The 144,179-nt window shown below is 42.9% G+C and overlaps 1 protein-coding gene across 1 annotated transcript; it reads left to right on the top strand.

Moving 5' to 3' along the window:
- The first annotated feature begins 23,003 nt into the window (after positions 1 to 23,003).
- On the top strand, positions 23,004 to 127,384 carry LOC128136664 (uncharacterized). The gene is made up of 2 exons (XM_052776584.1): positions 23,004 to 23,170; positions 126,301 to 127,384. Exon 2 carries the CDS (start codon positions 126,392 to 126,394, stop codon positions 127,382 to 127,384), a length of 993 nt encoding a protein of 330 aa, XP_052632544.1. The 5' UTR covers positions 23,004 to 23,170; positions 126,301 to 126,391.
- The last annotated feature ends 16,795 nt before the right edge of the window (positions 127,385 to 144,179 follow it).

The raw sequence follows: 144,179 nt of genomic DNA, 5'->3' as shown, positions 1-144,179 counted from the left end.
TCTGAATGCATACATTTGGCATTGTCAGAGGAAGCTTATGTGGAGGTATATATATGTACATGTTTGGGTGTGTGTTTGGGTGTGTCTTAAGAGAGACAAGCACAGTCAAAAGATGCAGAAACACAACAAAAGTACACAGAGAAATAGAAGCCAGAGAGTAAAAGCTGAAAGTTTTGGGCGTAATATCAGCCAGGAAAACACTTGAGAGCCTGGACAAAGAAACTGCTTTCTATTTTTGGATTTCTTGTGCCCTGAAGGAAATTCTATATTGTACAGCTTCTTTTCAAATAAATAAGATTGCAGCCATACCTGATACATCATTCGGTTCTCCTCCTGGTGGAATGAATTGCAATATTTTGAACATCAAGAGCCTGGGTCATGCATTCAGATGGTAATGAAAGCTTTGAGTGTATCTATTGATAAAATAGGGAAAATTCAAAGGCTGGATTAATTTAATTGAGAAAGTTGATTGCAAATCTCATGGGACAAGGCTTTCATGTGCAATTTTTCATAAATATTGCAGCTGTTTATAAGGACTTCACATATAACCTTTTTCAAGCTTTGTATTTTGAAACTTCCTATCTTTTCATAAACTGGAGATAATAAAATTACATAAAGCAACAATCTAATTTTTTTTTTATGTTCCCCTTTCTGATCTTGCCCTCCTTCACCCCTGAAAAAACTTCAAGCCTTCTGTTCTCCTCAGAGATGTAGATAACATATTCCAGTGTGGTGTTTGGTTTTGCAGGCACCAGAGATATTTTTAAAAGACAGGGAAGCATTTCAATAGGCGTACTTTTCAGGGCATGCTGTTAAATGCCACTGGATTGCTGAAGCATTGTTCTGAGCTGTGTAATGCTACCAGTAACAATTAACAATTACATAGCATTTTCCATCTGACTATGTGTTATCACTTAGAGACTTGATGATGCTCCTACAAGTTTGATTTCTGTGTCCCTGTTTAACAAGAAGGTTACTGTAGAGATTCCTGCCAATTGTTCAGACATCCACTACGATTTCTGATCTCACTTTTTAGATCCTTAACTACAGTGGGCTAGATCCTGATCTTTTAGAAGAGCCAACAATCTGCAACTTCAAAGAAAGGCAATAGATATTTAAGGACATTTACTGCTTCAACATACCCAAAGGTCCAAGCATCTTTAACTTTTTACTTTGGAGTTGAGCAACTTGATTTTACATTAGGGCTATAACCCTGATTTTGAGTCCAGTGTGTTCCTAACTACCTTTCCTCTGAGCTCTTTGGCAGAAGAAAAACACTTCAGTCTTTTCCCAATTATTATTTTGTCAGCTCTTATATTGCTATTGGTTCTTGTCTATGTACAAGGACAGTTATGTTCTGTGCCTCCATAAAGTGTTGCATACTAATCAAATAATAAAGTGGAAAATAATTTCAGTAGGTGAACCTCCAAGACAAATATTGAGATATAAAACTGTCTTCAGAGTTAATCACTCTTCATGTCTTAAGATTCTGTTTTCCCTTCTCTGAGAGCCTTTGTGTACTGGACTGACTACCCAGAAAAGAGGTATTTCATATTCAACAGCATGGTTGTAGGCAAAATATTGTGAAGGTGAAATGCACAAATCAGTCAGGAGAAGAATTAACCCAAATTGACAGTATATACCTAGATTGTATGAGATCAGTGCCAATGATTTAAACACAATGGCATTTTCCAGCCTGTGAGCCAAATTAATACTTTGGAAGGCATGTGTACACAGTCAGTGTCTACAGTCTACAAAAGGTTAATGTTCCCTGATACCTGTGAGTGCTGCGTGAAGGCTGGGTAAAGCTATGCTCTAAAAGGCAGTCCCAACATGGATAAAACAAAATGTTCCCATGGTCTGAAGTGAACTTTCTCCCTATGTTGGTGTGCTTCTGGGCAGCGAGCTTAATTGACAGTCTGCTGCACACCAAAAGTGTGCTTTGTAAATGCACCAGTAATCTCATAGAGGCACGTGTTAGCATCCTGAGCCAAGCATGATGTCAGGGTCATAATTTGAAACCCTCACCTCAGCTTTAGTAAATGCTGCGATAACAGCAGCACATGCTTTTACATGAAATATGCGGTAGCCCTAGTGAATGAATAAGCTTTCAAGGCAACATGATCTGCAGACAGTGTGAAGTTGAAGCATAATATTTTCATGCACTGCCTGCAAGGGAACTTTGCATTTATTATATGTTGTAAACAGTTTTACCTTCAACTGCCTAAAACATCTGTTGGAAAGGTTGATGAGGGGCTCCTGTACCACAAGACTTGTTAATACTCTTAATGCTGTTAATACTTGTTAATACATAAGGAGATAAAAATGAGTCATAGTGAACTGACTTTTCACAGGGAAATAAATGATGATGAATTTAACTTCCTAATTTAAAACTGATTGCAAACCCTACTGTTTTGTAAAATATCCATCAGTCCATGTGATAATACTGACTTACCATTCTTTTTTTATAGGCTCTGTGTACCATGATGCCAGGAAAAAACCAGAGCAAAGCAAAACAAAACAGATTGGTTTCTCTAGGCCAATGTGATTGGTGTGTTTGAATGTGTGAAAGGCAGCTAATGTAAAGAATATCCAAATATAGTGAATATCCAGTATAGAAGATCCAATTTTAATATACACATATGTATATATGTGTATGCAATACATATATGTATATATGAGTATTAAGTGAACTAAAGAAGTAAAGCAAAGCTCTGTTGAATTAGAATACCAAAATATTTGTGAAAGTAGAGTGAAGAACTACACTGGTGATTAAATATAATAGCAATTTTCTGTGGTGAGATTTCACACGGGGTTCGAACTCCTTGAATGGTTAAAATTTTTTCCTGGTTCACATGAATATGGGTGCTCAGCAATTTTCAAGGTCTTTGAGACAAGAACTGGCTCAAGCTTCTCAGCAATTTAAGCAAAATGAATCATAAAGTGGTAGCAGGAGGACAGGTGAGAGGGCCTAGTAGGAGCTGAGAATGCTAGGAAAGGCAGCAAAGAGCTGAGAGGTGGTGTGAAGGGCTCTTAGGACAGCAAAATGGGAACTTGCAATGATCTTGGTGAGCCTTTCAGCTATCCTGGGTTCTAGAAAATCTGTTTCTGTTGGTCTCACTGTGTGGAAATTGTATCACACTGTCTTCATAAAGCCAGTTTCAGAGACTGTTTGCTTTTTTTACTGGTCACATTTGGCTGAAGGTTTGGCAGTACTGGAAGGGTCTCAAAAATGTTTTTGTGTAGATTTGTAAAAATGTCTTTCAAGGTTTATTGATATGAATATTGCTATGAATGTGTCTACTTAGCCGCTTATGAGACATATCCTGTCCAGTTGCATTTTGCTGCTTTGGTGGCATATCAAAAATCTCCTGGAGTTGCCCATTGTGTGTATACCAACAGCAGTTGCAAGCACAAATATTGTCACCTCTCAGTACTTTTATCATGAATCTAGCAATATGTGGTGTTTCCTTCAGAGCCTCAAAATCTTAAAGATTTCTGGAAATCCACTTTTTTTTTTTTTTGGCATATGCGCAAAGAGAAACTGGAAAATACAGTTTTGCAGGGACCTGAAACACCCAACACTTTCATACCAAAACTAATTGCATTTTTCAACTTGCTTAGAAGTCAAGGCCCTTACAGGAAGGTTGATAAAGTCAAGGCTGCCCGTAATGCACATTATTTTACTCCAGTGTTCCCTCCTTCCCCCATTATTCCTGGCCATGGTTTTAGCATGCCTTTTAGGTCACTTAGGGTACTTCTAGTCTGGATTAGACCCCTATCTCGGTCATCTTGAAAAGACACCTCTCAGTGGGAGCAATCATTGGAACACAGTCAATGTGAGCATTTCATTAAAAAAAAAAAAAATCAGAATTAAGCTATCGGTAGTTATAATGCCTTTCAAAAAAACCAATTTTGTCCCCAATTAAAATTTCATAACCAGATATATAAGGTCATATTGAATGTGGGATAGATATCAGATTAGCAATTCAGTAGAGCTGTTTAGCTGATTCACATTTGTAACACAGCCTTCAAGCACTCAAAGGTGCTGCCAATGCGTGTTCCCCTTATGACGTTTTTAACACAAGTTTTTGTGTTAAAGGATCTGTGTGTGCACTCTTCAAAATGTCCCTATAACAAGCTTCTCCTGGCATATATGGTCACATGAAATTTATGACAACAGAACCCACAAACTTTTCCACAGGCTGAAACCTATGGTGCAGCAAGTGTTCAGAAACTCCGGATTGTATCAGGTAAGATTAGCAGAAAGTAGGATGAAAAACACAGTTCTTTTAGCACAGTTACTTCTTTCCTCACTTCCTGCATACTGCAGATTGCTTCTCTTGTATGTCTTAAAATAAAAAAAAAACAGACACAAACTATACCTTACTGTCATCAACAAATGACAGGGGTCTTCCTGCAGGTCAGGAATGGTGATTTGTTATCAGCCAGAGCAGAAGGCACTCAAGGCTGAGCAAAAGAGTTGAGGAAAAATAGATAAATTATATTCATGTTCTTAAAGGAGACTTGCAGGGGATCAAACAAGCTTGTAGAAAGTAGTGGGAAAAAGAAACTCCCTCTTTTATTGATGGTGACAGCTGCTGCAGTCTGCTGCACGTTGCCTATTCACTTTATTGTAGTATCTCTGAACCTTGCCATGGCACATGAACTTCTCATAGTTTGTGCTTTACAAATACAGAATAAAATGAAGGCTGCTGTGCCACAGACTTTGCAAATATTGAAAGGATTTACTGGGAGGTGGAGCAAAGTGTGCTGTAGGTCGGCTAGGAACATTACCTGGTGCAAGGTAAGGGTTTGTGCATCACAGGATGTACTCACTTCTGCTCAGCTGTGAGCAGCTTAAACCTCTGCAACTTACCGCTTCAGATGGGACCACTGGTCCTTTCTCAAAAGAACTAAGTCTAATAGGCATATAAAAAAAAATATTTAATACCCTAACTTTAAAAAAGCAGGCTTTATACAGAGAATCATAGAATCATAGAATCATAGAATCATTTCGGTTGGAAAAGGCCTTCAAGATCATCGAGTCCAACCATTAACCATGCCCCCTAAACCATGCCCTGGAGTACCCTGTCCACTCGCTTTTTGAATACCTCCAGGGATGGTGAATCAACCACTTCCCTGGGCAGCCCATTCCAATGTTTGACAACCCTCTCAGTAAAAAAATTTTTCCTAGTATCTAACCTAAATCTCCCTTGCCTCAACTTGAGGCCATTTCTTCTTGTCCTATCTCCAGCCACCTGACAGAAGAGACCAACACCCACCTCACTACAACCCCCTTTCAGGTAGTTGTAGAGAGCGATAAGGTCTCCCCTCAGCCTCTTCTTTTCTAGACTGAACAACCCCAGATCCCTCAGCCGCTCCTCATAAGACTTGTGCTCAATGTAATGGTATAGTAAAAGAACAGTGTGACCAAAAGATGAATTGTACACAAATAATAAGATTCAGCCATTTAAACTGCTCCAAATGACAACAGACGTAGCCACAGAGGTATGGTGAGAAAAGAATGGTGTACTTTATGTATGTCCCAGACAGGGCAGTGCAGTGACACTTGCCTGTGAGTGTTTTGACATCCCCTAAAACGTTAAAGAGCACTGTGGATTTTTATTCTTAAAGATTTGGCTTCTGATAATTTTGAAAGTATGGAAAATCTCCTGTACTTTGCTAACTGGTCAGATGCAATATTAAGAAGTCCACCAGTGCTGGAACACTATATAGGAAACAGCTATTGCTCATCCACCATCACCTGGATTGATTTAATAACCAGTTGTTATGTGAAAAATAAAAAAAACCCCTCTAACAAGTAGACCCCTGTCAGTTCAGAGGAAATACTACAATTATCAGGGACAATGGAGTAGCGTGGATACTTGTAAAGATGGCCTTGGTTAATGTGTTGAAAAAAGCTCTTTCGAATGAAATTAAGCTTACAGCAAAAAACTGGATTGCTGTTATGCAGGTTGCTTCTTTTCTGCCCTGCCAGGGTGTAGCACACTGCATCTGACTGACATGGCTTTGGACTTGTTTATCACATACATTTTGCAATGCCAAAACCACTGAATGCAGTATTTTAAAGGGAATTTTTCCTGTTCTTTTACAAAGGAACTTGCAATATCTAGCTCTGTAATAATGCCCAGCCAAGTCTTTTGCAATATAATGCGTGTTCAGCTATGTAATTCTTTGTATTTTAATTAGGATTCCGTTTGGTCAAACATGAAGCATGGCAGCTATTAAAAATTAATAATTATAAATAATAATAATAATAATAATTTAAAAAATATAAATTATGTATCTATTAGAAAACTGCACATAGCAAGGCTAAGTATAGACCATAAGTGAAAAATAAGTAATAGAATAGAATAGAAACCACAGGTACATACTTTGTTAAATTAATTAGAAGAGACTTTTCATGTTTGTTAATGTGAATTTTTATTACTTGCATGTATTTATGGAACATGAACTAATTTCCAAGGCAATAGTCATGCAGAAATGAGGTGACATATATGGGGGTGTAGGTGTTCATGTGCTGAAGAGGAGGACAAAATTTGGAGATCCCTGGGCGAGGGCAGGTGTGGAGGGCTGGGCATGCCTGCCTGTGGAGTCACTTGTGCCAGAAGTGATCTTGGGAGATCACGAAAGTCATTGAATGCCCTCCTTACAGCACAGGGTACAGCAAACAGCAGTTTTGCATTCAGCTTTTTCAGTGCATTTATAGACTTGCAAAGCCTTAGCTTACCCCCTTTAGCCTTCTCATCTCTAGACTGCAAAGCCCTCCAGACTGCAAAGGGAGTCTTTCCTTGAAGGGGAGATGCCCTTGCTCTTTACATTGGTGTGCTGATTTTGGCTGGGGTAGAGTTAATTTTCTTCATAGTAGTTAGTATGGGGCTATGTTTTGGATTTGTGCTGGAAACAGTGTTGATAAGACAGGGATGTTTCAGTTACAGCTGAGCAGTGCTTACATAGAGCCAAGGCCTTTTCTGCTTCTCACCCCACCCCACCAGTGAGTAGGCTGGGGGTGCACAAGAAGTTGGGAGGGGACACAGCCAGGACAACTGACCCAACTGACCAAAGGGGTATTCCAGACCATGTGACATTGTGCTCAGCATATAAAGCTGGGGAAAGAAGAAGGAAGGGGTGATGTTCGGAGTGATGGTGTTTTGTCTTCCCAAGTAACCGTTACACATGATGGAGCCCTGCTTTCCTGGAGATGGCTGAACACCTGCCTGCTGATGGGAGGTGGTGAATGAATTCCTTGTTTTGCTCTGCTTGCGTGCGTGGCTCTTGCTTTACCTATTAGAATCATAGGATCATTTAGGTTGGAAAAGACTTTCAAGATCATCGAGTCCAACCATCATCCATGCCCACTAAACCATGTTCTGGAGTGCCTTGTCTATGCGCTTTGTGAATACCTCCAGGGATGGTGACTCAACCACTTCCCTGGGCAGCCTATTCCAATGTCTGACAACGCTCTCAGTAAAAAAATTTTTCCTAATATCCAACCTAAACCTGCTGTAACTTGAGGCCATTTCCTCTTGTCCTATCTCCAGCCACCTGACAGAAGAGACCAGCACCCACCTCACTACAACCTCCTTTCAGGTAGTCGTAGAGAGCGATAAGGTCTCCCCTCAGCCTCCTCTTCTCCAGACTAAACAGCCCCAGCTCCCTCAGCCACTCCTCATAAGACTTGTGCTCCAGGACCCTCACCAGCTTTGTGGCCCTTCTCTGGACACGCTCCAGCACCTCAGTGTCTTTCCTGTAGTGAGGGGCCCAAAACTGAACACAGTAATCGAGGTGCGGCCTCACCAATGCTGAATACAGGGGAAAAATCATGTCCCTGTTCCTCCTGGCCACACAATTTCTGATACAGGCCAGGATGCCGTTGGTCTTCTTGGCCACCTGGGCACACCGCTGGCTCATATTCAGCCGGCTGTCAGCCAGCACCCTCAGGTCTTTCTCTGCCGGGCAGCTTTCCAGCCACTCTTCCCCAAGCCTGTAGTGCTGCATGGGGTTGCTGTGACCAAAGTGCAGGACCCGGCACTTGGCCTTATTGAACTTCATACAATTGGCCTTGGCCAAACTGTCTTTATCTCAGCCCATGGGTTTTCTCACTTTCACCCTTCTGATTCTTTCCCCCATTGCACTGTGAGGGGAGTGAGTGAACGGCTTTGTGGTGCTTGGTTGCCAGCTGGGGTTAAACCATGACAGTTGGCCAACAACTTGCTGCTTTGGCAAACCAAAATTTTATATAGGGGAGGAATTACACTCTGTCTTTCCTCAGTTCTGTTCCTAATGATGGCTAATATTTTATTTTCTGTTTTGACTGCCACTGCATGCAGAGCTGATCATTTCGGGGTATTGTCAGCAGTGACCTCATCATCTCCTTTCTGTGCCCTGATTGCTAGCTCAGGGTTCAACATGAGTTAGGGGTCAACATGACTGAGGTTATTTTTGCCTAGATGCTTCGTGTTTATTCAGAGTAAAACTCATTTGACCTTACTTTTGTACAGTTTTTAAAAATCTTTTGAGTTCCTTGCCAGTGGGATGGTATTTCTTTACTTCAAATAGTTTAGCAGCTTCTTTAGAGATCACCATTTTACTGCCTTTTCTAGGTCTTCACTGAAGGTGTTGAATAACCTGGTCCCTGGTGGGATCCTGCTCCTGACATGTCTCCTCTGTGGCAGGTTACCATTAAGCCCTGCCCTTTGCTGCTTATCCTTTATCTAGCCCAAAAAACCCACTTCCTCCAAAACCCTGGCAGGTTTGTCCCTTAATAACCACCCTCCCACCCCCCCCGCCCCGAAATCTGTTTTACCATGTGTTTCACCAAACACATGCTGTTGTGCATCGACCCACCTTTACACAGGCATGTGTCCTCTTTGTTGTATTTTCATCGCTATGGTTTCCCTGGGTGTGCGAGTCACCCAAACACAGAGTAAGCTGGGGCAGAGCTCTCTAGCCTGGCTGCTGCTGCTGCTATGTGTATACTGTTGTCTCTCAGGGTTTAACACTGCTGGAGTTGGAAGGGCTAGGGTTATTATATTCTCCATAATTAGCTCCTCACAAAAGTAAGTGAGGCAAACTCATGCTCCTTTTGATGTACAAAATTGTCTAGTTTCACCTAAGACTCTTTTTGGCTTTCTCTTTTGCTACCTGCTTTTAAGAATGAAGAAGCTGAACAGTTGAATCTTGATTCTTCTATGTCCTGTCAAACTGTATATAATATAAAGCAAGCTTACTAAACAGTTGCCTTACTGCCCACTTCTCCTCACTTCTCCTCATATTTTTTATAAGACAGTTTCTCTGTAAGAGTGACAGCACAGGACTGCGTAGAGAAGGAACCTCAGGTGATCATCCAGTGTGGAGTCTGAGCAGAATTTAGGTATTTTGCATTGTAAGTTCAGCTCTGAGGATCCATGCACACTTGCCTGTTGTACCTCTGGTAAGTTCTCCTCTGTATGTGAATGTCACGTATATGCACACTACTGGCACACCACTTGCAAGTCTGTTGAATGATGGATACTAAATCAAATTGTATTATGAAAGGAAAAGGATGTAAATGTCTGTTCTGCTGTGACCATCTGAAGTTGCTGGGATGCCTACTTCTCTGTGACTAACATCTCAATATCTAACATGGCAGTGGGCTGCTCTGGGGCCTATCAAACAGCTTTCCTCAGTAGTGGTTCCAGAAGACTTTGCAGCGCTGGGGAGGGGTCAGGCCTGGCAAGATTAGGAATGAGTCCTCCACAGGCTTATTGAAGAGAAGTATCTTAGTTTCTGCACCTCATCTTACACACTGGCAAAACAATTACAGAATCTATGGCCGTGAGAACTTTTCTTAGATGAAAGGCAAACTCTTGTATGGAGAACACAGAAATGTTTCAATTGTAGAAGACATTGGAACAGATGCTCCTATCCTGTTTCTCTGTTGATCATATGCCTCTTTCCATGCCAGCTTCTAGAAATGGCTTCGTACTGTTTTGAAATTGTTTTCAAACAGTATTTTATAGCAGAGTGTCGGTGAATGAAACATCCAGAAGCCTTATCTTATTTTTGGCTTCCTTCCATTTCTGGGTGTGTTGCTGTCATTACATTCTGTATAACATCTGCTCACTTCTTTGAGTGAATGTTGTACAAGACAGTGCTGAAATGACAAAATAAACGTTGTCTGCTGTGACTGATTAACTTTTCTGCACTTATATTTATCTGGAATTTTTTTCTGTGTTCATAAGCAGTAGACTCCATATTTCCTTTCTCACTTTATTATGTAAATGCCAAGATAAGTTCTTGTATCAGTACTAATACATATATTTAATCAGCCATTTTTTAGTCATGGAAATTATAACCAGCCTACCTACCTTTTTGGGTCTTCATTCAGTTCCTAATGCTATGGTGTGTAAGTTCCCATTCATAACCTGAAAGTTTCAAAGAACGTCCATCTTTATTTGTGTCAGTATCATCCATCGACTACTAAACACATTTTTCCCTTCTAGTTTGCATTGCTGGTATTTCAATGGAAGATGATAAAATCTCTAGTCTTTAGCAGATGAAAATTTTATTTCAGGAATGGAAAACCATGTATTTCTGCCTAATTAATGACTTTTTTATTACAGTAGGTGGAAAGAAAATGGAAGAAAAACTTCAGTTCTGATTTTACTTTTCAAGGTGTATGCTTTGGGTTAGATGTTGACCAAAAAGAAGGGGACGTTCTTGACCATAGCACAGATCCTGCAACACTCAACACTTAAGCACTCAAAGAAGATACCAGAGCCCATTTACTTTGAGTGTAATCAAAAAGGTTGCTAAGAATAAGATTTTCAGTTCCACTGTGTTCTTTATGCAGATGCTATGGCTGTAGTGCATGCGAGTAGATCTTAAGCCTTACTTTGCAGCCTGGACTTGGGCATTGCTAGCAGACAGTTGAAGGACTATTCACTCATGATCCTTCTCCAACTATTTAGTGTAGTAATTTTGTGACCAGTGCTGAAGCTGTGAGTGGTTTGAAGTCATGGCAGTGAAGCAAGGAAAGGGGGGTCTGCAAGGGACACAGTTTAGTGGAGGTTCTGGACATTAGTGTGGCCCATAGGATGGCTGCCAAAGAGCTCTCTGTGGACCATTATATTGAGGCAGAAGCTTATCCAGGCTCAGCGAAAAAATGATTAGCCAGGAGCTACTTTATCCATCCTTTGTCCTGGACTCTGAGTCTCTGCTGGGTCTCTGAGGACACTTGAGGTGTTTGAATGTGAACGCAAGCAGCAGAGGTGTGGGAAAGAGTGTGTAGAAGTACTTGAGATGGGTGTGCAAACAGCATAGTTTCTTTCATTGGCATTAATTTGCTGAGAGTACAAATAGTATATGATGGTTCAGTCATCATTTAGAAACTGAACTTGCAACTCCCAGCTGGGCATGTTCAGAACTGCTGTCTGCCATTGCTCAGTTCAATCTCTCTTACTGTCCAAGTTTTTCTCATTTCTGTCTTCTTCAGTTTAACTACTTTCTCATATTTTAGCAAAAGATTTACACAGTCAAGGTGTGTTAGACTTGCTGCATTGCATAGACATATCAGGGTAGTCTGGCATGGTGAAACTTTGGCCTAATAATGTTTCATTTTTTCTGCATTTTCCATGTATCTTCACTTATTTAGCTTTATTTTCACCTCAAAGTGTAGCATGTTGGTGAAGATATGGTAATGGCCATACAGATTTTCAGGTTCCTTACCTCCCCTTCTGAGATATAGGTATCATACTTCATGTTTTCAGGTCATCTCACTGATAACACAAATAGATTTTTTTTTTTTAAAAGCTTGCAATTTTATTTAAGTTATTTTTCCACTGAAGACTTCTTAACCCACTTCCCTTCTTCGCAGTGACTATGCAAAATTGCTTGAGCCCTTTATAGACACCCATTTTGGAATAGATTTAAGATAGAAATCTCTTAATTGTGGGCTTTATGTATAGTTACTGCTGCTATTCTAGTATATACAGACTATTCATACATTACTTGCATACTTGATTGAGTATGCATCCCTGCTTTTCATGCCGGAGTCACAGCAATTTGCCATTTTCTAAAATTGATTAGGTTTATTGTGTGCTATCCTTTTCTTTCAACTTTAGCATAAATACGCCTGCTACCATGACAGAAATTTATTGAAAGTGATGGAGACACTTAAGATGTTGCAGCTGTACTTTCACTAGACATGAGTAGAAAATGTTCACCAAAAAAAAGCAGCAGTTAGATCGTAACTCGTATGTCAGCCTATACTGAATATACTATGCCCAGCAGTTAGCTTTGCTGCTGGTACAAATCTGCTTGCTCCTGCACAGTTACGCTGGGACATTCTCGGCTCTATGAATTTTCCAGGAGTCCTCTAAAAAACAGACATTCAAGTTCAAAATATTTTGAAGTGTCCTTAGAAAGAAAGATTATCCCATAAGAGCTACTTACAAGGGACAGTTTCTTACTGAATACCACTCCACTCTAATGCAGAACGTTTCATCTGTCTTTGCCCCACTTTCAAGCTGTCCCCTCTAAATCAAAAAACCGAAACACATTGCAATGAATGGGAAGGGGAGGAAAAAACCCAAGTTCAGTGTTAGAACTAATCAGTCAGACCTAATCAGTGTCCCAGATGAGTCTGAATCAGAATAGTCATGTGTTATGTCTGTGGCAACCTGTAGGTCAATTTGTCCTGTCTGGAATGTACAAATTATTAAAGGAAAAAATAAAAGAGCTGACTGATAGAAGAAGGCAGAGCATATGTTTGCACATGTGACAATCTTTAACAAGTTTGGGGGGTAGTGCATTTCTGTCTTTCTCACTGAACTTAAGTCCTAGTTGTACTACAGTTCAAAGATAAGATTGTGCCTTGTCTTGACTGCAGGAGAATTAGGTGACCTCCTCTAGTTCCCATATACTGATTTCACATGCACTGGGCCATAGGAGAGGGGGAAAACTGATAATAACTTTAGCCTACCACTGCCACCATCGTTAGCGTATCTTGCTCGATCACTTGTGAGCTGCTATAGGAGGTTGTTGCTGCTGTAGGACCAGCAGGCCCGGAGCACACATCTGTAGAGCAGAAATGATGGGGTGCTTCTTAACTCTCCAGCTATTTTCCTGTTAAGTTAGAACAAGATTTGATTTCCTTTTTATCCATGGTCTGTGTTAACCATGCTGTGGGTTGGGTATGCTGTAATCACTAATGTTCCCAAGAGGCACTCAGGTGCAGCTGCTGCAAATACTTCTGTTAATCAGGTGGGCACTCTCATCTGAGCTATAAGGTGACTGACAGTTTGTTTTTACACCTATTGCATGTGAAGCACCCCTTATTACTGTCCACGGGAGAACTGCACATGGGAGAGCTCTCAGCTGTGTGTTTGGAAATATCTGAAAGAGAATGTTGCCTTTTGCAGCTTTGGACATATGAGCCTTGCCACATGGTCCTGCTCATAAGAACAAAGAATAAAGAAGTGTCACGTGGGATTATTTGTAAATGTAATTGCTTGATTTTTTCTTCCTTTTTTTCCTTTTTTCTGTAGTGGGATGCATAACTAGATTTTCCAAGCCACTTGGAGCCAAGAAGAAATCTGCCCCTGCTTTAAGGGAGGGGCATTCCTCTACTGCATTTTAGACCATTCTTAGCTTATTAAAGACTTAAAGGACATCTGGGCTGTCAAGGAGAGGGTGATAGGGGGAACAAGGAGATAAGTACAGGCTAAATGACAGGAAAGCCTTCTGCACAGGCTAGTAAACAGCCTGGGGGGGGATCAGGACGGGTGTCTGTAGCATGACAATGGTGACTGCAGAAAGGTCTGCAAAGAAGAGATTAACTCTGGAGCCCAGATAACCTTATTGCCTCTGATAACAAAGATTAGATATTTCAGCCACTTCCTGCTATATACTGTACAACGAAGACAAAAAGAAAGTGTAATTCATGACATAAATAATCTTGATTTATTTTCTCCCAAAGCCATTTATGCCAAAACCACATATAACAAGCACTCTTATTTGAGCAACAAACAGTATCAATTAAAAAGCCCATTCACCAAATGACAAAATAGAATCCACTGAATCAACAAACTTGAAATATCAACACATCATGGGCTACTGATTTTGATCGCTATTATTTGACCATGATTGTTACTCATGTTCTTTTGTTTGCACTGTAACTGCAAGAAAAAAATTGGTGTTGCTATATACCCCCTGAAAACAATGTGCTGGTTTCTTTTTAGGCAAAATGTTAATAAATAAAACACTGTAAAAGAAAGCTAGAAGTAGAGTCCACACAGGCACCTATAGATACCCCAGTAAGCCCTGGTGTTTCATGTTCACATTGATTGTATCCAGCTTTCTGCAGTTAGCATGCTGTGGCTTAGCTACTGTCTGAGGGATCAGGGTTTCCACAATTTAATCATTGTCTGAGATTTTAATTCCTGTTTCAAACAAAAGGACAGGATTCTTGGAGTGTTTCAATCCAGAGACTGTGACCTAGTAATTTCAAATCACTCAAGTGGCTTGTTGTGAGGCAGTAAAAAAATGATCCACCTTTTCACTCTTGCTGTTACTGGGCAATTTCCACCCTGCCAAAAGGAAATGAGTTACCAGGGCTGGCAGTCATTCAGTAGGGTAGAATGTATAATACAAGCCCAGTTTAATTTATATAGTCTATGTTTTTCTCCTTCTCTATCTCTGTACCCTACTTCTCTGTTGTTCCATAAGTGTGTGAGAGGAGGGGGGCAGTGAGATGTTCCCAGGACCCAAACCTGCCCTACTTTGGGTTTTTCCTTCCAGGTCTGGGTTGTTTGTTCAAAACATTCTTAAAAACAAAAGCAAACAAAGTCCAAACAAAAATCAATACCTAGGCTCAGCTCTAGTGCTTCCTGTTAATGGCTAAGTTGAAATTCAGTAGCAAATAAAAGTGTTAGCAGGGCAAGAACATGCTTCAAAAAGAGTTAAAGCCAACCGTAGTGAAGGCAGAGCAGTGCTTTGAATATGTAGCAGAGCTGAAAATATGACTGTATATACAAGGACAGAGACCAGCCTCCGTGATGAGAATATCTGTTTCCATATGTCAATATCAGTATTTCATGGGGTTATGAAACATACAGGAAGTATTGATTTCAGAAGGTGTTTCAAGACACCTTGATCGAGTCCTTAAAAAAATAAAATATTTGACATAATATTTCTGAAAGAATGATATAACACAGACTTTAATTAACAAATTTAAAGAAAATACAGACAAGGACTGTTCATCTACACTCAAACACACATACAGAGTCAGCCAAATTTTGACCTGAGCCGGTACTCCATCTATGTGCAGTATGGCTGGGAAGGAAAGTGTTTCAATGGTCTGGTGAGGTGTGCTACAGAAAAGTCTACCTTTGAGACTGTGCTTGGCTTTGGCAGTTCTTTCACTTTTGAAAAGCTCCCACCAGCAGTTGCCGATGCCTGCTTAGAAAGCTTAATTCTGTCTCTCAGCAGGTGTGCCCTTGGGAAATTTTGTTTTTAAGTTCCTTTGAAGGTCCTGTGGTACCACTACTAGAGTGTGATTTTAGATTTATTTTCCATTGACAAACTTAACAATCTGCATCTATTAAAATTTTTGGGATTGAACAAATCTAATGAACCCTTATAGAGGACTTCAGCTAAAACAAAAAGAAAGACTTAAGAAAAACTAAGTGACCCTACCTAACACAGACATGCATAAGCATGCAAAACACTGGATCAGATTTAGTTGAACAAGGTGAGGAATCCTTGAGTTTGTGTTGCATTTGCATTTTGATTTACAGTAACTGTATCATTTTTCTTGCCTCTTATACCCAAAGCTATTAGCATTTTTTGGTCCTTACCAAAATAAAGATGTAACACTTGGGAAGATAAACGCAAGATTAGTTCAGAAGATTTGTGTCAGATCAACTCCCCTACTGTCTAAATTAGGAACCTCCTGTTTGATGCCATAGGTAGTGCTCAGCATTGCTTCTTTAGATGGGAAACTAATCCTTGTGCCCTCAGAAGGGGCACTGCATTCCCCCAGGATGGCATGTGTGTTCATGGCACGATTACCTGACAGAGCGCGATGCAGAGCTCAGAAAAACATACTTTATTATAAAATATCCTACTTGGTGATGAATTGTTACTGTCTGTCTTTCTATAACACACAAAACTTAGGCTTTGCCCAGTTTTGGCAGGTACAGGAGGAATTTGTCTTGAGCAATCACAGGGGAAGCACACTTGTTGCTGTTCCTCATCAGTGATATTAATATTCCAACAAATACACTCAACAGAAAAAAATGTCTTTTTTAGGTGTATATTGCTGGGAGATGAATAGTGGCACACTATTCTCTGGCGAATCCAGGATCCTGATTTTATAGCAGATAATACATCAGAGAGGCAAAACGAAGGAGGACATGTCCAGCCTTTCGCCCCACCTTCGGAGCAGCCCAGCACACTGGCCTGCAGACACAGGGATGTGTTTGGGCCCTGAGGACATCAGTTCTGTTACTTCACTCTCTCATCTTCCTCTAGCCAGGTTAGGCCTCTCTGTGCAGAGTAAAGTCTGTGAATTTATAACCAATAAAATCTGCTATAACATGAAATGGGAAATGGCTTCAGATGAAAAGTGCATTACTGCCCTAACCCTCTTGAAGCTATTTGCATTATCTACTGAAGAAGGCATTTTAACCAACATCCTCAAATGCCTTTTAAAGTCTAATTCCCATCTCTTTGAGGATCTAATCAAGGTAATTTGTATGCTTCTTGGTATTTCAAGCTTAGCTCTACTTGGTGAAAATGCAAACAGAAAAGAACCGCTTTAATACTCTAATTTGGCTTTAAAACACAGGCTGTTAGAGAAAAGTATGTGTCTGAGAGTGTTTTTCCATACTAATGGTTCTGCCTTTAACCAATGTTTAACAAACCTCATCCAAAAATAATAGGAGAGGATTCCTGTATAGAGTTCAACTGAAAATTGGCTAGAGCAAATTAATCTTCCAATTAGCTCTAATTGTAAATAAGTGTTTTGGTGGAATGTGAGGTATCCTTTAAGATATGTTAGGAGCAGCCTGAAAGGATGTTATAGAAAAACTAGAGGCAGTGTAACACATCAGGTATGAAACAATAACATATTGCTAAGTGTCCTAGAAACGCAACTTGCCAACCAAATTTTGTCCTGTTTTTAAAAAGGCCTTTAAGAAAGTGTAATGATGAAAATGTGACAGCACTTGACAGTACTTGAGAAAACAAAGCAGAAAGGTCACAGGCACTTAGCTTTTAATTATGTCAATATTTCATTCTTGCAAATATTTAGCAGATTGTGTTTATCCATAAAGCTGGAAGTGAAAAGGTGGGGGGATGAACACAACAGTGTGTGCAGAGCAACAAAACAGGGTAAGGCACATGCTCTGTATCTCAGTCAAACACCTAAGAACATTGAAGGAAATCTGCAAGGTATTATGGGGAAGGAAGCAGGCTGGCTGCCTGTTAATACAGCAGAGGTGTCTCTTAATTCTCCATTTTCATTGTGCCGGCAGAGAGCTATTTTTGTTTAATTTACTTTATTTTAGATAAACGTGAAGAATACAGAACAAATGTCTTTGAGAATAAGTGGGGTAAACTGGAGCAGGCTTTCTCTCACTCCCTTTTTCTGTGAGTTTTGGGTTGCAGCAAATCACCTTTCCACTGCAATAGGGCACTCGGATGAGAAGCCGTTACAGAAGAAAGTGACCAAATTAAAAAACAAAACACCTTTTATTTGTGATACTGCAGTTGTTACCAAAGTGACAGGAATATGACAGATACTTCCACCCCAGATCTGGCTACTGACAAAAGAGAAGGGCCCCAGGGAGGTCTGTGCCCTCCAGAGTCTATGCCAGTCATCTTGATGTGGCCACGAGGTCCAGCCAGTCAGCCAGACATCCCCAGAGCAGGTCTGGCTGTACCACTGGTGACTCACAGGCTTTCCTGCAGCTGCAGGATCTCTGTAGCACAAAGAAGGGACAGAAACCTGGCAACCCAGCGAGGGGTACTGGTGGCTCTGCCACTGAAAAAGAATTGGCAAAATGAACTCACAGGGACCTCAGAGCTACAGAGAAACTTTCAATAAGATTCAGAGGTTGTGTGTGGAAGCCCCAGATGCATAACTGATATGGTTATGCTGTGTGGGCTCAGGACACAGGTTGAATTCAACACATCTTGCTGATGATCAAGAGAGTTTTTTTCTGAAAACAGTGTAGCCATTTTTGGTGTATTTTCAAGATAGTTCATGCTATAGGAAAAAAACCCCACCAACCTGATTAGTTCTCTCCTATGTTTTGTACTGCTCTATCCTGGTGTGAAGATACAACCATCCTGGGTTTTAATTTTCCTCATATCACTGCCGTCTTCTGTAATAAAGCAAAATAATCTGTTATGGGTAAATGCTTGCAAAACAGTGATGAGAACTGAAGTTAAAGAACAGGAAATCTATGTTTGGAATCTAATTCTAAAGACGTTGGCACAGACAAGATCTCTATAGTATGTTTCAAAGAATATTTCATTGTTATTTCCTGCTACTTTGTATCAGTCAAGTTATTTATGTAGCTTACTTACAAATGAAATATTGACTGAGAAGCAACCAAGTCCACAACAATTGGACAATCATGGCTGGATAAACAATGTATCTCCAGAAATGTTGGTGGAATTATTCCACTTTCATAACTGAAAGGGCAGCCTGTTTGTAAGCAGGGTGAGAAAGGGAAACATGAGATGAAGGGTGTAGAAAGTGAGCATAACAGATCTAAAAATCCTGCTTTTAGAGCCTAATTTCATGTCAGGTACAGAAGGTGCTGGGTGGGATGCCAAGAGATGGCGGGGCGCAGGAGGGGAACGTAGCAGGTGGGCCTGGGACAGGGCTTCCTAGCAATGCAGGCACAGCTGAATTTGGTTCCTGTGGAAGAGCACAGAGTAACTCATTCCTGCCTGCAGCAGAGCAGCAAAGCTAGCTTTGTGCCATCAGAAAGGAGGAGGCTGGCAGGGTCAGCAGATGCTGGAGTGCCTATTCCTGAGAGTAAGAGAGTATTTCTCAAATCATCCCATGCAAATTTGTTCTCCAGCCCACACAGTTGCCCTTCCCATCCCTGCTGGAAATTGCTTTCCTCCCACTTCTGCTTACCACCTAGTTTCCCCCACAGGTGCACTGCAATCTCCCAGCTCCCTGGACCTCTTAGACAGCTGCTGCAAGTGCTGGCTGGGAGGAGGCTGCTATCTCCAGATTTGCACCAGGAAAGGAAAGAGGCAGTGCTGGGCTGGCATGGGATTTGGCACCCATGCTACAGGAGAGGAGAAACAAAAGGCAGGGCAATAGCTGGGCTTCATGTGTGCCCTACCATCCTGCACCCCTGCACCCTCCCTTGGCCATGGGGCAGGGCCCTAGAGGTTGTGAAAGCAATCATCAGGGCTGGGTTGCCCACTGCCGCCCCCCCCCCCCCGCCCCCACTGCTCAGGTGGCCATTCCCCACTCCTGGCTGAGTGGGCAAAATAGGCAGCTTGCTGTCTGAAGCACCTCTCTGCTCTGCCTGCATTTCATGTGGCCCTGCTGAGGGGCTTTCTAAGAAGCAAACTCAGAGAGAGAGGATAGTTAGGAAATGGGAGGCCCTTTGGAATTCCAGGATTAGTGTGGAAACCAGTGTGGACTGAAATATGGAGGAGATAAGCAGCAGTTTGGGACGATGGACACTGCAGAAGTTGAGAAGTTAGAGAAACGTGCTGCAGGGTAACTCTCAAATGGTGCAAAAGGCAGGAAGGTCTTGCAAACATTTTGATCTATATAGAGAAGTTTTTTAGGTAAATGGTCACTAGAGAGATCATTATTATTTTTTCTTTCATGAAAGACAGCTGGTTTCTGAATGTACATAATGACTCTTGGACAAGTGAACACACAGGACTTCTCTGTAGTGAACTCAAACCTGATTTTTTTGCCCTAAATTTAATTTTTTGCAGGCTGCTGGACAGAGATAGACCATGTCCTTCTCTCAAATTTTGCAGGCTAGTACAAACCATGTTGCCAAGCATCACAGTAAGTCCTAGGCTGTGTTTGACAGAGGAAAGGTCTGAAATGAAAGAGAAGGTCTTAGGTAGTGTGCCTAATGACCTTTCCCAGCACTTGACCATGGCACCTCTCCTGTGGGAGCTGTGTGCTTGACTCTGTGTCTTACCCTGCCAGAACTCCCTCCTGCTTCAGCTGCGTGAGAAGGCACCTTCTCTGGGGCATGACCCCAGGGGCAATGCCCACACTCTGCCAACATGCTGAGCTGGGTGCAAGAAGTGCCAGCAGAAAGTGAATTTATTTTAACTGTCTCTTATGACTGATAAACTAGTAATTTTGAAAAGCTTTATCAATAACCTTTTGCAAAGCTTTGCCTGAAAGATAACAGGATGTTATTTTAAAATGATGTCACCAGATAACAGGTCTCATAACCATTTTATAAAATATAATTAAGCCAAGAAGCCATTTCAGCAGAAATACTGTGGGTGTGGAGTGGATAGTTGGTTACCTATAAAGTATTTTTTCAGAGATTAACTCTGGATCAAAGAAAAACATATGAGTATTAGAATATTGTGTATTTGCTACTGATATTCCTGTACTGTAGTCTATCAACATAAAAGCAAATTAAGAGCTAATAGCTTTGAAACACTACAAAGCCAGTAAGATATAAGCGCAGGAATTATAATGCAAAAAGAAAGACCAGCTTTTAGATGATAATGCTTGTCCTTGCTGCATCCTTACCATGCAGTTGATTTATAGACAATAAAATTCAAATGTGTTGCAACCAAACCTAAATACAGTTGCTCAAAATAATTTTCTCATGGTCATCTCTCTCTTTTTCAACCTTTAAACCCCAATCAAGAGACATTGGCATATGTTACATATACTTGGCATTATTGCCTGTCAGTATGCCCATCCTTAAAAAAATTTTTACTGTCACTGAGATTGATAATATTTAAGTATAGTGCTTTTCTCTCTCCTAGACTGTGTACATAATCTAAACTCTGCCTCTTGGGTCCCATTTCTACCTTTCTGTCCTGTGGATTTCTCTAACTCTCCAAAGGTGGAATGGTGACTTCTTGTTTTTCAGTAACACTGTATTAGCATCACTGCTGTTTATTTGGTTTCTTGACAGAGAGGATTTCATCCTAAAATTCTGCATACTCTAAGCAGAATTTCAGAACGTATGAAAAACTACTGTGACTAGAGTAAATTTTTTAAATAATTATTTATTTAAAATAGGAACAAGGAAAAAGACGTTCTCTGGCTACACCATAGCCTAAGGAATTGAAAGAATCCTTGTGGCATTTTCCAAGTTTGTGGATTGTTCAGAGTGTTTTCCCTGATCGTCAGATTAGACTCTCATTGTTGTAATAGCTGTAGTAGGAGACTTGCTGAGGCACTGTCCCCTAATAAAGCACTGTGACTGGGCAGATGATCTGAGCAATCTCATTCTCCTTCCCCTGAGGGAATTGCAGAAAGTATCTCCTGCCATCTACGCTTAAGGTAAAATGACACTAGCAGTTCCACTTAGACCTTTCCAGATTTGCTGGGAAAGGAGTGGGAGGGAGGAAAGGGGAGGAAAATTTTTCCAAGCAATGGTGCATTTGTGCCATGGTTGTTGCCAGAGAGAATTTGGGGATGACAGTGAGGCAGGTTTCCACTGGAGTTAAAGGACACCTGGAGTGACAAAATGATTTAAATGCCAATTGTTTGCTCCCTGAAGACCTTTGTGCTTCATTATGACTACAGGGTGGCAGTCAGCAGGGGAGAACGTGTGCATTCTAGAAAAAAAGAGTTGAAAAAACTACTGAAAATTAATGTTGTTCTTTTTCATTCTCTCTCTCCTTCTCCTACAGGCACACTATGCATAGCAGATGCCATTTCTGGCAGAATTTATGCCCATTTACACCATTTACACCAACAGAGAATTTGACCACACACCTTTTGTGAAAAACATCGTTTCCATGCATTTTGCAGTGCAAATCCTGCTACTGCACTCAAGGCTTACTATTCTTAAGGCTTGTGACAGCTCAATTTCTGTGAAGATCATAGTGTTATTGAGAATCATGAGACTCTTCGGTTCATGTAAGCCTTTGATCAACTTTTAAGCTTTCACAGGGAAATGACAAGTTAAGCAAATGGAGCCATACATGCAATGTGAAGCATTAAACACAGTATAACCAGCTGGTCAAAAAAGGTGATTATCCCACTGTATTTAGAGTTGGTGCAGCCTCACCTTGAGTACTGTGTGCAGTTCTGGGCCCCACAATTTAAGAAGGATGTAAGGGTACTTTAATGCATCCAGAGGAGGGCAACAAAGCTTGTTAAAGGCCTTGAAGGCATGTCCTATGAGGAACGGCTGAGGACATCGGGTTCTGATTTCAACGAGTCCCCAAGCAATGAGTTTTGATGTCACCGAGGGATGGACTGAGACATCTCCAAGTGTTGGGCTATGACTTCCCCGAGTGATGGATTGTGACCAGGCGTCCCTCGCTGTTTATATTCTGGAACTGAACCTCACCCAACCAGCTCGTGCCTGCACTCCAGCTGAGCGAGTTCGCAAGGTTTGGAGTGTTAAGCGACCAAGGGAGACACGATGTGTTACCAAATGAACCTTCTTGCCGTATGTGCCTGGAGATGTCTGCCCCAGCCACAGTGACCTGACGGGGCCCTGGGAAGACACGGCCGAGGCCTCCGTGACTGCTGTGGAACACCGATGCCGAGCACAAGACGAGAGAGGGGGGGACGGAGCGGGCAGTGGTGCTGCGGTAACCCCAGACGCGTGCGCTGGGGCCGCAGCGCTGCTGGGGCGAGCGCCGTGGGCGAGGATGGCCTGTCGTGATGTCCCCAAGTGATGGACATTGATGTCCCCGAGCGATGGATTGTGACCAGGCGACCCTCACTGCTTATATTCGGGCGCTGAGGCTCCCCCCAGTCTGCTCGTGCCCGCACTCCAGCTGAGCAGATCGCGAGATCTGGAGCACTGAGCGAGGCCTTGGCGCTGGTGTCGTGCTCGGGGAGTTGCTCCTTGCAGCTCTCAGTGCCCAACCCCAGAGCCGTCGAAGGATTTTCCCCGGCCCTGCCAGCTCCAGGCAGCCGGGGCACCCAGGAGCTACGCTCGCAGCAGCAGAGGTGAGCTGGTCGGGGATGCCTCACCCTGGGGAGCTGGGAGGGTTTCCTTCTTGAGGGACCTCGGCACTTCTTCCACCCCTCCCCGTGCCAGCCAGTGACCCTGCCCTCTCTCCCTTTTCTCGCGCAACACCGGCTGCTGCAGCGCCGGTGAGAGGGAGTGGCTCCACGTCCCTGGTTCCCCCCAGCCCACCGCAGCACGTGGAGAGCGTGGCCATTGAGCTGGACGACCGCTGTCCCACCTGCCTGGGCAGCTGGGAGGAGGCCAGCTTTGTTATGCCATGCCTCCACCGGTTCTGCTACCCGTGCATCCTGCGGTGGGCTGAGAGCAAGCCCGAGTGCCCCCCCTGCAAGAGGAGGATCCTCTCCATCTTGCACTCGGTGCGGGCGGATGATGACTACGTGGAGCATATCATCACACCACCCTCAGGCGTTGTCCGTCAGGCGGGAGGAGCTCCCAGACGTGCAGCTGCCCACGACCTCCATCTCCCTGGAGCACCCCAACGCTGGGCTGCAGAAGGGGTGCCCAGGCGTCCTGTGGGCATCTTCCAGCCCCCAAACTGGTTGAACAACTTACGGGACAACCCAGCGCTCCTCCAGATCCTGCAGCCCTGTGTCCATTGGCAGATGGAGGAGATCTTTGGCAGCAGAGTGTTGGAGGCAGCCATGGAGGAGGACACAATCACCGCCATCCTGACCAGCCAAAGGATGGATGCAGAGCTGCTGGGCCAGATGCTGGGGGTCTCCCACCAAAAGTGCAAGGAGACACTCATGCAACACCACAGACATGTTGCTGCACAACGGTGCAGCAGAGAGACCCAACGTCTGCTGGGCTGGCAGGATGCCCCTGCTGCTGGAGGTCAGGAGGACCGCCCCACGGGTGCCCCTGGCCCCACTGCCACCGAAGGAGGGTCTCTTGTCCCCGGCCCAGCCTCCTCCAGCAGCCCTGCAAGATCCAGCGCAGACGAGCTCCCTGGCACCTCATCCGCTGCCGTTGGTGGGATTCCCAGCAGCCACCCCTCTGCTCCCATTGCCATCCCTGCGGAGCAAGAAGTGCCCCAGGAGGAGCCAGGGAAGACTGTGCCCGAGCCATCCACTTCCAGCCGGGGCAGGGAACGCTCCCCTGAGAGGCCACGGCAAGCCCCAAAGAGGAGGACTGACAGCTCCGAGGCCTCCCCAGCCAACAAGAGGCCAGCACCGCGTCGCTGACCCTGGAGGGTCCCTCGGGGGATGGCCAAACCAGGACTGGGCCATCAGCTGGGGCATGCACCAGCCCTCAAGGGCTCCCAGCCCCCCACCAATCATCCAAATAAAATAAGTGCATGAAAACTACAGAAAAAGTCTCAGTGTTACTAACAGTGCAGGTGGTGTTGCTGTCCTCACCCTGTTTTGTTTTTTTGCCGGGAGGGGTGGGACATTAACACTGATGGGTCCTTCCATGCGTGCCAGGTACTGTTTCATTGTTCCCCCTGAAGGCAAGTGCTGCCCAGCTCTAGGCCTGCAGCATCTCTGCAGATGGTCCTGGGGCAGATGTTTCCAGCCGGGGCTCTCCAGGATCAGCCCGTGTCCCACTGCTCACCACCCCAGGCTTGTCCTCCTCACTGCACCCTCTGCCCCCATGATGGTGTCTCTTTTCTAGACCAGGCTGGAGAAAGCCCTGAGCCACAGGCTCTGACCTCCTTGCTGATGCTGCTTTGAGCAAGGGGTTGCACAGGAAACCTGGCATTCTTTCCAATCTGAATTTTCCTATGAGCCCATCATTTTCCATCTCTCATTCCATGTTGCTTCCTCCCCTGGACCCATCTACTTCCCCTGCCTTTGAACCTTCCTGGAGACATGCTAGGATGAGCCTTGCACGTTTCCTCAAGCCCCTGAGCAACATGCCCCCAGAAAGTCTGGGCATGCCCAAGTGCTCTTGCCCTGCATCTTGCAAGGACTTCTCCAGCAATGGAGGCAGTGATGCTCTTCAGCCTGCAAGGCCCTTGTGCAGTGTAACTGGGGGTGATCCATCTCAGCTCTGCAGAAAAGGACCTGATGAATTGAACATCAGCCAGCACTGTGCCCTTGCGGCAAAGGTGGTAAGTGGTGTGCTGGGCTGCAGGAGGATTCTTGCCAGCAAGGCTTGCAAGCCCATCTGGAACTGAATCTGGCGAGGGATTCCAAAGGCAACAAGAACGGCTTCCCTAAATCCATAAGTGTCCAAAAGAAGACTAGAGAAAATCTGGGCCCTTTGCTGAATGAGGCAGGAGATCTGGTGACATAGCACATAGAAAAGGCTGAGGTACTGAATGCCTTTTTCTTGGTCTTTACAAGCTAGACCAACACTGAGAAATCCCAGGATGCAGGGACCAGGCAGAAAGTCTGGAGCAAGGAAGATGCACCCTTGGTAGAAGAGGATTGGCTTAGGAACTATGTGAGCAAACTGGACATACATAAGTTCATGGGCCCAGAGGGGATGCACCCACAAGTGCTGAGGGAGATGGCTGATGTCACTGTGAGGCTGCTCTCAATAATCTTTAAATAATCATGGCAACTGGGAGAGGCACCTGAGGTGCCAGCTGGGGCAATCCACGATATCAATGCAGACTAAGGGGATGAAGGGATTGAAAGCAGCCCTGCAGAGAAGGAATTGGCGATACCAGTGGATTAAAAATTGGACACAAGCTGGCAATGTGCTCTCACAGACCAGAATGTCAACCGTATCCTGGGCTGTGTAAAAAGAAGCATGGCCATCAGGTTGAGGGACGCAATTGTCCCCCTCTACTCTGCTCTCCCGTGTTCCCACCTGGAGTCCTCCATCCAGTTCTGGGGTCCCCAGTACAAGAAAGACATGGACCTGTTAGAGCAGATCCAGAGGAGGGCCACAAAAATTATCAGAAGCCTGGAACACCTCTCCTGTGAAGAAAGGCTGAGACAGTTGGAGTTGTTCAGCCTGGAGAAGGAAGGCTGTGGAGAGATGTTATTGTGGCCTTTTAATACATATATAGGGGCTTATAAGAAACACTTATAAGGAAGAGAGAGAGACTTTTTGCCAAGGCCCGTAGCGACAGGACAAGAGGCAACAGTTTTAAATGGAAAGAGGGTAGGTTTAGGTTGGACGTAAGGATGACATTTTTCCAGTGTGGGTGGCGAGACACTGGAACAGGTTGCCCGGAGAAGTTGTGGATGCACCATTCCTAGCAACAGTCAAGGTCAGGACGGACAGGGCTTTGAGAAGTCTCTGGGTAGATCTCTTCAAGGTGTCCAGATATCTGAAGGGAGGGTGCAAAGACAACGGAGCCAGGGTGTTTCTAGTGGCGCCCAGTGACAGGACCAGGGGCAATGTGCACAAAATGAAACATGGGAGAGAGGTTCCTCCTCGACATGAGGAAAGACTTGTTTACTGTGAGGTTGACTGAGCACCGTCATAGGTTGCCCAGAGAGCTGCTGGAGTCTCCATTCTTGGAGATCTTCAAAGCTGTCTCAACGTGGTCCTGGGCAATGTGCTCTATGTGAGCCTACCTGAGCATGAACGTTTGACAATGTGACCTCCAGAGGTCCCTTCCAACATCAACTACTCTGTCATCTCCAGGGCTTTCCCTTCAGCAATGAGGAGCATGTTCTTCTTTCCTGATGGCCCTCGCATGAGCGAAGTCAGGGTGCCCTGTTGTCACTGCGGAGGTCACCAGAAGTCACCTTCTCTGCATTGCAGGGCTGCCCATTGCCGGGCCTTTGTGCTGGGGGCACCAGGTTCTCATGACAGGACTTGACAAATCTGAGCTTAAAACAGCCCCTGACATGGCTGCTTTTCAGCAGCCACAGCCTCTGTGCCTGGGCTCCTGTGGGTACACACGCAAGGTGCACAGGCTCCAGCAGGACCTTTGTCTTGCTCTACCAGCTTTGGCATGGGGGAGAGTAGCAGGTCTGGGTGCTGTGCAAAGGCCGTCCCTTCCAGCACTCCTCTCTCCTCTGCCCTGCTGCAAGGTGCTGCGGGTCCTGTAGGTGCCTGTCCTGGGACCATGAGCGTGAGGAGGGTGCCAGGGATGTCAGCAGTTGTGAAGACTCCCAGCAAGTTCCTCCATCTTCCCTCCCTGCAGGTACCCTGTGCTAACCTGGTGGTGTTTGGGGAAAAGCATGGGGCTTGAGGGTCTTGGGTGTACCAGCTCTTCCCCCAGGGCCCCTCCACAGATGTACAGCTCACCAGAGCCCACCCCATGTGTCTCTCCCAACCCGGCTTGAGCAACGGGGAGTGCAGTGGAGATTGGGGCTTTCCCTCCTGCTCTACATACCTCCCCTCCTCCCTGCAGCCCACCTCCAAGGGGGTGCAGATAGGGGCATATCCCGGCCCAGCCCCACATCTTTCTGCCCTGCCCCAGATCCTGTCAAGCCCCACCTGGAACCTCTCCCACCCTGAGCAACACGTGCTCCCCTGCCCAGGGCACCTTGCCCAAGCCTGCCTTGCCCTGGCATCTGGGCAGGAGGTTTCCCTGGCACCTCTCCATCCAGTGTAGGCAGCCTGCCTGGGGGAGCCGATGGGGGAAGGCAGGGGTGCAGAGCAGCCCTTGGGGCCGGCTGGCCAGCTGGCCCACAGGGCTGCAGCTCCTGCTTTGCAGCTCACAAGGAGAGCCCTTGGGAGGCCCTTGCCTTCCCTCTCCCACAGCCATCTGGGGCTTGCTTGGATTTCCACTTCTAGTACCAGACAAGCTCCAGCGCTTTGCACGTCTCTCTTGGCAGGACACAGCATTGGGTGCCGAGGAAGACATGGCGGAGAGCAGCTCTGCTGCAAGGGACGGCGGCATGAGCCAGCCGCCCCAGGCAGCGCTGGCGGAGGAACCGGCAGTCTCCCGGTGCCCCATCTGCCTGGGAGACATCAAGAAGCCAGCCTTCTGCCTCTGCTTCACCTGCATCCAGCGGTGGGCCAGGAGGGTAGCTGAGTGCCCACTCTGCAGGCAGCCTTTCGACCAGCTGCTGCACTCCGTGTGGGGGGACGACGACTACGAGGAGTACGTGGTCGGCTTGCCTGCCCGCCTGCGCAGGAGGATGGCGATGGAGAGGGCCCACAGCCGCTCCCCGCAGCGGCGCTACAACCTGCGCCCGCGGCCCACCACCAACCAGCCCTCGGCTGGCAGAAGCAGGCCTGCGGGGACTGACAGTGCACGGAGGCAGGGGCCCTCTAACACCACCTCCCAGCAGGCTCCTGCACCCAGCGCTTCTCGGCAGCCAAGCCCGCCGACTGCAGGTGAGCGCCCGGCTCCTCTGTGCTGACGCAGCCGCAGGCTGTAGCTGCAGCCCCTCAGCATCCACCTCTTATGCTTCCAATAAACACCGTGATGTTCTCCAGGACGCGTGTGTTTTTCGCGACCAAAGAGCAACCCGCCGCAGGGAATGCTTTCCAACGCTGTCTGGGCAGTGCGGGAGAGCCAAAGGGGAGGGGGGTTTCTCGGGGTGCACCGCGATGTCATTTCACCTAAGTGCTGCAGCAGGCGACGCGTCCCTCGCGCTCTCCCAGCCTCCCACTCCCAAGCAGCAGGGCAGGGCTGCCCAAGAATCCTTAGCAGGGTCCCCCGGGAATCCGCTTTTGAGGGCTCAGGGGTCCATGAGCGCTGGTCAGTCTTGAAGAGCCACCGTTCAAAGCACAGGAGCAGGCCATCCCATCATGTCGCAAGGCAAGCAAGCAGGGCCGAAGACCACCTTGGCTCGGCAGGGAACTCCTCTTGGAACTCCCGAGGAAACAGAGGTTGGAGGATCACTAGAAGCAAGGTCGGGCTTCGCAGGAAGATTACAGAGCTGACGTTCACATATGCAGGGAGAAGACACGAAAGGCCAAAGCTCAACTAGAGTTGAAACTGGCTATTGTTGTGCCAGACGGCAAGAAAGGATTTTATTAAGTATGTTAATAGCAAGAGGAGGTCCAAGGATCTCATCCCCCTGCACTGCTTGGAGCGGGGAGGAGGTAGAGAACTCAGGGGGAAAGTTAAGCCTGGGAATAAGGGAGGGGTGGCAAAGGTGTTTTTAAGATTTAGCTTTTATTTCTCATTATCCTACTCTGATTTGATTGGTAATAAATGATTTTTTTTCCCCAAGTCAAGTCTGTTTTGCCCGCAATGGTAATTGGCAAGTGATCCCTCCCTGTCCTTATGTTGATGCACGAGCCTTTCGTTGTATTTTCTCGCCCCTGTCCAGCTGAGAAGGGGAGTGGTAGAGCAGCTTTGGTGGGCACCTGGCGTCCGGCCAGGGGCAACCCACCACGGACCCATACTTGAGGAAGATGGTCCCCTGGCAAACAGGGATGCAGAAAAAGCAGAGGCATTCAATGCTTTTTCTTCCTCAGTCTTTAATACTTATGGTAGACCTTGGGCTGTCCAGTCCTCCGATTTGGAGGACCGTGACTGCAGGAACAGTGACTTTCATTTGCGGACACGGAAATTGTAAGGGGCCGGCTGCATCAGTTGAATGTTCCTAAGTCCACGAGGACTTGCTGGGACTCACCCCAGAGTACTGAAGGAGCTAGTGGACGTTATGGCAGGACCCTTCTCAATCGTCTACCAAAGGTCTTGGGAGTCTGGGGACATCCCCGCTGACTGGAAGCTACTCAACATTATTCCAATTTACAAGAAGGGCACAAGGAAATAGAATAGAAACAGAAGTAGAAATACAAATAGAATAGAACAGAGCAGAACAGAAGACTAGTTCATTTGGCAGGGACCTACAATGATCATCCAGTCCAAATGCCTCTTCCACTTTAGGGCTGACCAGAAGTTAAAACTTATTATGAAGGGCATTGTCCAAACGCCTCTTTTTAAGGCACTGACAGGCATGGGGCATCGACCACCTCTCTAGGAAGCCTGTTCCAGTGTCTGACCACCCTCTTGGTAAAGAAATGCTTCCTAATATCACGTCTGGACCTCCCCTGATGCAGCTTTGAACCACTGCCACGCATCCTGTCACTGGATCCCGGGGAGGTCAGCACCTTCCTCTCCAGGGCCCCTCAGGAAGCCATAGAGAGCAATGAGATTGCCCCTCAGCCTCCTTTCCTGTCTAAGGAAAATAGAGGACCCATACTTGTTGAAGATGGTCCCCTGGTAAATAGGGATGCAGAAAGAGTGGAGGCATTAAATGCTTTTTTTGCCTCAGTCTTTACTACTAATGATAGACTTTGGGCTGTCCAGTCCACAGAAACAGTGACTTTCCATTTGGGGACACAGAAATTTTAAGGGGCTAGCTGTATCAGTTGAATGTTCATAAGTCCAAGGGACCTCATGGGATTAATTCCAGAGTACTGCAGGAGCTGGTAGATGTTATTGCAGGATGCCCCTCTATCATCTACCAAAGGTCTTGAGAGTCTGGGGAGGTCCCCACTGACTGGAAGCTACTCGACATTATTCCAATTTACAAGAAAGGCATAAGGGAATAGAATAGAATAGAATAGAATAGAATAGAATAGAATAGAATAGAATAGAATAGAATAGAATAGTTCAGTTGGCAGGGACATACAACAGTCATCTAGTCCAACTGCCAGACCACTTCAGGGCTGACCAAAAGTTAAAGCACATTATGAGGGGCATTGTCCAAATGCCTCTTTTTAAGGCACTGACAGGCATGGGGCATCGGCCATCTCTCTAGGGAGCCTGTTCCAGTGTTTGACCACCCTCTTGTTAGAGAAATGCTTCCTAATATCAAGTCTGAATCTCCCCTGACACAGCTTTGAACCATTCCCATGCTGTGTTTCTGGGAATATCCAGGAAACTACAGACCTGTTAGTCTAACCTCAGTACCTGGAAAAATTATGGAGAAGATCCAACTGGGCGCTATTGAAAGGCATTTCAGGGACAATGTAATCATTAGGTACAGTCAACATGAGTTCACAAAGGGCAAGTACTGCCTAACTAATCTGATATCCTTCTAAGATAAGGTCACCGGCCTAGTGGGTGAAGGCAAGGTGGTTGGGTGTAACATTCCTGGATTTTAGCAAGGCTTTTGATATTGTGCCTCACAGCATCCTTCTGGACAAGTTGTCCAACTGTGAGATGAACAGAAGGGGCTTATAAGGCATGGGTTGCCCAGAGAGCTGCTGGAGTCTCCGTTCTTGGAGATCAAAGCTGCCTGGATGTGGTCCATTGCAAACAGCTATTTGTGGCCCTGCTTAAGCATGAACATGTGACAACGTGACCTCCAGAGGACTCTTCTAACCTCAACCATTCTGTGGTTCTGTGGTTCTTTGAACCTTGTCTTATTCATTCTTTGGCAATAACATCCTGCCCTTTCTGACATGGCCTAGCATCTTCTTTTTGAGCTTGATAACTTGTAATGGGAGTTTGAAACAATGCATTGGCAGCTTCATATCTTTAAAATATTCTTGTTCTGTGATCATAATGATACATTTTTTAGCTTTGGTGTGTGATACAACCTTGCAGAGGAAGAGACATGGTTATTCTTGCTGCAATTTGGAAGCACTTATCTGCTAAACTTCAGAGAAGTGTTGCAAAGGAAAAATGTCCATACAAGTTGAGGTCCAGGGCCTGGGGGATGAGCAATGTTGGCTACTGGGAAAGTTGGCTTACGTGCAGTTCTGGTAATTCTTCAGGATTCCCCCATAACTGAAGTTTTCAAAGTGCATTAAGCAAATACGGTGTCCCTTCTTTTTAAAGATGTGGAAAATGATGCTGTTTGGGATTTGTGTGGCAGGTTTTTGGTAGCGGGGGAGGGGCTGCAGGGGTGGCTCCTGTGAGAAGTTGCTGGAAGCTTCCCCGGCTCCAAGTTGGACCCGCCTCCGGCCAAGGCTGAGCCCATCAGCGACGGTGCTGTCCTCCTGCAGCCCATGGAGGTGAGCAGTGGACCAGATGCCCACCTGCAGGCCCGGGAGGACCCCACACCGGAGCAGGGGGATGCCCCCCAAGATGGCCAGGACACCATGGGAAAGGCCGCGCTGGAGCTGTCTGTGACTGAAGATCAGCCCGCGGAAAGGACCCATGCTGGAGCAGTTCATGAAGAACTGCAGCCTGTGGGAAGGAATCATGTTGGAGAAATTCATAAGGGACTGTCTCCCCTGCTAGTGACCCCACGGTGGAGCAGGGGATGGGTGAGGAGTCCTCCTCCCCTGAGGAGGAAGGAGTGGTAGAGACAAGGTGTGTCGAGCTGACCCCAACCCCCATCCCCTGTTTCCCTGAGCACTGGCGGGAAGAGGGAGAGAAAACCGGGAGTGGGGTTCAGCCGGGAGGGAGGGAGGGGTGGGGGGAAGGTGTTTTTAAGATTTGGGTTTTACTTCTCATTACCCTTGTTTTGACTTGATTGGTAGTAAATTAAATTGATTTTGTTTCTTCCCCAAGTTGAGCCTGTCTTTTGCCCGTGACCATAAGTGGGGAGTGATCCCTCCCTGTTCTTGTCTTGATCCATGAGCTTTTCTTTATATTTTCTCCTCCTCATCCCACCAGGGCTGAGGGGAAGGAGTGAGTGAGCGGCTTCATGGTGCTTTTTTACCGGCTGGGCTTAAACCACGACAGATGCACTGCCTTGTAGCCAGAAGTCAAGCACTGTTTACGTCAAAATAAGAAAAAGAATAATAAAGAAAGAAAGTTTTGAATAGCAACATCAGCATTAAAATGATAAAGATAACTGCATTGAGTGGGGAGAGAACACTTTCTTATGGCTTGATTTTTCAAGAAACATCTGGTTGTACTTTTTATTGGATTCATGGGCCATCAGAAAACAGTGGCATGATTTCAACTGATCGTGCATGATCTGTTTGAATTTTTGAGGCTTTCCCTCCTCCCCATGAATAAGTTGTACTACCTTGCAGTTTTATGCCCTTCAGATAGACAGTATGTGCTGTCAACTCTTAAAAGACTGGTCCACTTCTCACATTGTAACCTTAAGGGTGTAGCATTTTCCTTCTCCACAGTATTCCTTAAGTGCTGCTTTCCTACTTAAACAAATTGCCCTCAGAACAATTGGGGAATTTGGACTGGTTTCAGTAATGTGCTAGTACAAAATGTTGTCATATTAGCAGTAGCAGTGTAGGTCACTCACAGCAAGTGCTTGTTCTGGCTCTGTTGCAATTTGCTTTGCTTGTCACATTGCCCTCATGCTGCAGTTTATCAAAAAGCCTTTGATAATCACAAAAGGGTTTTTTTATGAGATGGGAAGACAGGTTATGATTACTGACAGGTACACAAATACATAAGCAAGCACTTCCAAAAAGAATGTGGTAGGAGGTGGCTTGAAGGGAAAAAAATCCAGAAGCTGTGTTCCGGTAAGCCTTGATATTAAAGGGTCATATTCACTGTAATGGTTATGTGTCGTGGTTTAAGCCCAGCCGAAGCAGTTCGCTCACTCCTTCCCCCCAGCCCTGGTGGGATGAGGAGGAGAAAATATAAAGAAAAGCTCATGGGTCGAGACAAGGACAGGGAGGGATCCCTCCCCACTTATGGTCACGGGCAAAAGACAGGCTCAACTTGGGGAAGAAACGAAATCAATTTAATTTACTACCAATCAAGTCAAAACAAGGATAATGAGAAGTAAACCTAATGAGAAGTAAACCCAAACCTTAGAAGACCTTCCCCCCACCCCTCCCTCCCTCCCGGCTGAACCCCACTCCCGGTTTTCTCTTCCTCCTCCCCTCAGCACTGCACGGGGATGGGGATGGGGGTTGCGCGGCCAGTCCGGGGAAGCTTCCAGCAGCTTCTCGCAGGAGCCACCCCTGCAGCTCCCTCCCCCTACCAAAAACCCCACCACACAAACCCAAAACAGTATGTAACAAACGCAATTAAAGCCCACGTGCAGAACATTCATCTACTGTGCGGCATCCCGCAAGCAGAGGATACCTTCACAAATGGGCATTTGTACATTTTCTTATGCCAGGGATACTGCATAGGAACCAGGGGCTGGAAGAAATTCTCCCTGGCCATCAAGTTTAGTCCCTCTGTCATAGCCAACTGTGTGATACGTAACCTTTCCTGGACTGGTCTGGCTCCATCTGTAAAATTATCACTGGTTTTGCCCCTGTTACCCCTCAGGTTGTGACTGCAGTTGTGGTTAGCCAGCTTCTGTGAGTTCTCAACTTCTGTTTTATTGCTGGGTCATTTGTATTCTGCTTTCTTTTTGCTAGTTTCTACCTTTAGTTTAAACACTCCTTTCTGTTCTTGGTGTTTCTCTTTGGTGTGCCTGTATAGTACGGTAATGACCCACTGTGGCCTCTTTTCTGCCTCCCAAAGTAGCTCTTGCCTACCATGATGCCAGGCTGAGCTCATCTTCCCGCTACTCAAAATAATTCACTTTAATAATGTTTCAGGGCACTGTAATAATTATCTGATCTTCCTTAAGCAAAAGGCAATGAAGAGATTTGGTGACTAGGGACTTTAGAGAGTAGTAACTTTGAGCTTGAATTATCTGTCTCACTGTTTCCTCCTTTACTGGTAGGAAGTAAATTGTGCTGGAGATAGGCCTGTTGCATTGCAGCTCTCCTGGGACATTGCAGGGGAGTTTGGCCACATCTGGAGATGATACAGCCTTCTTTCTTACCATGCAGCCAGCACTACAGATTAAATATATGGCTAGGGGAGTGTCTTATGTTTCTCATGCTTTATGAGCTAGCATAGCCAGTAACTGTCTAGCTTCAAATTGAGGGGGAAGGGCCTGTAAAACTGAGGAGGTGTCTCACCACCCTCACAGTAAAGAATTTCTTCCTAATATCTAATCTAAATCTACCCTTTTTCAGTTTAAAACCGTTGCCCCTCATCCTATCACTACACTCATTGATAAAGAGTCCCTCCCCGACTTTCCTCTAGGCTCCCTTTAGGTACTGGAACGCTGCTGTAAGGTCTCCCCAGAGCCTTCTCCTCTAGTGGCACTTACGCTACATTTAAAACTCCCGCCATTACTCCTGGCCCCGCTCAGTTCTCATCAGCCACTCCCCTGGCTGCTGCTGGCTCCCTCCGGGACCCTAGCATTTCCCTGGTTGAGGAAACCCCCTGTACACCGCGATCCTCCGCTCCACTGTGGAACGTGCCAGCATGGAGCTGATCACCTTGGAGAGTTTGATTTGGTAGCAGCGCACTTCCAGAGGGCCAGGGTGGCACAAGGGATGGAGCATCTGCATCCTCACAGCAGGGGATGGCTCACTGGAGCTGAGGTTTCTCATTTAAACCATGTCCAGACTAATGGTAGGCTATTCAACATGTATGTTACAGTCTGTGCCAGTGATTAGAGGCTAACTGACCTCTAAGCTTCAGTGCAGGAAACCTTTTTCTAGTGTTTTTCAGTTACAGTTACATGTAACATACTAATAACGTGAGATCAGCTTATGTCACGTTACCTTGTTGTGTTGGCATTATCATGTTCTTATGAATGTAGGTACATTTGGTTATATTTCCTCCAGCAGAGTGAACTCTGGACTGTGCGTTAAGAACCTGTTGCATCAGACATGATCTTCCTTACCAATGACTGAAATATGAAGAGAAGACCAACCATGAAATCGGGACAATGTTTTTGACAGAAATGTTTCAAATTAATTTCTAATCAGTGCTTAAATTGGTTACTGTTTCACAGACTTCATCTAAAATATTACTTTTGTTGCTTTCTTGAAGATTTTTGGACAGGAATGTTATGGAGTTCTCTGTGTCTAAGATACTCAGCTTGCCTTCTCATAAAATGCTCTACTACTGGCATTGTACATTTCTGCAGCTTAGCTTTTTACCCCACCATGTGTTGCAGAGTAATTCCCAAGAATGGAAGTACATTGCAACACGAAAGAAGTAGAGCATTCTCAAGGCTTTATCTTGACCTGCATGTTCATGTTGACTTATGTGATGCAAGTTTCAAGTAATTAATGTACCTTTGACAAAGCGAACACTAAGGTCAATGAAAGAATCCAATGTAAATATTGTGATCATCACATAGTGACTGCCTGTAGTTAACATAGCTTCATTTTTCATTATGTCAGGAAGGTTACAAATAATTTGTTCTCAGTAGGTCAGAGAAGGAGGTGCAGTTGGACTATTAAAAAAAAAAAGTAAACAACTCCCTGGGAAACTAGTGGGAGAAGGCATATGAATCCCTAACCTTCAGATGAGCCTCAGATGAGGCATTGCAGGTTTTCCCAGACTGGAAATTCCTCATGGGAGAATTCCTTCTGCAGCCTTAACTTCCTTTGGCTGCCCCGTTTCAGTCTCACTCACAGTGTGGCTGTGGGCTTTTTTGCTTTCTCTCACGTTAGCTGAGGTGTGCAGGGTTAGGAAAAGGGACAACAAGTCACAACAGGGAAAATTCTGGTCAGATATTAGGGTTTTTTTCCGCACCATGACAGTGGTCAAACACTGGCAAACGTTGCCCAGAGAGGTTGTGGACTGCCTTGGTCTTAGCAGAGACCTGACCATGTCACCTCCAAAAATCTCTTCCAGCCTCAGTTATTCTCTGATTGTCTGTGTCTTGTAGAGGTGACATGCCATCTTCCTGGCACAGAAACGACATTAATGGGCAAAGGGCATGAGGAAAGGAAACAGCTTCTGATGGGATTTCAAGGATGAAATGTGGGAAAAATCAGATGTGAAAGTCAGGGAAAATCAATTTGGGTGAGATACGTGATCACAAATAGAGATTTGTCCCTTCTACCAACCGTATTGAGATATCCTTTTTCCTGCAGTTGCTCAGGAATTGGAGGGGGTGGGGGGAAGTGAATTGTTAGGAGAGGACAAATTTTGCTTATGATGTTTGTCAGAACAAAGCAATCTTAAGGTTTATGAATTAGGACCTTCACATTGACTTTTCATTTCATGTTTGGGTAGGGTTTTGGATCATTTAATTGTAGATATCCTTAAACCCTAATGAGTGACAGTCCTCAGCTTTCAACTCACACAATTAATACTTCTCAAGTCTGCCAGGAACTAACATGAAATGGCAGAAAAATTCAGTATAATAAAAACTCTTTTCACCTCATCCCTATGTACCTATACAACGTCCCAGTCAAGGAAGGCTGAAAATGGCTTTGTTGAGTGAAACTGTTCCTTTTATGAAACTGGATTATTGTCTGGAAACAAGGAGAGTTTCTCTGAGCTAACAGGAATCTCCTTGAGATTGGCCTGAGCTTCTGTGCGTTTCTTTCCTGCAGGGAAAAAAACCAAAACCAAACATGAAAACTGGTGTAACTCCAGCTCTTTGAAAGATCCTCTGCCTCTTTCAGCATCAAACCCAAGGTTGTGCTGGCAGTGTCTCTGTGAGTTTTTGTCTATTTATTAGCCAAAAGTCTGATCATACTTGTACATGTCTGTATAGCGAAAGGCAGAGGCATCATTTTCCGCAGAGCTGTCTGTTTACTTTTATTGGGCTATATTAAGTTAGCAAATGCTGTACATACACACAAGAAAACAGAGTGAGAGGAATTGCAAAAATGAAGATTAATATGCACCAGGAGAATCTACTGTTGCCCTGTTATGGCAGATTAGCAGCTGTTTGGCCTCCTCCTCCCTCACAGCCCTTGTGGGATGTACATTACATCTCCAAAATTGGCCTCTTACCCCGCCAGGGAGGTCGCTGACCTGACCCAGCTTTAACCAGGGCATGATCACAACATTAAACATTTAACAAGGTGATAAGAGCCTGAGGGATTAGCATTTGGGGAAAAAGGACATGACCTCTATAACTGAGTTCTTATTTAATAAAAATGGGCATAAGTGATCCATTTCAAAGTCTCCATTTAGCAGGGCGGGGATAGAGCATGCTGTATTTGCTCTTGCAGGAGGGAGGGAAGAGCATGGGTGGGACCTGTAGTTGGATGGAAGTGATGGCTTTCTTGGGGATTGGTGTTAAAAGTGAGGAGAAGCAAAGGAAATATTTTATTAACTGGAAACTACTTACCTACAGATTAACTCAGCTACCTGCCAGCCCCTCTACCCACCGTTGCAGAAAATTTAATGGCAGGCCTTTTCTAATGGGTATTCCTTTCCAGACTTTTTGTCGTAGGCAGGTTTCTTGCATGTGTAAATATACCTATAGAGGTAACAGCACTCTGCTCTTAGAATGAATTTCACAGTATTTAATTCTCCTTTCTAGAATTTGGGGAATTTTATTAAGACTCAGTATCTAAATCAATGCAGATGCTTGTGTTTTGTAATAAGTTTTTGTCATGTTTTAGTAAAATTTTGGATGAATGTGGTCTAAAACAGAGTTGGAAAGAACCAACTTACTTTTACGTACACACCATAACTGCAAAATAGAAATATATACATGTAACAAGTACATTAGAATTCTTTAAAAAATATTTATTAGGTACTCAGGCTTTTGCACTATGGTGTTTTGATGGTTTATTATCTATAGCTCCAGTTTTCAAGTATGCAAAAAACCTGACCCCAGCAGTCTATTCCATGAATATTTACATAATTGCTCTTCAAAATGAAGCAATGCATTAGCTAAATGTTCTCTGAAGAGTATAACTGTGTGCAATTCAATTACCATTGGAAATAGGGTAACCGTTTTTCTGACTATGTTGACGTAACTGGGTTCTGTGTCAGTTTTTTGAGACTTGCTTCTGCATCAACTACTGCTGCCATCCCAATTCCTCCGCCATGACAACTGGGCATGTGGACTGGCTGGGAGGTGCAGGACAGGCTGATATGCCCCTGGTCTGGCTGATGTTGTGAACAGTGGCATGCTGCGGCATTGCTCTGCAGCAGTGACAGCAAATAACCTTTGTGACCCTCTGAAGCTTTTTTTTTTCCCCCTCTAGTTTTCTGGGTGCTCGCAGTATCTGCTGAAACACCTCACATGCTGCTGTCAGAGATCAAAATTTGACTTTTTTCCTTCCCTTTCTGAAAAGAAATAAGTGAATATTGGGCATTCATCGCTTGCAGGCACAGACATGGCACCTGATGTTTGTAATGCAGAGCATGCACTAAATCATGCACAAACTAAGCTCTAGTATTTGTTTATTGATATTAAGGAAGGATGTAAGCCTGTTTGCATGGCTGTTTGCTTGTTTTTGGCTTCCCCCCCCACCCTAGCAGTTACTTTGTTGAGACGAGAAGTGTTTGGAAACCATTTCTTTTACCAGCAACTTCAACACCATAATTTTTGTACCTGGAAATGTTAACTTCCTTTTTGCTATCAGTTTCTGTAAGTTTTTATCTCAAATTCTGTGTATACTCTGCATAACTCTTTTAATGACTTCCTTTTATCACCTCTCCTCACAAAACAAAACCCTGTTTTTAGTAATGGCTGTGTTCAGTTTCCCCATTGAGTAATTTAATAGGACGTTACAAAAAAATCAAGACAGTAGTGAACACAACCAAGTGAAAAAAGTGTGTATTTTTTACATCCAGACATGAGATTTTTATTGCTTTTTTGGCTGTTTTTGCTAGATAGAATTGCTAGATTCAGCTTTTGCTGATTTTATTTGGGAAGTACTTAATGGTCTGTGCTAGTGGGAATGAATTTGAAATACAACTAGTATATTCTGAAAGCAGTAAGATTGCCTAATGTACACATGGTTAATGTACATTTACAGAGAAACACTGCTTAAAATAAAGGAGGTTTGTTTCAAACCAGTTGAATTCATGAAACATTTGAGCTGCGATTTTAATTGCAGTGAATGTGGTCTGCCTAGAGCTTTCTGCAAAAAAAAGTCAGATGTCACTATGAGATGTTTCCAAGTATATATGTACTCTTAATTTTGTGCTATAATATCTGTCAAAGAATTTCTTTCAAATCAAAGGAAGACACTGTTAAAAAGGAGATGACTTTCATATAAAAGATGACAAACATTTCAGGGAAAATAGCCATTCAGGACTAAACAGCTGGAAACAACTGGAAGGTGACAGACTTCTAGATTTGTCATTTGGGATCGAGTCATAGGGGCCTGTGGGTACGCTGGGCCTTCTGTTACTAAGTCAATGCTTATTTATCATGCGCTAGGAACAAGAGTGACATTTACTTCAGAGACATTTTCATTAATGAATCATCTCTAAGGGCAGTTGCTGCTGGTAAAAAATCAAAGGTAAAATCCAATGATGTGCGAAAATAGCAGTAATGGACAAAATCCCTACGAGAGAAAGGGAAGATTATGTCACACAGTTCTATGTACAGTCAAGTACCATCAGTTTTCTTTTTGCTGGGAGCTACAACCTTTCCGAGCCAGTAGCACAGAGGCTGGCAGAAATGACTGCCTGGGCCAGCCACGGATGTGGGCAATCATAGATTGACACATAGCAGTGTTATAGCTGCAGAATGACACCTCAAGCAAAGCAGGTGGCCAACTAGACACTGCAGAAGTTTGAATCACAAGCATCTAATGAGTCCATTGCGCAGCACCAAAGCAATCAACAGTCATAAGCGTGTCTATCATTTTGCTGTCATGCTGCTACATGCCCAAAATCCTGGGCATTTGATTGCCAACAAGAAGTCTATGCTGCCTTACACATCCACATAAGTATTATCCTAACTGGCCTGCAATTCCTGTCACTAGAGAAGAGTGAGGCTCATCCCAGCTACATATCCAGCTGAGCTTATGTGGGGAAAAAAGAATAAAAAGATGGGCCAGGGGCTGTGATCACACATTGGCCTGGCACTGTTGTGCCTGATGTTTTAGGCCTGAGATAAAGAATGCTTTTGTGAAGCCATGGGAAAGGCATTTAAGTGTCTTAAATCTAATCTAGTTTGGAAAAAGCAAGATTAGCAGCAGGGCATGTCTTTAACTAGAAGCATGAAAGCTCAGAACTGACAGACCCTTTTGACTCTCCCAGTTGGGCATACTACTGCCAGCAATTATGTCCGAACACAGCCTCTGATCAGCTCGGAATTATGCCCATCTGTTGGGATAATAGTGGCATTAACTCACTTTCTGTGTGTTTGGATAACACCCAAACACGTTGTGCTCCTCCATGCAGGGGGCAAACGCCAGGCCAAGAGGTGCTTTTTGTGGGCAGCCAGGATAACCCCACACGGTACATCTGCTCCCCAAGAGGTCCTTTGGATCTAGCATAGGGCTTTGTTTGTTTTAGCCATTGCATCAGGGAAGTGAGGAAGTTTGCACACGTGTCTGGCTGCCAACAACTGCGATTGTTTTAGGAGCATCTCAGTGTGCCAAAATACATGCTGTAGTAAAATACTGCCTACAAATCTTGCAGTGTGCGAGCTGCGTAGCACACGAACAAAATAAGTCATTGAAAGAGGCATGAGGCTGATAACCAGGAAAGCCTTGTGCATCTGGTCAACCAAGAATTCAGATAAACTTGCAAAGTAATTTGTATATGCTAGTATGGAGCAAAATGGGAAATAAACACTCGAGCCTTGTCATTCCAGGGTGAAAAAAGCACAGGTTTTGCGAGAGGTGTGTCAGAAGTGTTCCCTTTCTGCTTGTGCAAATGACTGTTGTGCTAGCAGTGAGATGACAGTATCCTTACAGTCCAAGTTTAGTGCAGGCAGGCAAGCATCACCAGTAACATCCCCAGCATGCATGTGTGCAGGGGACTACAAACTGAGGGGTAAAGTGTAGCAGGAAATGTGAGGTCTTGTGGCATGCGCTATGGCAAGCACCAGGAAGGTTTTCTGTAGTAATTGAAGTGATGTTCATCTATAAACTTGCTTACCCGATAGCAGGTCATTCCTTTGCCTATACACTGCCTCTGCTCGCCAAATTCATGGATGTTGCTGGGCGACTTCATGGCTTCTGTTACAGATCTGCTTAAAGTTGATATGTGTATTAATCTAAATAAACCAGATGCTGTATTCAAGTCCCTATTAGATATTGTAGATGGTGTTTTTAAAGTATACCTACTATTTTTCTATAATAATTCTTCAAACCATTTTATGTTTTAGGAAAAAAACTTGTGGTTTTTATTGCTTTGAGGAAGAAAACAATGTATTTTCACAGTAGTCATCAGTTTCCTAGATTTATTTTGTTGTCATAAAAAAATTAATCACAAATGCCTTTGCTTCTGGACATTTGAAAAGTAAGGTCCAGCACATAGATGAAAATGTAGGCCTAATTTTCAGGCACTTGTCTCTTAAAATCTTGGTCTGAATGTTTTTACTGTTTTGTATCACATGTCTTTACTGTTTTGTATCACTCACTGGGCTTGCAGTCAGCAAAGCTTAAAAAAGAAAAAAAAGAAGGATGAATATTGAGACTGAAGGAACAGCTGCATTGGTTCTCTTCTGTGGCAAAGCTAAGCAAAATACCAGAGAGCACCAGGTAATTTAATAAGGCAATTGCATATGAGGCTTAAGCTAAATGTACCAGACACATATGAATGATGCTATTGTGTTATGCTGCTGGTTTGCTAAGAAAGCATCATTTAAAAGACTGTGAAATTCTAAGGTTTAATTTTGATGGAAGAAACCCTCAAAACATGAAAGTTACTATGATTTGATTTAGAGGATTTAATATATATTTTTCCAGAGCAACTCAGCTAATTTTTAAGAGCACACTTCATTCTCCTTTACTTCGGCACCCACAGTGATGTTTTACGAACAGTGGTAATGTCTTGGGTGTTCAATGTGAAGGTTGGTTCTAGACGGAAGTCAGATATAGTAATGTCTTTCTTAAACAAATACCCTACAGTGATAACTTCAGAGACTACAGCATTTGTTTAAGTTGTAGAATTTTGTGTCCGTACTATACATCCAAGTGAATTCACTAAAATAAATTCTGGTTTAAGACCTGTGTTTATTTTTACAAATCTTGTTAACGAAATGGTATATACATAGTTAACTCTGAATGGATGGAAACGTTCAGCTGAGTTTTACTTGAGTTCTAATGTGAAAGAAAAAGTTTAGGAAAATCCAGGAGAAGATCAAAGATGACCAGGTGACCCGCCTAGTGGATGAGGGAAAGGCTGTCGATGTTATTTTCCTAGACTTCAGCAAGGCCTTTGACACTGTCTCTCATGGCATACTCCTGGAGAAGCTGGCGTCTTGTGGCCTGGATAAGTGCACTATTCACTGGGTGAAAAACTGGCTGGATGGCCGAGCCCAGAGGGTCGTGGTGAATGGGGTGAAATCCAGTTGGCGGCGGGTCACGAGTGGTGTTCCCCAGGGCTCGGTGTTGGGCCCTGTTCTGTTTAATATCTTTATCAATGATTTGGATGAGGGGATCGAGTGCACCCTCAGCAAGTTTGCAGACGACACCAAGTTGGGAGGCAGGGTCGATCTGCTTGAGGGTAGGGAGGCTCTACAAAGAGATCTGGACAGGCTGGATCGATGGGCTGAGGCCAATTGTATGAAGTTCAATAAGGCCAAGTGCCGGGTCCTGCACTTCGGTCACGGCAACCCCATGCAGCGCTACAGGCTTGGGGAAGAGTGGCTGGAAAGCTGCCCGGCAGAGAAAGACCTGGGCGTGCTGGTTGACAGCCGGCTGAATATGAGCCAGCAGTGTGCCCAGGTGGCCAAGAAGGCCAATCGCATCCTGGCCTGTATCAGGAACAGTGTGGCCAGCAGTGTTCCCCTGTACTCGGCACTGGTGAAGCCGCACCTCGAGTACTGTGTTCAGTTTTGGGCCCCTCACTACAGGAAAGACATTGAGCTGCTTGAGCGTGTCCAGAGAAGGGCAACCAAGTTGGTGAGGGGCCTTGAGCACAAGTCTTATGAGGAGTGGCTGAGGGATCTGGGGTTGTTCAGTCTAGAAAAGAGGAGGCTGAGGGGAGACCTTATCGTTCTCTACAACTACCTGAAAGGGGGTTGTAGTGAGGTGGGTGTTGGTCTCTTCTGTCAGGTGGCTGGAGATAGGACAAGAGGAAATGGCCTCAAGTTGAGGCAAGGGAGATTTAGGTTAGATATTAGGAAAAATTTTTTTACTGAGAGGGTTGTCAAACATTGGAATGGGCTGCCCAGGGAAGTGGTTGAGTCACCATCCCTGGAGGTATTCAAAAAGCGAGTGGACAGGGTACTCCAGGGCATGGTTTAGGGGGCATGGTTAATGGTTGGACTTGATGATCTTGAAGGTCTTTTCCAACTGAAATGATTCTATGATTCTATGATTCTATGATGGCTTTTGTCAGGGAATATAAACCAACATGTCAAGCCAATACTTTTGGTCCAGGTCTAATACATTTTATCCGTAGCTAATCCCCTAGACTACTGCAGACTAAAGGGAGTAAATATGCCACCAAAGGCAAGAAATGGCTTTGCAAGTAAACAGCTTTCAGATGAAGAGAGCAACAGAAGTGGTCTCATTTTTTGGGCTCTGTATAACACACACTTGAGTTTTATCACATCTGTGTCAGACTTCCACAGCTTAAACATTTTATGCAAAAAGTATAATGAATGAATGAGAAGTTTAGCTCAGATTTCATAGATTTTGTTTGGCCCAGAGTTAGGAGACTGGACTGTTGCGCCTTGAAATGCACACATCATCGCTCCCGGCTTGAAGAGCAGGGCTCTCTGGACTTTTTAAAATCCGTGTATGTACTTCACTAGCCATATAGCACTTTGGTTTATATTGTATGGCATCCCTACTGAAGGGGCACTGGACATGCTCATGGAAGGGTAATCCACCAAAGGTTACTAAATACATAGAAAACAGCTCTATTTCAGTAAATGCCCAAGCCACACAGTGTTGGGGTCTGGGAGAGTAAGTGGGGAAGCCCCATACACACTTTGTCTGCTCTTCCTTTTCCCCACAGGCACCATCTTCTGACCATTGTTTGACCAGATGCTGTCTGTGATCACCTCTGGCCTCACCCACCGTGGCACATTTGCACCCTTAAATTAACAACCACTTTGACTTTCTTCCTTACTGAATAATCAGTGTGGTACAGGGCTACTGAGGGTATGAAAGAAACAACGGTGAAGGAGCTTGGTTCTGAAGTTGGTCACCTGTGGTCAAAGTTGGATACCTTAGAAACGGGTTCTCAAAGTCCAGCAAGCTCATTAGGGATTTACTAAAGCTAATGAAGGAAGGGTAGCTTGGAGCTCCTTGAAGCTGGTTCACATTTGTCATCTTGAGATCCACAGACCTGAGCCTCTTCCTATGGGTAAGAACCTTTACCCATGATTTTAATCAACTGAGCAGAAGTCACTGTTTCTTTGTAGAACACAGTGGGAAAGCATTACTCAATATTTATAGAATAGCCTTGTAGTTAAAACATTTGGTCTAAAAGTGGGAGATCTGAGTTCATTTCCTCTTTCCAACCAAAGCATTTCAAAACCACACTGATCTTCTCTCCAGCCAGGCTAGTGTTCAAACCATCAGTTGATGGGACATTTTTGTTTGGAGAGATCCTTCCTACTGAAGTAATGCCCTTCTGCAGCAAGAACACAACTGTGCTGGCAAACTGAGAGCACAATTTAGCCCAATGGTTAGGCTGTTCATCTGGGGCAAGGGAGTTTGGCAAGTATTCTAAATATTGGACCATTAATTATAACATCAGAATCACATAATGTCTATTTTTTTGTATAAAATCTCACTCCATTTTGTGAGGAGTCCAGGTTGGTGGGTATGTAGGAGGTGTGTGTAAGGTGTACCTGGAGGCCTTAAAAGACAGCCGCTTGAGGGTTTGGTTCTTCATTGGACTTGAACAGGTGATAGACAAAGAGCTGCTCAGAGCAGTTTTTCTCCTCAGATGCACTTGGTGCCTGGGGAATTTTGAGTCAAACAGACAAACATGCCCAGAATTGAGGAACAGTAGGAGCTAGGTTTTCAGCATCAAAATTTCAGCCCTTGGGACATATATTCCTCCCTGTCTGCATTAGGGTATCAACATGCGAAAAGCAAATGCTCTGCAGCTGGTTTTACATGCAAATGTGATTCCTTTCATGATATCAGAGCCATCATTAGGATGAAAAAGGTCTTGTGGTTGTACAGAGCTAGCTCAGATCTAGAAGCAGGGTAGCTGTGTTTACACAGTCCTCTCTGCAGAGCATGTTGACTTGGGCACCCCATTTCCTAAGCACAGCTTCTTCACATCTGGACCTGTGCTGGCAAGCTTGCACAGCTATGCATTTACAGCCTGTGTTTATCAGCATAATAATGGAGGAGGTTTCTGCACCACTTTCATTGTGTGGTGTAGGCACAAAGACTTGTGTCAGATTTAGTTATTAGTTTGAATTTCCAAAGGTATTTAGGTGCATAACGACCACTGGAAACAACATGTTCAATTATGTATGTATTACTCTAATAAGTGCTAGTTTTGCTGTACCCTCAGTGAGACAAAAAGCCTGCAGAAAGCATAGCTGACCAGGAAATTAGTGCATGCAGTAACTCAAGGAAAATTGTAGCATTTATCAGAAAAGCAAATGAAATAGAATGAATTAAATAAACTAAAGGACCAGTCCCATCTTTCTTGAACTGCTGTTAAAAATTCTTCATGAGTACTGAGGTAGCTACTCTTGGGTAAGAGAACTACTGTCTTGTATTCCCCAAAGGGCCAGAAATAGGAAAGTTTGTCTTAAAAGAAATAAAGATTTTTCTCTCTGAACCATTTACTAATACAGAATATGTACATTACAGGAAAATAGTATCAGAACATAAAAACAACATATTACCATTAATTCTTATTAAAAAGTATGGTCACGCTCCCTTTCAGTGCACTTTAGCAAATGGCAAATGAGGTAGCTGCAAAATACATGACAGTTAGACCAGTCAGTCGTTGCAAGGAGATTGTGGTGTACATTTACAGGTAATTGATTTATTAGTTCAATTTCATGAGAAGCAAATTTTTGATGAAGTATCTATTCTCCATTTTACTGAAGATATTAAGGTCAAGGGAAAGAACATATGATACCCTTTCTTTGAACAATACATCACAATTTAAAGCTAAATAGGTTTCTGTGGAACTTACTAGGAAAGTAGGTGCAGTAGTCTGCAGGATACAAATGAAATTTTGATAACCACAAAACTCTCTTCTTAACGTTCGTCTTGGGAGAGTACGTAGGAAACAATCTGTTCTTCTGAAATAGACCTTCAACTTTCAACAGATGTCATAAGCATGCTGTGCCACCCTATACGCAATAGCATCTTGCAACAGCATCATGCCTGCAGCGTGAAGGATGCTGCTCTTTCTCCTCTGACTGAAGCATCCAGCCAGAAGTTTTAGCTTATGATCAAAAAAGAATTGATTCAGACATTTTCTCAGGAAAAACTGCTGCTTTAAAGAGATGAGCATGTCTTCCAGAATACAAAATGTGGGACTGGCCTTGGCAAGCTGCTTGAACAAAGAAAGGTGGTTTTCTGCAATGTTCTGTTATTTATTTATTCTACCTTTGCTACTGTTTCACCTCTTTATGCACAGATACTGTAAATGTAAATTGGCTATTTGCCATTGGTAATCTGTAAAAATGTTGTTTATTGTTCCAGAATTTTTCTTCTCTTTTCTTTGCCTTTGCACATGACTTTCTGAGTTCCTTTTTGTTCTTTAAACATATAAGAATACTTTTCATGTGCATGAGAAGAACCATTGTTTAGGTTAAAAAGGAAAGGTACAGATACATAACAATTCCCCATAATTTTCTAATAGTACTCCTCAGTCTTGCACAGCTATACATCTAAGAGTCAAAGACTGTGGTGAGTTGATGGGTGAATCTTGAAGACCTTACCCTTCAGGAGGAGCTCGCTGAAGCAGAAATGCAGTAATACTCTGCTAGTACCCTAAATCCCTGCCATCGGTCTAACGCTGGAGCCAGTACTGGCACACAGTGTGGTGCTGCCACCTGAACTGTCTTGCCAGGCCCTTGTTCCCTCAGTGCCAGCCTGGCACAGTGAGTGGTGAGACCATAGCTGATTTAGGTTACGTGGCAGAAAACAAAACCATTGAAAATAAATGCCTGCTGACCTCATGCAATTAAATATCCTGTTTTTGCATGCAGGGCATATTCAGCATACTCAGCGGGTTGCTTTAGCCATCTTTCTGTACTGGTCTGTGTAGGCTGAAAGGCTGCTCCAGCTGGTACCTGTTGTGTGTGTGTGCTGAGCAGAGTGGGGGTGTCCCCCACTGTTTCCTCTCACGCCACCTTTGAGGAAGATCCCTTTCCCTGCTCTTCACTGTCTCCTCTGTGCATTCTCTCTGCATTGCTCAGGCTACTGGTAAAAATGCTCACAAGCGTTTTCCTTAACTCTGCTTTCTTTCTATTCTTCTTCAACCTCTGCTTGTCTGAGCTCTGGAGGGTGATGTTTAGCCCAGGTAAATCTTGACTTCCCCACTGCATTTTGAGACACAGAAGAAATTGTGCAGACACACTGGTGTCAGTCATTGGAGAAGCTGGGGCTGCTCTGTTGCTTCATGTGTGATGGTATGCATGTGTGGAGAAACAGGACAGCTTCTTCTCCTTCCTTGTGATTTCCACCATCACTCTAACTCCAAATAGACAGGGATTTGCTGGGAATGACCAAAGCTACTTCTTGAGGCCTTGAATTTGTAGCTCACATCCATGACAGGAAAAGGATTAAGTGTCTTCATAAGGAGTGCCTGGCTGGCAATGTTGAAGGACTTGTTGTCTAGCATCTCATTTCACCCTCCTGAGTCATTCATGTGGCAGTGGCCTACAGTGGCTGAACAGGAGCTTCTGCAGCGGGAAGAGCATGTGACTCAGGTGGTGGGAGCAGGGATGACACAGGCCAAAACAACATTTCTGGGGGCCTGGAGGGAGCAGCTAGGGCTGGGGTGGGGGCAGACAGTACTGAAGAAGGGGGCAGCTCGTAAAAGAGCACAGAGAGAAACCCATTCCCAGTCCCTTTGCATCCCACTGATCTTTTCCAGATCCTTACTCTATTTGAAACTCATCACTTCTCAAAGCCCCCAAACCTGCACTGACTACTATGTCCCCATCTTCAATCCTCAAAGCATTACTGACTCCTTCCACCCACTGGTCTCCAAAACTGCTTGAAACCAATTTCCTTCCTTCCGGAACCAGCAGCTCTGCTACCCTGGCAAATCTAGATTTTGCTACTCTAAAGAAAATTTACTTTGCCCTCAGCAAAGGACTATCTTTGGGATAGAAAATTTGATAATGCCAACCCTATTGGGCTGTGATTGGTTGAGGTTTCTAGCATGCATGCTACAAATCTCATCCTGTACGCACAGTCCCTGGAACATTTTTGTGCTTTCAGTTTTGCCATCCAGATATGAAATACAGTTAGGGTCCCGTAGTGGTTTTTAGTCCTCCACCAGCTTGTTTTACTCATGTCACAGACACTAAACCAATGATTATACAAGTCTCAGTAGATGCAGGATCAGTCCTGGTACTTCTTGGGTTAAATACAACAAACTAGACAGCCTTATTCCTTTGTTCTGAAGTTTTGATGCTGCTTTACTGTATTCTGCTTGATGCTTATACAATGGTATTTTTGTCATACTACTGTCAGAGCTGAGACACAGGGGAGTTAAGCCATATCACAGCTGAATGAAGTTTAATTAAACTTGGAATAAGTAACACTGAAAGATAAAATTCTTTTATGTTTCAGTTGTGGTGAGAAGGCCCTTTATGCCAGCCAACACCCGATCTCAAACTTCAAAGAAATATTTGGAACAATTCCTGTACCCTAAAAATGGAGAACACACGCAGCTGTCTTTTATTCCCATGTTTCTTCCCTCTACCACCACCAATGCTTGTCATTCAACTTGAATGCATTTTGGTTTTGAATATGATCCTAGCTCGGATTGTAAAAGCAAGTCTTCTGCTAGGCAAATTATTTAATTGATCAGATTACCTTCAGTCAACACAGGATGCACTATTACTTTCCTCATATTGTTAGTGTCTTTAGTGAAACGTTAGTAGCATGACAATAATATTAATTACCAATCTGCTATCTAAATGTTATGATTTAAAGGCAAGTGCCTGCACATCAGCATTTAAATGAAGCAGCTACTTTTTCACCCACTAGTTTTTACATTGTTGAAAGGGCTGGTGTCAGGGTTTGGTTTGAAATGCAAAGTGAGAGACCAGATAGGAAAAGCTTGCTCATTTCTATCCCTTTGCCTACCTTGTTGCGCTTGAAAAAATATGTGCAGAATTGTACATGTTTAATACTCGCCCTCCCTCCCTCTGCAGGGACTCTTCATGTGGTCAATGGTATGGCTTTACCAAATGGGACTTACAGACCTAATTCCTTACAGATTCAGGCTCCCCTTCACATTTGTAGTAGATACTGAATTTGTAGCAGATCTTCCTCCAAGGGCACGGAGAACAGCAGGGTTTGAGAAAGGAACTGGAGAGGGGATATTAGGGAGATTGCTGTCTCATGCTAATGACTCAAGATACTTCTTATTCACCTGGCTGGAAGGACAGCATTTCCGGGGTTAAATGACTTTTAAATGGGAATTATGATCTACTTATTTCTAGCTTTGCCTGCTGTGCAATCTGATGTGGTTAAGAAATAAAGTTACACTTTGACTTGGTTAGGCTCCAGTTCAGCTGTGGGTTAGTCTTCATGAATATTTTATTGACTTGTAAATCTGAGTGCTGGGCACTAGTCCTTATACTATCTATACAGAGTGTTGTACTGTGCTATTTAATAACTCACCATGTTCCCAGCACTGATAGATCCTATAACCACCATTGGGAAGACGGCAGTACAAAGTACATCTCCATTTCAGACACATTCAGTCCTTTGCCAATAAACTTCCCCAGCTTTAGCTTACAAAATATCTGTGGTAGTATATTTTTGGCACCACTGCTTTTAAGAAAAAAAGATCCTTCTGCTTCTTGCATGGCACAACTTGTCTCTAGAGAAACATTGCTCCAGAAGTAAAATAATTTTCAACAGATAAGCACTCCAAAAATTATTTATTAGCTATCAACTCAGATAAACCTACATGTAAAGGACACAGAAATCCCACTTCCCACCCTGGTGCTCTCTTTTGTTTATGGGTTCCCTGGCATATTAATTATACTTCATTTGGCTTTGCCCCAGAGAATCTTGAACAACAGGGGCAGAGGCTGCTCAGTTCAATTGCCATGGCTTATATTTTGTTCTCCTGAGAGCATCTTTAGTCATTGTGATGCTTATTCTTAAGGAAACATGTCAACTTCTCCATCTCACAGTCATTTATGAGTGGCACAGCCTCATGTGTACCACTGACAGAGATATTGTTTGTTGGCTTTATGTAAATAAACTCTTGTAGTTGTGGGAAGTTAGATGTGGGATTGAGTGATTAAATATAAAGAGACACTGGCAAGGTGGTGAGCTGCTAAATGTGACCTAGTTCAGCTTCTTTTATCTCTTTGCAGAGCCAAATCCCTGTGGAGTGCTTTTTGTGAATGCTGTGGTGATGGGAGCTGGAGAAATTGCTGAAGCTTGCCTGAGAAGAGCAGTTCAGAATGATTTTTGAGATTTTTTACATCAGCTTTTGTTCTAGTTTTTGATAAAACAGTTCAGGCACATGCTTTTTTTTTTTTCCTCTTTCCCCATGAAAATTACACCCTGGTGTCAGAAAAGCATTTCACTGATGATCAATTTTGATACAAGCTTGCAAAACCTCTTTGTGTTAACAAAATGGCATATCTTCAAGATAAAGATGTTGGAATAAAATATATATGAGTAACTGAGAAATGGAGAAAGAAGGGGAAAAGCAGGTTTTCCAAGGAGGTTTTAGGAAGCCAGTTTAGAGAAATCTGTGACAGAATTCCCTAACATGGATGGGTTTAAGAGCTTGGAGAAAGCATCTGTTTAGTACTGCTTTCGGTAAAGTTCTTAAAGATTCATCAGATCTTTTTTAGGCCAAGGGTTCAAATCTCTCCCTGAAATTATATCCTATGTGGTGTTGTGTGGCTGATGCCTAACCTGGTTTGTAAATGGTAACTGTACATACAGTGCTGACAGGAATACCTGCATTTATGTGATGTGTGCCTGGAAAGCCAAATGCTGTAATATCACTATGCTCCTATTTACAAATGTGGAGGGCTTTATAAGTGTTGAGGAAAATTTCAAAATTTGCTCTTAAGGACTTCTCCCACGCTATTCCAAAAGAGATCTGAAAATTGGACTGGAAAAAGCTTCAGCCCAGCTGTTGAGCAAAAGCTATGTGGACTGTGTTGTATGAATGGCACAACACTCGAGAGCCTTGTCAGGCTAGGAGGGCAAATCCAAAAATATAGGCAGCACCATTCTCTACAGGTGGGTAGAGGTAAGGTAGAAGGTAAGGCAGCTTAGAGAAGTAACATTGCTAATCACTGCTTCTCAAACCTTTTCAAAAATACACTTTGGTTTCTGTGGTAAGATCTGAGCTGGCTATGGCTCAGTTTCTTCATGGCAAGACAGCAAGGGCTGGGTGTAATTACTGACTGGAGGTATAAATGCTTACCTCTCAGCCCTGCCAGCATGAAAAGGCTGTTAGCAAGTCCCTGCCACTTGTAACCACTTACAGTCCACAATTATACCCATTTCTCACTCTCCTACCTCTGAGGGACAAACCTGCTGCCAGCTACCTGGTTCTTGCATTACTTCTGCAACCTGAGCTTTTTGTGATAACCTGGAGTGCGTAAACTGTCATCTTAAAAAAACCACTATAGAAATAGTATTAGTGTGGGATGCTATCTTTTGGGGCTGTAACGTGTTAATTTGTCCTGTGTTAGCCAGCTGACAGCTCTGCTGGCTCAGTGACATCCCAGGAATGAAGGACAGGCCACATGGTGCTCTTTCCAAAAAATGCCCAACATTTTGTCTGTGTCCTGATTGTGGATTTTCAGAATCCCATCCTCATGTTTTGGACAACTTTAAATATGTAGCAAAAGAGAAGGTAACCTGGTTTCCCCAGATTTTTTTCTCTTGAGTGCAGGGGTGCTTACAGAGCATGGCCTCTTGAAGAATGAAGCAGCTCTGGTAAAATACCTCTCCAAGTAAAATAAAAGCAGTATGGCCAGAGTGAGCCACACAGCAGTGAAGAGCATAGGCGTGCAGAGCTTCCTGTGCATCACTGTCCCCTGTCCTCCTGAGACCCTGTCCCAAGCCCTGCTGCTGAGGCATCCTTCTGCCTGGCTCCATAGCCAGCAGGCACAGCCATGCTTCCCTTTGCTGGAAAACTGCTCTCCTGGCTTCGCTGTCTGGCTTCTCTGCTTCCTAGGAGACTCTGAAGCTTCCCAAGCTGCTGGAGACACATGTTAATGTTGTTCAGAGAGGCAACATGGGGGATGCGGCTGGGAGAGGGCAGAAGCATTGTGCCATTGAACCCAGGATGGCTGTAATGGGCTGGACATGCACAAGCTCTGTGGTGTCATATACTAATGGTCAGAAGCTGTTATTTAATGATGTGGCCCCTGACTCACTACAACTGCCACTGGCTAATCGACTGTACATTTCCTTTTCTATTTCTTAGATACTAATTCCTCATTATGTGTATTTTCTTCTTAGGTTTCTGCTTCATTCATATAAAAGATTCCTCACATACAAATGCCACACAACACAGTAAAGGATGTGGAGTGGTTATGTATATGGTACTCTGATAGCACAGTAACACAACACAGTCCATGGGTTGGATCCATCCATCTAGCATTCTTCTGTTCACCAGTGGAAACAGAATGGGTATGCAGGCAGTGACCACTGCCCAAACCAGCAAACACTTCTTCTCATCACCCACCAGGAAATCCCAAAAGCATCCAGTCCACAGCTGCTGTGCTGTGCCACCCTACCATTGAACAGCACATCAGCATTGCTTCTGTGGAAAACCATGTCTCTGAACACTTTGACAGAAGAACAATGTTTGCCACTATGTAAATAGGAAGATAGAAATCCTCTGGATCACAGAGTCCCCAGCCCTGTTAGAGCTGCTAGGTCGTCCCAGAAAACAATGGGTCTGATGGTTCATAACATGGTCGCCATTTCAAGTGTATTCCCTCTGATGCATTTGCAGAGAACAATGCAGAGAACCCCCTTCAACTTCCACTTCACTAACATACAAAGGCAATCTTTTCTAGGGTCAGGTGATAACGGACACTCCTAATTTCCCTCATTATCCCATTTCACTCCCTCTGAGCGTGGATGACTCAGATATGCATTGTACCCCAGATAAGGAGTTGTACACTGGCATGACCTTCCATATTTCTGGTGGAAATGCTACATCTAGTGCATCCTGGTGCCACCTTCAATTTTTCTATGACTGTGTTATGCCTGTGACTCACAGCAGTCCCCCCATGGGCTAAGATGTACCCATGTCCTTCTCTTTCTGAATCACTTCCAACAAAAAGTCTTTACCTTGTAGCAGAATACTGTCATTAATCCCCTGTGCATGACTTCCCATTTTCAACTATTGAATTTCATCCTGCTTTTATAATTTTTTTCTTCTCAAAGTTCTTTCTGTATGATATCCCAGTTTTCATCTGCCTTGGCAACGCCTCCTGGCTCTGTCATCATCACAGCATACCTTGTTGCATCAGCTTATGTCATCATCAGGTTTCCTCCACACAGTCCTAATTTTTGTAAGTGTTCATTATTGAAAGTTTCAAGACAGTGGTGCCAAGATCCTTAAGGAATTCCAGGGTTGTCATTCTCCTCCAAACCTTCCCCATTGCCATGTCTTCTAAAACCAGCTGCTTTTGCAACTTTGTTGTAACATTGTTAATTTTCACCATCTCCAGCTTCAATGCTTTTCTGCATAGATCTATCCGAAGTGCTGCTGATGTCTAGAATAGATTTTGCAACATACTTTTTGATTAGAAAATCTAATAATTTATCAAAATATATGTCAGGTCTGTCATAATTTGTCATCAGTAAACATTTATTGCTTCTACAAAGCTGCTCTGTAGAGGAATGGTGTCTTACCTTGGAGACATGGCCAAGTCACACGAAAAGTGCAAATAAACATGACTTTTCTTCTGCTTCTTCCATACCGCTGTATTAGAGGCGCACACAACATGACTTGGTAGAAATAATATGTGTGGATCTAGAAAATCCTCTCAGAACAGAATAAAGGGGTTTTCATTAATACGGCAGAAAATTTCCATGAATATTTGATCACATAAAAATAGACTTGTTTTAGCTGTGTTTGCCTTCCTTCTATGTAATGTCATTGCAAATATTCTAACAAACAAGCTTGCTGGCAGCAGTGCTAGCAGGAAGAATGCATTCTAAACAAATTTGAGAATCTTCACATGTAACACGTTTTGTATGTGTAAATGTGTATTCTTGCCATGAGTCTGAATCCGGTCTTATTTTAGCAATGTGCCTGTGCGCAACATCCAAAATAATCTCTTTAGAGTCGTGTTCACTGGGATATGAAAAAAAAATCATTGTTTTTGTCCACTGAAAATTAACAACTTGTGTATTAAGAATATAGATTGTACAACAGGGAAGCCACTGTGTATTTGGCAAGCGCTGCTTGCCAAGAATTATTTATGTAGAGTCATGGTTCTGCTCCAGAGGGGTTCTGGAAAAAGAATTAACATAAAAAATCAGAAACTGGGTAACTACAGCCTTGGGAAAAAAATATGCTAATTATAATAAATTATTCTGTCCACTGTAATTCTAACTTAGGATTATGTTCAGTAGAGGAAAATTGTCTTGGGAAAAGAGTTCAGAATCTATGTATGTCTGCACAAGCCAACATTACTTCTCCCTTTGTGACAAAATGAGTCCAGTATATGCAAGGGAAGTAAGTCCTTTGTTACAATTTCTGTTGCTCAATTTCTCAGAGGGTATCTCTGAAAAAGTCCTTCATAGGCACACCACAGCATCATTGTCTGCAACTATCAACTCTGCTATCAGGCGTTTTTGGTACAAGTAGTGATATTCTCTGGAAGTATTTTTTAGCGATTTGAACTATGGAGCCCACAGCGTATCATCAGAAATGGCAGTGTTTTGGGCTAGAAGTCAGAATAGAAATCTTGGAATGCTGTTTTGTGTAAATCGAACATGGTTCATCTTTTCTGTGGGTACCAGTTCCATTTCTTCAGATTAAGAAGAAACCTTGTATAGATAACTTACACAGATTTTATTAAGACAATGCCATCAGTTCTATGCTTAGCTTTAAATTTAAACGACATGGACTGTTTTCTGTTGTATCAAATTACTGGTCTGATCACTACATTTATACTAGTAGGTTCTGCAAGTTGTCTGCTGAAAAGGAAAACAAAAATGCCTCTTCAAAATATCTGAAATAACTCAGTAAGTATTTGCTAAATAAAAATAGATACAGGAATTGAAATTCTTTGGTCATCATGGTTTTGAAAATTTTTGTCCTCACTGTGTGGGGCATGTAAAGGGCTGGGGGGAGGGAACATGTCTCCATAAAGAAAAATGAGGCTGGATTCCCTGTTTTGATGGTTTGCTGTTTTGCATGTTCAGATGAATGGATTGATATTTTTATCAGTGTTAGTGTAACCCTGTTAAGAAAGCAATAAAACACAGTATTCCTTTATGCCAGCTTTTCACTCTATTATACAGTAAATAAATGCCTGCGGTGTAGTCTAAGCCCAATGTTGGCCACTGTTTGAAGTCTAGTCACTATTCTAGTCGCATGATTCCTTCAGAGTCACGGAGGGGTGCCCAGCGCACACCCAAACACTCTTGCTGAGGTGCTGGGAAGTATTTCTGCATTCATTTCTGCGTGGTTTCTTGCCTTCCACATCCTGATGCCCCACTGGGAGAAGCAGGAGTCTGCACTGCCTGGACAGGCACTCTGCCCCTCTGCAGAGGGAACAGAACAGGGTGGTTTTGTGGTCACAGAGTGTACACCTGAGTGCAGGCTGGTAACTCTGTGTTACTGTGAAGTGCACACAACCACAGAAGTGCAGACATTAAGAGCAGACAAACTCTTTAAGGTTGAATGGTGGTATATTTTAGCAATACTTCAAAACCCAGAAAGTAGTTATAAAATTAAAGTAACTGAAAACCAGAAAAACTGACCAAAAGCAAGTGTGTACCACCCTAATTCCACTTTGGAAACGCTGTCATCGCACATTGCTTAACAAAATATTCACTTGCTCGGAAATCACATCTCTGAGGACTAGTTTTGTGCTTCCAGTATTTCTCCACAATCTCGCAGGACTGGGGGAGGTATGTGTGACCTTGTGTCCAGCTTTGCCACGGGGCTGCTAGGCGTGTTAGGGCACGCATGGTCCCTGCTGCAGCTAGTAGCACCGGCAACCCCACGAACAGCGCAGGCGCCTCTGAAGTGTGGGAATCCTTTCCCCAGCTTCCCCTGCCTCCAGCTCCAGTGCCGGGAAATGCATCCTGGCAATTTTTTTTTAACATTGAAACATTCCCTTTGCAAGACCTCCGTCAGGGATGGGTTTGTTTAAAGCTAACCCGTCCTCACCATCAAATCTCCCTTATGCATCAGGGACTACATCCTGTCTTCATGCCACTTCGCTTTCCGCAGTGCCTTTCTTCGGTGGTGGAGGCTCGCCTGCTCCCCGGGGCACCGAGGCGTGCGGTGCTTGGTTGAGGCAGGTCTTCTACATCTCCGCTGAGCCCCGCCGACGGTTTTCTCTTCCCCCCGCCCCGTTCTCTCGGAGCTGCTCTCCCTGCCATAGGCTGGGTTGCTCCAGGTGGGTGAGGCTTTTGCAGCTCAGCTATTTGGGGACTTCCCTCCGGGGCTGCTTTCCCCTCCCGACTGTCAGCTCTTCTCCCGACGCAGCCTCGTGAGAATGCGTTTCTTCCCGAAATTCTCGGGGAAAATCAACCGGCCTCCACCCCGCACACCTTCCCCTTGTCGCCCTGGCCGGCCCCGCTCCTCCTTCCTGCCCTCCCTCGCCTCGCCGAGACCCGTCCCGAATTCGTCGAAGGCTGGCGGCGGGCGGCCGCCGGCCCCGGCCGGGACGCGCCCTTCGGAGAAGCCAGGCGGTCTCTGCGCAGACCCCCCCCCCCCCACCCCGCCGCCGTCGCCGGCTCTCTCCTTCCAGTAAAGCCAGCCCGGGAAACCCCGAGGCCCTGCGGGGGCAGGAGGCTTCCCGCCAGCGGCCTGCCGCCGCCACCGCGCTGCCCGCCCCGGGCGGCTGCGGCCGCTGCAGGCAGCAGGGCCGCGGGGGGAGCCGGCGGCTGCCGGGCCCGGCGGGCAGGAGCGCGGCCGGGGTAGGGAGAGGGCAGTCCCGCAGGAGGGAGGTGCCGGCCTTGCCCGCCGTATCTGCCCGCCGGCAACGGGGGGTCCCGGATCGCCAAGGCGTTGTGGGAGCGCCTTCGCGCCGGGCGGTTTGGCGTTCGTCCGTCGCTCGAGCTGCGTCTGGAGACGCTTTCCGCGGCCGCGGGGCGATTGCCCTGACGGTTTCGGTTACAGCGTTCCGTTCTGCTCTGTTTTTCCTGCCCCTAAATGACAGTCCTAAGCAAAATGGATTTCCTTTGTGCTGCTGGCAGTGACCGCACGTTCTCACATATTATTTACGCCACTTTTACACCACTACAAGAGCCTTCCTTTTGATGGGTTATTGCTTTCTTAAACCAATTCAAGGTAGAGACAACTGGGCTGCTTTCTCCTCCCCCACCAAATCGCCAGATAATTACCAGTACTAGTACAATATCCCCTTGTACCGATGTAACTTCTTGGTAAAATAACCGATTTTACAGAACATTTTAAATGACAGCGTAGCTCTGTTCATCCAGATGGCCTGCAAAGATAAATTGCTATATTCTTGCACATCTATTACAAATGTACTCTTCAGTCAAACTAAAGGCAGTTGGGAATAAGCCACATATTAAATCTAGGCTCTTTTAGTTACTCTGATATCCAGCCTGCCTCAGCCATCCACCTCCCGCTTTCCCGAGACCACAGTTTTCCCCCAGCATTGACAATGGTGGCATGTCAGAGCGCTCCCGGAACTTGGAGCTTTTTAAGGAATCGGTTGTTCCATAGCAATGTAGCACCATAGATGTATATGAATTATCAAAGCTAATTTCCTGCATTTATATGTTCTGTCCCCACCCTTTCTTTCTTGTGTCTTGTTATGCATGCCTAGCTTACAGACTTTTCAGGGAAGAAGTACATCATTGCCATTATATGTAATGAATATTACACACGTTTGCCACGTGTCTAATTTGTGTCAAGATTCAAATATTCTTCATCTGCACGTTTCAGGTTTATCTACACATTTCAGGAGGATAGTTTCTCAAGGTGGTTTATAATTTATTCACTAGATTTATTTATAATTCATTGTACTGAAGTGATTTAGGGTTTGCCTCTGAAAGCATGTCTTGTCAATGGTAGCTGCATTATACAGACTTACTCTATGCAGAGGTGAACTGAGCTGGTAGTGTCCATATGATAATCATGTGCTGCTCCACAGAGTTAAGTATTCTTTCCTGCGCTAGTCCCTCAGTCAATATTTAAAGAACCATTAATTCAAGCATCAGAATCGAAAGCCAGCTGGCATAGCAAACTTGACCCGGGGTTGTGCCGGGTTAGGCAACATTTGTCCTACATAACAAAGCAAAGCAATATACATCCCGGAACACACTTGTACAAAACAATATAGAAGAGAGAGAAGCACGTCGGCTGAGCCTGGAGTTGTTCTGCATGCGTGTGGACAGCTAGCCTTGCTGCAAACTTCACTGGAAAGAGCTCAGCTCACAGTTCTCCTTTCTCCCAGTAATGGTCAGAGGCCACCATAGCAAAAAAGACAGCTGTATCATGTCCAGTCAAAGAACTGTCTTTTGAAAATCTTAGCTCCTAGCAGCTCCAGTATATGAGGGAGGGGGAAGTCTTCCTTTGTTGGTGCACTTCACAATGCACAACATTTGAAATAATTCGGTAAAAAAGAGAGAAATAAAGAATACGTGGTTTTAAAAACAACTTGAGGAGATAGCTATATTGTTGGGTAAACATACAGAAATTTAAGGAAATGGATATTTAACTTCCTGAATGCACCAAAATACCACTGACTCCAGCTAACAGCTACACTAAAAGCTGATTTTGTACATTAAGCAAGGCAGCTGTATAAATTTAAGGGTTATATATTCAGTTTAGAACAACTAATGCCTTTACTAATTTTTTCAGACTAATCTGTGCACAGGAATAGGAGTTTCTCTATTCCTGTGTTCTCTGCCGCACACAAATGTGGGACAATTGCAAGTAGAAGGCATGCTCATACATACTTTGTAGAGAGGACCAGAACAACTGCATACAACATTTTAGTCCCTGTCATGTGTTTTTTAGGTATTTCATTTGCAAATACAGTAATTCAGGTTTTCTGAACACTGATCATTTTCCTATGTTCATAATATAGACCTTTATACTTTGCATTTAGTAGCTTTTATAATACTATCCTGTAAGGCCCTAGTGGTTGTCACTCATTGGACAGATACAGATCTCTTTAAAATAGACGATTCTGTTGAAGGAGGCTAAAGGGAAGTAACAAATGATCCCCTTCTATGTTATAATAAGGGAAGACTCTGGAAGCCACCATTTTTGCTCAATAGCTTCTTGGTCTCAGTGGAAAGGTCAGAGCGCTGACTGACTGTGTCATGGTGGAGCCTGGTTGAAAGCAGCAAGCTTGCGGGATGCACAAGAGCAAGGGGCAGAAACCAGATGGATGGCAAGAGCAGCAGCTGATGGTGAGTGTGAGCAGAGAGATGTGTCAGCTCTGGCTAGCTTTGAGCTGCTCAGGTGGTGAATGTGGAAACTGTGAGCAAGGAAATAGCTTCCTATTTGTTTCTACACTTTAAATACTCGAAGGATCACACTGAATAGTTACCTGGTTTGTGTATGCTGTTTTCTGTGACAAATCACTACCACCTGGTTGGTGACTCAGGCCAACATATATGCAGTGCAATTCAGAATAAGAGGTGGTCCAAATAACTCTTTAAACCATCTGAAGATCTTCTGCACATGTAATAGATACATATAAAAAGCCTCTGAGTGCTGAAGCCAGGGTTCTGCAGAATAACAAGCTTCTTTTCTGGCTTTTGTTTGAGATAATGAGTGCCATTACAAACTAGTATTCATCTATATGGGAGGCTGTCCATGCTCCTTTCATGAAACTTTGTTCCCCATGGTTTTGCCAAGCCTTGGATTGAAATTTTAGGGTCTGCACAATTCCTGACTGAAAGGAGTGACTTTTCCAAAGCAGATGCCTTGCGGAGTTTGGCTTCCGTTGCAGATAATTTCCAAATGAAAATGTTGTTGCTGTTCCCAAGAATAAGATGGGAAAGGTATATTTTTCCACATAGAAATGAGAAACAAAATCTTACCAGTGTAGACAAGACCATGCTTTGGAGGAGAGGTTTATTATGTGAAAGCAGGGGCCCCTTTTGTGTCAAGGATGCATCTCATGAGGTCTCCCCTAATTTTTTTGCCAAGCTTAGCCACATGGTGAAGATCAGCTTGGCTGATGAATTGTTGAAAGAATTGCACTGGCTAGGCTCTGCCCTGAAGCTACGAGGTATGATTCCTTATTGTGGGTGGAAGGAGCAGGGAGGGCTTGTCTCTGCATGCTCTAAATGCTCCCTCTGCTGGTGCTGCCTTTGAGGAAGAGAAGGACATTTCCTGATGGGGTAGGTGAGGTGTGAGTCCTGGGAAAGGAGGAAGGCAGGAGACAGCAGAAGTGGGAGTACCTTGTGGAATATGTTGCTCATAGTCGGAGGGAAGCAGGAGTCAGTGGAGGATGAGCTGAGGTTTGGCATGTGGCTATGCAACAGCAGGTGCACACTCCCCATCTGGGGCCTGGAACTCAAGAGATGAGTCTTGATAAGACCACTAGAAAATTTCCTATTAATCATATTTTGCCCGAGGATCCAGTTTTGGACAGCGATGTATCTGAAGATTATCAACCTTCACTGGAAAATTCTTGATGATATTAAAAACAGTCATCTGAAAAGAAAAAGGTTGTTCCAGCAAAGTCTGCAGATGTTCAGTTAGGAAATGCCGTGCAGTGGTAGACTTTGTAACTGTGTAACCTTTGTAATGCAAATTTTTGAAATGTAATGTGTACCTAAACTGCCTTAAAAAAACCCTTCAGAGTCTGCTATGTAGAGTTCTTCACTTGAAAGTTTGAAGGTAAGGAATGTCAGTATATTGGGGATTCTTACCCAACTTTATTTTAACATTTTGTTTTATTTTTTCTCTGTTCATTTCCCTGGGGAACAAAGAAGAATTCGCTTAAGTGATTGACTGTGTCATACCTCAAATGCACAGGGCCTTGAATGTGCTTGTGTGCTTAAGCTTAACAATAACATTTCATAACTCTGGGGTACTCTGCGTTTTATTGAATGTTGCACAAAACCACTGTTCCCTAAGGTGTTTTAAGATAATACATTTTTTCCCTTTTTCTCTTCACCAATAAACCCCACAGCTGCACATGAATGGCTGGGCCCCAAGGCTGAGCCGCAGATGGGAATCCCAACTGGTCCAGCTTTCCCTATTCCTGTCCCAATGCCTTGGTGCTTTGGCACCCTGACAATGGTGTCTGAGAGCGGCGGTGCTCTTAGCATATCCCAGCAACTTCATATGGACATTGGTGTCAGCCCAAGTGATGGTCAAAATTTTCTGCAGGCTTTTGAGAGGGAGGACGATGGTTTTCCAAGACTTCTGTTGCAGTGGGATTGCTTAGAAAAAAGAAAAGGCATCAACGTGTGAATGGGTGTCTGAAATTGAGCTGTATTTCCTCTGGACCCTCCATGGGTGATAAGAACACCCTGAACCAACATCTGGCAGGCTCCACACGCGCTGCTGCTCCCGCCTGAATGTGCGTATTTGGGAGAACAAGAGGGTGTCAGCAATTAGGTGAACTGAATGTGCGAGTCCTGAACCCTTGGCTACATTCGGGGAGCACGTCAAGTTAAAAGAAGATAGGAGAGTGTTTGAAAATAAACAGGTCATGAACCAGCAATCAATAACTGCCTGAAACATAAACCAACCATTAGCTCAGTCAGAATCAAGGTTCTTGGCTAATCTAATACATGTAACTGGTCTTGAAAAACGTAAAAGGCTGCTGTAAAGAACAAGGGAACAGTCTGTCTTCTCTGTCCAGGACAGTGTGGGACTGGAATTACTCACTTGGGGAGACTGTGTTGTCTTCATCACTGAAGGTTTTACAGAACAAGTTGGACAAAGAGCAGCGAGGAATAGTCTACATTTATTTGGAACAGCCTTGGGACAGAGGGAGGGAAGAAGAGTGGCGTGACCTCATGAGCACATTTCCACCACTGTTTTCCTCTGGTACTGTGATAGTATTACTGTGCTCCTGTTCTTGTTTGTCTTTCTCTTGCTGTACTTCCAGATGTGCCTTGTCTTTGTGCGAGGTCTGGGCAGCAGGGATGTTTATGCTGAGTGGGACCTTTGCACTTTACTGCAATAATGGGAGTAAAATTTGGGCAGGTGTCTTGTGAACATCAAAACCCTCTTGAAATGTGAGTGCACCCTTTTAAATAATTTCTGGAGTATACTGCACGTATTGCATAACTTGTTCCTAGGTAGAATCATTCTTCCTCAAGTCAGCCTGCAAGGAAATCTTGAAAGGCACAGTCATACTTAGTCTGCCCTAGTCTTGTCCTCTGGATCTGGTTGTTTGGAGGAAGGCAAATGCAGGTCGTGTGCCATGAACACAGTATAGAGATGTATGTGCATGTGCGTTTCAAGTTTCTATGTAGTGCGCAGTGAAATGGCAGCAGTCGTATAGCTGCTGCCATGCCTGCCCGACGCAGAAGTAAGATACCATTTTCCTCTTGCACGCGGACCATTCATTTCTGATTTGTGATACACTGTCAACAGTATAGGACACATTGCATTGTTGTACCTGTCATGAGCTACAGAATGTGTCCACAAAGTTCTTCAGGCTTGCTGAGCAACCCTTTTTATTGGAATCAGTAAGACTATTCACATGCTTACAGTTAGGCAGATGCCTAAGTCTAAGTGTTTTGCTGGACGTAGGTGTGGGTAGAAATAATTTTCTAATATTTTCAACTTGACAACAACTTGCATAAGCATCAGTTTACTTAATAAAAATTAAGTGTGGAACAAAGCAGCTTTGGTAGCACATACCACAGCAGTACTTATGTTGCAATTCCGCTATTGCAACAGGTGTTCTAGTTTGTTAAGACCAAGGGATCAATAACTAAATTTACAAAAAAGCCAGCTGCTTAGTGGTTAGGGGTTGTTTTAATATGTCAAGTACTACTTCTTTGGCCAAAAGTGATCCTCTGAAACAGTATCTTCCAAAGCATACCAGTAAGAGCCTTCTTCTTCTGCAGTCTCAGACTAAAAGATAAAATAAATCTGCAAAGAGTATTCTGATACATTGATCTCACTTAATCATCTCTTGCTCCCAAAGAATAGTAAGCCACTAAGCCCTGTAGAATCAAATATTTTCCTATTAGCTCTTCCAGTGCAAGTTATTCAGTCAACAAATGCATGAAAAATCAGCAATTGTCCAAGATGTTCTCTATTCCATTTTTAACTCCCCTATAATTTAAAACACATGACATATACAACACATGTACAACTTCTTTGAAAGTGGTTATCAACCTTGCTGAGAATAGGCTGGTATTGCAATTTGTACCATAGTACTAGTCCAAAGCCCAGAATAGCTTAATTATAATGGGTTCAAGGTTCTTCAGGTATAGTTAAGGAATTGCTGGGACTCTGTTTATGTAAGTATATGCAGATGTATTTGTGCCTATATTAAAGAAAAGCATGCTGTGGATTACCTATATTTTGGCAATTTAAAATGAATTAATATTTTTGTGAAATTACATGGCAACAGTAAGACGAACACTTGGTAAGAGTTATCCAGGAATTGCATTTAGAAAAGAAATAGGGTGCAATACACATCAGAGGAAAATTCCTTGACATGTGGGTAAATAAAACTGTGGCTGTGTTTGATTGCATAGGTAGTCTGTTCCCAGTGCTTGTCTCAAAGGGGACCTGCACCCTGCTGCCACGTAGCTTGACCAGGGAGGCAGAGAGGCAGCAAACCCCATTCCTTGCTGCCCTCATCCTCCTGAATAGCCTGAGCTCACCAGCCTCAGCCCTGCTTGAGCTGCCCCATGCTCCTCCAGAGCCCCAGCAGCCTTTCCGGGGGGGTTATGCTGCAGCATGTGAACCTCACCATGTGCCCAAGGGCTACGAAAGGAGGAAAGACATGCCCTTACCTGTGCTGTCCTCACCCCTTATAGTGACTGCTCAACTATCAGAGTCAGGTGCAGTGCCCATTAGCAGCAATGGGAAGAATTTGTTCGACTACAGTGCTGGGGTTGATCTAGGAAACAGCTTGAGCTGAATGAAATGCAAAAGTGAGGAAAGGATGGAATTGGTGAAAAATGAATTAATTTTAAATTTCCTCCAATAAAAGCTAATAAATGGCCTTAAAACCCCCTCAAGGCCAGCAAGTGTCAGGTTTGGACTTTAATGTAGGGCACAGTTGCTCTGCTAGTTGGGTTCGCGATGTGAAGAGACAACTGAGTGTGACCCATGCCTTGTACAGTAGAGTTCAGATTCTGAAAAGTTTATGTTTTTGCCCGACAAATTCCTTCACAGGTATTTAAAGGATCTTTTTCTGAGTATTAAGAACAAAGCTGTAGCTATGTTTTAAGACAAAACTCGGAGAAAAAGAAAATTCTGTCTGAAATACCTTCTCTTTGATTCTCTCATGAAGTTCAGCTATGTAATACTGTTGGATTGCAGTTACATAGAGTTGCCTCAGCAGAAAAATGACATAACCCCTTTACTTGGTCCAGTCTCCATGACATTTTGCACTCAATAGCACAGTCACCATCTTGACGTGTCATTGAATTCAATGAGTTTGTGGTCAGAATTTTTTTTTTTTTTTACCGAAAAAGAATAAACCTGTCTTATTTTTTTTCCATAGGTAATGTGCTGCAGACATTTCTATATGATTTATTCATTTCACCTACAGGGAAGATAAATTACTTGTAGTTTGGCCGCATTTCACCAAATGTTAGATTATGAGAGATGTTTTTACAGGAGAAATTTAAAGATTGAACGCAAAGTCTACAATAAAAAATTGTTTTGATGTTTAAATTTTCAGCACCAGGCTCAGATGTATATGCAAACTTTTAAATACATCTGCATTCTTGACAGCCAGTTTCTAGGTTCAGGGTTATTCTCTTCCATTTCAGTGTCTGATGTCAAACGTGAACTAAACCCAGGTACACTGCCCTGAACTCTTTTCCCTTTTGTCAGATAAGCATGATATTGCCAGAAGCTGTAATGGAAGAAAAAGCACCCTAAACTTGGGACACATCCAGCCAAAGCAAAGAAGAACAAAACTGACTATTAGAGGAGACCTTGGGCAGTTTAAGTGGTTTATGGGTCATTCAGTACCAGACACTCTCCACCTCCTCCAAACGTAGATCAAAAAAAATTAAAAAGGTGCTTCAGCTCTCCTACTTAACATTTCCTACCTTAATTATTCCCCCTTCGGAGCCTCTTCCAGCTCCCAGGGCAGTGCAGCTTTACACCTCCTGCTCAGACCATCTGTGCTTGAGAACAGCATTGCATGGGTGCTCTGTGCTGGAGCCACCTGGGGAGCCACAACTTCCTGTAATTCATCCTTCTCCCTACAATCCGTGACCAACCTTGTATTTTTCCAATATTCAGGTGTTGTCAGTCTCCTTTTAATACAGCTGCAAGACTAATTTAATATCCTGGAGCCAGGATGAAGAAGATCAAGTCCTTCGTAGCAACTGGTTCAGCCGTAAACAGGTTCGAGTTGCTTTCCCCTGGCTATCCTGCTTCAGCAGGCAAGACTGCTCCTGTTCCTGCTGCTGAGGGCTGGCTCTGTGATGAGGATGGCCTCTTCACATGCAGCATTCCCTCCTTGCTTCCCACTTGCCCAGCTGAGGGCTGAGCAACTATTAGCCCGAAAGGCCTTTTCTCTGTGTGCTATGTTTCCATGGCCTCTTTAAAACTTTCTGCTGTTGTTTTTTGTCCACTGAATACATTCCTCCGATATCATTTTGGAGTGCTAAGTGGAGAAGACTCCTTACTTAGCCTACATGAGAAGGAAATCATGACCAGCCATGGCAGATGTCATGCAACACTTTTTAGAGTGGGATTTTTCCCTTCCTTCTGGTGACTGGAAGGTGAAATGTCTACTGCTGCGAAGAGCTGAGAGCCATCTTGGCAGGCTGGCAGGCTCAAGAGGCGTGCTGTGGCAGGGGAACCTTGCTTAAAGACAAGTGCTCAGCTCTAAGTCAAAAGACAAATTGAGAAGCTGAGGGCTAGGAAGGGCATGTGAGATGACTCATCATGAGAGGGTGTACCCTTTATCTAGATGAGTTGGTCCTTGAAGTGCTGGAAGACCTCAGACTAGATTCATCCAGATGTCTGTGGAGCAGCAGTCATGACGGTGATGATACGCTGATTCATCATCCGCTAGTTCGGAAGTGCAGCTCCTGCACAGGTGCCCAGCTGACGCTTGTCACTTGCTCTCTGCTAGTCAGAGCTGGTGTGCCTTTTCCTCCTGCCCTCATGCTGGCTCCCCTCTAAAATTATCCTTGTTCCTCCATACACTTCTTCCTGTATAAAATGACTTCTGTTCTTGTCTGCTCTTTTAGGCAAGGCAAGCCGAAGCAGTGGAGAGCAGCAGGCTTAGCTAACTGCCTGTGAAAAGTTGTCGTAATTCATGCCAGGGCCATGGAGGAAATTTCTGGACATCCCTGTGAACTTCATCCATTCATTTATGGATTTTATGAGCGGCTGTTTGTCAGGAATGGTGAGGCTGTGTGCTTAGAAACACCAGTCCCTTGTAAGGGAACGGAGTGCCCCATCTTGCGTTTCTGCCAGTGACAATGCCAGCTCTAACCAAACCTCGCAGGCATCAGCAGTCCTGGCAGATGAGGGACATCTGCAGTGCAGAAATGCCTATCCTGGGGTACAGCTGTGTCATCATGAAGCTGGAATGTACAGTATACTCTTTCTACGAGCATAGCTCTGAGCACAGAAATGTGTATACCATCAATGGCACCTGCCCCTCTATGGAGCAGTTCAGCTGTTGTGATAGCTGATAAGCTAAATTTAAGGTTTGCAAATGCTTCATTGTATTTAATACCTACCAAGGGGAGTTTACAGGCGGACCCCCCCCCAGCTTTAGGATCTACATATATGCAGAGTTTTAAAACATTTTTTCCTCCTTTATGTTTATACTTAGCTGGATCTGAAGTCACGCTGTTTTTGTAAAGTAAAAATCTTGGTGTATTATGTATGGTTCTCTTTATTACAATATATAATGTGACTGAAAATAAAGCTGCAAGTTTTTCATGATAGTATTAGTAGTATTCCCCTTAGAATTTCTTGCCTTATTCTCAGATATGTTGCCATAATTACATTTTTCAAGACATCCAAAATTGCAAGGGAACAGGTTTGATCTTGTTGAAAGTTAAGGAATCCAATACAGCAGTTTTCACTAGATTTAATTCCTTCATTATTTCCTAAGAGTGTAAAAAAATGTTACGACCACATCTTTGGGAAGATATTCAAAGCATCAGAAGCATATGCTAAATGTGGTTTGTTAATCATTCAGGGAATCGAGATACTGCATATAAGAAACATGCTTTTATCTTGAATCTGTGCCAAAAAGCCTTCTTCCAATTATTTTCCTGCTCTGGCAAAGCATAGCAAATCATCCCACCACAGATATTTCAAGAGTATTTGAGTACTGGCAGCAAAAACAGAGGACTTGAAGAAACCTTAAAGGCACAGTACCAATATTATTTTATAAACTACAATCTCCTTAGTCAAATATATGACTATGTGTGATGTTACTGCTTGTGAGTAAGATATACCTGGGCATTAGTAATGCAATAAAGTCATCTTTCGTACTAAAATTAGACTTAAAGTCATGTTGCCACATTTTCATGCATCGCTCTGTATAGTGTTATCGGAAGTGAGATTCCCCGTTATGTGTCTGAGAGTGAGTTCATTCAGGTTAGCTGATATATTCCAGGAGTCCTTTCATGCAGAGATAAACTTTCAATTATCATCTATCTTTAAGTCTCATGAGATGTAAAGTCCAAAAAAATGAGAAACTGCAACTGCCCCATTTGACAAATCAAGCAAGAAAAACTCTCAGTCACTCATAAACTGAATTTCCAGGGAGGGAGTGTTTACTTCCAAAAACGAAAAGAGGGAAGGATACAGAGAGGCAGACATATCTGTCCAATGTTTTCTGAAAACAAATGTTTGCAACCAGCTAAACCCTGCCCTAGGATTATAGTAAACAAGCAGTGATAAGGTTGGTGCCATGCTGACTAGCTAGCGTACAGGAGCAGGTATTGGATATCAACAGCCTGGCAGTGTCAAAGCCAAGTAAGGGTAGCAGGAATTTAGCACTTCACAAACTCGTGACCCCAAAAAAGGCCACGGTGTGTGTCAGGACTGTGTTACGATGGATTCTGTGCAAGGAGGGGGAGGTGGCAGCCTCCCTTGTGCACGGGGACCATTCTCTGCTTGGTGTGAGAGATCTTGTGCTGTGATAATATTTGACTGGTTCATAGGCCTTTTCTTTTTGACCTGGGTAACCAGATATCTTCTTTTTCACCTGGTTTAGAGAGACTTAAGATGGGCTTTTATTTCAGTGCTTCAAAAATCTCACATAGATGTTTATCTGATACAGACTACGACCTTTGGGTTGCTGTAAGTAAAGATCTGCATTGTCTTCTGGCTTGTACAAACCAACTGACTTCCCAGGGTAATTGCTTAGCACTTTGTAGAGCGATTTACTCCTCAACCCAAGTTCTACGATAAGTCATAGTACTATTCCCATTAATGCACAGGGGAATTCCTGTTGAACCTGGCATGAGTGCAGCTGAGATGTTAGCTGAATTCATGAATATAGCTGTGTCTCTGCACATTACACTCTGGATTTCTGGAAGTGAGGCTTTGGTAGGACATTGTTAAGTTACCTGCTCTGATGTTTAGGTTCTTTGAATTCCTTAGATGTATTACAATTGAAGTTGAAAGAGAGAGAGAGAGAGTTCACACATGTTTGAAGACTAGTGGGTACTTGACAGCAATCTATAGTGTATCAGGGCCCAGCGTGAAGTTTCCGAAGGACTGCTTTCAGTCATGTATTACTAATGCTTTTGTAGCCATCATAGGGAAATGATTTAAGACTGGCAAGTGTGAATGGCAGAATAGCCATGTGCCAGCTATTATCAGTTACGCTAAACCCAAACTTTTCTTATTCCTACAAAATCTTTTTGCTTTTTAAAATCTTATTTGCAGTCACAAGTTTCATGCATTTGATTTTACTAATATTACACAGGATGCAAAACCAGGTTAAATAGTTTAAGTAATGCTAATCTTGATGGTTACATAAGATACTGACAAGTTTCTCAGTTCAGTCCTTTTCATGCATTTTCCTGTTTGAGACAGCATGAAAGTATCATGTTTGTCCTCAACAGTTAAAGACAATGGTCATTAAAGATGTTAGCTATCAACTAGAATTCAGCACTTGGTGCCAGATAAATACTGATAGCAAGATTTTCCTTTCCATTGCCTTTTTTGCTCCCTCTCTCTGCTGGAGCACGGTGTTCCCACTTACCACTCTCATTTTTGTCTTCAGAATTGTACTGTATGTACCAAATATTACAGATATGGAAAACCAAAGCATGAATCAGTCACATTAATCCATGCAATTTCATGCGTCTGTTATATGAGAAGGTAAACAGGTCCCAGGACACAACTGAGAACTTTTCCATGAGAGCTGTGCTGAAAACTCAAAGCAAGAAAAACATGGCTTAGTATTAAACAGCTATGCCTCTAGACTGTTGACTGCATGTCGTGGTTTAACCCCAGCCAGCAACTAAACACCACGCAGCCGCTCACTCACTCCCCCCCAACCAGTGGGATGGGGGAGAAAATCGGGAAAAGAAGCAAAACCCGTGGGTTGAGATAAGAACGGTTTAATAGAACAGAAAAGAAGAAACTAATAATGATAATGATAACACTAATAAAATGACAACAGCAATAATGAAAGGATTGGAATGTACAAATGATGCGCAGTGCAATTGCTCACCACCTGCCGACCGACACCCAGCCAGTCCCCGAGCGGCGAATCCCTGCCCCCCACTTCCCCGTTCCTATACTGGATGGGACGTCACATGGTATGGAATACACCGTTGGCCAGTTTGGGTCAGGTGCCCTGGCTGTGTCCTGTGCCAACTTCTTGTGCCCCTCCAGCTTTCTCACTGGCTGGGCATGAGAAGCTGAAAAATCCTTGACATTAGTCTAAACACTACTGAGCAACAACTGAAAACATCAGTGTTATCAACATTCTTCGCTCTGAACTCAAAACATAGCACTGTACCAACTACTAGGAAGACAGTTAACTCTATCCCAGCTGAAACCAGGACACTGCAGCATAACCTTTTGTCTGGTTCTGCCATTGGTCTGTCTGGGCCAGCAAGTGAGGGAACACACTTGGTACTCAGCTTCCAAAAAAGGGTCTCAGTTCCTGGTAGGGGAGGAGGCACAATGCTCTCCGTTGAGTCTTCTGTGGCATTTCTGACAAGTGTCCACAAGCACAGCCTGTTCCCTTGGGGCAGACACTACCACCCCTAGCAGGGCTCCCCTCTGCAGCCTGCAGAAAGACCAGACAGCCAGAGAATGAACTTCATTCTACCTTAAAGCTCAGCAATCAGGATGGAAGGCCAGAGACGAGCAGGACTAAAATAACCGATGTCTATAAAAGCCCACTGCAAATCCACTACCGAGAAAATGTCAGAATTCAGAATTTCCTGGAATCTTCATCCAAGCATAGCTTGGTTCAGTAGAAACAGTGGTCTGAACTGTGCAGCTTGATTACTGTATTGGTATGGTGTATGGCATTATACTCTAGAAGAAATACAGTAATAAAATGGAGAAAGGGAGAATAAGATGGAAAAAACAGGTAAATACACTGTAAAGCCCTTAGGAGACTTACATAAGACAAGGACTCTCGCCAGAGTCAATGTAAATAGAAAGTAGGTAAATGGCAGAGAGCAGTGAAGTAAAAAGGGATTTCCTCCAGTGAACTTTAACCAAATAAAATCAGTCCTGCATTTTTCTTTTTTATCTATAAAAGGCAACTTTTCATGTTGTCTTGGTAGGTTTTGAATTCCTAATGCCTTTTTGCTTAATGCTGCTGAGATTGGGATTCTTTTGCCCCCAAAAGTGGAGTGAGTGGGACACTGGTGTTTGGTCAGGGCAACATTAACTCAGTCTTGTCAAAACCAGGTTTATTGAATTTCCACTTTATTGCTTCACCTGGGATGTGGAGTTTGACTAAGAAACCCTTCATCTCATGTGACCTAGAGAGGATGTGGATAGTCCTTGTATTGTCACCTGTTTAGAGAAAGAATTTTTTGTAAAAGCAGTCCAAAGACCGTATTTACCTGCTGTAGCTGCTCTGAGTATTTTGCTGTTCCCTGTGAATAAAAGTTAATGTTATTTATCCTTATAACATCTCTGAGGTGACTCTTAATTCATATGGATGAGGTCTTTCTTCGGTTAGCAAAGTAAATTTGGCTGAAAAAGGAACACAGAACTATTACCACGAAAAAAACTCAAACCAGCGTCATATAAAATCCAGTTCTAAAAAAGGTTTTCTAACCAAAGGAAGACTATGGTGGCAGCTGTGTAATTGCACAAGTAAACTTGGTCTATGCCTGAAAAAAAAATTAACAATTAAGCCAATTTCGGTAATATAAACAAAAATAATAAGACTGCTTTGAAGATATTAATCCATAACAAGAGTTATGAGCATCCCCTATTGTTGAACAGTCTAACACTGTAAAATCAGGATTTGCTATTAGTTTTCCATAAACTTTCCACTGATTGTCTTTGCATATTTAATATTTATAACTGTAAGATGAAATTTGAAAGTGTTCTTTACAAACTGAAGGCGAGACTTCCAGAGAATTTTTTTTCTGAAAAGTGGTGGAACAAATAATAGCGCAGGAATACCTAAAACATAACAAAGTCATAAATAACAGATAGCACGAAATTTTAAAAATTACGACTTGTAACCCTTGTAATCAGGCTTGTGCACTTGTGAGAACTGATAGCCATGACAGACTTTAAGTACAGGTTTTGTCACTGTCTCACATAATATCCCAAAGGCAAGCTAGAGAGTTATGATCTGCACAGAATTGCAGGTAAGTGCCGAAGTACTTGGGCAATCATAACCAAAATGGAGTTTTGGGGGAGAGAAAATGATTACTAAAAGAAAGGAAGGATCAAGTGGGATTTCAGAGATCTGTGTTGGCTCTACTGCTAAGAGTTTCATGTATGGTTTTAGTGATGGAATGGGGCATTCATCTAGTAGGTTTTCTGGGACTGCAATTTGCAAGGTCCTGACAAGCATACTCTCCAGTTTTGCATGCTGAATTTCAAGAAATGTATGGGTGAATACAGGAATCTAATGGAGAGAAACATGAATCATCTAAAAAATATGAAAACGAGAAAATGAATGAGACATTTGGATTAATTTAGTCTGGAGAGGAGACATTAAGCTTCAAATGTGCAAGGGATATTTAGGTTAGAAGAAAAACTTTTAAGTGGAATTTTAGAATATGAAAGATATGAAACCTGTATCATTGTAGGTCTTTAAGAAATATGTCAGATAAACACCAATCAGGAATAAAATTAGTACAGCTGGTGCTGCTGTAAGCGGAAGACTTCTGATGGTCCCTTTTTTAAGATTTTTTGAAAACAATGATTTTTTTACTAAACATTTTAATGAAGAGTCACCTTAGGGAAGGAAACTTATTTTTTGTATATTGCAGACATATTTGCGTTTTTGTTTGCAATAACTGGGACTTGACTCCAGACAAATTCATAGATTCGTAAATAGTATGAGTAATTGGTGAAGGACTTTTACAAAAACATGACTTCCATTGCAGTTGGTGGTCCGTCGTGCAGCATCAGGGCTGAAAAGCTGATGCACTCCCATCTCATGCAATGGTATTATGGCTGCCACTTTAATTTTTATGGCCCCTTCTGAAAACTGCAGTTAAGCCATAGGACCTAACTAGGCATGAATCCTACTGGGCTAACAGCCATGCTTTGCGTGTTTGTGTAAGACAAAGGATGCAGGCAGGATGCCACAGCCAGCTAGAAGAGATTAGAGAGCACATAAGCTCCTGTGTGTGTCTGTTCTTCCAGGACCACATGTACTCTGCATGTATGTGAATAAAACTGTCCTTAGCTGGTTTACGTTTAGTTTTCAAAGTGTGTGCTTTGGGGGTCAAGATGGAACAAGAATTATTTGAAAACGTTGCTTCCATTGTACTTTTCACAGAATATACTTTAATATCCAGAGAAAACTGGACAGGAACTTTCTTTATACTTCTCACTTTTTCTTCTCTCAGTCCTTCTTGTAACATCTTGGGCTTAATGGGTTGGAAAGTGGTGGAAAGGCAAGATGTCAACACTCAGTCAAAAGCGAATAGCAGAGAACGTACTGCATCCATTTGACAACATTGTTCACATGGTAGGCTCCAAGCAAATCTTGACCTCACTGGAGTAATTTGCAAATCTCTCCTTAATGAGGCCAAGAATTTATCCCTCTTAAGTGCAACTGCTTAAATATTTTATAAAGGAGTTTCAGTTGAGGACACAAACTCTGGGTCACCCTGCAGCAACTGAATTGCTACTTCTTACTGCATGTGTGATAAATGCAAGTATTTTTAAACAAAGAGATGCTGTATTACTGCCAAAGATGATAGCATCAACAACAGGCATGGTCGCTGGCTGAAATAAACTGTTACATATGTATTGATATTCAAAGGATCAGCATCATTTTACTCTTCCTGGCTGAAAATGCTTATCACTACTGTGTGGGTGCAAAAGGAATTGCTTGTGTCAAAATTTTAGCTTAAGTGGTCATAACTGATTCATAAGGCTCCCTTCAGAAGGTAACAGTAACTGTAACTGATGACTCGCTCTTACCTTCTGTATGTGCGTATCTATATATGTCTATAAAAATCTATAGATGCATCAGCCTGTGTGCAGTACCCATCAGCAGCATGACTGCTGCCGACTGCAGAGTTCTGAAGTCTCTGCCTACATGTCGCTTCATGGAAATCATGTTAGAATGATGTTCTAAAAATCACCTTATTCTGATTTTAAACTTACTATAAGCAGTGAGAAAAATAACATGGTTCAGAAAAAAAAAGACCTTACTGTTATTCACCATCTTTATAATGTGTTTATTTTACACTTCAAATGAGCAGCAAGTGTAACTCTACAGAAATACACTATATATTAACAAGCTTCTTGATTTTTAGAGCCATCTACATTTCAATTAAGAACTCATGAAAGATCATGTTAAAGCCCTTTGCTGTCCATGATCACCAACATATTTTGACCTGATTCACTTTCTATCTTTTAAGATTATTCTCCAGTCACAAGTCAAAAAAACCTACAGTTTTTTTAAGTACATGACAAATTTCAGTTTTAATGTCTGTCAGTGTGGCTGACACAGCAGATCACTATGTTTGATTTAAAATGCTTAATACTCTAAATAAACATGGGAAGTAAAGGTACTACATGAATAATGAAAGATATTTCTACAGAGTATTAAACAAGGTGTTAAAATAGAGCATTTTCAAATGCATAAATAATATGTGGAATGCAGTATTTGAATAACATGAGCAGCTGAAAAGCATAAAGAGAACATGATCCTAACTTCACCTTTTCTCCTGTGCTTATTTTTCAGAGAGGCTGCAGTGCACAGAAACCATGTGTGTAGCACTTGCATGGAGGATGGCACTGACTGCTCTGTAACACATGCAGAAGAGAAGCATTGTCTGAGTGGCACTATCTACGCTTGGCCCAGGATACTCACCCAGGGGATAAGTGAAGCGTCTTCGAGGCAGAGGAGAGAAGGCCCCAGCTGGCTTCCAGGCCTGGGCAGATATGGTGCGGTGCTGTCAAGCGCCCTCACAAACAGTGCCCCTCTTTTTCTTCCCAAATCTCTGCCATCCTTTATCCTGTCCCAGATGTCCTTTCACAGCTGCCCCGTCCCACCTGATTCCTGTTTGTAATACTCTCAATTAAAAAATTAGTAATTAAAATGAAGCCCCCTTTGCCCATATTACTTCCAGCCTTTACATTGCTCCATCTGCCCATTCCCAGTCCCCTTCTTGTTTTTAAAAGACTCATTAGCATGGGATCTTGTCTCTGCCAGGATTCCCCAGTGCCATCTGCTCCCTTCCTAGATGATCAGTCCCACACAGATCACTGTTTACCATACTCAAAAATCTGACACATTTTCTAAGCATTGGTTTTGGAGGATGCTTTTGTGAATCTCTACCAAAGTCAACTCCTACCAGCCTCTTCCCACATTGTCAAGGCCATAGAAATGACACTGGTCCTTAGATGGTCTGATGTATTCCCAGATCTGTAGGGCCTTTGTGGCAACAGCATATCGGTATTCCTCAGGCTATACAACCATATGCTGTGCTATCATTTGTTTAAGGCTTTTAGCTTCTCTTGCGATGACCAAAGACTAAAGTAACACTTTTGCAAACTCATCATCCTCTTTGTGGAAAAACTTTGTGTCTACCTTAATTCTTCCAACATAAAAATACTAAGTTCATGTTATATTGCTTGGAAGAGTTTTCAAAACATACCTTTTTCTTACATTTTCCCTATTTATCCTCCCAGTTATTTTCATGCATGTCATGTTTGTAAAGAGGAGCAGTAAGAAGTGTAATGCTGAAAAATTCATTTGGGAAAGTAGCAATAGTGTATCATCTCTGTTTAGGAGAGAAAATATGATGTAGGGAGAATGGTCGCAGCCTCTTTCCTGACATTTGAGCCAGGAACCCAGGTGGGTAACCTGCAATACTCCTGCTGCTCTTCACTACAGGCCCCTTCCCTCGACCGAAATGGGACCTGCTGTAATTTTTCATGCCCACTTGCCTTCCCAGGAATGATCTAGGTCCCCTCTTCAGCAACTTGGACTTCAGAAAATGCCTGGACATAACACTGACATCCAGGAGATTCATGCCCCAACAGCTTCACAGGACAGCAGTGAGTGAACGTCCTCCCATGAAGCCCACCATGGGCTCCCTGCTCCATACAAGGCTGCACTATCCCTGCTTTAGATAGCAATTGGATCAGAGCAGGAAAAATCCAGGAGCTTTGCAAACCTGTTTCTCTACAGTTTATACAGCCACACACTTAACACAGGGCAGTGGCTTTTAGTGCTGAGCATCACAGAATTTGCCCCTTTTAAGATCCAACTCTGCAATACTGGAAGAAGGTTTTGCTCCAAAGCATGTAAAATGGGCTACCGATTTTGAGACCAATGAGTACAAACATCTACAAAGACTTAAAAAATCCCCTAGCCAACTAAGTTTTACTTACATTTTTTTATGACTCATTGCTGACTGTGAAATCTGTCACTGCAAATGTGGCGGGTCTTTAAACTTGAAAAGATGTTCATTCTCCTCCTCAATGGAGGTTACCCGTGATGGGATCTGAGTGAGGCGGGGAGAGTTTGTTCCCTGTGATTTGTACACATTCAAACCTTCAATGTGTAAATATTTTCAGGAATGATGTCAACTCAAAAAGCAGATTTTTTACTTGATATTTGAGCATCTTCAATACAGCATTGTTTTGACAATATACATAAGGCTGCTATTGCTATCTGCGAAGAGCCATCACTGTGTTTGTGTCACAGTTGCAACTGCCTTTAGCATTAATGAAAGCTAGCATCTGAACTCAATTAATGTTGTCCCCTCCTCTTCCCCAGCTGGACTTTATATATATATATATTTCTTAGAAGTACTTTTCGAACCCTCCCTCATACTACTATGATTTCCTTGCTGTTCTTCTTCTCCAATTTCATTGAAATTGATATAAAAAGAAAAAAAGATAAAGATGAAAACATCTGTTATGCTTTCAAAAAAAGAATTTACAGCCATGCTCCCCCATACAAATCAAAACCTCCCACTTTTTTATCTGGTAATTTATTGTTCATTATAAAAGAAATAGTAAGGCTATGGATTCATACAACATTTTTGTGAATGTCACTATTTGACAAACAGGACCTTAGAAAATATAAACTGTACATTAGCTAGAATAGTTCAGGCATCAGGTATACCCAAGTATATATGCTAGCTTCTTTACCCCAGATGTATACATCTGAAGCTTATCTGTGAAGCCAGAAAAGATAGGACAATGTGTTAAGCCCCAGAAAATCACTTATCGTCAAACTAATGATTCCAGGTAGGAATACATTTGCTTTCAAAAATACCCAAAGGGCAACCTGAATTGCTTTATTTTGGAATTAACTTATCATACTACTCTTTCCAGAGTCAGTTGGAAGACATCTAGTATGATGTTTTATCTGACTGATGACTCTGCCTGAGCTCCCAAGCAAATCAATGGGGAGATAGGGTAGGGCTCAGTTTCCAGTGAGATTTTTCTAATGTGCAAACTATACTGCACAGGTTTTATACCTGAGAGAAGCCTCAGATCTGAAAGAGCCTGGAATTCATCATTAAAAGAGCCAAGCTGTGTGTCCATTGCCACAGCCCTTCATCAGTTATCACTGCAACAAAAAAGCGATGAAACCTCCTTGCAGGAATGAAATGGGCAGGCTGCAATACCATTGTATCAGAGAGACTTGGCACACAAATACCTTCCCTTGTTTTCTCTTAGACTGTTGCAAAAAAAAAGACAAACCATAGCTGATGATGGAGTTTAACCTACCTTTCCACTCATTCCCACCTTTAAAATCACTTTTGCAAAAGTTTGCAAAACACTGCAAGGCTGACAACTGCTTGCGCTCGGGTAGGCCCTCTGGGAATGCACTTTGTCAAAATTTCACTGTGCTTCAGCTAATGGTGTGCCTTGCTTCCTTGCTGCCCTCGGCAAAATCTAGGCAGTAAATTCTTTGTGTAGTGGCCCTGCCTGCTGAGAGACTAACATACTATTCCTTGTTCCTGTCTCTAGATGCTCTTGTGATTCAAACAAACAAGGTCACTTTAGGGAATAACATCACTTTCGGCAAAGTATGCCTTCTTTTCCAAACAGAATTCCCACCTAGTTCTCTAACAGAGAGAAAGAAAGTCAACATTTCTGCTTTACTGAGAATGCTACCTGAACCACTTACATTGCAGACAGATGTATATATTACCATCTGTATAGTTAAGCAAGAATTAGTGTAACATCAGGAAGTACCTAAACTTGCCCTAATTGCTCAGAAACCTTAATGAATTTCTATCAGGAAGGAAAAAAACCCCAAAACATATCAGTGTTATGCACTGGTTTGGACAGTAGATTTTCAAAACAAATGGGATCGCAATTTTAGTATTACAGAAGTAAAAATCAGATACAAAAGAACCCATCCTCATTGCATAGCTTCTCCAAGGTACTTAATGCCTTCTTTGCCTCAGTCTTTAATAGGGAGACCAATTATCCTCAGGGTACTCTGCCTCCTGAGCTGGAAGATGAGGATGAAGAGCAGAATATACCCCCCTTAATCCAGGAGGAAATAGTTAGTGACCTACTACGCCATCTGGACACTCACAAATCTATGGGACCAGATGGGATCCATCCAAGAGTACTGAGGGAACTGGCGGAGGTCCTTGCCAAGCCACTCTCCATCATCTATCAGCGATCCTGGTCAATGGGGGAGGTCCCAGATGACTGGAGGCTTGCCAACGTGACACCCATTTACAAGAAGGGTCGGAGGGAGGATCCAGGGAACTACGGGCCTGTCAGCCTGACCTCGGTACTGGGGAGGAATATGGAATGGTTTGTCTTGAGAGAACTCATGTGGCAAGTCCAGGAAAAGCAGGGGATTGGGCCCAGTCAGCATGGGTTTACGAAAGGCAGGTCCTGCTTGACCAACTTGATCTCCTTCTATGACCAGGTGACCTGCGTAGTGGATGAGGGAAAGGCTGTGGATGTTATCTACCTGGACTTCAGCAAGGCCTTTGACACTGTCTCTCATGGCATACTCCTTGAGAAGCTGGTGGCTCATGGCTTAGACAAGTGTACTCTTTGTTGGGTGAAAAACTGGCTGGATGGCCGAGCCCAGAGGGTTGTGGTGAATGGAGTTAAATCCAGTTGGCGGTGGGTCACAAGTGGTGTTCCCCAGGGCTCGGTGTTGGGCCCCATTCTGTTTAATATCTTTATCAATGATTTGGATGAGGGGATCGAGTGCACCCTCAGCAAGTTTGCAGACGACACCAAGTTGGGAGGCAGGGTCGATCTGCTTGAGGGTAGGGAGGCTTTACAGAGGGATCTGGACAGGCTGGATCGATGGGCTGAGGCCAATCGTATGAAGTTCAACAAGGCCAAGTGCCAGGTCCTGCACTTCGGTCACAGCAACCCCATGCAGCGCTATGGGCTTGGGGAAGAGTGGCTGGAAAGCTGCCCGGCAGAGAAAGACCTGGGGGTGCTGGTCGACAGCCGGCTGAATATGAGCCAGCAGCGTGCCCAGGTGGCCAAGAAGACCAACGGCATCCTGGCCTGCATCAGAAATAGGGTGGCCAGCAGGAGCAGGGAGGTGATTGTTCCCCTGTACTCGGCACTGGTGAGGCCGCACCTTGAGTACTGTGTTCAGTTTTGGGCCCCTCACTACAGGAAAGACATTGAGCTGCTTGAGCGTGTCCAGAGAAGGGCAAGCAAGTTGATTAGGGGCCTTGAGCACAAGTCTTATGAGGAGTGGCTGAGGGAGCTGGGGCTGTTTAGTCTGGAGAAGAGGAGGCTGAGGGGAGACCTTATCGCTCTCTACAACTACCCGAAAGGAGGTTGTAGTGAGGTGGGTGCTGGTCTCTTCTGTCAGGTGGCTGGAGATAGGACAAGAGGAAATGGCCTCAAGTTGCGGCAAGGGAGATTTAGGTTGGATATTAGGAAAAAGTTTTTTTACTGAAAGGGTTGTCAGACATTGGAACAGGCTGCCCAGGGAAGTGGTTGAGTCACCATCCCTGGAAGTATTCAAAAAGCTTGTAGACGGGGTACTCCATAACATGGTTTAGTGGGCATGGATGATGGTTGGACTCGATGGTCTTGAAGGTCTTTTCCAACCTAAACGATTCTATGATTCTATGTACTTTGAACACATACATTTCATAGATAAACAGGTTATAGGCACATATAATATAGGCATATATTACAAAAATTATGTGATTCCAGTTTTTCAACTGAATATAAACTGAAAGGGGTGATTTCAGCACATAAGCAAGATTTCAGTACTAAGGGAAAACACTGAGGTAAAAATGTGAGGCTGAGTGACCACGTAAGTACATCTGGATACTGATATGTGAACTTGGCTCAAGCAACTAACTTTGGTTCACTGAGCCCTTTTTTTCTCACCTTGCGTTTAATACTGATCATTAATAACATGCACATACCATGTAGCTTTCAGTAATGTAACTTTGTTTACCTCAAAGGTTCACTAATAAGTGATAGACTTCTACAGTTCCTTTTTAGATCTTTTAAGTGTTTACTACAGAATTGAGTTTTCTGTTTTGGGTTAGTACCTTCTTCTGGTACTCTGCCTCCAGAAGGTACATTTGGATTATGAATGTGATGCAATGTCATCCAATTCAGCAGCTTGCCATAACGATCTCTTATCCTCAGTCATTATTCCCAGTCACAGTGTGTTTCACATCTGCAAAACATCACTGTGTTGTATCTTCTCCTTCGGTGGCACAGCTGCAAAAGTGGAAAGTTCAGGTAGGAAGCCCTGTGGTATATCCTCAAATCAATCGTCACTGCTTCCTGTTCATCTGCACTGAGCTGTGCTATGCTGCTGGCATGCACTTTCCTACAGTATAATTTATTAGCCTGTTGCCATGCATGGTTTTGGATTTTAATTGTGAATTTACTCCTCTAGACCAGCTAGGCATTATCATCATCATCACCATCACCACCTTCATCATTAATATTTTTACCCCATATGAGTTGAGGCAATTGCCCTTGCTTTTGACTTGGTCACAGTAGCCAGTGTCAGCTAGGTCACATTTATTCATGAATGCTGCCACCTACTATCATTTCTGGGTTGTTCTGGAAGCTACAAGTTGGAGCTTGCATCATAGCACATCACTTTGAAAGTGTTACTACCTGGAATTTTTACAGGACTAAAGGAAGGGGTAGGCTAGGGTAAAAGCAAGTCACTAAAAAGCAGTGTAGGAATTGCTTGTATATGAAACAATTTCTAGCAAGTTTTATCTCAGCTGCTTGACCTGACTACTTCAGATTTAGGTTAAATACCAGCATGGTTGTTAAAAATTTAAGAGTTCCCTTTCCCTGCTATGACAGACGAAAATCTTTTTATGATTATTTTGCAGAGATTTATAGGTAATGCTGTATAGATGGATCTTTTGAAGAAACATAAAGCTATACAACATAACAGCATGGTTAATTACAAACCCTTCCTCTCATAATGCTGGGCCTGTGTAATCTATGCTAAACACAGATGATCAGTGCAAAGTAGTTTCATCAGGTTGAAAAGAAGAGGAAATGATGGAAGTAACTAAAAAGGGAGTGAATTCTTTTGAAAAGACAGTGAACTGACATTCAGAGGATATGAAGTACAATGAAAGAGAGGTAGTAATTGCATAAAATCCTCATGTGCCTGCCAGCTCCCCACTATGGTGACTAACTGTACCACGATTTACTGTGCAGCCTTGAACATGAAGGATAAATTGAATTCATCACCTTCCTGGTGCTGTCATAATCATTCTTTGGTGTTTCAAAGCAAAGGAGGAAAGTGATTCATTGGGAAGCTGCTCAGTATGCTGTGGGAGTACATAAATACCTCCCTTGACCACAGAGGCAGTACTATCAAAATATGTAAAACCATCAATAATCATAGAATCATAGAATCATTTCAGTTGGAAAAGACCTTCAAGATCATCGAGTCCAACCATTAACCATGCCCCCTAAACCATGCCCTGGAGTACCCTGTCCACTCGCTTTTTGAATACCTCCAGGGATGGTGAATCAACCACTTCCCTGGGCAGCCCATTCCAATGTTTGACAACCCTCTCAGTAAAAAACTTTTTCATAATATCTAACCTAAATCTCCCTTGCCTCAACTTGAGACCATTTCCTCTTGTCCTATCTCCAGCCACCTGACAGAAGAGACCAACACCCACCTCACTACAACCCCCTTTCAGGTAGTTGTAGAGAGCGATAAGGTCTCCCCTCAGCCTCTTCTTTTCTAGACTGAACAACCCCAGATCCCTCAGCCGCTCCTCATAAGACTTGTGCTCCAGGCCCCTCACCAACTACAGATGTACTCAATAAAGGAAAAATACATTTGGGGAACAATAAGACTTTGTCATACTCGGTTGATGCTCAAAGAGCAAACATCCAATTCTCAAGTGCAATGGGGCACAGTGTGTGCTAGTAGATAGCATATTTTGTGGTAAACCCTTCTGAATCCTTTTTAAGAGACTTTGTATTGAATGGTAGACTTTGATGTCTTTTCAGGGAAAAAAAAAGGGTTCCTCAAACAAAGCTTTAATAGGCATATCTTCATGTTATTTTTTAATTCCATATTCATTTGAATGTACATTGAATGTACTTAAAAATCCCCAGACTGAATATAGTGGAGACTGGAGTCTCTCTGTTCACCCACAGAAGATGCACAACAGGCTGACACTGCATGCTGTTGCATGTTGCCTTATCACTGCTCCTTGACCTCTCCCAGCAAGACCCTTTCTGGGATGGATGGATAGTTCAGTCTTTATAACCACCACAGTCTGCTGGCAGCTATCAGGATGTGGCAGTTGCCTCTGATAATTTCACCAGATTCAGGTGGGTCTTCAGCAAAACCACCAGTATAACATGTGTGCTAAAGTGAATATTGCTGCACAGAGCAGCGGAGCAGATCATGCTCCTGAATGTGGGCCTCCTAAATGTAGAAATGAGAAGGATGTTTGGTGTTTGTTTTTTTTCTTTTTTTTTTTTTTTTTGCTAAAGCTGGGTCTACCAAACCTGCATTTGGGTTGCTGATAAGAGTTAGTTCACAGTTGAAGGTTATGTATTTAAATGTAGCTGTTCCTATTCATCTGAATTTGTGTTGATCTTGGTGAGGAAAGGCAGGTGAGCTAAAGCTGTTAGTGTATGGGGGTTGTTTTCTAGGAACCAAGCAGATGTTGATAAAGTTGAGGACAAGCCTCCTCTGGAGTAACTACCTACTTGTCTGTCTGCCCATCCTCATTTGTGGGAAGCTAATTTATAGGCTTGTACTCTGGTAGATTTAAAAATACTTATTCAGAGAAAGACTGTTATTATCCTATACCAATATTAAAATGGATGTGAGCATATAGAATAAATATTCCCTTTCCTTAGCCTGAAGGTGTGACTGGATAAATATGCAGTCCTTGCACTCACGGAATGCAGAATCAGTACAAGGTTAAGTGAGCAGAGACAAACTCCAAACACGCAGAAGGAGGATGGTGGAAGCTTACATATGGTTTCATGCTCAGCTCCTCTTCCTGACAAAGGATTATATTGTATCCTTTCAAAGCCACACCATTCTGCACTACCTGGGGCTATGCCTGGGTAAGGCCCATGTTCCAATGCAATTTTATGTGCATTAGTAACAGACTAATCTTGAATAAAAGCTCAGTAATTTCTGGGACAGTTGGTACAAATGCACATTATTAAAATTCGAGACTTCAGCTATTTTCTCACCATGTGGGATGAACAGAGGAGAATACATAGTACAAATTAAAATCGTAAGAGTCTGGCCATTCTTATACACAATCAAAACCTAAGGATAATAACCTGACTGGAGGAGAGGTCTGAATATGTGTGCATTATGTGCTTTGCTCATAACGCAAGAGTCAGTATTAATGCAGCTGTATTATATGCATCTCACTGAGACACTGCCTATGGAGGTGCTTAATATCAGCTGTGATCACGGGGCGGGGGCTCAGATTGTTCAAATGCACATGATTTTTATCTTCCCTGCTTTCCCAACAACAGGCTGTCACTAATGTAGTGTATGAAGCCTTTCCTAAGTGAAGCGATGTAAGTATACTAGACTGAATTTTTTTAGCAATTCTCTTCTGGCACCACTCACAGATACTATTAAGGCACTGTAAATATGCCTTTGTGTGAAGTAGTTCTCTCCACTTTAAAAATTTTAGGCACAGTAGTCACTATATATATGGAAGTGGGAAACAGTGCAGAGCAACCAACCAGCGTACTGCAGACTCACTCCCCTATCTCACTGCTTCTCTGTGCAGACTCTGAGCAGTAGGATGCAGGCAATCAATACAACCAAGAATCTGTAGCTTAATGACTTACTGCTGGTTGCCATCATCATGCACACATCAGCTGTGAATCAAAACATTTTCGTGTTGATTTTAAAGAGGGAGATTGAAGCAATTATATTGTACCCAACCTGCTCAATTATTAAATCATCAGCTAAACTACACGTGATTGTACACCCACAACCTGGCCTACATATTCCTAATTTATTGCGTAGGAAAGTTGACTCCTGAGGGCCTCCTTGAGAGGCCACATCTACACCAGAAATTATTTTAGCTGTCGTTCTCCAAACTGCTGCAGGATAGTCTGGTTTTGGTCATTCTTACTGTTACGAGTAAGACCAAACGGCACAGAGACCCACCTACACTGCAGTTTCCATTGCTGCAACAAGTGGTGACATTGCAGCAGTGTTGGGTATGGATGTGATGTTAGCAAGGGCAGTAAAAGCTCAAGTAAGAACCAAGAATTTAGAGAAATCAACAGTTTAGTTGAACTAGAGTGAGTCTAGCCTTAAATACTCATCCAAAGATGACAAAGTGCCTAGAGCACTACCCCAGGTCTTTCCACAAACCTGGCCACAAACACAGTCCTTGTACTCAGTGAGAAAATGGCTGGTTCAGGTAAGTGAAGTCCTGGTTTCTGCAAAGGCTTGGCAGCAGTCAGGTCAAAACCCACTGATTTTCAAAGACACATGGTATTCTCAGGACACATGGCACAAAAATACAGAAATACAGTATTTTACACGTATTTAGGCTTCTCAACCTCAGCCAAGCACTAGTTAAAAGCAAACAGACAACACTAAAATTTCAGGGCATTAGCTTTCCCAGGCTGACCAGAAGTAAAACATTAACACTAGTTTGGTCAGCTGACCATCTCAGAGAGTCACTTAAGATGAAAAAGAAGTAGCAAAACCAAACAACAATTATTCGCCTCTTGTTTTGCCTCATCTGTGGTTGAAAGTGAAAGAAACATTGAGATGAGAGGATGTTTATTTAATTATTTATTTAAAAGCAGAAGGACTTTGTCACCAGATGCTCTGTGCTGCTTTTGTGTTGACCTTTGTCTTCCCTGGCTTGGACTTGCTTATCCTCATATGGAGGGAAGTAAATTTTCCTATTTTCCTATTTTAATAAATAATCTGTGTGGATCTTTCCCACAGAGACACAGGAGTCAGAAGTGTTAAGAAACCATTCAAACATGAAAACTTGCTTAGAAAAGCATAGCATTTTCAGAATCATAAAGTAACCAGGTTCACATCCATTAAATAAAAGGTTCTGCTTCTTATTAATTTGACCAATTTGAACCCAACAGCAATTCTTTGACTGTTGTGGTGAGGTATTGCTGTTTTCCAGAGCGAAAAATTCATTATCTGATCATGTATGGAATCATGGCTGCATCTGCCCTCCCATGCCCATTGTAAAGCCTGTTGTTAGAAGCAGCAGCGTGTAGCTGGGGTTTCCATTAGATCTATAGAAAAGCAGCAAGCTTCTGGGAAAAACAGAAAAGTTGGCAGACTTGCCTGAGGTAATTGTTGTTTTCATGTTTTTTCTGGTCTAGCCTGAAGCAGGAAGAAAGAGAACACACAAAAAGTACATAGCTACTCTATATCCAACCCAGTTTCATAATCTCAAGAAGTTTGCATAGGTTTCAAAGAATCACCAGAAAATTCAGATGCTTATCTCAACAGCACCTCGGACACTTTTAAGGCTCACCCAGCAGAATGATTACTGTGTAATTCAGATGCTGCTGAAAGGCCAGCTCTGGAGAGATTTTGGAGCTCTCCATTCCCAGTGAAAATACAATTCAGGAACATTGTGTAGACCTAAAGTTTGTCTTTACCTGAAAAAGGAGCCTGAGTACTATAGCATCCTTTCTATTTGCATTCCACATAAAATATTAGTTAGGATTTATTTATTAATATATTCAAAGCACTTTTTAAGCATTAGCTGATTTTCTGTTTTAATGTATATCATTAAAAAAAATCTGGCATGTTATCCAGCCTGCCTGTTACCTGTGAGAACTAGGTTGTACACGGACGGCCTGGAAAAACAAAAAGAAGTAGGATTTGCCCTTCTAACCGGGTGCACACATAGCACCATGTGTGATGTGCCTGTGAGAAATCTTCAGCAAAAATAGGTCTCTAAAGTGGTGCTGTTGAATTACAAAATAAGGCTGCAAACCAGCATGCAGTGGGACTGATGACTGTACTGCACAAGATGGAGCTCCTTGTTTGTGCAATATTACAGTTGTGCTTGTGTGTTTGCAGAATCGGGGTCCAAATACAATTGAGAGAGTGAGATTTTAGCATGAATGGGAAATCAGAAGCTCTTGAACCAGGTTTGAAATAAAAGCCTCATGATCTCACTCCATTTTCCAGGCTTGACATTTATTAAAGCATAATAAATATTTACAGGGCTAAAGGAAAGGGTGAGCACTTTCACTTTCCCACTTCGACTTTTATGACAGAAATTTAATTGGATGAAAATTCTGCCTTGTTCACAATATTAAAAATAACTCAACAAATTCAGAGTTGTCTTTTTGTTTTAGAAATTAGGGAAAGTAGCCAAGCCCCATAAACATTGTGAAGGGCAAGTATATTGTTCTTAAAAAATCCCTAGGACTTTTTAACCCCCCCTTGAGTTCTTAAAAAATGCCTTCTGCTTGTGCTGGGAAGTGACATTGCCCACACCCATAGTTCAGAGCAAAGGTGTGACTGCAGCAGGGTCAGAGCCATGTGTAGTAGCTGGAGACCATGCTAGCCGGCTGTGAAGGGCAATGGGGTGCTGACACCCAGATCCAGCATCAGAGAGGAGCTGAAGGGCCATTACTCTGGGCAGCTATCTTAATAGTCACAGGGTCAGGGGCTCTAGCAGGGGATACCCTTGCTCAGTGTCAAGGTTCAGGCATTCAAGGAACATGTAACTTGGGTTTGGCACCTTGTAACAGTGGCAGGTGCCTTGGGAAGGAGCCTTGCTGAAGGATAGCTCCCCACCTCTTCTTCCTCCTACTGGGAATGCTAAGTCTTGCTAACAATTCACGTGGTCTTAACTAGCAAAGATGTTCAGTTAGTGACTGAGGTTTCCTGTACTGCTATGTAAGTTTGTGGGTCTTCCCTGTAACATTGCTTTCATGGCCGTCACCTAGCAGTAGATGCTTTTATTCTAGCTGTATGGGAACTGGGCATCCAATATTTTAAGCCACCATGTGCTGTGCTTGTTGTCTCCTTCAGACAGCTAACCCAGTGCTCTTAACTTTCCTGCCAATGAAGACATACAGCTTGTGAAACTGTCTTCACTAGCCATAAAATCTCATTGCTCCCTCCTGCAAATGAACAAAACCGCGCAAAACACTTCTTGAAAATAAACAGAGGTGAAGGCAAAGCTATTTGGCATCAAGCCATGGCAAGAACTGCTGGTCCACTGTGTGAGTTCACAGCATGGGGTTGGAACTGTAGAGCTCAAATGGTAGAAATATTAAACTGGTGGCCCAGTCCATACCTAGTGATGGAGCAGAATGGCCAATTCATGGCAAGGGAGGGTTGAAGTCTCTCCCCTAGCTTTGAAGAAAGACCACAGGGTAAATGCCTTGAGTAAAGGCTTTTCCAAATCAGCAGAATTTGGCCTTCTATGAGAAATCAGTGGGATATGCTGTGCAATGCTGCTGACTGAATCTTTTCAGGAAAGTTAAAAGAAAGGAGCTCACAGGTAAAGAGCTACAGATAAAAGAGAGACTTTCCTTCTAACATCAACCATGTGATTTTCCGGTGGAGTGCTGTGCAGAATTTCCACTTTTAGGATAATGACTGTAAAACACAGCCCCTTTATAGTTTGGTTTTTCAGTTACAGCTGAGAACTCCTCAGTTGTGATTAAGCTTTACTCTTTGAAAGTGCATTTTTTAACTCTTTGTTTAGTAAATTGCAGCTTGCTCTCTTCTAGATTGTGCAAGTCCTGATGGCAGCAATGTCTTTAGCTCTTGTCCATGTACATCACTAGACATTATGGCTTTCTCCATACTCTGCATCACTTGGACACATGCTTGTATTTCCCCTGACTGTGGCCTCATAGTCTTTCTTGCATCAGTCACAAAATTCTTGGATTGAATTTATATTGGAAAAAGCCTGTCTCCTGACTGCATGCACAAGTTTTAACATGCTGGCACTCTGAATCAAGAGGCCCACATTGTGCTACAGTGTTATAGCTGCAAAATAATGATATATCCCATATAGTTAACCTTTGAATGCTGTGTTTGTGAGGGATTTGGAGATGTAAGATTACATCTTCTAAATCAGTCTGTGCTATTTGATTGATCTTCAAACATGTGGGAAAAGTTAGCTTAATAAAGAACCTGCCAAGTAAGAAATTTTTTTGTTTTGTTTTCTTACTTTGATCTCCCTGTCCTATACAGCGGGGGAAGTAAGACCTGACTTATAAATCCATTTCCTATTTTCAAAAGCTTTCTTGAATCCTCTGAAGTTGTTAGGTCTAAGCAAGGCTTCTTGGAATGTTTCATCCCACTCAGATCTTCTGCAGATTATGAGTACATTTGCTGGTTTAAACACTTTCCAAATGCCTATATAGAGTTAGACAAAGTCTCTTAACATGAGCTGTGCTGAAAAATGCCTATCACACCATTTGAAAAATCGTAACTAGTTCTAAAAATAGTGTCAATTTTTAAAAAGGTATTTTGGCAACTTGATAACTAGTAATTCATGTGACTTAGAGGAAGCAGAGAGTAAAAGAGAGAAACCCAATGGATAGCGCCTGTATCTTCTGCTACACACTCACAAAATGAAGGGCCTGGAACTGATAATAATGATATAGCCATTTGCCATAGGCAGTGTGAGCATTTTTGTTGCCTTTTGCTTGTTTTTTTTTTACCACATTACCAACTATTTGAGTCAGTTGTGCAGAAATGTGGTTCTGAGTGAGTTTTGAACTCTTCTAATGAGTCTATGAAGTTCCAACAACCCAAATGAAGCAGAATAATTTAATCGTGCTTCTAGAGATACAGTAAAAAACTGGTGGTTCTTACCATATCACCGCACTGCGCTCTTCTTACCAGGCCCCACCTCCCAATCTGGCCAGTTTTAAAACCATGTTTTAATTCTTTGCATATATGCTTTGGTTAAGGGTATTTAAATAGTGCCAGTGGTATCTAGCAGAATTAACTTTCTCTGTGAGTCTTGATGTAACTTTATGCATACTGGAAAGGGGAAAATATTGGGGAACAGATCATGCTTTTTTGTGGGGTTGGGCTCAGCCCTTTACAACAGTTCAGCTTTCAGGCTTTAAAGGCCATGAAACGAAGCAGCTTTCCTGAAACAGGGTGGGTAGGTCTGCGGCCTGCTTCCTTGTAGGTGGACCCTCAGGGAGAGGCAGTAGCCTCCTTTGAAAGAGTCACAGGCTGGTGATGGCTTCTTCCCCCTAGTCTCTTAACTCTTGCACAAATCTGATGAGTTGTAGGACATTTTCTGAAGCATGCAATAACTTCAGCAGCACTAGTTACAGCTGGTTTTTAGTTTGGGGGTTTTTTTCTTCAAAAATAGCTCAGTCCTCAATAAGCTGAGTTCTTCTGAAAGCACTGAACTGTGTTCTTGATGCATGGAGAAATACAGATCTGCTCAGGCAGACAGCAGCCTTTCTGTTTCATGTAACACAGGCCTGATGTTTAGGTCATAACTGAACCACTAATTAAAATCAATGATCGCCTCCTGCTATCTTCTCTGTTTGCTGCAAGTGGGAAGCAGGCTGACCTGAAAATACTCTTTTTTGTGTTTCAAAACTCACAGATGAGTTTGCCACTGCTCTTTCAGCTGTTTACTGATGAGTCATGATGACTTACACTGGGCTTCTGTAAGTGCTTTTGTACTCTTGTTTCTCCTCCTTAACTTCACTCTGCTAAAAATCCTCAGCAAATGTCATTAGTGCAGTATTCTGCCTCCTTCTTAGCTCATTAGGTAGCACTGATCCTCCGGGAAGAGAGAAGGCTGGAACAGCTGACTAATTACCCTGAAAGTACATGGAGACAAGAGCTGGGAACACCCGCATTGCTCACAAAATTACAGGTTGCAAGTCACAGGGTGGAAAAGGAAGAAGACAACATGAACAAGCCAGGGGTGAAGCCAGCAGCATCACTTTGCTGTTCTCCCCCACAGCCTCTTAGTCATGCTGCTCCAGGGCAGCGGTGTGACAGAGACATAAAGGGCCATCCCTCCTTCCACTCCTCTTCTTGTCCTCCCTTGGGAAAAAATTAACCACGCTGTGCTCTTACTGATTCCAGCTGAACGCCTGAGCATCCCTACCTTTTTAATCAGTGGAAAAGGGCAAAGATACGATGAGAAGGGATAGATCTGGTCTGAACATATCCACTGTAATCTGTGGAGGAAGCAGAAAAATAGGGAGAAGAGTCTCTCAAGTTTTGCTCAAAGTGACATTTGTGTTGTAATTCTTTATGGAGCTGTAGCAAGTTGATGGCAGCACTGAGCAATTAAGAGACCTCTCCGTGAGAAAAATACAGCTGAAGCTTAGCCTGAATGGTTAGGTTACAGACTGGGGACGTGGGAAGTGGGTGCTCTGCCTATTTTCAGAGGTAAAACTGTTCAGTGCCAAACTCTCATAGATTTGAGGCCAGTACTTTGTACATAATCACTCTTTCTCCCTGACTTGCAAATCACAAAGTGATTTGTTACATTTATTTTCACAAGGCGGGGTGGGGGCAACAAACGTTTCTGAATTTTTGTTACGAGACATGTTGGCTCGCTTAGTTGTGGGAAGCTTCTGTGCACTGTTTCTGCTATGTTTAGGCAACACATTGGCTGCTTGTGTATGTATATTTGTGTGTGACTGCAATATATTTGTGTATCGACAGTGCTTGGGGTTTTCAGCAATACATCCTTCTGTTTATTTTGGCCTCTGTGGAGATGGAATGATAAAGTTGTGTTTTGGTATATATGCTTTTGTTGAGTTCAGCTCAAAGCTGAAGCTATGATGGGAAGCACACATTACTACCACATTACTATACTGCTGACCTCATGTGCACAACATGACTTCTGGCTCCTAGAATGATCAGGTTTCTTTCCGAAGAGGGGTAGGTTTCCTGGGGAGGCCTGCTATTTTGACTATACTTGAGAGGAGGGAAATGAGCAACCCTTAGGATACAGTGGTACTGTTAAAGACATAAATGCCTGGAGTCCCATTTTACTTGCATTCTGGTGCTGGGAAATCAATTGTTTGTGCTCTCAAGCTCTGTCCACAAGTGCAAGACATTCTTCTTAAAAATACAGAATTTTCCCTGTGTCACAAGGCAACAGGGTATTTGGGGCTTTTACGGTTTTAGAATCAATACAAAATTTCAGTAAAAATACACATTCAACAGGTTTCAGTAGTTCCTTCACTCAAAATACATGAAATCATTGCTTTCCACCTGGCCCATCTCCCCAGTGCTTTCTGAAATGATCCACTTCTCTGGTTTTAGTATTTAGAGTCCATTGGTGAACCTTTTTACCCACCCTGAAAATATGTAGAGCCCACTCATATGAACAGGGTGGCTGGTAGTCCTTCTCCCCACATTTGTGACCTTGGTAGTGGAGGGGAAGCAAGAGCTTGTACAGGGAAAGCTCTTGCTTTCCCTCCTACTTGCATTATCTTGGAACAATTTTAGTGTGGTAGCCTCTTTCTTTCTTTCTTAATTTATTTTTCCTTCCTTCCTTGAGTTCTTTCCTTCTTCTGTTCTTGAATTCTTCTAAGTTGCTTCACACAATTCAACCTGATGTCTTGCATGATGAACAGTTCAGCATTTTATTTTATTGTGAAAGTTTCACTGATTCAATACAGCATTTTTTTTTCCATTTCAACTAACGTATGCAATTTCTGATTCTGCATTGTAAATTTATTATACTGACTTCAGGTTGTCAGATCAAGTTCAACTTCAGTAGAAAAAAGCTTTTTTCACTGCTCTCAATATGAAGAGAAACAGGTGAAACTAGTGTTAAAAATGAGCTTGCAGGTGGAAAATAGAGCAATTACCCTAACTCCTTTTAACTTTATGAGGAAGTAGAATAACCCTCATAACCCTGATGCTATGAAGTAACTGTGCAGACAGAGTACTTTAGCCCAGGAGGAGCAGTTCTTGGGGACAGGAATTTTCTTAACATTCGGATAATGCTCTTGAATTTGCGTTAGTAACAAAAATGGAGGTACTGGGTCAAGTTAGACAAGCACTCGTCTCTGAGAGCTCTGAAAGGTGCTTGTGTGTGTGTGCATGTGTATGTGTGTGCGTATGCACATGTAAAATTGTGCTGGCTTCATTGCAGCATGAAGTTTCCTGTTTGCTTTTGAAAGTTTTCACTTCCTTTTGTGAAGCACCCAGCCACCATTTTTTTTTTCACATTTCATAGAGTAAGCAAGAGTAAAAGAGAGGGACAGGGATGTTTGTGCTGTTATCGAAGAGATGATCTGTGGACCCAGGCTTTCTTGTGGCACTTCCCTTGTTTCCAGGACCCTGGAAGGAGGAGGAGAGTGTGCTGTTTGGAGACAGTGCTGGTGACTGAAGGAGGTGCTCAGGCACCCCTCCTCATGCATGCTAGTACTGAAAAAACAGTGTGATTAAAAAATGTTGTTAGTTTAATGTTTTTCTCAGTGTATTTTTATTAAGCAGTGGAACAGTGTCTCTTCTGTTCCCTAAACAAATGATGGAATGTATTTTGCAAAGGTCGGGGAAATAAAGATTCTAACCTTTATGTACTTCGACTTTAAATAGGACTCTTCCCCCTTTTTGAGTGTCTACACACAAAACCTCTTGTTAATCTAACTGATTAAAAAAATGATCTTTTATAATTTTCTTCCCTGCTTTTTAGAAAGTCAGTCTCAGAAAATCAATTAACTCCTTAGAAATACTGCTCTGTAGTGCCATCTGCTTTCTTCATCATTCTAGCTAAATATAAATGCAGATTTTCACTACATATATGTTGATATAGACAAATATTTTTTATTATAAAATAAAAATTTTAGATTAAAACATCTCAATTAATGCAAACACAAACACACTGGGCCTATCTGTGCTTTCCCAGCCATACGCTGTGTCCTTAACATCTGCTAGGCTCCATTTGAGTTATTATTGTCCATATGGTATGGCCATGAAAGAATGACAGATCAGTGATGTAACTGCCTGCAATAGCTGCTGATGCTTGCAAACTGTTCACTCAATGAAAGCAAGAGATAAGTGATTATTTAGAATCATGTTACCGAGAACAAATCTTTTCACTGAGTACTAGGTTAATTAATTTTCTAGTGTATTAATTATGTAGCTTTGCCTGTGGTGCTCTGCTGCAACTCAGTGCAAGCTGTCTCACAGAAGTAGTAGGCAAGAAGAACTTAGCAAGGGAAGAAGCTAATTTGAAATAAGTATAAAAATCTGCTTTTTGGCATGGGGAGATGCTGCAGTTACAAACCTCTGATGCCAAACTGCTGAATAAAGCTGTGCTAGGACTGCAGCTCTTGAGTACATAAGAGTAGAGGAGATGTTGTGTTAATTTCTGATATTCTGGAACCTGTGCAAGTCATGTCAGTAGGGACACCATCTTTCCCCTTAGCTCTTTGTCTTGAAAGTATTTACAGAATTTCCTTGGCTAATAGCTTACTATGCAAATGAAGTATTTTCCTTTAAGTGTATTCTTTTCTAAGTTCAGTGATGTATCTTTCTCTCTTTTGTGGTTTTTAGGTCTGGTCAGGAACTTTTTGAAGCAAAAATTACAACACTCAACATCTCTTTCCTTATTTGGGGAAAGGGACATGGCAATTTTAGCAGAGCAAGTCTCTCAAGTGTCATGAGAAATTTCTGGTCAAATCGAAAGACTATGAGAGATCTCCTTTACCTTGACACTGTTGGACCGCTAGAAAAAAGTATTTGCCCAGGGCCTGTGGTTTCAACCAGACAGAGTGGCCCTCTGCACACAGGCCTTCCCTGTCCCTGTACCTACCCATGAGAGGATTAGATATTTTGAGCTTGCTTACTTTTGCTTCCCAGAAGGTTTTGGCTTCATCCCAATGAAAAATGGCAACATTAGAAAAAAAGAAAAAAAAAAATCCAAAGAACAGAAAAATACCCTGCATTTTTTTGCAAAATAGGTACACAACTTAAGTTCCATTTCTCCCTGGAAATGCAGAAATAGGAAATGTATGTGGATTACCTTCTTGAAAACATTTCTCAACTATACACGCTTGATACAACCTCCAGTTCATCTCTTTTCCACGTAAATCATCCTGAGCATCTCAGTCTTTTTTTTTATCTTTGAAACTTTTGCTCTTGTTACACTCCTAATGGACTTAACAAAACTTCACTTCAGGTGAAATTTTGGTGCACTGATTAAATATAATGAAAATGTAATCCACTTTTATTTTTTTCTCTTTTTACTATCTTTTTAACAATCTCTCTGTTGCACTGTCCACAGAAAAGGAAGATGGCTTTTTCCTGAATCACTAAAAATAGCTCAGGACTCAGTACTCTGAGCAAAGCATTTCCTCCAATGTACATTAATTCATATTCATCAGTGCTAAATGTCATCTGCCATTATGTTGTCTGTATATCTAGTTTTGATGCAACCTTCTGAAGTTCTGGTCAATTTTCTGAGTTCTGTTTTAACAAAGTAACTTCTGCATCAGTAAATTCTGACACTTCCTACTCCTTTTCCTATCTATTGATGGATCCCACCAATGCGAAAATCTTCTTAGCACTAACCTGACACAGTTTACCACCCTGAGTGTAGTGTATGTGTTCCTCTCATTGCCTTTTCTAAGGGGTATTCTAAAAATGAGCTTTTGGACAAACAACTGTCCTAAGCTGGATAATTGCTTATCAATACACTGCCAAAAAATCACTTTGATCAGACTCATGCTGGTAGATTAAACTATGGGTGTTCACGCTACTTTCATCACTTCTTCTGAAGAGTATTTTAAGTCCTTCTCTAAGGCCATCTATGAACCCATCTGAAAGAGCAGAGGTTGCCCACCAGGAAAGCCTCCATGTATGCAGTCCTACCCACAGCCTTGGGGCCTGGCTGGAAGGAAGGATCCAGCTGCACTTGTGCATGGGGAGGGCCAGGGCTCTTGGGGGTCCCATGGGTGCAAGGAGACCCCTGAGCCTTGGGAACAGGGCTGAGCTTGGAGGTGGAGAGAGGGGCCTGCCAGCTGGTGGGAAAAGGAAAGGGTGCCTGGAAGGATGGTAGGCTCCCAGGTGGCCATTGCCTGCCCTCCATGTCACTGTGCCCCCGAAGCCCCCACGGCCACAGCAGCAGGGATTGGCTTTCTGGAGGCCCAGAGGGGCTGTGTGTGCAGCAGGGGCACACTGGGAGGGTTTTGGCAAGCCAGGCAATCTGATGCAGCAGCTGATTGTGTTGGTCATAACAAGACACAGCTTACAGTGGGTTTTCAACATCCTCCCTTTCATCTTATTTATTGTTCTTACTTTCCTACAAAAATCTGTCCATGTGCTTGCTGGCAGGAGAGTCACCAAGCAGCACACAGCTCAGGCTGACGCGGAGCACGCAGCTGCGAAGAATGAGACGGCTGTCTGGAGATGGGACACCCAGGCTGCCAAAATTTTCTTCGGCCCATCTTTGTCTAGCACCGGCAGCACTACATTTCTTCTCTCCACCAGCAGCAGTCGCCATCCCCAGCTCCAGCATCTCTGCCTGCGTCATGCCATGAGCCTGGAGACCTTCGTCCGGCTGTCACGGCATCACATTGCTCTTGCGTTGGGCAATGTGTTCCTCTCCATTGCTCTCTGTGGCTGTGGGCCTGGCAACTTAGGTCCGCCCATCAGAGGAGTCATTACTTTTCAGTAATCATAAAAGTTAACTTAGGTGTATTGAAGATGAGAAGTATAAATTTCAAACCAGCCTCCAGATTTACATGCAGCAGCATGTCTGGTAACGTGTCAATGTGGAGCATTTACAAAGGGAAAGGGAAAAAAAGGCCCAAAATCTATGCCCCTGAACCTGCCAGAATATACTGCTTTATTCTTCTGGCGGTAGTCAGTGGAACAGGATGTGCAGGAGGTTGGGACAGAGTAATTCAAGAGGATTGGGTAATACAAGATACCATGTTGAAAAGATTTAACAGATTTACAAATTCAAAGCCCAGAAGCAGTTCCACTTCTGGTGCTCAAGGCTAGCTTTCCATTACAGCAAAATAAATTGATCTGACCTACATGTAACAGCTAATTTAAATACAAAATATAGGGCCTTTGAAAAAGTGCTCGCTTTTCCCCTCTCACACTTCAAACCAGCTGGAAATAACAGACTTATTTATAGTATATTTCTATTTGTTAGGGATTGATTCATGTTAAATATTTTATTAACCAGCAGAGCTAGCAAAATGCCTTCAGATGATTAGATAACAGATCTGCCTATTAACATTAATAGTTTATTGTCCTTGCTCTTCCAAATGCTTCTTACAAATTGAAATAACCAATCCCCAAAGCTTAAACTGAGGCATTGTATTTTGGATAAAAGGAAACAGAGGGATGAACATTCCCAGATTAGTTTATTTTTTACTTGTTTTTGTTTTTTCACAAACTCAAGGACTTGTGTTTTTGCAAGACCACAACATGTCCTACTTGAATATGTTCTGTGTTGAATCAGATATGCAAACATGCATGGAAAGCTCATATTTCAGTCAGTGATCACTTGCACAGTGGCCTGTGGTAGTTTTGCAAGTACTTAGCAATGACCTTAATCATTTCAACATTATGGTTATTGTTTGGGACAATAGCCAGTAAACAGTGTAAAGTGCTGAACAAAGGGGAATGGTTCTGATGCTCTTGAAGAGCTTAAATTCATGGCTAATAGACACAGAAAGTTGAGCAATGCCTCCAAAAGCAAAACAATTTGCAGGAAACTGAGCACAATCCTTTCTTCCAAGGTCTGTTACAGTCTGCGTAGTTGCTCCTGCTGGTTGCTGGCTTGCGGAGCTGATCAGAAATGGTACTTGCATCCCACAGGAATGTTGGCTATTTCAATCCCTGTTGTTTTGAGACAAAAAAAGTGGAAACCAGTAACTTTTCTCTTTTCTCTTTTCTTTTCTTTTCTTTTCTTCTCTTCTCTTTTCTTCTCTTTTCTTCTCTTTTCTCTTTTCTTTTCTTTTCTTTTCTTTTCTTTTCTTTTCTTTTCTTTTCTTTTCTTTTCTTTTCTTTTCTTTTCTTTTCTTTTCTTTTCTTTTCTTTTCTTTTCTCTTTTCTTTTCAAAATTTAAAATTCTCAGTCTTTTTTTGATATCTCAGATGGACTACTGTTACCTGGTGGTGGTCTTATGTTTCCCAATGTCGCATGATGCCTCATAACAAATTTCTAGTCATGGGGATCTTCAAGCCACGCTAAATATGAATAGAAGAGATTGTGATGCAGCTAGGGATGAAGATGCTAATCGTGGGTCAGCCGGTCATAGTTTAGGAGGCCAAAGTAGTGCCTAAGGCTGAAGAGCTGAGAGCTTGCTTTGGGTTAAGAAAACGGAGTGGAGCTGTGGATGCCTCATACTACCCAAGGAGAAGTGGTAAGGAACTGCCTGGCATGAAGGAAGGAGTGGAGAAGAGGTCAGTGAGCATCTAGAATAAGTTAGAAGTGATGTTTGGCCACTCCAGGTGTATACTTTCACGCTTCATCTCATTTAAAATTTTCAAATGCAGCAGGGTTTTGAAGTGGGAAATGTCACAGCCCTTGATGCAAGACGGTAGTTTTCCCTGCAGAACAAAGGACAAGGTGAAAATATGCCTCTATTTCTTCTCCCACAAAATGTGGCTGTTTTCTTAACAGGGCCCCAGGAAGCTCAGACAGCGCAGAGCTGCCGGTCACCACCTCCTGCAGAGCAGTTTCAGCAAGAACTATCAACAAAGTTACCTTGGCTCTGCATCTGTCCGTCCACCTGCTCACAAGCTCATCCTTTACTACAAAGTCCTATAGATTTGGTATTTAAAGGGAATAAAACGGGAAACTTGCATTTCATGAAGCATTTCAAGTGAGAATCCCTGTGCTTGCATTGCCAGCCCTGAATTCCTGCGTGTGGTGTGCGCAGTGTGGAGTAACACGTGTTAAGTGATAGTAAGCCTCAGAGCAGACTACAGCTAGCACTCAGGGGAGTTTTAATTTATTGTTCAGTGGAACGAATGCTATTGTGCAGCGACAGCTGGTGCACTGAATGACATGCAGTGACTGCTTGACTGACTCACAACAATAATACCCAGAGAGGTTTGCACATCAGGCTGTCTCAGGGGAATGCAGAAAGGAGGCGTCTGAGGAAAGCAGGCTCCACTGTTGTTGCTAGCTCCGGCCTGGCTCATGAACCACTTGTTTCTGATGCTGAACCACCAGGTACAATTTGAAAAAGTGAAATGTCTTTGTGCTAGAGTGGAGCAGACTTTCCCTTTAGCTTTAATTCTGTTTTCTCCCAGTAGATGCTTCTCCTTCTCCTCTCATTGCTTAAACTACAAAACCAGTGAAAATGAACAGGCAAAATTAGTGTCTGCTTCAGGCTGCAAGATGGTCAGCCCATTTATGCTTGGAATTCCTTTCCACAGACATATTTTTGCCACATAAGTACTGGTATCTGGAATATTTATGTATCATTTTATGTCACAGAGGCTACTATTGCTCTCTGCACACGTTGTAAAAGGCTTAATCCTGGACATATGTTTTCCTGATACATAACTGTTTTGTATACCAGTGTAATGGCAAGACAAACCTGACATCTGCATAGACTCAGCTAAGTTTATTTCCAAATGGAGATAGCTAAGTCGGTGCAAAATGGTGAGTCTGGGCTGCAAGTTGCATTGCTTTTCTTCTGTGTGGATGTGGTTACAGTACATAAACCGTGTTTCAATGCAAAATTGATATAACAATCTCGATGCCTTCATTTTGCATAAATAGGCTTTACTTCTGTGCAGGCAAACATGTATCATGTCTGGTTCAGAAGTGATGCAGAGGACTTGGGTAATGAACCCAATTATATTGTTCAGAAATGGCCAAACAACTGGGGCCTTAAAAGCATGTGTGATAGCGGGGGGGGTGGGGGGCTGGGTGGTGGTGGTGCTTGTAAAGCCTTGGAGACAGGACATAGAGCTGCAGGGAGGCTTGCACGTGGGTGACTGACAACCCGTTTCCACTTTTCTGCTGTATTAGTCGATGGCCAGAAGCAGTCTGAGTGTTCTGATCTGCAATCAAGCAACATCTCATCCCTGATTCACAGCTCCTGTAGAAAAATAAAAGCTGGAGCTGTTGCGCTGCAGCCAGTACAAGTAGATCTTGCAATCAGATTGATGCCAGTAGAAGGCACATGTGTGTGGCTGTAGCCTTGTACTACAGTCCTCCCTCTCTCCCGTCTGTGGAATAATTGTGCCTTTTTGCCTCCTATAAGCTGTATTGAATAAAAAAAAAGATGTAGAATGGTCTGGAAAAGGCTGCAGCCAGTAATATTGAACAGTGAACATTTGTAAGCTTCATTTTGATCACCATCAAGTAACTGCTGGGAACTGTATAGAGGGGGCAGGGCAATCCAGAGCACCTAAACCAAGTGGATCACACAAGCCTGGTGGAAGTATTTGCTTGCAAATAATGTTAGACATTTTTGAGGAGTTCATGTGAACACCAACCATCTTAGATGCCTTTGGGGGCTACAAGAGGATTACCTCACTTTATGCTCTGGTTTAACATTTAGGAAAGTTTGATATTTCAAACAAGCAGCAGTGTTTCCATTGTTCAGTGTCAGAAGGACACTGTTCTGTTTTCAGTTGGTGGAAGAGCTTGGTTCCTAACAGGAGTGGCACTTTGTTGCTTGCGTATGCCCAGAAAAGTTGCTGCATTCCTTTAAGTAGCCAAGGAAACCATCTTCAAAATGAACAGGAGTTATTCAGGGCCTCTCCCCCATGTCTGCCAGCTGCACTTTGCTTGCCTGACAAAAATTCTTGCCTGTTTCCTCTGTTTTGGCCTTTCGTTTTACAAAACACACAGGCATTGAATATGCTTCAGTTACAAGACCTAGCAGAATTGACTGAATTTGCAGAAATTCAGTTCATTATGGAATCAGTGATGCTAAAGAGTCAGTAAAGAAGCGCCGTCATAGGAGCTTAACCATGACAAATGTGGCATAACTTCTAAAAAGGCAGCGATTTTACTTGCATTCATGCTAGTATAATTGGCAGAAAAAGTTTGCCTAATATGAAAAGAAAGTTAATCTTTTGACTTCTGCATAGCTTTATCATTCTGCAAACAAGTGATGTCAGTTCTGTTGACAAGGAGCTGTGAGCATTTGACTCATGCACAGATTTCTCCTGAGGAGCTGTAAATTTTGGTAACATAATTTTCTATCCATTCCAATCATTGCTGGGAGAAAATGCTGAAGTTCCCAGACAATTATTTATTTGTTCCACACTTCTCATTTCTTGGATTTTTTTCAAGTAAATATTGAAATGCCTTCTGGAGAGGTACATTTTCTGTCTAGCTAACGCCACACTGATCAGTATCATGCAGATGTCTTAGAAAAATGCTTTTAATGGGCTTGGCTCTTCCATCTGAGATGCTTTCTTCTCTTCCACCTTCTTTTGTTTTAAGTCCTTCCGCTACAATATGTAACTAAACAGCATGATCACAATGCAGAGAAATAATACTAAAGTAGAGAAAATAAACGAATGTAGATGAACATCTAGCAGAAAATATTTCAGAGGACAGTGTACGACAGTTTATGCTATTATTTGTATTGCAGGCTACCGACAGTTTGACAGATTACATATATCTACACATTCTAAGGCAGCAATCAGTAAAAAAATATAATAAAAGCAAGTTTTTCCCCCTGCATACCAGTGAGGAGGGTCTTACGGTAAGTTTGGGAATGATTTTCAGATAGTGCGGGCTGTTAGGCCTTTTTAGCAGAGACAGCCAAAGTATAATCCAGGAGTCTGGTTCCCTTTTCAAAACCTCCTCTAAGCTCCTTCCACGGCAGAAAGCAAACTGGTGATGATGATGCCTGAAGGCAATCTGCTGTCTGCAAAAGGCAGGGTCATTGTTTAAGGTGCATACAGCAGCAAAAGGTAGTGCCTGTTCCTGATGCCGTTAAGCCCTACCAGCTGCTTTCCAGCTAATGCAGTGGCAGCACAGCAGAGCCTTGTGCTGGTGGTTGCAGGGTGGCTGCACTGGCCTGTCTCTGCTTTCACCTCTGAATCCCAACTGAGAGCCCTCACTGGCTGACACAGCTGCAGTAAAGGCTTTTGCTACTTGGAGCACCTTCCTTTGGTCCATTTTTCTGCTTCCCCCCTTCCCTTTCCAGCCCTCGGATGTTGTCCGCCTACCGTGGCAGTGTCCCTCACTGGCACTCCTCTTACCCCATCTTATGAGCCCCACTACTTCTGCAGTATGTCACAGGTACTAAAGACCAGATGTGCGCACCTTGTCGGCTGGTGACTCAGGCATCCTTTATGTTCAAGGTGGAAGGAAAATGCACAAGATGGGGTCATTATCATCTATGTTAGCTCGTCTCTAGGTTCATTTGCAATGTATATGTTGAAGCAAAGATGCTTTTTTCAGAAGAAATGTTTATGCAAAGTTAAACTTAAGTCACCAAAAGCAGATTTTAAAGCTTCAAAGCAAACTTGAAATTAAGCAAATTTCAATTTGCTGGTTAGTTGTGGAGTTTGTAATTCAAACTTCAGACTGTAATTTATAGAACTTATTTAATCAATCGATACAAAGGAAAATCCACCACTTCATGTGAATTCTTTAAGCATTCATAGTCATTTAGTCATGAAAGATGTAACTGTAAATGATGCTCTGAACTTTTTTCACAAACAGAAAGGCAGTGAAAACTGCAGAACAAATTGAGCATTCTGAATAATTTTCTCAGTTCTATTCTGTGCTGATAGCTGATCAAGCTTATTTTATTTGCTTTTACTTGTTCCTGAATTTCCAAATATTATCTGTGTGTGCCTTCCCTTCTTCTTTACTGCACTCTCAAGCATATTGCTGTGCCCGGTCAAAGCCCTGCCTGTCTCCCCAGCCACGCTGCAGCTGCCTGGCTCCAGCAAGCTGCTTGGGACTCTGAGCGTGGTGGAGTGTCTCCACCTTCTGGCTCCCTTCCCAGGCAGCAAGGGAATGGCGGGGGACAACCCTCGGCTCTGCCTGCAGCCTGGTGGGGTCCGTGGGCTGGCCGCCGGGACCAAGAGCTGGGACGCAGTAGCAGTGCTGGGGGGTGGCTGTGCAGGTGAATAGATTAGGGACCTCTCCATCTACTTGCCCTCATGAAGCGCCCCACAAAATCCAGGGTGTGAAACATTTGATTCAATAAGAGGGCGGTGTTTTAGAAAATACATATATTCTTCACTGCTAGCCACAGAGATGAGTATTACGTCTCCTAACATGAACGTTTGCTAATGTTTAAGTTTTTGTGTTAAAAATATTTAGACAACATGAAAACAATGTGTCTCAGAGGCCTCTGCGGCTGCAGCTTTTTGATCTTAGGTCCTCTGGTATTGCCGGTTTATGAATGCCCCATCCCCTTCCTTCCATCATTTACCCCTTATCATTTACCACTAGCCTAGGGAGAAGACTTTCTAGGATTTTCTTATACTAGGACTATACCCCATGGTTTTTTTGATCACACACTGTATTCCTAGACTTTAGGTTTGTTTAATGCAATATACAAGGCAAGCAGGTGACCTGCTTTGGCTCTTGCTAAAGGCTTTTGCATGCTATGCTGAAGGGCTCAGCTTCTAGAGAGCTAGGGAAATCTGAGGGGGGATTGGCAGTGGCTTTTATTGTTATCAAAAGGGAAGAGGTTTACTGACACAGAGGTCAGCTGGCAGTCGCTATGGGAGAAACAGGCTTCTGCATTTGGAAAGTTTAGTAGTCTACTACCCACACCATAAGAACAGATTGAATCTGGAGACTAGAGTGAGAGAAGGCACATAAGATTGTGAGATATTTGGTTATTTATGTGTGTAGATGTACGTATTACCCGTGGTGAATTCAATGACATCCTACTTTCTGAATCTCATTTTATACTTAGATCTTGGGATATATGGAAGCATTTCTATAAAGCTGGACAAGGACACTGGGCTTTGTATTGCCTCTAAACTCTGCCACAATACTGGTATACAATCATAATATGACAGTCTTTTCCTAAGTGATTTAACAGTGAAGACACTGCCTTCATCCAGATTTAAAATAAACCAGTGGCTACTGCAATTTCCTAGCTATTCTGTAGAACAGTGCACTGTATCTCACTGCTGTTGGTTTCTTTCAGCTTCCTTGGTCTCTTAGCCACTGACAGGCACTGTTTCAGAAATTTAAATAAGCAGTCACTGTAAAAGAATACTCATCACTCATCCATCTGAACTGAGAGCAAACAGTATGGGAGAAATCAGCATCCATTGAGTATGCACACAGGGAAAATGCATTTAAAAATAATATTGCATTTTATTAGCAATATTTTCTGCCTTTTTTATAGTGCAAGAGCAAAACTTAAGTTAACATTTGAGCTTTTCTGCCATCTTGTGGCAGAAAGTTGGTTATGGGAGCCATGGCTACAGTTTTATTGCTAGGCTTTGGTGCTGGGATTAAGATAAGTTTCTTCTGTGGAGATCTTCATGGTTAAGGAGTACTCCAGCACTAATTTTCTTTAAATGTTTGATCTAAAGAGAATGAGAAAGTAAACCCTACATTTCTTCACCAAATTTTCCCAGCCTGTATGCAATTATATTTTGTTGTTTGTTTTTTTTTTTTTTTTTTTCTGAGGAGCTAAAGTGTACACAAGAGGGTTCACCACTCTGATCAAGAGAAGATGAAGAAAGCAGAGTTGCAAGTCTCCGAGGTACTGAGCATCTGTAGGTAATCCTGGGTTGGTAGTCCTCAGCACTTCTTCGATTGTGTTCCATGGGTTTATTGAGCCTTTCCAGGTGCCTCACTTGATTATCTGGGATGTTACTTTTTAAAAGCTCTCAAACCTGGAAACTCAAAGGACTATGTACACAAGTGCATCTGAAAACCCAAACCTGATCTGTATCAAGACAGACAGCCAAATGAGTAGGAACCCCTGAACATGGGGTGCTGTTATTTCTTTAAATACTGTTACACTGCTCTCCTGGACTGTTTTCTTTAGTGTTACAAATTTGGAAATGCGGTGAGTGAAAGAAGAAAAAACTGGTCTGTTCCGCTTTGGCCTTGTATCCCGCTCCCGGTACAGTCTTCATCAGTTCGCCGTGATATAGCTCATGTCCTACAGATTAAAAGGGACATTCCCATTGCCTCCTAATAGTCGTATTACACAAGAGTATAAAAATATCTGCAAGAAACTAGAAAGTGAAATATACATACAATCTTGACTAACAGAGGTAAAGAAAGATAGCACTTTAGGGAGATGTGTAATTTGGCAGTATTCATTAAAGCAGGCACTTATATAGCACAAGAAGCATCACTGAACTTTTTTTTCTTTGCCGTATTTACTGAATAGTTAGTTTTCCTCTGAGAACCTTAAAACCAGAAACAATCAGGGCCTGTATACAGCTTTTCATATCAGATGGTCTGTTGCTCTTCATAAAAAAGGAATTTCTTCTGTTACAGGTCTCTGAAGGATGAAATGACGTTAATGGATTTGCTGAGTCCTAATAGAAGTAGTTCCATGACATATTTCAAGCTGACCTTCTACAATGGCATGACCAGCTGTCTGTTGTTCCTTATCCCCATCATGTCTTAAGAAATTCAGGCCTCTCATGAGCAATCTCACTCTCCATGATGGCTGTGTCAGCATTGTTAAGGGTTGAACCCTGTTAACTGCTGTTCGTTTCTGGCTACCTGTTGCAATTGGAGGCAAATGGTTTCCAAGGTCACAAACCAAGCTATTTAACTTGAGGAATGACAAATGATGAGGAAAAGTAGGTATCCAGAAGGAAATCGAGTACCTTGGCATGAAACTAATAATAACATAGCATCTTGGTGCATTTTGTGCATTCACTTCCTGTTGTCATTGCTCTGAGGTATAAATCCCATGGAAAAAAGCAGATGCTAAGTATTTGGAAAAGGTGAGACCACTACCAAGATGTTTGTGTGCCTGAAAAGTGTATGTAGAAAAGGAAAGGACATTTGTCTCACAAAAAAAGCCGGTGTCATTTGTTATAGTGCATCTTATGCTACAGTTGCCTGGTATTTAGGGTATGAGCTTCAGTGAAGTAATTCATGTCACGTAGACATTTTAGGAGCCCATAGCAAATATTTTTCTACAGGTTGGATAAAAGTGAGGCAGTGCATGGGAGAGAGGGTCTCATAATCAGTGACAAACTCCTGAGAATATTTGGTCCCTTCTACCAAACACAAAACATAAATGGTACATCATTAGTAATTTTGTTGATTAGAACTGTCTTATTAATATGAATGCATTGTTGTTTACAGAAAATCTTTCCTCATAATAATACTAGCTGCAGAGCTTGGGTCTGTCTCAGATGGCTTCCAGAAAACATCCATTCTCTTTCCCTTTTTCCAGAAGCTGTAATAACTGCATCAGTGCTCTAGGAGGATCACTATTTCTCAGCTGATAATATCTCAGCAGTGATTTTTTTTTCCCTCAGGCTTCTCTCTGAAATATTGCTGACTGAACAGTGCGTGATTCAGGTTCCCAGAAAAAAACAAAAAAACGAACAGTAACCCCCAACAGTAATTACATTTCTAGGTACTGCCAGGCACTATAGAACTGTTGTGAGAACATGAAGTCAGGAAACAGTGTCTGCTCAGCACAGTACTTTCAGCCACCTTGCTTTTCAGATCTCTCAGTCTCTGCTATTTGATATCTCTGTCTGTACTTCCTCACATGCCTTTTTAAAGCCAACAAAATGTCCTTGTTTCTATTGACTGAAAATATCTCTATTGTGTTGATATTTCAATGTTGAATGTTTTAAAAAAATCTCATCCATCCACCTTCTTACATCTTAACTCCTTTTGCAGCCTTTATAAAAACAGAGAGCATTAAAAAATTATCCTCGTTCTAGTTAGATCTTCATTTTAGGTTGGAAAGTTGGCGTGAATTTTGTTTTATTCTTTGTGTTACAGAAGTGAGTTTTCCTAGCTGAAAAGTGTTTTAAATATTTTTCACTCCTAAGGCACAGAAGCCGCACTGCAAAAGTGTCTGTCATAGAACCGGTGGTTAACTTTGTACCTTCTTTTGTTGTTGATGTAGACCCAACAGTAAAATAATACTTGACAAATCACTTGATGCCCTACTGACAAAGTAAGGCTCTGTGGTAGGTAGCTGGTAGAGCAAGAGATCAAAGGTCCTCTTTGGCTAAGTACCCTATACTTTTTAATGGAAGTTCATGAGACTTAGGTGAAAAAAGGCTTGATCTCCCCTCTGCCAGATACTCTGGTTGTGTGGGAGGAATCCAGAAGTAATACGGAGGCTTCTGTGTAAAAACGACTGGAAGGAAAGACACTAATTGCCAAGACTGGAGAGGCACAAAGAGGACTCTCTGTGAAATCAGGAAAGGAAGAGCTTGACAGTCATGTACAAGTTTCAGCTTGCGTAGGAAACAGCCTGAAGTTCTAAGCAATTGATTATAACTTGTTTAAAAACTTTTCTGCTCACTTTTTTCCTGACAAAAACCTGGGAAATTACCTGAAATGGACATTTCTGCAGGAGATACTAATGGGAAGGTCTACGTAGGGGAAAACAATTGACATAAACAATTCAATATTTTGATGTTCACCAGCACTTGCATGTGCTGAAACACTTTGAAAAAACCTGATAACATTACATTTCTGATGTGGTGAGAAGAAAAAAATTGACTAGCAGTACTGTGCATCACTCTTCCAGCCACAGCTGTAGCTGATGACCAGAGAGGCTGAGACATAGAATCATAGAATCATTTAGGTTGGAAAAGACTTTCAAGATCATTGATCCAACCATCATCCATGCCCACTAAACCATGTTATGGAGTACCCCGTCTACAAGCTTTTTGAATACTTCCAGGGATGGTGACTCAACCACTTCCCTGGGCAGCCTGTTCCAATGTCTGACAACCCTTTCAGTAAAGAAATTTTTCCTAATATCCAACCTAAATCTCCCTTGCCGCAACTTGAGGCCATTTCCTCTTGTCCTATCTCCAGCCACCTGACAGAAGAGACCAGCACCCACCTCACTACAACCTCCTTTCGGGTAGTTGTAGAGAGCGATAAGGTCTCCCCTCAGCCTCCTCTTCTCCAGACTAAACAGCCCCAGCTCCCTCAGCCACTCCTCATAAGACTTGTGCTCAAGGCCCCTAATCAACTTGCTTGCCCTTCTCTGGACACGCTCAAGCAGCTCAATGTCTTTCCTGTAGTGAGGGGCCCAAAACTGAACACAGTACTCAAGGTGCGGCCTCACCAGTGCCGAGTACAGGGGAACAATCACCTCCCTGCTCCTGCTGGCCACCCTATTTCTGATGCAGGCCAGGATGCCGTTGGTCTTCTTGGCCACCTGGGCACGCTGCTGGCTCATATTCAGCCGGCTGTCGACCAGCACCCCCAGGTCTTTCTCTGCCGGGCAGCTTTCCAGCCACTCTTCCCCAAGCCCATAGCGCTGCGTGGGGTTGCTGTGACCGAAGTGCAGGACCCGGCACTTGGCCTTGTTGAACTTCATACGATTGGCCTCAGCCCATCGATCCAGCCTGTCCAGATCCCTCTGTAAAGCCTCCCTACCCTCAAGCAGATCGACCCTGCCTCCCAACTTGGTGTCGTCTGCAAACTTGCTGAGGGTGCACTCGATCCCCTCATCCAAATCATTGATAAAGATATTAAACAGAATGGGGCCCAACACCGAGCCCTGGGGAACACCACTTGTGACCCACCGCCAACTGGATTTAACTCCATTCACCACAACCCTCTGGGCTCGGCCATCCAGCCAGTTTTTCACCCAACAAAGAGTACACTTGTCTAAGCCATGAGCCACCAGCTTCTCAAGGAGTATGCCATGAGAGACAGTGTCAAAGGCCTTGCTGAAGTCCAGGTAGATAACATCCACAGCCTTTCCCTCATCCACTACGCAGGTCACCTGGTCATAGAAGGAGATCAAGTTGGTCAAGCAGGACCTGCCTTTCGTAAACCCATGCTGACTGGGCCCAATCCCCTGCTTTTCCTGGACTTGCCACATGAGTTCTCTCAAGACAGACCATTCCATATTCCTCCCCAGTACCGAGGTCAGGCTGACAGGCCCGTAGTTCCCTGGATCCTCCCTCCGACCCTTCTTGTAAATGGGTGTCACGTTGGCAAGCCTCCAGTCATCTGGGACCTCCCCCATTGACCAGGATCGCTGATAGATGATGGAGAGTGGCTTGGCAAGGACCTCCGCCAGTTCCCTCAGTACTCTTGGATGGATCCCATCTGGTCCCATAGATTTGTGAGTGTCCAGATGGCGTAGTAGGTCACTAACTATTTCCTCCTGGATTAAGGGGGGTATATTCTGCTCTTCATCCTCATCTTCCAGCTCAGGAGGCAGAGTACCCTGAGGATAATTGGTCTCCCTATTAAAGACTGAGGCAAAGAAGGCATTAAGTACCTCAGCCTTTTCCTCATCTCTGGTGGCTACGTTCCATTCTGTATCCATTAAAGGATAGATATTCTCCTTGGGATTCTTTTTACTGTTAACATATTTGTAAAAACATTTTTTGTTGTCCCTTACAATAGTGGCCAGATTTAGTTCTAGCTGAGGTTTTGCCTTTCTAATTTTCTCTCTGTATGATCTAACAAGATCCCTGTACTCCTCCCAAGTTGCCCGCGCTTTCTTCCAGAGATGATAAACTCCTTTTTTTCTTGACTTCTAGCAAAATCTCCCTGTTCAGCCAGGCTGGTTGTTTCCCTTGGCAGTTTGACTTGCGGCACATGGGAATAGCCTGGTCCTGAGCCATTAAGATTTCCTTCTTAAAGAATGTCCATCTCTCCTGGATCCCTTTGCCCTTCAGGACCGTCTCCCAAGGGACTCTCTCAACCAGTGCCTCGAAGAGGCCAAAGTTTGCCCTCCGGAAGTCCAGGGCGGTGGTTTTGCTGACAACCTTCCTTGCCTCACCAAGAATTGAGAATTCTATCATTTCATGGTTGCTGAGCCCAAGACGCCCTCCAACCATCACACCTCCTACCAGTCCTTCCCTGTTCGTAAACAGTAGATCTAGCAAGGCTCCTCCCCTGGTTGGCTCACCCACCAGCTGTGTCAGGAAGTTATCTTCCACACACTCCAGGAACCTCCTGGATTGTTTACTCGCTGCTGTGTCGTATTTCCAGCAGATGTCTGGAAAGTTAAAGTCCCCCACAAGGACAAGGGCACACGATTCTGAGACTACTGCCAGCCGCTTGTAGAACGATTCATCTGTCTCTTCAACCTGGTTGGGTGGTCTATAACAGACTCCTTGCACAATACCTGTCTTATTGGCTTTCCCTCTCATCCTTACCCATAAGCACTCCACCTTGTCATCAGAATGGTGTAGCTCTCTACAGTCAAAACATTCCCTAACATAGAGAGCCACCCCACCACCTCTTCTACCTTGCCTATCCCTTCTGAAGAGCTTATAGCCATCCATTGCAGCACTCCAGTCATGGGAGTTGTCCCACCATGTTTCCGTGATGGCGACTAAGTCGTATCTATCCTGCTGCACGATGGCTTCCAGCTCCTCCTGTTTATTGCCCATGCTGTGTACATTGGCATAGATGCATTTCAGCTGGCCTATCGAATCCACCCCTAACATTGGCATGCTGCCCCCAGGCTCATCTCTGGTGCACCTAGTTTAAAGCCCTCTCTATAAGCCCCACCATCTCACGAGCGAGGATTCTTTTACCCCTTTGAGATAGCTGGATACCATCTGTCGCTAGCAAGCCCGGTGCCGTGTAAACCTCCCCATGATCAAAACCCCCCAAATTCCACCGAATTGTGGCACCAGCCTCTGAGCCACGTATTAACCAGGTGTGTTTTCCTGTTCCTTTCAGTATATTTCCCTGCCACCGAAGGGATTGAGGAAAACACTACCTGTGCTCCCGATCCTTCCACTAATCGTCCCAGTGCCCTGAAGTCCCTTTTGATTGCCTTTGGATTTCTCTCTGCAATCTCATCACTGCAACCTTCACAACCAGCAATGGGTAATAATCAGAGATCCGAACCAGACCACAGAGTACCCTGGTAATGTCTTTTACCCGGGCCCCAGAGAGGCAGCAGACTTCCCTGTGCGATGGGTCAGGTCTGCATATTGGGCCCTCTATCCCCCTCAGAAGGGAGTCGCCTATGACAATTACCCTCCTTTTTCTTTTTTCAGAGGATATGAGAATGTGTGGGGCTGCCCGACTGAGCCTAGGCATCTCCCTAGATAGGGCTTCATCTACACCCTGATGTTCATTGACCTGGTCCGCAAGTTCCAGAGCCCCATACCTGTTGCGTATGGGCAACTGGGAAGGTGAGGGAGACCGGGAAGGGATTCACCTGCCTCCCCAAGCAGGGACCTGTATCCATTCTCCTCCATCTCTTAGGTCCCCTCCTGCCTGGTGGCAAGAGGGCAGGGGAACCTCCACTTCTTGTGGGGCCTCCATCTGCTGCCTCTGTCTCAGGGATGGTAGGTGTGGGCCCACCAATCTGTCTCCCTCTCACACTCCCTGGTACTCCTCAACCTTTCCACTTCCTCCTTCAGTTCTGCCACCAGGCTGAGCAGATCATCCACCTGGTCACACCTCACACAAGAAGTGTCCCCGCTGCCCTCCGGCATCAGTGACAGACTCAGGCACTCCCTACAGCCAGAGACCCGGACAGCTGCACGTGTACATGGGAGCTCTGTCTGCGTTGCCACATTTTTCCTAACAATGGCTTTCATCCGAGTGGCAACCATATCTGGGTCTCCCTCCGGGCCGACGTCCACGGCTTGAGCAGCCTTCTCCAGCTGGGAGGGGGGGGGGGGGGGGCTGCGCCCTACCTGCACGAAATGCCGCACGAACTGCCGTGCAAACTGCCGCGCCACGCCCTTTCTGACGCGCCATGCTGCTGGTCGCTGGCGGTCCTCAGGGCCGTTCAAATCTCCCGCGGTTGCCCGTGGCAACGCCGGCAACGCCCACAACGCCCAACGTCAGCCTCTCTCGCGAGAGCCGCCGGCTCCGGACGGGACCCTCCGCTCTGCCCCGGACGAGTCGAGTACCTCCGCTCTGCTCCGGGGCTCGTGGGCCTCGGGAACCTCCCAGTCCGCCTCAGTCTAGCGCTTAGCCGCCCACTTACCCTTGCCTCTGCTGGCCTCGCCGCTGACTGAATGGCAGGTTGGTTCTCCTTCCTGCATCTTGGGTAGCTTCACAAGCTGTGGGTGACCTCATGGAAGGGGATTCACAAAGTCTGAAAATAGATTTATAATTTGATTAAATATCAGAGCCTAATTTAGAATTAACACCTCTGGATGGGCTTTTTATCGCTACTTGTAAAAGATTCTCCCCCTGCCCCTTACTTCAGTGGATCAAGGAACTCTTTTGTCATGTTATGTACTCTAAATCCATTCAGTTTTTTCTTTTCCATCCACGTGGAGCTTTGCTCAGAACTATTAAACATCAGCGTACATTTCCTGGGGAAATACAGAACAGGTGGTAGGCTTGGTACGGTCTTTCCTTTCAGCTGCATTAATATTGCTTTTGAAGAGTTGCTGTAACCTATGGCAACAACTTTGGCAGTAGAAAATCTGTGTGGGATTTTGCTCTTTGCCTCTGTTCTTACTGTTGTTAGGTCATTTCAATGTATCAACGATCTTGTTTTGTTAACCATTTAATTTATTAAAGGAAAGAAGGTGTGGGGAGCTGTACCTTTCCACAGCTCAAGCAAGGTTCTTGGCACAGCTGATGTTAGAGGTAGCATGCTGCTATGGCTCAGGCACTAAGTGGTTCCTGCTAGACCATGAGGTTCCAGATGACTTCTGAGCTCATCCTGTCCCTGGTCTGCTGTGAAGCCTCCCACAATGTTTGTATTCCTCTTTTCTCCCTCTTGTCACTCAGCTTTTCCTATTCTGCACGTTATTCAAGTATTTCTGAGAGATACAAGGACTGTGTTGAGATGCGCTGCCCACATGTCATACTGTGACATAGAGAAGGTGAAGAGCATAAGGCAGAAGTCCTAGACTAGTCTAAGTTTTCCACCTGTGGTGTGAGGGGCCAGCACTGAAGCCCTGATTGTGCACTCTGCCTCTATTCACCTTGTTATTGTACTTATTGCTTGATAGAACCTTGTTGCTGCCTTTAGATATAATTCATGCACCTCAGTGATATTCCCCAAGAGTCAGATGTTTAGTGTGCTAATTATTTAGGGCTTTTTGTGTGATTCAGAAAAAGTGTCCTAGCTTAATGGGTTTCTGAAGATGGGAAGTCAAATGTCTGGCATTCAATTCCTACTAGGTGGCTGTAAAAATGCTACTCCAGTTTCTTGTCTTCACCATGAAGAATATGCAGAAAAATGGATACTTCTTGCTGATAGAACTTTTTTCTTTATTAAGTTGTTTCCATTTGTAAAGATATAGCTCTCCTGGAGCTGATACCAAGAAAGGAAGAGAGTGAGTAGGTTGCTTAGCATAAGAACATCCACATCTGGGACAACTTATCATATCATTTCCATATCAGGCATGCTCTTGTATGGCAGACAAGCTGAGAAGAGTTAGTACCTACCAGGTCTGCCCTGGTTGTCAGACTCCTCTGAGTTCCCAAGATGTCTGGTTTTCTGTAGAGATCAAGTTCTTCCACCATCATTTGGATCAGAAATTTTGTCTTTTGTCTCTTTATCCCTTTGTACCCAAGTTCATTTTCAGCTGTGGATGAAAGGAGAATTGAGAAGGTCAGACTCACAAGAGTTTATACGCACTGAACTAACATTGATCCCAGTAGGGTGTAGGTGCCTAAGTACCCCTGTTCCTCCAGTTTTGGCAGGTGGGTGTTTTTTTCTGGGGGGGAACAATGGTTGCATGTAACAATTTTAAACAAGAAAGGCTAAATATATCACACTGAAAAGAACGGAAATAGATGAGAATAGTATGTTGATATGCTGGGCTGTAAGAGTAAGGCCTCTACTAAAAAGTAATTGCACTCACTCTGCTTATAAAAGTCTGCTCTGGACCCCAGAGCTTCTGATATGTCATTGGCAGGTAAAATTCTGGGTTTATATTTGCATTGTTTGGGTGCTGGCATCAGAAGATTGGTAGAGATTAGAGAAAAGAAAGTCATGTTTGCATCACTGTAAATGCTTTCTCAAAGAAAGGTGTTTTTGACCATCAGACTTCTAATTTCCTTCATCTCTTGTGAAAGATTGTTCCATAGCTGGGGTATCTAGACACAATTTTTACCCCTATTTTGATGCCTTCAAGATTGCTGCAGTTGACAAAATTGCTACGTGATTACCAAAGGGATTGCAAAATGAGACACCTGTGCTATTGCAAAAGGGCGAGAAAAGACCTAGGAATATATTTCCTCTGGTGTGTGTTATCCCTGCAGGATATTTGTTCCCTTTGCTTCTTACAAAAGCAGTACTAATTTGTGCTTATCAGAGCATCCAGACTCAGTGTTGTGCAAGGCAACCCCCCACATTGCTAGTTTGTGGGTGTGGATTTAGCAAAGGTGCTCCCTAAGCCCAGAAGAACAAGTTGCTGAGAGGTCACTGCACATAATGGTTGAATCTACGGCCTTTACAGAGATGCAAAGAGAGAGCGAGCATTTTCAGCTTCGCGTGGTTCACCTCATCTCCCAGTTCCTGATAGGTTTGAACATTGCTAAAGGAGAAACTTCATGTAACAGTCCTGAAGGCCTTTTGAGGTCAAGCTTTTACTTAAAGAATTAGAAAAAAACAGAACTAGCATGAAGTTCTAGCTTATAGCTAACAGCAGACTCAGAGTTTGCAGCAGTACCTACAAGCATTGCCCTAAGCTGTGAACAGTCACTATTTCCACTTACCTCTTCATACCATTTTGGTGTTCGGATACAGATGCAGATGATTGCTGGTTCTACAATAAGTGAAATATTTTGGGAGCTAGTTTTGTCTCCCCCTTCACTTCAAAATTAGTCAGCAGATGTGAGCTACAAAATGACATTAACAGCTCATTTTCACACGGGTCCCTGGGTTTTTAAGGTATTTTCTTTTAACAGATTATACCTTTGCCCAGCCTAGTCTTCTCCATTGATACAAAACTACTAATATATTTATGTTTATTTCTGCACAGGACACGGTATTTATAGGTTCTGTTAAGTCCGTGATCTCTGCATTGCCAGCTTTCTGTGGAGACCACATGTAACATATTAGTGCAGATGATGGACTTAGTAGCAAATATCTTGGTGGGATATGTCCATGAGAAAAAGACTCCTTGTTCTCTAACTAGATACGGGGTTTTGTGCCATAGCATGTCACTCATTCTTTGGATACAACTAGAGGCACTTTTAAAAATATTTGCCTGTAAAATGACAATAAATATTACTTTCCCACTTACTGTGGATAAAAACATCAGTATCATGTAATTCCCTTAAAATTTGAGTTCTAGCTGAAGATTTTCTGTTGTCTTCAGAAACATTTTGTGGTTTTACTGCCTATCCAGAGATTCTACAGCATACATAAATGAGAGTTCTGCTTATCTCAGTATATGCCAAATCACAGGGAATTCTGCTTAATTAAAAGGAGTTCAAAGAGCCAAGCAATTTATTTGCTGAGAGAGTTCAGACACAGTGGATGCAAGACCTCACAAAGAAAAGGCTTTCATCAGCCTTGGTTTCCAGCATTTGTTACTCCCATGCAAATGGAGGGTATATGTCTTTGTATATGGATGGCATTCTGCTGGCAAAGGACATTCTCCTCTGGAGAATAAATGCTCTACACTATTAAAAAAAGCACATCTTTCTAATGATGGATCTTTAAGGTAGCTGTGATCTCATTCAAAGAGCATCTACACTTCCTGATGAAATTTGACTATTACTGCATGTGCTGTAAAGATACTTTAGAAGGTACTTTTAAAATGGTGTTGGATACACATCTATCGTGCGGTAATGCATTATTACTGTCACTGTCAGGATCTAGTTGCCCTGTGTACGTCCCTGGGCTTTGTTTCTCTGAATTTTTTTAACATCTATTCTAGTTTTAAATATATCTCAGTTAAATACGAGTGCATTATATGAGATCTTTAAAAACATCGCAATTGTTTATTGGTTAGTGCTGACGTATTTGTATAGCTGGGTATTTATTGAACAAAAAACTTTCAAAGTGAAATTAAAAAAGTATAAATTAATGCCTGCCTATCAGATTTTATATTCAGGCAGCATTCATAGTTCCAGGTTAACCATTATAATGCTTTCAGTGACCATTTTGGTGTGGTTTTTTTTTCTTCTCATTAACTTATTTCTAGAGTCCTGTTGATGTTTTTCTTTTCAGTGATTAATTTCTTATTCTCTTGCACTGAAACTTCAGTTCAGGTAAGGCCTTGCCAGTCTCTATTCTGTATACTTATTAATTTTCAGGAAAAGTACAACACAAACCTTCTTTTGCTTTTGGGTTAGTGAGACTTCAGTAGTGTACTTCGGGGAAATATTATTACAAATAACTACAATTATTATGTGAAGGTTCTTATTTTCTGAGGCTGCTGCTTGATTTATCATTTTAGCTTTTTCTAATTTAAAAATGCAGAACAGGACAGCAGGTGTCACTATAGTAGTAGCAAAAGCAGGAAGAGTAAAATCTCTCTCTTACCACATATTTTTTTGCTCTTCACAGTTTTCATCAGAGAAAAAGATCAAGGGCAGCATGATGCTTGTCCTGGTCTCCTGACTGTCGTTTTTTCAGGAACCAGCTCAGCTTATGTCAGAATTTAGAAGCATGAAGAGGGTCTGGGAGACGTTAACACTGAGAGATAAAAGATACAATCATTTTCCATGCAGACTAGCAAAAAGACAGGAAAAGTTACTACTTTTTGGAAATACCCTTTTATACTTTCTGATTTTTATTCAAACCTGGGAATTTTTGGTGAAATTAAAGTGAAAACACTAATAACCAATCATGTATTTTAGCTTCTGTATTTTGAACGGAGTACTTAAGGCTACTAGCCCCTAGCTTTGTAATCAGGCACATAAACTAATGTTGTGATATTGAAGCTCGCTGGGCTCCTTGGAGCTGCTCTGTCATTAACACCTGACCAGTGAGCCTCACTTCTAGACTCAGTCATTCCACTTTTAGCATCTATTAAATGAAAAATCTGTGTCTGGTTAATGACTGCTGCAGGGTACCAAATTCCATAGACTGCTGCTGAAGAAAGCATATGCCTAAAAAGGGCATTTTGAAGTGGAATAGAATATTTACTGAAATAGAGAGTAACCAGTAAACCCAGAAACTGACCAGATGAAACTTTAGGTTTTAAATATCTGTAGCTTGAGGAGAGGTGAAATATACCTACATTTATGGTAAAGCCTTGAGTGTGTAAAAAGGGTCAGAAATGGAAAATAGTGAATATTCCTCTGTTCGTTATTTGAGGTAAAAGAACAGGTCTGTCCATTCTTGAGTTTCAAAACATGCTCACTAATGGTGAGCCGACGAAAAACTTCAGGAGGATTCCTCTTTTTCTGAAGTCCAGACAGTGGGATAGTATATGTCAATCAGATATGCTTCTTATTGTTTTATAAAACTACTGCTCTCTCCTGACTACTCCACAATGGGTGGCAGTCTGTTCCAGCAGGGCATCTCTTGTGCTCCTAGGAGGTATGCTTCTGTGTGTGACTTGGTTTTGTTGATACTATCCACATTTCCAGTGGGTTTTGTTTACTCCAGTCATTCTGGAGTGACAGATGAAATATTTTCCAGAATTTTGTTATTATGAAAAGAGCACAGAAAAAACTGGCAACCAAACTAAAGCCCCATAAACCAGTGTCTTGATTTGGCATTTCAAAGGGCACTTAAGTCTGGGCTTACAACTCAATCCTGCACTAGGAAATAAATCACCTCCCAGGGAAAACTGAAGAATATACATGACCTTAGCAATGAAACTAATTAATTGAAATAACAGCCAGCCTTTCCTAATATCCCCAAACTTTACTTTACTAGCATATTTTCTCTTTACAAATGTGCTGCTCAGAATTATAGGGAAAAAATAATTTTATAGCCAGAGCTGCATGAAATTGAAGTGAAAGCAGTTTAAGATAAAAAGGTAAACCTGGAAAGCAGAATTCAGGTGAGATCTGAACCAATCTGGATTGTATCCTGAAGTTCAGAAGAAGCTCAGTTATGCCTTTTTAACACTGTGTCTTCATGCTGCTGACCAAGACACAGGCTGAACCCTTGCAGGAGAGAGTGTTTTCACATGACTTTGAGCATCTCTGAGAGCATTTAGCACCAGTTGCATTAAAAGGGGTTGGTTTTACAATTTACCTAGTTAAGAGAGATACAGGTTAATGACAAGTACCAGTTTTAAAAGTGTTCTGAACAGCTATAGATAATGTGGCTTTAAGTGTGGATTTCAAGTCACAATTTCAGCTGATTTTGATGCTGCAAAGAGTCTCCGCAGCAAAGGAACAGATCTGGCTGCTCATCAGTGTCCGTATCATTTGTCTGTAGCATTGCTGATCACAGGAGCAGAGTGGGATGGAAAAGATTACACTGCTGATAATGTTTTAGACCTATGTGTTTTAAAACTAGCAATTAGTTTAGAAACTGTTGGTGACAAATGCAGAGCAAAATTTGTGGGTACCATAGTTCCATTTGTCTATAGGATCAAGGACTTAAACAGAAAATAACACAGTGTCATGTTTCTCTCAAATTTTAGCTTTCTGTGTACTACTTTTCTTTTTAACTTTTGATGTTTATATACCCTTAAAGCCTAACCTTCCATTTAATGGAGCTATCAACTTGGGATTTAGCTATAATTTGTCAAGTGTTTCAGAGGAATTTGATTTTAATCCAGACACACCATGTGCTTTCACAATCAGGCAAGTTATTACAAGCTATTGCCTTCATTTTCTTGCTGAAGAGTTACTGTGTGGGCAGTATCTGTTGTGTGCTTCAGCAGACAGCCTAACACTGCCTGGAATAAAACTTGTCAGAAAAAAACCCTGTTTTTCTAACAGCAACAACAACAAAATATGGGTTAAAATCAAGAACTCTAACATTCTGTTCTAGGTAAAGTGAATGTTTTGCTGAAAATGTATCCACTGAGAGGGAAAAAGTTGAGGTGTCATCTCATTTCCACATTTTAAAAATCATCCTTTAAAATCATGGAAAAGACTTTTTTTAAAAAAAAATTTTGTCATCTCAGATGGTGCAGGAAGTACACTAGATACAACCTATTAAACACATTAATGAGTTAATGAGCTCTGAGGCTAGATGATTAGGATGACAGCTTGTGAAGGTGAAAGCCTTTCACGACCTAGGGAAAAAGGAAAGTGAGTGGCCTGGCTTAGGCTGAGTTTCGTGTCATGAAATTAGGTCCTAGAATTAGGACCCCAGAAGAAGTTCATTTGTGAGCTGGACTAGTTCAGGGTGGCCCTGAGATGGAGGAGTTTTATATTAAAAGAACATCTCTGGATCTTATTTCTCTAAAAAAGAGGCACAGCCAAGGAGGTTCAATGGGGCAGCATTGCATGAGACTGTGGAAATTTCTGGTCAGCTGAAACCCTGCAAATAGTGACCTTAGCACAGCAGACCCTCAGCTGTGGAGTGGAGCAGGTGGAGGGAATCAGCTGATGCCTGCCTAGATTCCTAGCACTGCTGGGATGTGAAAAGGAAAGCAGGTATGCATGTACTTCCACCATCCCTTATCTTTAAAAAGAAGTATTTTGTTCTTTCCTGTTTACTTTGTATGCTGTAAGTCCCAGGATGCTAACAGGTGAAGCTTCTGCAAATAAATTTGTTGGCATCTCAGTTAACATCCTCTGAACTGAAGACCACCTTGCAGAAGCTGTGGTTAAAGATAACCCTGCAACATGAGAAAGACTTCAAAATGCATTTTGAGTATAATGAAAATGAAGGCTTTTCCCTTGTGGTGGGAAGGATTAAACATAGATAGTAGTGTGAATGTAATGAGAACAAAGAGTTTGCCAATAACTGTAAAAGGTTGCTTCAGTATCAACAGCAGCATAAGCGTTGCATATCCTACACCAGCATACAGCAAGCAAAGCTGCTGTGGTACCACCCAGATCTTTATTTCTGAGTGACCGTTTGATAAGGACATCTTCAGGACATAGTCTCAGTCTCTTCCTTGACTTAAAGTCTCCTTATACCCTAGAGGTTCTCCAAACAAATCTCATATCATTTCCCTTAACACATGCATTGTGTGTACCACATTCTCCATGGAGGGTACTGCATTATCTCGGTTTGTCATGGTTTATCTTTGCTTCCCCACTTTTTCCTACTTTAAATTCTGTATAATATCACTGTGCAATCTACTGATTCCTTTAAAGCAGCAGAAATCTCCGAACTTTGAAAACCACTTCATTGATATGTGGTAATGTAAAGGAGAATGTAGCCTTCCAGAAGATTGCACTAACTTCATAATTCAGGAAACAAATCTGTGATGATAATAGAAGAGAAGTATGTGCACAGCTCCCAGGAAAAAGCAGAAGACAATCATAGCAAATGCCTGAATGGTGATGATCAATTCAAACCTTGTAGTGTGAAATGAGACTTCTGAAACTATGGTTTGTGCCAATTACCATGTGTAACATGCGCATTTCTTCTTGGTATACTTGTAAACATGAAGTCCTTCCTGCTTCAGCAAAAATGTCATTGATTGAAGCTCTGTAAAAATCTGCAAAAATGCAGAAGGAACGCTGGGGATCAAATAGTTCTGAGGGTTGTGCAACAGTTTTCACTTTGATCTGCATCTAAGTACTTGCTTCAAAGTTATTTCTAAAGGACAGAGAATGAAATTTGAAATAGAAAAGGAAGGGAAAGTAGTGGATGAGCCTAATGTATTAAAGAGTCTGTTCTTCAGACTGCTTGGTTTCTGTGTTGCAGTGAAGGCAAGATGAGAAACAGGGAGTAAGTGAACTGGAAATAAGTAGCCATGGTAGCAATGCATTTGATCTGGCTGTTTGTGTTGTTAATCTGTTAGACTGTTGGCCACAGAATGTACCCAGAGAAATACTAGGAATATTGTATTTGAGGAGTAGAGAAGGAAGAGGAATAGAGGAGAGAGGGGAATAGCCAAGGGAGAAATACTAAGCATAACAGGCATCTATAATAAACATCAAGGTTATAAATGTCTTTTGTGTGACAGGACGTCTAGGTTTTATTTAATATATAAGCTCCTATAAAGACATAGTTCTTACCTGAAAGGTTTCGTAATATTAACACAATTTTATTCAGTGGGTTAAGTTGTTATGATCTAACTATTCTATCTTCAGTTACAGGAAGCTACAGGGTATTTATATATATGTAAACAAGATCCTGCTGCATTAATACAGGTTGCCCAACTGATTGTCCAGCTTGCTAACTGCAACTGTCAGCATAAAAGCAGAATGTCTACAGTAACTACTTCTTAGGTTTCCTAAATAATTCATTGACCTGTTGTTTAAGGAAAGAAGTACAAGGGAAGTGATGGTAAGGCATTTCTCTAACTACCTGATCTACTTCCAAAAACCACCTGACAAGCTTGGGCGATGATTACAGCTGAGATCAAGACAATCTGCATACTGACTTTGCCTTCTTTTAGTTATATAAAACTTAAAAAGTAAAAAAAAAAGTTCTGCTGAAGTGGTCAGATAGGAGGTAATACTCCCATTTCCTATGCAAATAACTCAGCTCTGTGAGGAGAAGTTATGTGCCAAAGTTTGTCAGAAAAATAATGAGATATCAACATAGTATAAATTTAAATAATTTTCTGTTAAAAGGAGAAATACATTAAAAGGAGAAATACATAGGAATTGCTTTAAAAGATCAGTAGCATTTTGAAATTATGTTGTCCAAACTCATCATATTTCTAAAATCTGAAGTACAGAAGTCTATAAACAAAAACTGAATTGTTGACCTTTTTTAAACACACAGAATACTTCCATGAGGTGTATTCTATTACTTTTTGAAGCAAATCAGGCAGTTGAATATCCTTCTTGACATTTTGTACATGCAAGAAATTGGTACAAGCTCACTTGTCAAGAAAAACAAATGACATCCGGTTCACCTGTACAAGCCAGGACTTAATTTAGGCTGAAAATTCTGCGGAAAATATATAAAAAGAAATTAGTTAAAGGTAAGGAATAAAAATACAGGAATTACTGTTTCCTCACCTCTTTTACAAACATAATTCTTTCAGGAAATGGGAGTTTTGAATTTAGGAAATGTATTTAGCAATTCCCTATCATGAATATTTTCATGCCCAGAGTAAGCAGAAGAGGAGAATTATAGCCTTCATAGAAACTCTGGTGCTGGGTTGCTGAGAATGAATTTTTGCAGAATCTAGGATCAAAATTGGAACCAAATTTTCGTATCTCTCTGGGTACGTATTTAGATATAGTGGGTAATGAGACAAATGTAAATTTTCAGCTTATTTTTAGTAGGTCTTGTTAATGGAGAGTAAGGAGTAGCCTTTGCACCAATGATATCACTGTGGGCTTTGCCTTTGATTTCAGGGAACTGAAGAGAGCCGTAGGTAAGCACAGATTCCTCATTAGCCAAGGAACCATCTGAAAGGGGCTAACAGTGCATTGTCTCAGTGTTGTGGTTTATAAAGAAGAAGTGTAAAGACGAGCAGGTTTGTGGTTTTAGTTACATACTTCTTCATGATAGATTTTTGCTTTTGTCTTTGAAAAAATGGATTAATCTTTATGGAAACGTGTTTGAAATATGCTGAAATCCTAATCAAGTAAATAAATCAATAATAAGCATCATCCTTCAGGGATCTTTTTTCTTGGAACACATGGTGTTCATCAAGAAAATTCAAATCTGTCTAGGTGTTTGGAGCATGCTTTGTATAAGTTGAGGAAAGTATGGAGATGAAAAAGAGCTCAGCTATTGAAGATGCTTTCAGATCTTCCTAATGCCACAAGTGTGAGACTTTTTTTCAATGACAGGTCCATGTTCCAGCTGGGTGTACAGTTTATCCACATACAGACATCTAAAATATAATGCAGAGATGGCTGTCATTTAAGGCATAAACTTGTCCTTTAACCTGAGTCATAATTCAGTGCAACAGTCATTTTTTGCCTAACTTAAAATAATATCCAGAGAGGCTGAATGCAATTCCCTATCTGAATCTAGGACTCCACTTTTTCCTGGCCTATGGTAGTTTTATGTTCTTCTTGATTTGAAAGATGCTGTAACACTGTCATTAAATTAGTCTTTTTCTAGTAAAAAGTTTCTGCATATTCTAGCTTTTTCACTAGACAGAATGAAAAAATAACAAAGGGGGATTTCAGAACCTCGAGAAAAATCTTGACCTTTTAAAGCTAGAGTAAACTCAGTGATGTCCTGTTTCGCTTTGCCTTATCCTTCCCTTCCTAGATCCTCTTCTAAGCACCACTGGATCTAGTGGTTGCTGACTGATGGCCTGAATTCAGCAGGTACTTTATCCAGAGTGCTGGATCAGGAAGATGCCTAGAGGACTAAGGCTCACATTATTGATGATAGCACACCTGCTGCTACATCAGTTGCTTCTGATGCTGCCATGATCATTTAAACAAAGAATGACTCTGAGGTCCATCCTTGCTTTCTCCCTTGCTGTTCCTCTCTTTCATCCTCTAGCAAATAAATAAGAGGAAGAAAAAAAAATTAATCTCGGAGAGTTCTTCAGTTTTATTTCTCAACCTTGGTTATACTCTTGTATTTTTTTCTTCTCTTGAATGCACCGTTAGCAAGTTTGCTGATGATTCCAAACTGGGAGGTGCTGTTGACTCTCTTGAGGGATGAGAGGCCTTGCAGGGGGATCTAGATATATTGGAGCATTGGGCAACCATGCATGACGTGAAATTTAACAAAAACAAGTGCCAGGTTCTGCACCTGGGACACAGGAACACCAGATGCAAGTGCAAATTGGCAGAGGAATGGCTGGAGAGCAGCCCTGCAGAAAGGGATCTGGGGGTGCTGGTTGACAGCAGGCTCAACATGAGTCAGCAGTGTGCCCTGGCAGCCAGGAGGGCAAACCACATCCTGGGGTGCATCAAACACAGCTTAGCCAGCCGGTCAAAAGGGGTGATTATCCTACTGTATTCAGTGTTGGTGCAGCCTCACCTTGAGTACTGTGTGCAGTTTTGGGCCTCACAGTTTAAGAAGGATGTTAAGGTACCTGAATGTGTCCAGAGGAGGGCAACAAAGCTGGTGTAAGGGCTGAAAGGCATGTCCTGTGAGGAGTGGCGGATGACTCTGGGTTTGTCTAGTTTGGAGAAAAGGCGGCTGAGGGGCGACATCTTTGCTCTCCACAACTTCCTGAGGAGGGGAGGTGGAGAGGGAGCTGCTGATCTCTTCTCCCTGGGATCCAGTGACAGGACACGTGGGAATCATTCAAAACTGTGGCAGGGGAGATTCAGACTAGGTATTGGGAAGCATTTCTTTACCAAGACAGTGGTCAAACACTAGAACAGACATCCTTAGAGAAGTGGTTGATTCCCCATGCCTGTCAGTGCCTTAAAAAGAGGCATTTGGACAATGCCCCTCATATTATGGAGGTCTTCTGACAACTTCTGGTCAGGTGTAGAGTGATCAGGCAGTTGGACTAGGTGATTGTTGTAGGTCCCTTCCAGCTGGAGCTATCCTATCCTATCCTATCCTATCCTGTCCTGTCCTGTCCTATTGTAAATAAATCTTTGTGAAAGCTGCTGAACCAAACGAAACCAGAAAGTCAAAAACTTCTGGAAGCTGTTGCACTTTTGGAAAACTTTGCTGTATTTCCCACTGGCAATGCTTTCTCTTGGAGGACCTCAGCAAGCATCCCTTCACTGGCTTGTGACAGTTGTGCTCTGGGTTGTGGCCACTCAGGTCTTGAAGATCTCCAGGCTCAGGGATCCCACAACATGTCTGGGCAACCCATTCCAGTGCTTCAGGATCCTCACAGGGATGTTGTTTTTTCTTCCTTGTCTCCAGCCTGAACCTCTCTAGTTTCAGGAGATGCCGCTGTCTTTCAGCCGCCCACCAGGCAGTGCTGGGAGGAGCCTGTCCCCATCCCCTTGATACCTTCCCCATGAGCACTGGCGTGTGCTGTGAGGTGCCCCAACGCCTTCTCTGCTGAGCCAGCCCCAGCCCCACAGATGCTCCTTACCTCCCCTGAGCCCCTCTGGTTTGTCAGCCTGTCTCTGGGACCCCAAAGAGGACATCATGCCTGGATGAGGCCTGATGGGTGCTGAGCAGAAGGGATCACCCTTGTGCTTTCTGACTAGGGGAGAAAGATGGGAGAAGAGCCATGAGAGTGAGCCAAGTGCTGCCTTTGACGCTCCGGGGGAGGAAGCAGAGGAGCCCAGAGGGCTGGCCAGCAGTGCTGGGCTGTGGGCAAAGCCTGTGGGACTGTGTCCTGCAGCCTCCAAGGGAGGCACGATGTGTTGTTACCAAATGAACCCTCTTGCTGTATGTGCCTGGAGACGTCTGCCCTGGACAGAGGGACCTGACGGGGCCCTGGGAAGACACGGCCGAGGCCTCCGTGACTGCTGTGGAACACCGATGCCGAGCACAAGACGAGAGAGGGGGGCACGGAGCGGGCAGTGGTGCTGCGGTAACCCCAGACGCGTGCGCTGGGGCTGCAGCGCTGCTGGGGCGAGTGCCGTGGGCAAGGATGGCCTGTCGTGATGTCCCCAAGTGATGGACATTGACGTCCCCGAGCGATGGATTGTGACCAGGCGACCCTCACTGCTTATATTCGGGCGCTGAGGCTCCCCCCAGTCTGCTCGTGCCCGCACTCCAGCTGAGCAGATCGCGAGGTCTGGAGCACTGAGCGAGGCCTTGGCGCTGGTGTCGTGCTCGGGGAGTTGCTCCTTGCAGCTCTCAGTGCCCAACCCCAGAGCCGTCGAAGGATTTTCCCCGGCCCTGCCAGCTCCAGGCAGCCGGGGCACCCAGGAGGCACAGTCGCAGCAGCAGAGGTGAGCTGGTCGGGGACGCCTCACCCTGGGGAGCTGGGAGGGTTTCCTTCTTGAGGGACCTGGGCACTTCTTCCACCCCTCCCCGTGCCAGCCAGTGACCCTGCCCTCTCTTCCTCTTCTAGCGTGACACCAGCTGCTGCAGCGCCGGTGAGAGGGAGTGGTTCCACATCCCTGGTACCCCCCAGCCCACCACAGCACGTGGAGAGCGTAGCCATGGAGCTGGAGGACCACTGTCCCATCTGCCTGGGCAGCTGGGAGGAGGCCAGCTTTGTTATGCCATGCCTCCACCGGTTCTGCTACCCGTGCATCCTGCGGTGGGCTGAGAGCAAGCCCGAGTGCCCCCTCTGCAAGAGGAGGATCCTCTCCATCTTGCACTCGGTGCGGGCGGATGATGACTACGTGGAGCATATCATCACACCACCCTCAGGCGTTGTCCGTCAGGCGGGAGGAGCTCCCAGACGTGCAGCTGCCCACGACCTCCATCTCCCTGGAGCACCCCAACGCTGGGCTGCAGAAGGGGTGCCCAGGCGTCCTGTGGGCATCTTCCAGCCCCCAAACTGGTTGAACAACTTACGGGACAACCCAGCGCTCCTCCAGATCCTGCAGCCCTGTGTCCATTGGCAGATGGAGGAGATCTTTGGCAGCAGAGTGTTGGAGGCAGCCATGGAGGAGGACACAATCACCGCCATCCTGACCAGCCAAAGGATGGATGCAGAGCTGCTGGGCCAGATGCTGGGGGTCTCCCACCAAAAGTGCAAGGAGACACTCATGCAACACCACAGACATGTTGCTGCACAACGGTGCAGCAGAGAGACCCAACGTCTGCTGGGCTGGCAGGATGTCCCTGCTGCTGGAGGTCAGGAGGACCGCCCCACGGGTGCCCCTGGCCCCACTGCCACCGAAGGAGGGTCTCTTGTCCCCGGCCCAGCCTCCTCCAGCAGCCCTGCAAGATCCAGCGCAGACGAGCTCCCTGGCACCTCATCTGCTGCCATTGGTGGGATTCCCAGCAGCCACCCCTCTGCTCCCATTGCCATCCCTGCGGAGCAAGAAGTGCCCCAGGAGGAGCCAGGGAAGACTGTGCCCGAGCCATCCACTTCCAGCCGGGGCAGGGAACGCTCCCCTGGGAGGCCACGGCAAGCCCCAAAGAGGAGGACCGACAGCTCCGAGGCCTCCCCAGCCAACAAGAGGCCAGCACCGCGTCGCTGACCCTGGAGGGTCCCTCGGGGGATGGCCAAACCAGGACTGGGCCATCAGCTGGGGCATGCACCAGCCCTCAAGGGCTCCCAGCCCCCCACATCCAATCATCCAGATAAAATAAGTGCATGAAAACTACAGAAAAAGTCTCAGTGTTACTAACAGTGCAGGTGGTGTTGCTGTCCTCACCCTGTTTTGTTTTTTTGCCGGGAGGGGTGGGACATTAACACTGATGGGTCCTTCCATGCGTGCCAGGTACTACTTCATTGTTCCCCCTGAAGGTAAGTGCTGCCTAACTCCAGGCCTGCAGCATCTCTGCAACTTGTCCTGGGGTCAGGCATGGAGTGATCAGGCAGTTGGACTAGCTGATCATTGTAGGTCCCTTCCAACTGGAACTATTCTATTCTATTCTATTCTATTCTATTTCATTGGTGATAATATATGACTTGTAAAACTTTTAAAATTTCTTATATTTCCCATTGGTTTTTTTTAGACTTAGTCATGGATGAGAAACCCTAATAAAACTTGGGAGCATGGGAGAAAGACTTCCTCTTGTAGATGTAAATAGATCCTGCACTCTCAAATATTAATGAGTTAATGAGTATTAATGAGTGCCCTAAAGGTCTCTTAAAAAACCTAAGAATACTCTGGATATCTTGGAATTTGCATGAAAACAGTAGCTGTACTTACAGTAAGACAGGCAATATCAGAGAATGTAAAATGCATAAATACTAATCGTTTAGCTTTGTGGTTTTAGCTTTCTGAAACACTGACAGAGCAGCTATGAAAATGCTAATAGGAATATTTGAAGATTGGAAAATTCTGATGAAGCTGTGATCTTGGGTGGGATGCAGCACACCTCCTGCCTTAACAGATGACCTGAAAGCACATGGTCTTCTATAGCAAAGGCTATGACATTTTTAGTTCTCCTAACTGCATCCCCTAATATTATACAATGCTGCTCAAAAACCTGAGTTGCCAGAATCAAGGTTCTTCATTATGAACTCAAACATTTGTTATCATGTATAATTATGTTGTGATTATTTATTCAATCATAAGTTCATTTTCCAGAGGACCCCTGCCTGAATAACTTGTATCCCCAGCTAGTCAGTATTTGCTTTTGCTTATTGTTTGCTTTGCTAGTCCTGCCATGTACCTTGATTGTTCTCCAACCATTTCTCTGAACAGTTTGTCATTTCCTTAGGTCCTTTTTGTGATTCTTGCTGCTACAAATCTAAATGCTTTACAAACATGAGTAAATTCACTAGCCTGGTTCCTCAAGGTGGGTTCACCTCCCTTCCCCACGGGATGGTTCCTTTCCATAATTCCCTGTAATGCTCCAGCTCTTCCACTGTGTGCCACCACTGAGGCAGGGACTGTCCATACCACCCCTAAGACTGTTATTTCCAAACTTTGTGCTTGACTCCAGGTCTTTATATAGTTTTGCATGTGGGAAGTACAAACTTCTCTAATCTGATCTTACAGAAAACAAAGAATGTTACACTTTTTATTCATTTGTTCTCTTGTAGCCGTTTAGGACAGTCAGCAGTGTAGGGGCACTTATGAAGAAGTTCGTATGAAGGGTCTCAAAAGAAATTGTTATGCACAAATCACCTTGTTTACAGTCAGTAGGCAATTTTACTCTGAAGGTGTTTACTTATTAGATATGGCTTTTTGAATAGCTTGGCCAAGAATAGAATGGGAGCACTGCACTGCAGCTTCATTTTATTTTCATTTTCTCCCCTGTTCCTTAAAACACTTCTTCAACAGAAGCCTTTGTGCTCACAGCATTCTCCTCATGGCTGATGTCCCCATAAAAAGAAGCTTAAAAGGAACTCTCATGTAGGTACATGAGGTCCATTGAAGAAGTGTGAGACTGACTGTTTAAACACCTTAGATTTCAAGTCACAACAGGATTTATAGCACAAATGCTTGAACCGAAAGAGGAATCTCTCTAACAATAACAAGATGCTCCTTCTGTACTTGTTTTCCTGCTGTGATTTCTGTCCTTGGGTTTGACATATAAACTTGATGCACTAAGACCATAAAAAAAAAAAAGTAACAATTTGTTTTGTTTTAAATTTGGTCCTGCATGTAAGTCTCTCTCTCTAGGGTATCTTTTTTGCTTGCATTTGTGCTTCCTTTCTTTTCCGCTCCGGCAGTTTTCCAGGGAAGACCTTCAGCTGAAACTGAAAACTCAGTCATATAGAGCTGTATCCTTCTTTATTTTAGCTCATTTTATTATCAGAATACAAATTTAATGGGGGGTTCCCAAGAGTTCCGGTAGTGCCAGTCAGCTAATATCTGCATAATTATTTTTCCTTCTGGCTAAACTTCAATGACAAGACATTGCTAAAAGTGTATTGCCTCCTTTGAAATATTGGAACAGTAGCAGGAATTTAAATTCATACACTTGAATATCCATCTGTTAGAATATTCAATAATCATGTCTTTGTACTCTGCAAAAGGTGTTACTAAAATGTCAGTATTTGTTACAGCTAGCCAGTGTAGCAGTGCAGCTACTGCTTTCTCACTGCTGTTCTTTCATTACGTATTTTGGGGCAGCTCCGGGTACCTCAAAATCATGGGTTATCTGGTGAAAGTGGGCAGAAGAGAGGATAAGAAAGATGTTGAGTGTTATTCCCCTCTGATACAATTGTGTACTTGTTTCTTTGAACAGGTTGTGATGGGTTTCCTTCTGCCAGGTGAAGTAGCATCCTTTATCGATAGACAAGTGCTCTGAATTTCAAAAATAACATCCAGTTTCCCATGCTAGCTTGAAAACCAAGAGACTTGTTCTCACTCCCTAGATATCTTCCTGTTGCTATCCTCACTATTCTCAGCAGCATGGGTATCACTGTCTATTCCACAGATAAACAAACTGAGGATCAGAGATGGAATCTATCCAGTCAGATTGTAATTTATTTATAGAGATGGCCATAAAGCAAGTTCTGGTAGAAATCTTTAGGTTACAGTTGCAGTACTTTTTGTGCTCTAAGTTATTCTTTCATTATCTAAAAGTTCAAAGGCAATGATCTCTGAAAAGGTGAGCTAGGTTTTTTCCTCTTTGCAATAGGACTAATCTTTTCTGGAGCACTGAAAAGGGCTGGAATGTTCCTCAGAGAAGATAAAATCTGACTTGTGTGATTTAGCATTCCTTGATGTGTGCAGCCATTTGGATTTCATACTAGTGAGACACTGTGTCATAAATCATGGCTGTCTTTAGACAAAAATAAGCAGATTCAGTTCAACGACTGAGGCACTTTTCGTAAGTGAAGGTGCAGTTCCTGAAAGTTTGGGGTCCCAGGGGAGTTACTGAACTTCAATCTGCAAAGTCAGCTATACCGTTGCAATCCAGGCTTGATTGAGTTTCATTACTATGAACTTTTTTTCCCAAGCTTATTGCAGGTGGTTTTTTACATCTATAAACTACTGGGACATTTTTTGCTTTTTCCCCCACTTCCACCCCCACCCCTCTTTCTTCTGGAGAAATAAGGGGAAAATGGAGTATTCAACATGAAGAGAAAAAATGGTATTTGCTGCAGTAACTGTGCTTTATAGGAACTAGCTATACAGACAGGCAGATTCAGGAGTTAGAACGTACCTGCTAATTGTTCTTGGTCCTCATTGCAGGATGTCTTACACGGAGTCAGCATGTTCACAGGGAAGCAGAGCTTTTGAGATTTTGCATTGTTCCAGTGCGGTCAAATTCAATTCCTCAGCAGTAATCTTGCACAAGGCTATGTACTGTGGGTGTCCTGCAGTGCCATTGCTGAGGATGGATCATTTCAGAGGGTAGAGAGACACAAATCAAAGTTGTAGGTCTGTCTTCCCCTTCCGGCCGTATCAGGATCCTTACAGCCCTCAGACCCTTTCAACCCTTTGCGATAATCATCCAGTCAGGATTTATTCAGTGTTTTTCTTACAATAAACGCTTTTGCATTTACTGCTCAAGGCAGTGGGATATTTTGAACCAGCTGGCTGCCTGCAAGTATTCCTCCCCATCACTGTATAAGTGTTTGTAACTTGGGGGGTGATGGGGGGGGTTGTTGTTGTTGGCATGGGGGTGGGGTGGTGCTATCCTCGGAACACAGATCTTTCCACACAGATAGCTCTTAGGTTTCACTTCCATGAGATCAGCATTTTCAGACTGGACCTATTCAATGGTGAAGTTTTGCTCCTGCAAAAATACTGTACAGAATATACTGTCTGGTTAACAGTGAAGTAAAATAATTGAAGATAGAACCACCAATTTAGAAAAACATATCACATAGGAGATTATTCCTTTTATTTTTCTCCTTTGTTTTTAGCAAGAGACAACTTTTATTTAAGAAAGAGAAGCAAAATAAACTGGCAATGAGTTGTAGCCATACACATGGCAAAAGTAGGTTTGATTCCCTTGTCTGCAGAGAACTGTATTCTTCCAGAAAGTAACTCCTAATGGGATCCTGATGTAGGTGCTCTGCACCAATTCCAGGGAGGGCTTTGCTTCTTTTGAACTTAGTCTCCCAACTTATACCTAATTTAGATTCTCACGTTAGCCTGTAGGCATCAGATTGCCAATATTCACTCATGGTGACAACTTGAAGCAAAATTGGCTGAGAATTACACTGCAGATCATTGATACACAGGAGCAATAAAATAAAAATATCCAAATCTCTTCAACACTCCAAACAATGCAGAAAACTAAATGGCACGCTTGATACTTTTATTTGTATTCTTAGAGGAAAACTAAGGATTACATAAATGCAGTGGCACCAACACTCCTCATTCCTGCTGATTATGTGTTGTCTCTGTGGGATGGCAGATGTTTTCCTGTCCTGATGTGTTTAATGTACTTGTTCAGGAAAAAGTTTTGATCCACTGATCAAAGGGAGACATTATGTGTACTTCAGATGCCAGCTCCATTCTTTTTATCAGTTTAAATGCAAAAAGATACAAATTGCAGCCTGGCTAGTGTGCTGCTTGCTTTTCGTGTTTTCACTGTCTGATGTCTGTATTGGCTCAAATATCAGGGTACGTGGGATGAAGGAAAAAGGAAGGCTGTTCCTCCCTGGTGTATTTAACCAAACCAAAGTGGAGGAGTACCTGACTTCTCTCACGTACTCTCAACAATCTGTGCTGAAACTTTTGCCGCCTTACACCCAGGCCAGAGCATCTGACTGCACAAGGTTAACTGAAATCTCCGGTGTTTTGCAGAACTTTTCTCTAGTAAACATAGAAAACCTTTTTATTTTTGCAGGGGTGGAGTGAAGGAAAGAGAAAGCTGTAGAAATGTAGCAGAGCTTTTATACTGAGGAAAAGCTAAGCCAGACTCTATGATGTACAGAGCTCTCTCAGGTCCCTTAAGTCAGTGATACTTGAATGAAAGTCAGCAGTTCTAAGAGCTTGTTCTTTCAGTAGTATACCCATTTCTCTTGAGCTCTGGTTCTTTCCACCCAGCCGCCTTTTATGCACTGCTTTCTAGCACAGTGTAGTCACTTTTGAAGCCTTCAGTAAATTACACCCGCTCACTTCAGACAAAGGACACTATCTGCAGTTTCACAAGACAAAGGTTCCTTCAGCCGTGTGCAAATGCAGTCCAGACCTGCAGTTACAGCAAGAAATGGCTTCAGTAGCCTTCCTAGTAGCACACCAGAAACCCTACCAGTACATGCAGTCCTCTGCTGCATGATGAAAGTCACTAATAAGAACCTGATTCCAGTATATATTGGATTTTTATTGTGATGCCACTCTTTAAAATGCCACTAGTACCTTCCCCTTACTCTAACTGTGACTGAAGCTACCATCAGGGGGAAGAGTATATTCATGTACAGCTGCCATGTCTCTAGCTAAAGATCTTTTTCCAGCTGGGTTGCCACAGATGAGTTTACCTTGGAGGCTGTTTATGCATGTGCTTCTTTTCATCTGCTTTGGCAACCGTCCTGCAGTAATTGTAGAGTAGGTAGAAGGCAAGAGGCATTTGTGCTCTTCAGTATTTAGAAGACCTTCAATTCTCTAGGCAAAACCTAACAGGTCTTGATTACACACAAGAGAAATGAATAATGCAGCTGAAACTTTGTAACTTTTCTAAGTCAGAAGAGTAGAGTGAGAGACTAATACTTATGTAATGGCTGGTTTTCAGGGTTTATGACCCATATGCAATTATAAAATACGCCACTGTAATGAAATCATTGTATCTTTTTGACAAAGCAATATTGGAGCTTTTTTCTGAGTGACAGTTTTGAGAAAGGGCCAATCTGATTGTGGTATGACTAACTTAGAAGAATGGGACAGCTGTCCATGCAATACTGTCACATGGACAAGAGGTGATACTGTGCCAAGGGGTGCAAAGCAATAGAGAAAAAAGGCTTACAATAACCCCCCCTTTGTTTTCCTTCCCAATTAACTCTCTGCCTACTCAGAAGCTGGTCTTGGCCTCACTTCATTTAGTAATATTTGGAGAAAAGGGAGGCAGGGACACAAATGTTCCAAATACATACCTTGATTGTTCATATACTGTATGCTGGTTAAGAGCATAAGAAGAATTATGGTTATGACATCTCTTTTATCAAGAACCATTTTTTATGTGAAGACTCCAATTAAAGTTTTACCTATTTCTAGCACCTACTTCAGCCCAAGCTCCTTTCACTAAGATGAGTTTGGGCTCCTGCAGTGGCTGGTAGTTCCCACCTGCTGAGGATTCAGTTATCTAGTTCATCTGTTTTTCAGCCAAGAGAAGACCTTGTGTCCTGGATTCCATGTGTTACAATTTGGCACACCATGACTTTTCAATAGTAACTGCTGAGTAGGTCTGCTGTTCTTATCCAGTGCTTTACAGAGGGTTGAAAGGAATGTCTCAAAATAGTGAATACAACACTCACAATGTCATTGCACCAGAGAGCTCTTTATTTTCTTGGCACTGTGTGCTGACGCTAGACTAGTTTAATGACCTATAGGTTCCTGATGGACCTTCAGAATCCCAACGTCCAGTTCTGCTTTGCTTTCTATATTGTATGTGCACGAAACCAATAAAAAGCAGTGTATCTCAGTTTGTCCAATTTCTAGTTTGTATTTTAGCCTCTTTCTGTGTACATAAACTAAAACACTGAATGAAAGAAGTATCTACTGGCACCCAAATATTAAGTGGCAGCTCTTCTTTCCCATTTTTCAGCCCTGATTTTTCTAATGAGAACATCATCATTGATCAAACAAAAGGCAAATTGAATTTTCTTCCATGTCCTAGCTTATTTTAGCAATGTATGAAGTATGCCCAAGTGAAGCAAATGGTTGCATGTCACTTTTTAATCTACAACGGACAATTGTGTTTTCATTAGGAAAAAGAGCAGACTTGCATATACTATTGTACATATTAATGAAAAGAAGGGTACAGTCTGCAGGTCCTTATGCCACCAAAGCTTCTGTTGAGAATACGATTCAAATATCTTTACAGAAAGGATTATGTCATGTAGTATCTTAAACAGCACAGGCTGGACTCCATGACCCAGAAAGACTGTACAAATTTTTGTTTCTCTGAAATGAATGGGAATTTTGTTGCATCCTTGTGGAGTGTTCACAGGGCCTACATCTGGCAAACTAGCTCCTATAACAACAGCAGCTCAGATAAGAATATGAGAGTAACAGTGTGGTGTATTTAATTCACACACACTGAGGGAGTGTTTGCCCAAAACTGATCATGTTGGAGATGATGACTGTTGGCTGGATTAAACAGCACCTGGGGAATTACAAAGAGATGCTTAAAGCAAAGAAAGAGTCACGAGAGGTTGCGGTGGTGGAAGGGACCTTGGCGTGGCAACAGAGCCGGTCAAAGCTCAGGGTGATGCCGCCTGGAGTCGCCCAGGTGCCTCCCCACCGACCAAGTGCTGGGGGACCAGGAAGGATCCGTGCCGGGGTGCTGGCTGGAGCTCACGTGGTGGCTCTGCCCCAGGAGGGAGTGCAGCCGGGCATCTCAGCAGGGCTGAGCCCCCCTCACCTGGGGGCTTCCCCGGAGGGGGCTGCAGAGGATTGCACTTCCTGGGATTAGTTACAGAGGGGTGGTCAGAGGATTGGCGGGGGCAGGTATCAGCAGTTTCTGAAGGGTTCCCGATGTGGTTTATGGGCTGCATTACTGACACTGATCTCGAATGTCTAGCTTAGTCATTGCCAGTTAATTACATGTCCTTCATAAATCAATAAACCACTTCGATCCCTATTTGGTTTAACAACTGAACACTTTTTCCCTATGACACAAGGTTTATTCAAGTAACTGAGCCGAACAAGGACACACACAAAAAGCCAGGGAGCTTTTTGGAAATTGTATAAATGTACACTATATATAGTTATAAATAAGCTAAATAATTGCAAGTGCAGAAGTGATCTCTCTTTGGACATCAAAGATTGCATGCCAGGGATTTTTGCTATATATGCATGTCTGAAAGTGTAAATTTCAAGGATGGAGTCCTTTCAAGGGGAGATGTCTGATATCTGCAAAATGCACTTTCTTATTGTGATGGCCTACAGCACTTTCCTAAATCTAACACAACAGAACGGACATTTGGATGGACTTGGCTGACAAAGCTGGTGACTTGCAATATGCAAAAAAGTAATGAGGACAGTTACAGTTCTCTTCCCCTTCCCTTCCCTTCCCTTCCCTTCCCTTCCCTTCCCTTCCCTTCCCTTCCCTTCCCTTCCCTTCCCTTCCCTTCCCTTCCCTTCCCTTCCCTTCCCTTCCCTTCCCTTCCCTTCCCTTCCCTTCCCTTCCCTTCCCTTCCCTTCCCTTCCCTTCCCTTCCCTTCCCTTCCCTTCCCTTCCCTTCCCTTCCCTTCCCTTCCCTTCCCTTCCCTTCCCTTCCCTTCCCTTCCCTTCCCTTCCCTTCCCTTCTTTCTTTTCTTCTGTGGCCTTAGATGTTTATGTACTGGTCTGCTTGCAGGCATGCTGTTGAAGCAAGAAGGATATGGTGGGTTTTATTCAAGGCATAAAACATGTATGACAAAGTTTTTCTTACAAAAGAAATCTGAAGGGTCTGCTCAGCTATTTCTCAGGCAGAATGTGACTAGATTTGAGACCTTTGGGTCAGGCTTCTGGCTGTCGCAGTGCTGACAAGGATAAAGAATTACTGTTTACATTTGAGTTGTCCTTGATCATTCATCCTTTCTGGCATGTTCCACAGGTTTTTGTTTTGCTTATTTTCTGCCTGCCTGTATCCTCATTTGTACATTTTTATACTGTATGTCTTTGGACCTGCCTAACAAAGCTTAATGAAGGACATGATGATGGTAACATTAACCATCAAGCATGCCAAATTATTTCTTTCTGTCCCTTCTCTTGCCTGTATCTTCCTACCATTTTTTTATTCCTTACAGCTCCTGCTACCTTAATGGTATTAGTGTTTATTCTGTGAAAGGAAAAGCTTGAGTAACTCAACAGTATTTTCTTTTAGGGTTTGGTTAAATGTTACACAAATGCATGTGTTTGACAAAGAAGTGTGAATAATAACAGCAGAAAACTGGAAAAAAAAAAAACCATGGGGGAAGTGGGGAGAATACTGTGGTGCAATGGCTAGTTAGGGTTAAAAAAAAAAAGAAGGAGAGATGGGAGAATAGTAGACATTGTAACCTCCTCTTAACTGGAAGTTGAGGCCATGAGAAAGAGGGTATCATTGCTTACGCAAGTAAGAATGCGGATACAGTGCAGATGATTTGCAAGTAAAAGAAAGCACAGCTTAATGGTAGAGACAGTTTGTCTGGAAAAAAACATGCATGTACTATTGAATGTACAGTTTAGAAATAATTTCTGTCTACATCCACAAACTTTATCTTTCCTAGTCCATCATGGCTTCAACATCATTACCACTACAGTGAAGCAAAAGGTTGTCAATAGTTAAAGCACCTGAGTATGCATGTCCAACCAAAACCTCTGGATTTACTGGAATGTTTTATATTGCTTATGCTTGTTTGGTTTATGAAGGGGTAAACATGATTGTTTTTGAACAAGCAAACTGGCACTGTTGTTCATGTAGCAGTAAGTTAATGACACAGACTATTGCAGTAGGAAAAAAATCCTAGTCTTTAAATAAAAAGAACAGCAACGAACAAAAGCCTTAGACTGAAACCAAGGGAGAAATTTTAAGAAAAACACTAAGGGAGTATTCCTTTTTGTAATAAAACTGAAGTGATACCATTCTTTTTGTGAAAGGTTCATTGACGTCTTGATGTGTCTTAGAGTTAGCAATGAAGAAATTCCTTCCTCAGTATTCAGCTATGAAAAATGATGTCATCTATTAGATTAAAATAGTTCACATCTAATAGCAAATGCAGTTCTTAAAATGGAAATTCAGTGCCCCTCTGTCATTCAAAGTATGGTTTCTCCGTTTGAGCCAGTGACTGCTGAGCTTTTTCAGAATGGGTATCATCAAGCTGCAGCAATGACTTGGAAAGCAGTGGGATTGGTATGAACAGGTGGTGTGAACCTGGCTTACTGACTGTAAAGCTAGTCACCTGGCTGGAAATGACATAGAAGAAATACTGGCTTGCACAGGAGACAGTTCTGGTATTTTCTTTAAAACTGCCTATAGAAAGCATCAGGGAAACAAAGTATTGGTATTGCCTTGCTACAGTGCCGTGGCAAACCACATGGAGCCCTGCTGAGTAATGAATGCTAAAATTACCATTGACAGCAAGGCCTCTGACTATAGTCATGCTTCTGAAAATAAATGGAAATGTAATGGGTTTTTTTAATCATGTATTCCTCATCCCAGCAAGACACTGTCTCCCAGGAATATTGTTTGGACAAGTCATTGAAGGGTTTTAAATAATGTCTGTGTGCTATAATAATGTACTCGGCAACACATCAATAGACGATAATTAATTGTCTTTCACCTGTCAGATTTTATTTCAGGGTTCTGAGCTAGTAGTAGGCTCGCTTCTCTTGCTGGCCACAATTTTCTGTTACAAGATTTTAATTTTAATTTTATTTTTGTCTTAGATGCCTAAAATAATGTGTCAGCCCAAATCTAAACAAATTCTTAGGCTGATCAATTTTTTTAAAAATTTTTTTTAGTTTCACAAATTTCAATATTATTGTAGTCAGTCAGAGTAGATACAAATTGAAGAGGTAACACTGAAAAAACATTTCTGGGGTATTTCTGTTGTGATCCCAGTTATCTCACTTTAGAACTCTGAGAGGCAACATTAATATTGGAAGAGTTAATAGAATAAAATACAGTTCTGTATGAATTTGTGAATTTATGTCAGAATGGTGTTACATTTTATAACTGCAAATAGATAGAAATACAACTTCTATACATAATCAAGTGGATTCTGTGGTACTCAAGGGTTTTGTCCTGCAGATCTATAGAGAACTCTTTCAAAGAGAGATTTAGATCCTTGATACTAAACTGAGCCCTGACTTTTGTTGTTTTATACCTTGACATTAAAGGTGGAACTCTTGTTAGAAAATGGTATTGTGTCTTTAGGCACCTACCTTAAAACAAGCAAAAACTTGATTACTACATTGTGTCATTTTAGAGAATACTGCTATGGGAGTGGGTAGTGCAAGAAGAAAGCACCTATCACGTTTAAAGTTTTTTGTGGCAGACATGCATTAAATGTCCATGTTCCCTTCCTGTCCCCAGTAAAAACACTCTATAAATCAAACTGCTTTCTGATAGCAGGTCTGTTATGATGTAACATATTACTTAAATGAATACCAGGCAAGTGGAAGACATACTATCTGTTTTGAAATTTAGCAACACTGATTACCTTTTTTCAAATGGTGTATGCTTTTGTGATTTAATAGTCTCCATAAAGTGAGATTCTGCATAGTAAGAAAGTTTCTTAATTGATCTTTTCCTATAGACATCAAAGACTGCTGGTCAAGAAAAAGAACTATACTTTGTTTATTTAATCTTTTTGTTTCTTCTCTTTTTTTATATTTTCCACTTAAGATCTAGCTTTAGGTTTAGCTTTATAAAATTTAATCTTGCTGCAATTTTACAAACACTCATTGTGATCTACTAACAAATCATTATAGACTTAAAGGTTATTTATTTACAAATTATTGCAAATATATTGCCATTGTGATCCCAGCTGATGTGGCTGAAATAAACTTCCTGAATTCATACCTTATCTGATGCTTGTTCTTTCTTGTTATCCTACTTAGAACAAGCAAATGTATAACATGAAGAGTCCTTGTGCTGCACCTGAGTGCTGCCCTAGCCTGTTTTTTTTCCCAGTGCTCCACTGATAGGGAGTAGGGAAAGTTGCCAAATTAACATAGAATGCTGTTAGTCATTTAATTTACTCTTCACAAACTGTTAAGGAACTGATTACTGCGTCCGACAGTTAAGCAAATGACCGAGTGATATTTCCATAGGCCTGGAAAGGATTGTGTAATTGCTTCAGCAGAGACATGCTGCACGTGCCTCTGGCAGCATAGACTCTGTTATTGCCTTTTTGAATTAACTGCTACCTCTTTCCTTGGTTTCAATGGCAAAATAACACTTTGTTTAACCAACTGACTAAGCACAGCAGTTCTACTGAAAACAAAGATCCGTGTAGGATATTTAAAAGACTTGCTATAGATGCATGACAATCTCTGGTTTGTATTTCTGCAGTTTAAATGCATGAACAAGCAATCGAGAACTTGACTTGATCTTTTGCCATTGCTTTGGAGAAAATTTGACTGTTACGGTGATCAATTTTTAATTACCCTTTTGGCACTATAATAACATTGTGATTAGTATTTCTGACAGAAACCTGGAAGACAATTATGCAACATGAATTATTCAGAAAAGTGAAGTTACTGCTTGGGAAACAAGTAATAGATCCAGGGTTTTTGCACCTGAAGAAAGCTTGCAGGAACCTCTTAGCTAGTGCATCCTGTGACTTCACTGTTGTACAGCTGTTTGAATCACAAATAACAGAACTTGTGTAAACAGTTCAAGTGTTTCAAAAATTTCTGTAGCTCTGACTTAGCTTTACTGCTTTGTGCATTAAAAGCTGCTATTTATGCTATCATCTAGTAAATTATGTATTAAAACATGAGGAAAGAATCCTGAAACTTGGTTAAAGTTTTCCTTGTTATTTATGTTCCAGTTCCGTGCCAAAAAAATTCAAAAATTCAGTCCTTTTAGAGTGTCTGTCTCCTTAATTCTGTTCTCCTTGGTAAGGCAAAACTGTAATTTTTTTAGTGGATTGTTCTTCACAAAGCAAGTAACTTTCTGCATTCTAGGGGATTGTTCGAATCAATTTGTCTTATGCTACCTTCAGTTCAACGTAAGGTGATGTATATATGCAGTCACAACCACCCTCACTGATGCCATGTGTAGTTTATAAGAACAGTGATTTCTCATTTTCTAACACAAGTATGGTTTTATGTCTGCCTGTATAAGTCGTAGCATAATGAGTTTGTACTGAATGTTAATTATAAGAGTCATAATAGAAGGAACTATGAATCAAAAAAAGTGCCACTAATCTGAAATTTTCATTAATATCAACTTTTTCAGCTATGGGTTTCAATAAATGAAGTTGTTATGGACCTAGAGACAGAGATGCGCATTTTGAATTGACAAGAGCTCCTGTATAGTGTAGGGGAAAAGCTGTCCAGATAATGTGTACTGGGACTCAAGCAAGGAAATGGTGGCTCTCTATCTGATATTTTACACAAGTTTTTGGAATCAGACCAGATGATTGTGTACAAGAAAATGACACATAGAAATGATGTCTCTTAAAGTTTTTGCTGTGCATGGTCATATTTCACCTGTATTGTGTCAAAGGACTTCTCAAGGGACCACCTGCTTTACTTGTCTAAATTTCCTGCCTGTTCCAATGAAAAAGACGATCCCTGTTTCTCACGCGTGTTAATTTCTTTACCACTGTCAAACAACGTATCAGGTAACAGAACTTCCAAGCTAATTTTATTCTTTTTTTTTCTTCAGATTTTGTGAAAATATAGAGTAGTTATTCACCAGCATGTATGGAAATGCATGGAGGGCTATGGCAGCATTAACTGAGTCCTGACACAGTGCTGCTTCATGCTGACAGTGGAGCAGCAATTACTGAGAGAGAGAGAGAGATTCAGGTAATATTTACACTGATGAGATGAATCAATGCTTTGACAGAGCATCTGAGGTAGAGAAGGGCCCAAGACACAAGACTTGGGTTGAAAGTTAAACTGTTTCTGGCTAATCTTCTTCAAGTTTTGGACACGCAGATGAGTTCTGGTTCCATTTTTTTAATAGAGAAGAGAGTTGTTGGGATGGTTGGTTCAGTTGCACATGTTGCAAACATAAGGATTCCTAACTTATTACTAATTTATTTAACAGACTAGATCCCCACTCAGCAGTACTTCATTTTGCATTTCTGGGTTATGTCCTTGAAAACTACTTCCTTTGCATTGTTCTTACATGGTGAGCGCCACTGAAAGTACACAAAATTATATTCATGCTACTGTGCTTGCTGTAACATTTAGTGTAAGAAGACTGTATGGTGTCTGGAAAAAAATAAACAAGATGCAGAAAACTCTTACAACAAAGAAAGTTTCAGGAAAAAAAAATGTGTAGGGCTAATACACATGGTAAATGACAGATTTTTCATGCACACATTGGAAAAAACTTTGGTCAAACAGAGTTAAATCAAAGAAAATTGTGATTTCTTAGTTTTAAGTTCTGCCACTGTTAAATATTCTAGCTTCCTGATATACAGCTAGGGTTTATTAGCAGTCTTGATAAGAGCACTAGACTTTCCAATCCATTAAGTAAATGTGAGAGGCATGATTTTACACAGTTGTTACCTTGCAAAATCAGTGCTCAATCTGATTCTCAGTCCATTTCCTAAATATGGAAGCACTGGGATGCCAGAGGTCGTTTAGGAGTCTGCAGGCTGACTTGCTGATTCTGAGTACTATTGGAAGAAATAGGTTAACTTTACTTAGCCCAAAATAGCTGAATTCCTTGACTGAATGTGTGATTTAAATGTGTCTCTTGTTTAAATGATGCAATGCAATGTGAAAAGTGTTTAGAATCATGTTGGATATTGAAACCAGGCGATTACTAATGCATGAAGTTTGATGCTCGGAAGGGATTTTTTTTTTAAACTTTCACATAGCACATGAGCATAAAACTATACATTGAAATAATGGGATGAAAATACAAAATAAAGTTTGGGCTAGTTGACAGCAAACTTCTGACAATGAGATTTCTGAGACTACTGAACAACCTCCTATGGAAACCATCTGTCATTGGCAAGGAGATTGGCACGGTCTCTGGCAGGGTAACACCCATCGCTCCTGAGCCTAATGACTCAATTTTGTTTCTTTTCTTTTACAAATAACATGGTGTTCTCCTGCAAATGTGAGTGATGTCTGGTCTCATTTACCACCTTATGGTCAAATGAAAGTATATACAAGAACAGACTTGGGATCTGATAGACATAAGAAATCATGGCTGACTCTATCATACAGGGGTATCTGAAAAACTGTTCCTTAGTGTGAAATTATCATCAGTGAAATTCTTATTTTTGCTAATTGGGTAGAAAGCTTTTGCCATCCCAGCTCTGTGTGATTCCAGCACCAGGTGGTACATTCCACAGCACGAACTTCCCAACTCTGTTGTATGGAGAAAAATGTTCTGAATCAGAAGCATGTGCCTTTCCAGCTTGTGAATTGCACTTTTAGTGCCAATATGTGTAAGTATTCCTGTATGCACTATGAGCAGTTGTTATGAAAAGCTAGTTCTCGTTTACTATAAACCTCTTACTTTGAGGACAAATAATGCAAAATGCAAACTGAAATGAACATGAATTCATAAGCCGACAAACTTCCTGACTCTTTTAATTTTTTGTAGTTAAGAAGACAACTGCTTTTACATTGGTCCAGTAGTTCCATGTTAACAGTTGGACTATTATTTTGTTAAATCAGATCAGATGTCAGATTACTGATATTAAAAAATACCAGTTTCTCCCCTTTTCCCACCATTTCCTTATACAGAACCTTGCACCCACGTAGCAACTTAAATTGTTGCCCTGATATTTCCCATCTAGCTGATACTATTTGAGAGCATTGCAATCTACAACATGATTACAATAGACTTCAGGTGTGTCTTATAGTTCCAGTGTCTGCTGTGTTCAGTGTTTCTCGAAACTAGTATACAGCAGTTGGAGTCTGCACATTTTTGCAATGTGTTTATATTGTTAATGTCCCCTACTCTTCTCCATTACTGTCCAGTGCTGTGATGCTGATTCTCAATTCTCAGACATTCATTTCATAATCAAAATAAATGTCAGGCAGACCATATAATTTTTGTCCTACCTGTCAAATCTCATTTTGTTTCTAGCAGCCACCCTATGAGTGGTATAAGTGCTTTTAAACCCCAAGGATATAAAACAAAATTCAAGCTCCTCAGAGGTCATTTCGTTCCTAGAATGAATGGGCATTACTCTCATTGGTTATTGTATTTTCAGACCTTGAAATTGACCCGTGAGGAATATAGATGAATATAAAATAATAAATAAAAGTAGGATTTTTTTTCTTACTCAGTGTTTGTACGATCAGTTCTCAAATGACTAAATCTGACACAAGCTGTGTTATTGAGGCTACACAAACAATATCTTTATAGTATGGTTTGTCTGAAGTTCAGTGTGTGTGAATTTAAGCTTTACTTTCTATGCAACCTGGCAGGTAAATAATTCCTCCCTAAATAAACTGGCTCTGTCTTGGCTGGGGATAAAGAACAGGTCTGAAGTGGTGAAGTCTCAGGGTGAGAACCTTTTACTACTTGACCTGAAATACATTTATTTAGCTAGGCTTAGATATTCACATCTCTAAGATATAC

The sequence above is a fragment of the Harpia harpyja genome, chromosome Z (assembly GCF_026419915.1).
Source record: "Harpia harpyja isolate bHarHar1 chromosome Z, bHarHar1 primary haplotype, whole genome shotgun sequence".
NCBI lineage: Eukaryota > Metazoa > Chordata > Aves > Accipitriformes > Accipitridae > Harpia > Harpia harpyja.
Note: the sequence above shows the minus strand (reverse complement) of the source record. Positions and strands in the feature narration are given on the sequence as shown.

What these genes read in the sequence shown, in the direction of transcription:
- LOC128136664 (XM_052776584.1), top strand. Translation starts at nt 126,392, where the DNA reads ATGGAGCTGGAGGACCACTGTCCCATCTGCCTGGGCAGCTGGGAGGAG.